The 144,179-nt window shown below is 43.5% G+C and overlaps 1 protein-coding gene across 4 annotated transcripts; it reads left to right on the forward strand.

The window, feature by feature from the left end:
- Positions 1–32,165: 32,165 nt before the first annotated feature.
- On the forward strand, positions 32,166–112,548 carry SNCAIP (synuclein alpha interacting protein). 4 transcript variants are annotated; one of them, XM_090038453.1, is made up of 12 exons: positions 32,166–32,434; positions 32,829–32,931; positions 45,157–45,229; positions 59,612–60,477; positions 62,334–62,513; positions 64,552–64,665; positions 73,570–73,695; positions 80,139–80,308; positions 97,660–97,752; positions 99,207–100,263; positions 102,608–102,678; positions 108,562–112,548. In XM_090038453.1, the coding sequence occupies exons 2-12, from the start codon at positions 32,875–32,877 to the stop codon at positions 108,644–108,646; spliced, it is 2,892 nt and encodes a 963-aa protein (XP_089894579.1). In that variant the 5' UTR covers positions 32,166–32,434; positions 32,829–32,874; the 3' UTR covers positions 108,647–112,548. The 4 variants fall into 4 exon arrangements, with proteins under 4 accessions (XP_089894579.1, XP_089894581.1, XP_089894580.1 ...); XM_090038454.1 differs by lacking the exon at positions 32,166–32,434 and adding an exon at positions 32,450–32,607; XM_090038455.1 differs by lacking the exon at positions 102,608–102,678 and having other exon boundaries at positions 32,168–32,434.
- Positions 112,549–144,179: the final 31,631 nt, after the last annotated feature.

The following is a 144,179-nucleotide window of genomic DNA, read 5'->3' on the forward strand; positions in this document are numbered from 1 at the left end:
GCATTCTCCAATAAAATGAATCAATATGTTTTTGATTTGATATGTCCAGGTCCAAAATATTTAAAATAAAATAGTCATGATAGTTTGTCTTTACTGGTTTCTGAGAAGTTATGAAGAATACTGTCAGGTGTCACATTTATCCCTTCTCCCTTTTGCTTAATGAAATCTTGTTTTAGAGAATAAAAACAAGAGAGGAAAGTAGTTATTAGGGGAGAAGCTTGATAAAGAATAATAGAATTTTCTTCTTCAACAGATGACTACATTTTAGGTATTACTTCTTAAATGTACACAATTAGTGTTCTTTAATGGAGGACTTTATTTATCCTTAATGTCTTCTAAAAACTCTAGCTGAATGACAATGAATAAGAAAGTTGTGTTGTGCTATTTGTGTTCCTTTTGACATGTCAGTCAATAATAATAATAAGAAAAAACTGTAAGGACAATTTCAAAACCTATTAGCAACCTTATAAAATAACAACTTTATTGATTTCTCAGAAAATTGTATTATAAGATTGGTAGGAGAGAAGTTCATGGTACAGGTGTAATGAAATACATTTAACAATGGTTTGTGTAGTGTTTTAATTGCATTAGGAGCCTGTATTACAGTGGCATAAGTGTGGCATCCAGCAGCATGTTTTCAAGGAATCATTTCCTAGATACTCAAAAGTCCTGAAGTCGTATAGGTGGCCAAGTAAAAAACACTCTACCGTACCTGTTGCAAAAGGAAAGTGTTTCAGGAGAAATGCAAAAACATGATTATCCTTTGACTAGCAAGTTGCTTGAAAAGACATGTTACACAGTCTGTCAGCCACATGTTGTAGCCTATTTTTGGAAGGGACTGTGGGAGAAACATGTTTCAGAGCCTGCTGGGATAAAATGAAGATGATGGGATCTTTATCATAAGAACATCTGTTTGCCAGCACTAGTTTCCTTTGGAAAGACTGTAACAGTTGCTTTAATGTACGGCTTTTTCCATTTTCAGACAGGCTAGATTAAGTATATCTTTATAGTAGTGTGGAATATAATGAAATGATAAGCATATATGGCAGTCTGTTTAAGTAGTAGTTATAAACTCAATTGTCTTTAATAAGCTTCCATGATTCTGTTATTTTTAGCAAGCTTCCCCAATAACTACGTTCCTCTTAGGCCAGAAAATTTCAGTTATATTATGCGCAGATAGATAATTAGCTGTGTTAATCTGAAGTCAAACAGAAGGCAGAGTAGATTTGCACCTTGTAGACTAAGTCAGAGAGGCATATGTAGTACAAGACTTTATGAGCCCGAGCTCATTTCATCAGATGCTGTGAAAGGACATGAACAGTGCAGTGTATAAAATGGAGAGTGATTTGAATAAAAAAGGGAGGGAGGACAGTGCTGGGTGAGGCAAACAAGCAATCAATATCACCACAGAAACAAAGAGGTCTGAAAAGCTAATCCAGGTAACGGGATAGGAATCTAGGGTACATCCAGATGAGTGCACACATGCATTTCCCTGGGAACAGATAGCAGCAGCACAAAATTGTGCTTCTGCTACTTGTCCCTGGGAAATGCCCCTGCATGTGCACACAGCAAGTTTCCCTTGGTGGGGTAGGGGAAGCTGGGGCCAGCACCTAGGCTAGGTCCAGCAGCTTTACTTAGGGTCCTGGGAACCTCCTGGGGCTCCAGCAGTGATGATCTGGGCACAGAGAACCTGGCTGGTACCCAGTGTGGCTCTGGCCAGCCAAGCTTCAGTTTCAGGCAGCAGCACACTGCCACCACATGTGCCATCCTGGTTTTTTTCTGCCATGGGTTTTTTTCTCTTTTTTTTTACACCAGGATCTCCCAGTGTCAAACCTGGCTGCACTGCAAATGGGAATTTTAACTATTTCTTTGGGGACCCAACTCCATAACCCAATACACATCACCATTACTAAGTTTTTCCTGATACAATCTCCTTGGGCTGTCATAACAACTGTAGATCCTTTTTTGATATTTCATATCTTTCAAATAATTGTAACTTGTTCACAGGTAAATTTGGGGGGAAATTGATCTGCAAATGACTACACATGTGAGACTGATACAAATTTCTATGACAGTTTATGAAGAAAGGGTTTTTCCACATTCTTTGAAGGGACAGGATTTTCTTGTTGACTGGAAATATATTTTAAAAACTAAATCTTTGAAGCCAACTTTCTCTTTGAAATCACCTCATTTGGGGGGCTCGTTTAACTAGTTTAGTAGAAACCAAAGAAACTGTGCATATGAATTAACATAGGATAAGTGTCTATTTTTGAGGAACTATGTGTTAAGTAGGCTCTTTTCAAGGTCAAAATGGAATGCAAAAATCTCATATTTTGTGTAGGTTGTAAATCTATTGCAAGTATTTCATATACAGGAAACCCTCAATATTCGCAGGTTCAGCATTCACAGTTTCAAATATTCATGAATGCCAAACCTGCATTTTAAATACACTTTAAACACTTACCAGAGCTCCTTGGGAGCTCCATGCTTGCTGCCACCGGGCTTCCGTCACTGTGCTCCCACCATCACCACAAGAGCTATGCACACCCCCCCGACACGCTGCCATGAACGCAGTGCCCTATTCATGGATTTTGCCATTCACAGGGATCAGAGAAACATATTCCCAACAAATGGAAAGGGTCACCTTTAATCTAGTTGAGTTATTTTAAATTTTTAAGTAAAATTTACTACATTTTTACTAAAGATAAATTGATATTCTTGTTGCAGTAGCTATGTGAAATGGTAAACTCTTTGATATTGAATACATCTATTCACCACCTAGTTGGAGTCACCTTGTTCCATTTCTTTTAACGGCCTGGTTGGTGGATTGCTTGTTGAGAGCATTTATAATTTAAAGAGAATTTTTCTAAATATGTAAAGGGAAGACCACCTGCTTGCCAAACATGCTCTTTATTTGGTGGGAATCACTATAATCAGTGATTTTGGGGGATATAGGAGATGTGAGATATACCATCTATCTTCCTTTAAATGAAATATAAACAAGAAAAGGACGTAATGAATTGCTTTATTTTATCTTATTTCTGAAGGTACACACAGAGGTCCATGTCTTTGTGTCCAAAATACAAAGAAATTTTGATGAAGTGTTGCTGTGAGAAGTATACTTATATAATATTAAATTGCTAGGGAGCACAGCTCTGTGTTTGACACAGCTTCACAATGCCTGCTTCTCTGCTAGCAGGGGTTGGCAGATGGAATGAACAAAGGACCTGAGCAAACTACCTTATGCGCCCAATCCAGAAATTATGAGTAACAAGCATTAAAATTTGAATCCAGTCACACTATCTGCATGTGGAACTGAACACAGTTTGGCCTTGGTTTGTCAGAGGCAAAATTATGTTCCATGACAATGGAGGAGGGGAATCATGTCTGTTCTCTTTTGTCAAACACACCTACTACTCTAGGGAAGGCATAGTTTTGTAGTCTTTCGGAAACAAAAAGGATTCATAATAATAGTGGCAAGTGTAATCTTGTTCCATGTTCTAATGAGATTTCTCTTTGATGTTTTCTTTTATATATACATGCGCGTATCATTTGTAGAGTGGAATTGTCATTTGATCCAGCTTTCATCTGCATGTCAATGAGGCTTAAATAGTCCATGGAAAGAACTAGCTGGTTGGAGATGTTTATACAAGATTTCGGCAAATGCAACTGACATGAAAATCGCCTTGCCTGAAAAGAAAATGTCTTTTGAGCCTAGGATACAGTGAAACAGGCATGTTAACATTTCATGTCTGCGGGGTATTCCAAATTATCAGTGAACAGCCTTGTAGTAGTTCAAGTTAATACACACATAAATTAATCAAATGCAACAAGGCAAATATCTCTGTTTAAATAGATCAACTGACCTTTTATTTATTTTGATACTTTCATTAAGATTAAGCATACAGTGCATTAGCTTTTGAACAGTATGTGAACCATGTATGCTGTTTCAATTTTAAAATAACAAATACTAATTTCTAACTCTATGGTTTCTTCTTCAGAGCTAATTAAAATAAACAAATTTATTTTTCTAGGCACCGCTCCAAAATGTGCAAGTGTATGCATTCTGGTTTAAAGCTTGAGTACAATTTTTGCTTGATTAAATACTTAAGGAAATACAAAGCTGTGTGTGTACAAAAGCATTGTATTTGTTCTTACCAATGGCAATTGGTACTCAGCAAAATTATAGTTCATCTTCAGAGGCATGTTGCAGAGTAACTGACTGTCCAGCTTTTCTAATATCTCAGTTGTCTAAATGTAGATTCCCATATGAATAGATTAAAAATTTCTGTTAAAAATTTCTCTTTTAAATATTTAGGTCATGAGAGAGAGGGCAGGAATAATAACCAGAAAAGCAGGGAAAGGAAACCAAATATAAACACTGACTAAAACACAGAAAGTGCCTTCCTGTTCATGTGGAGTAAAATCTTGGCCCCATCCAGGTCAGTGGCAAAACTTCCACTGACTTGAGTGGGACCAAAGTACTATCTCATTTCTAGAATAGAGATACTATGCAATAGGCTTTCCCAACTTCTGGCCCCTGGGGGCTGCAACCTCCCCACCACCAACCACTTCATTGTGCACTCAGTGCCCCCACTATGTCCTCCCCCACTGCACTTTGTGCCGCCCTGTTACACCATGCACCCAGGTACACTCGATGTTGCACTGCCCCCTCCCATCCTCCACTGCACCATTCAGCTCTCCCACTGCCCTGCAACCCAGATATGCCCCTCCAGCACTGCACCACATGCTCCCCAAGCTCAGGTTGCATCCATCTGCTGCACCATGTGCCCGGGCATCCGGACTCACCCGTAGCTACCTTGTTGCACTGCACCACTGAGACACATCCCAGGCTGTTGACTTCCCTGCTACTTAAGGCTGCACTTTACTGCACCTCCTGAACCCTTGGGGCAGGGGCAGAAAGATGAAACTTGAAGGGCAGCGGAGCATGGAGCCCCCAGCTTCTATGGCTGCAGTCAGAGTAGTGGGGGGACTGGCAGCCAAGCGGGAGCTCGGGAGCTACAATTGAACACCTTCCAGGCTGCATGTGGCCTGCAGGCCACCAACTGGCTAGCCCTGCTATACAGCATGATTAAGGGCATCAGGTTCCGGCTCTTTATTATCATACTCTGTAGGAATTCTGTACCTTTAGTTATGAAGCTTATATACAGACTAGAAATGGTCTATCACAGTAATGATTAAATGTGCCTAATACCAAAGTAAATTGGGAAGTGGAGGATTTTCCATGCAGCGGAGGTGATGGGAGCAGTGTATACCAGATGAAACGTGAAGGATTATTCCTCTATAAGCACTTTCTCATTTCTTTAACTAACGTCTTCGTGACTTTATATATTACAGCTTCTCTCTTTCTGGCCAAGGATTAGAAAGACTTTCCTTTGTAAATCTTTAGCTGCATGTAGCACTGACTGCAGGATTCATTGCTGTTCAACATAAAACAATATTTCCTATCAAACTCTAGGATAATAAATTTCCATTGATTTTAATAGGAGAATTGGATCCTGTGTTTGGCTCCAGATTCATGTGTATTTATAAGTTGTTTGCTTCATTTAAGATGAATTTCAAAAAATTGCATCTTTTAGTTGATTGAATGTCAGTATTCCCTGTCCAGTTCCCACTCCCTGCTCTTTCAGTAAAATTTCTGTAATGTTTGTAGTAGTGTGCTCATTGCCTCCTTGTACTCTCCCTTTTCCCGTGTATCCATCTGTTGTCTCTGTTGTTTCACTCTGGCTTGCTTCAGAACTACCATGCTATTTTAAATTGCCGCTGTGAACTTTTGAACTTGGAGAAACTACTGAAAAAATGTGATAAGGGATAAGGTAATCCTGATCTCAGAATTTGTTTCTCCACTGAAATAAATCAGTTCTTTAACCTGACTGTTAATTTTTCAGGTTTTTTACAATAAATTGTTGTTTCAAATCTCTCTAGTTCCTTAGGATATCTCCCCCACCCTTTATTCTTCTATATTTTAAAGTTGACTGTGCAGATAATGTCCCTTCTACTATATATTTTTCTTGGCTTACTGAAAAGGGAGAAAAGTAAACAAAACAAGCTATTTCTAAAGAGGCGCTCAGTCAGGGAGATAAAATCCAGACATTGCACATGACACACAATAAAACAGTGTTATTTTACATAATTTAAAAAGAAAAGACTTCAGGAGCCCCAGAATTCAGCAAAAATGGGTTGAACAATGCACTAGAGACTACATTTATAGTACCAGAAAGCCTAATTTGATTACTACTGTCAAAATAGTGTCACAGTATTTCAGGTTTTCATTTTACTTTAATGTGTGAAGCTAAAACTAAATGCTTCTGTAGGAAGTCAGCTCTCAGTTTGATAGCAACTTCTCAGTTTTCATTCACAGATTTATCTACTTGTGTATCTAATGATGAACCAGTTGTTTGCCTCACAGTTAATAAAGATAATGTAAATACAAACTGTAAGCAAGCTGTATTTTTAAGGTTGGCATAGTTATCCATAGTGGGAAAATTAAATTGTAGTCTATGCATGTGACACAGAGTGAATTAGCAAGCTTTCATGATCTCGGGCATTATATAAACACTCACTTTTTCCGGTCATACAGTTCCTTTTTTCATTCTGCCCTTAAAACTCCAAGAACATATTATGATATAGTACTTCAAGCCATGCAGTTGTCCTGGGATAATGGTTCTCAACCTTTTAAGACTTGAGGTATCTCTCATTAGACTTAAAGCATCCTTTAGAAAATGCCAGTTCTTAATTTTCATTCTTTTTTTGACTACAGAAAAATAATAGAGTAATTCTGCTACAGCAAAGAACAGAGAGAGACAACAATAGGTCAGAATGTTTTTAACACTATGGATTCCTATTTGAAATCTTTGTTTCTCCAGTGACAAGTAGCAGGGGCACACCTTGTGCCGCTGCTGGCTGTCCCCAGGGAATGCCCGTGCCATGCACCCTGTGCTGCATGGCAGGTTACCCTGGGTAGAGTAGGGGAGCCTGGGACCAGCAACTGTGCTGGCCCTAGCAGCCTTACCTGGAGTCCTGGGAGCCTTGGGAAGCTGCAGCTGTGGCGTTCCTGCAGATGGGAGCCTGGCCAGCAGCTGGAGTGTGGTTCTGGCCAACCAGGCTCTGGTCTTAAGCTGTGCATGCTGCTGCCATGTGCACCACCCTGCTTTTCTTTGGTGTGGGTTTCTTTTGACCCTGGGAGATCCAGGGTAGCAGTGCAGGGAATGCCTGCATGCCTGCATGTGTGGTGTGTGGCCCCGCTGACAGGTCTGTGATGCCACATACTGCACATCTGCACTTGTTTGGACATGGCCTTTGGGTTTATCCTGGGACTCATGAATGCACACCTAACATTGCATAGCATCCCTGAAAGATCTTAAGGTGCTATAGCACTCTGGCTGAGAGTGACTGTCATGGTATATCCTAGAACAGTGGTTTTCAACCCTTTGATTTGCAGACCCATAAAAAATTTTGAATAGAAGTGCAGATCCCTTTGGAAATTTTGAATGGAGGTGTGGACCCCTTTGAATTGTAGGAGTGGGTGTTTACATACCTTTGATTGGACCCCTTAGACTAGGGGCAGGCAAAGTCTGGTCTGTGGGTCAGATCAGGGCCATGGCAGACTCCATTTTCCAGCAGCCCCTGCCTGCCTCACTGCGACCAGTTTCCATAGAGACCCCAGGAGACACGGGGCCAAGGTTTCCATTGACATCTGCCCAAGCAGTAGTGGCAGGGTGCATGCCTGGCAGTAGTGGCTTGGTGGGGAGCTGCTGCGGGGCTGGGGCTAGGGCCAGGGCCAGGATTTTTTGGTGGTGACAGTGTGGTCCAGCATTGGTCTGTGCTGTCACAGCCCCACTGTTCCTGGTGTCTCCATGGAAACCAGCTACAGTGAGGCAGACAGGGGCCACTGGGAAATGGAGTCTACTGCGGACCCAATCCAGCCCATGGGCTGGACTCTAAGGGGTCCTCAAAAGATGGAGACAGAAAAGGAGGTACAAGAAGAAAATAATCTTTATAGGTAGTGATCTTCATTGTTTAGCTCAATAGGTTGTGATCGTAGAATATAAGCAGCCCAAGTTCACTTTGTGAGGTCCCTCCTACCCATATTCCCTTTTTTTTATTTCTGTAATGTGCTTCTTCCCTACCCACGTGTTATGGCAGTGCTTCTGAAGATGTTTTGGTGCTTTTCTTTGGGCTCATGCAGGTGAGTTTGACTGGTGCTGCTTACAGTTATGCAGCCAATTTCATCTTTGTTGAAGTTCTGCTGAATCCAGTACAGCAGGGATGTCAAATTTGCCTCTGGGTTGGATCCAGCCCGAGCGCATGATGGCTCCAGTCTGTGCCATGTGGTGGCAGTAGCTCCAGCCCAGGACACATGGTGGGCACAATTCCAGCCCAAGGCGCTAGCTGACAGCAGCAGAGCTAGAGCTGCTGCCACTACAATTGCCCTGTGGAAGCTCTGGCTCCAACTTGGGGCATGCCATGGCAGCTCCAGCTCTGGCATGGGGCATATGGTAGCAGCAACTCCAGCATAGGGTGGTAGGACAGCCAACAGCCAAGGAAATAGGGCCACCACAGTGGCGATGGGAGATGTTGCCAGAGGATGACTGGAGCTGTATCAGCCCTCATTTGCCTGCTTGTGACTAATCATGGCTACTAGGATCTAAGGGCCCTGGATTCTGTGGCAGGCCACTCCCCCTTTAGCCACACCTCCTGACTTTCTGTGCATACCAGTAGTCCTAGCAAGCTGGATAGAGCAGCTCCATGGCTCGATCCAACCCCTGGGCTATATGTGAGACACCACTGCAATAAAGTACCGGCAGGGATAAATTTGATTCAAGAGTGCCTGGTATTTCTGACTGTTGCCAGAAAATCTACCTTCCTGAACCATGTACTTTTAATTGGGTGCCAGTGCTTAAGTCCACGCAAAGCAGATTTAATTTAACATAACAGACTGCACCATGCGGTTAGTTTGAAACAGAAGAAACTTGGTTATGTTTTCCTAGCTCTTTCTTGATGTTAGTCATGGGATACAACTGTAAGACACTCATCAAGTTTCAAGCATTGCTTTCTAACAGGCATTCATTTGTTCTGTATATCCAAATTAAAGATGTAAAAGCGATTCCACTATGTTTGTGAAGTTTGTTTATTTTAGAGCTACTGTACATATCTAATGTTCAAGAGAGGGAAATGTGTTTATTTTTTTATCTCAAACCTATAATTGTGTAAAGCAACATCAGTCTCTAATTAAAAAGCAGATGTCATGGTATTCTGGGATTTGGAACTTAAATCTTAAATATTAGATTTGCACATGTGTACTTAAGGAAACGTAGCCCTTTATCAGCCACTATAAAACAATTTTCATCCGAGTTTCTTTGTATTTGATTGAAAGTTTAAGTAAACCCCAAATACTTTAGTATAGCAGTATTGAGATGTGAAAATTTGCTTATTTTTTGCTCTTCAGGGCTAGGGACAGAAGTTACACACCAGCTGGTTTAAGTCATCAGAAACTAGTTTAAACCTGTAACAGAACTGAAGTTCAGTGCACATAAACCAGCTTCAAAATGGCTGAAACTCTTTTAAGATGAACTTGGTTGAATGTAGTATCAGACTTAACTGATGTGGGTCAAACTGGTTTAGAAATCTTCTGTCGCAGACCCCTTCCTGGTTTAAATTAAACCAGAGTCCCCCAGCATCCCAACATGCTTTTCAGTCCTGGGCTGGGTTGTACTGTCTGCTCCAGCAGAGAATGGTTACAGGGGGACAGGGAGACAGGGGCTGCCCCCCTGCCCAGGCAAACCCCAGCTGGAGTCTGGGGCCGGGGGGGGGGTTAAACCCCCCTTCCTCCAAGTACAGAGATGCCCTGCCCTGCCCTGCCCTGCCCTGCCCTGTTAAACTTACTGAAGCTTACTGCTGGCTGTGACTGTGGACTACAGATCCCAGAGTGCACCCCCTAGAAGCGCCAGCTGCAAAACCAGAAGTGCCGGCTGGCTCGGTGATTGGCTTTGGGGGACCCCCCCTCCCTGGTCAGTGATCAGTGGCTGGGGAAGCCCCCACCACCACCACCATCCATGATCTGGTGCCCCCCAGACTCAGGAGGTACCAGTCGCCCATGCAGAAAGAGGAAATGATAGGCATCTCTGCAGAGTCCTGCTGTTATGATTCTGGGCTGCAAATCCCAGAGATCTTTGAGGGCAACAAGAAGTGGAAGTGAACACACAACCCATGCTGGCTACATGCCAGAAAGCCATGGTTAGCATCCCCCATCTTTTGGCCTGAGCCACTGCAGAGATGTGGCTGCATTTCCTGAGTCAAAAGTAAATGTGTCCAGTTGTTTCTCAGTTTAATCTCTGCATCTTAGACTAACCTGCAAAGACTAAATTGATTCAGCCTCGGGCTTTTTTCATTGTTTGTACTTAGCAGAAGCATTTCCTGAAATCAAAGCCAAATACATATTGAAATGATGTCAAGGCTTTTTATTTTTATTTTGTTTTGATATCCTTAAATAAATGTGATTTGGTGTTTGTTTTGTCAACAAAGGGTTTCCTCAGCAAACCCCTTGGGTTTTAGTCTATTACAGCAAGCACTATTAGAGACCATTTTGGCTGGGGGAGACTGGATAAAAAACTTTTCCAAGGTTACTCAGTTCCTTTAAAAGCTTTGTCTAAAGGAATCATTGAAAGGAAATTCTGGTCCTTTGCTCCATGCTTTTCCAGTACTCTCAGTGTAAGGAACAATACAATGGGCATTGACCCCACTGCTATTTTTCTTTCTTTCTTTTTGCCTTGCTACTTTATTCTTACTTCACTCTGTTAACCTCTCATTTACTACTTACCCTGCTCCATTTTTAGCAAGCTGTCACCCATATGGTCTTCCTGCTGCCTTGCTGTGTGTCTGTATATTAAAATGCATAAAATAGAAGGTTAGATGTATAATTATGGCACTTATATAAGTATAAGTTATGGGTACTTTCCTGTGCTCTGGCAGTTGACTATTAAATGAGACATATCTTACCATTTTTATGCTGTCCCAGGTATAAAGTGAAAAAAAAATCTTATTTTTATTTTTAAAAATATTCATAGCTCTACATGAGTCTAAATGGCCCACTGGGCTAGTCTGGGTAAGGTACATCAGTTTCTGTAGCCAGTAGCATACAGGTAAGTGATATGGCTAGCACCACATCAGGATGTCTAATTTCCTAGCCCAAGCAAGAAGAGGGACCCATTTTGAGCTGAGTTGATCAGGAGTGGTCTTTTGGTGCAAGTCCAGAGCATGACTTAAACTTACACTTCTGGATTTGTAGCAGGATGCTTTAACCGCTCTGCTTCTGACACTTCACTTGTGCTATTTTTATTCAGCATTATTATCATAATGTTTTATTGCAGGCCAGAATTACCTGAGCACCTGTTTTATGCTTTACTTCTTTTAATCATCTCTCTTTTCACCTCTTATCTGTCAATCCCAAGAAAGAAAAGGCTTTTTAAAGTGATATATTTAAATACATATTAAATCTCACATTCTTTTTTTTTTAAGCAAGAAACTACTGTGTTGGTTTTCTTAATTGTAAATTGTTTGTACCGGGCTATGCAGAGATAGTAGAGAGAGATGAGATCTTTAACAACTGACGAGACCATGTCATCTATTTTTTCCTGCTTCTGTGTATTATTTAGAAAGAAATTGAGTCAAGAGCATATTTTTTATTAGCAGCCTTATGGAATACATGCTACTGTATACAGGTTAGTGTATACAAGATTTTTTAAATATCGGTGAATTTTCTCATAAAGGTCATAACTAATTACATTGAATTTGTCTACATAGAGCTTTTGATTCACAGAAGCTGACAAATACACTAAACTTCCCAACCTATATATATTTTTTCTTTTTTGATTTTCTTTTTCTTTTTTCTCTATTCTGCTTTTTATTTCATGTATATTGATAAAATGTTTTAAGTTAAGAGAAATCAGTTATATTGGGAAGGATGGTAACAAAGAACAATTCAGTATTTTATGAAAACGATAAGAATTATCCTGAATGTGTTCAGCTACAAAATCCCTAATTCTTGTGATGTTAGGCATCACTGAAGTACAGTGCATGTGAGAGATTATTATACCAATATTGTTACTACCGTATTTCCATGTTCCTTAGTTGAGTGATTTATTTTAGGCTATCTTGTTACACTAATGACACATGAAGTGTGAAAAGGCCTCTTGGTTTCATGGACTTCTCTGGATCTATTTTTGTTTACCTTTGAATTATATGGACAGGCAGAAGCACTTTATGGATTCATCTCACCTATCTCAGGATATATGCAAACATGATAGACAGGAAATGCCTTTTTCTTGCACTTTTTACAATTGTTCAACTTTTGAAGGAGCAAAATAGATTTGAGAAAACTGACTGATCAGTTAAACAATATGGTGCCTTCTGCCAACACTTTGGAGATTTATCATTTGTATCAGTTTGATCACTTGCTTGGAAACATAGGTTGAGGTATTGTAGTATGTGATGCATCACTAGACATTTTCAAATGTTATTTACATTCATTTTCAGCCTTGCATAAGTCCAGCTTTTTAAGAGTCTGGTAGTGAATATTAAGACTGTTTGTACTTCTGGAGGTGTGTTGGAAACATGGGCTACAAAGCTCTCACAGCAGCCATCACTACCATTTTTGCCATATGGGTCCAAGGCTGTTGCTGATGACCATGTCCATCAGTCTGGGGACCCCAAATTCTGCACCAGGCCATGCCCCCAGCTTCTAGTAGTCTACCAGATGGAATAGTTTTTTGAGTGGATCCAGCCTCTGAGCCATATGTTTGACACCCCTGACCTGTTGTGATCAAATGAAATGAAGTAGTCCCATGAGAATCCCAAATATCAGCGTTAGAAATACTGCTTATGTAACTTGTGGTGATATTTTCCTTTTGGGTTGCTGGTGTTGCAGTTTTGCTGTTCAGTTGCAGCATACTTAGAAAACACTGAAAAATTGATTATGTGAAACAACTTAAATGTGTTACAGCCATTTTTTTTTAAAGTGGAACACGAGGTTGACCACAGAGACAAAGTGTTAAGAGTTTGGTGTTGGAAAATATTTTCAGTGCTCTTTGACCTTCTTCTCTTTACAGTGTTAGTCTTTCTCGGTTCCAGAAAGCTATTCTAGTTTGGGAACATAAGAAGGCAACATATGGTAGCATATGGACTGGACATGATGCCAAAAAAAATCTAAGCTTGTATCATTGATGTTTCTTGTTACTGAAATCTGGGTTACCACTTTATGTTATCTTATTATTGAAAAGACCTAGTGACTTACACAGTTCAGTCTTTGGATTACTCTACTATCAACTCTGTTCATTGCTTATTTACAGAACAGGGATAAAGCTGATGCCGTTCTAGAAAAAAAGAAAAAAAACCCTTGTATTTAATTTTCTTTTACTTCAACATTTTTTGGGGGTTGTTTTCCATACATTTACAGGTATAAAACTAGACATAATAAGCATAAAATTATTTCTGATGACTAAGAAAATTGTCAAATGATTTTCATCAAAATTAATACCTCAGATTTAAAAAGGGTTTTGACGTGGTGTCCAACAAGATTCTTATTAGTAAGCTGATAAAATATGGTCTTAATGAAACTACTGTATCACTGTTTAGATAACCATGAATAATCATCACTGATCAACGTAAATCTGGAAGGATGTGTCGGGGGAAGGCAGATCTCCCCAGGGGATCAGTTGTGTTATCTTCATTGTTCAATATTTTAATTAATGACTTGGAAGATGGAATTGAGTGTACACTTAGTAAATCTGCAGATAACAACACACTGGTTGGGGGACAGGAGGAGAAGATATGGATTCAAAATAAACATAATTAATTGGGAAAAGGGTCTGAAATAAATAGGATGAAGTTTGGTAAGGGGAAGTACAAAGTGCTGTACTTAGGAAGGAATCAGCACATACTCAGACACAAAATGGGGAATTACTGTCATGGCTACAGTACTACAGAAAGGGAGCTAGTTATAATAGATCACAAGCTGAACACAAAACAGCGATATAATATTGTTGCCAGAACAGCTAACAGTATACTGGGATGTATCAATAGATGTATTGGATGCAGGTCATAAGAAATGAGTCTTCTATTCTGCTCAGAACTGGGGAGATCTCACCAGGTGTACTGTCTAGTTTTGGTTACCACAGTTTATGAAGAATGTGGACAAATTTGAGAGTCCAAAGGAACGCAGCAAACATTATTAGATATCTTAAAAATATGACACACAAGGAAAGATTGGAATAAATAATTGTAGATCTTTGGAATTATTTAGTCTTGTAAAGAGAAGACTGAAGGGGAATTTGATAACAGACTTCAAACACAGAATGGATAGTTGTTTTTTTTCTCATACAGCATGCCCTGAATATAACCTACAACCCATTTTTAAAAGACCCCAAGAAGGAAAATATGGATCTTACTGGTGTCTCTGGGGCTGAGGAGTTGTGTGCCAGGGCTGAGGGCCTAGGGAACTGTGCACGGAGACTGCAGGCACAGGCAGGGGCTGGGGGGTTGGAAGCCACACAGGGGCTTGGGTTGGCATGTTGACCCTGATATCATGCACTGGGGCCTGATCCAGCCATGCCAGCACTGGGGCCAGAGCTGCACGGAACCTAATTCAGCTGGTTCTGAGGCTGGAGCCACAGACCAATCCAGCCAGCACTGGGGCCAAAGCCATGCAGTGGGCCCAATTCGGCTAGTGCTGGCTCCAGAGCTGCATGCCAGGTATGACCCAGCACATAGACCTGGATCCAGCATGTGGCCTCAGCGTGCTGGATCCAACTCAGTATTCGTCTCCAGAGCCCAAGTGCAGTATCAGACTTGGTGCGCTAGGTCTGGAGCAGTGTGCCAGGTCACACCTGGCATACTGGGTCTGACTGTAGGTCAACCCTGCAAGCCAGTCCCATGTGGTGGGAAGGGGGCCTCCCTATGTGCCTGGAGATTTGGGGACAGAGGGTAAGGGATGGGGGAAGCAGTTGCAGTAGTATTTTCTGTAGCCCCTGGAGCAGAAGCAATTCATGCTGCCACCTCTCTGCCCTGCTATTCCCCCCAGGAAATTTCCAGACCCATGGGGAGGCCCTTTCCTTTCATATAATGTACACCCCAATTTGGGGGGAGAAAGCTGTAGGTTATATGCAAGAAAATACAGCATAGAGAGGTTGGTAATAAATTATTCTGTGACCGAAAAGGGTAAGACAAAAGGTGATATGAAATAATATACAATATTACAACAAGGAAGATTTAAGTTAGATATTGACAAGAACTTTTTAACTCTCAGGGTTAGAGGTATGAGGTTGTGGATTATATATCACTAAAAGTCTCTAAGCACAATTTAGACAAAGATGACCCAACTTTAAGCAGCAGTTCAGGCTAGTTCACCTCTCAAGTTCCCTTTCAACCTATTTTTTTCTATGATTCCCGTGATTCTTTCACAGAGTTATTTTTGGATAAACTATGGGGGGAGAAATGGTTTTAAAAGTAAAATGAAGAGAACTTTAAAAATAAAGAAAGGTTGAAGTAATTCTAATTATTGAAGCAAAGGTCTGAAAAGACATGTTTTTGACAGTACGTTTTACCAACAATATAAGGATATTGTAGTTTTAGATATTTGCCTATACATAGTTTATCCATATCCAATGTATTGTAAGACTTAAATGCATATCTTGTAATGCCTTTCTTGTATATTTAGTATTGTGCTGCACCAGTAATACAATTATTTATTTGTGTTGAAGCAATTGTTTTATTTAACTCTGAAATACAGTCTGATCCAACCGCCCTGCTCAGTATCTGCACTGATAAATGATGTTGCATCAAACATTGTTGAAGAGGTTGATTTACCTGATAAATGCAACACTTAGTAATAGTTTAATTATTTAAAACATTTTTGTAATACCTGAAGTACCTGATTGCATAGAAAAATGTAACTTCCCTACATCTAGCTCCTGTGTAGATACTTTCTCACACTTTCTAGCCTCCTTTTTTATTGCTGTGGAACACAGCTTATGGAGGTCAAGCTATAGATAGACTCAGGTTTTTAATACCTAGAGCTAGTCACATTAGAAGGGTTTGAATGTCTGGTTGAAGATTTTAGACTGCATGCTATATTCATTAGGGACCCAGCATGGAGAGTGGGTGATGTTCTGTCAATGACTTGTTAAAAAGCAGATATACTCTTGTATTCTGAACCACGCAAAGGTTGTTGTTGTTCCCCCTTCACCCCAAGCATGTAATTTCATTTCTAGACACTTAGAAATAAACAAGACTGGACACTACAGAAGTATGGATCACCACAGCCAGACCTGCATCTGTTCAAATAGAGCACAGTCTTTTAGTCCATCTTAGTTGTGGATATTTTTTTTCTACTATGACTGTTTGAGCATTTATGACCATTGGAGCAGTGATGGGTGGAAAAGCCCCTAATACCATTAGGTATTGTTTGTACAGACATGTGGCCTGATCACCCCTCCTTATTCAAACAAACTTTCCAAAATTTCAGCAGCAGATCCTTATACAGGAATATCAGCTCTAATTGAGATGTCACATATAATGCATAAAATCATCCTTGGCACAAAGCAGTATTTAAATATGGAGTGTATTTAGAGCCTATACATTAAAATGAAAGGTTTTATTGTGGATACTATGTTCTTCAAGTAGGCCCCATTCATATGTGACATTGTGTTCTGGAGCTGACCTGCCTTCCTTTTAAAACCATTTAATCGCATACAGCTGACCAGCATTCCTTTATAAAACCACCTAATCAAATGCATTTCAAGTACCCCAAAGGATTATTTAATCTCCATATATGTACAAGTGTGAAACGTGTGGTGTCCAAAAATACCCTCTCCTAAGAGTCTGACATTAGTCAATTGTTTCCAAAATAAACCCCTACTCTGCCTCATCCTGAATCAGCACCCTTTTCAGGTACTATGAGGACCTTCTTTGAATGGATTTCTGAAAAGTATTGTTCCATGTAACATGCCCTGTGTATGAAAAAGTCATTGTAACCCCTGTTCAAGCTTCTTTTCACACATCTTAAAAGTGTGATTAAAAAAAAAAGAAACATAGCAGTTTTCTGCCCTTGGGCAAGCGCACTGAATGAGCTGTGATATATGAAAACACATTATGTTGCAGTGACTAGACAGCTCAAGGGAATGATCATGGAATACTGTGTTGCCTTTCGTCTCTAAGTCACTGGTGCAAATGTAGGTTAAATCAGAAATACCTCTGAGTTGTTACTATCTGATGGTTGTTTCTGAGGATTAAGTGAATGGGTTGTTTCTGAGGATTAATGTATTGGTGATCACTTTCTACTGAGCAAGTACCATTATGTTTAGTGCCTTCATTGGAAATCTCAGCAGGCAGGCTAAGAATCACACCAGAGTGACACACTTTCTTGATACCTGGAGTTGTTCATTCCTGAATAGTAGGCCTGTGTGAAGCGGCTAGTATTCGCTTTGGATTTGGCCAATTTGGGGGACAGTGATTTGATTCAGTGCTTTGAGTCACTGTCCCAAATTGATTCAGCCAGATCTGATTTGGAGATTCAGCTGCTGCTGAATCAGCTGCATCAAACAGGCCCCATCCCCCGCCCACTATCCCAGCCCCATCAATTGCTGCCCTGCCCAGCCCCAGCCTCCCGGCCCTTTAAAAAATAAAAGCCCACACTCACTGGCTGCTGTTAGGTGGGGGGAGGGCGAACCCCACTGCCCCCCACTGTCTGGGGGGCTCTGCCATGAGCCCCCAGAAGCCCCGACAATTGCTGCAGCATCTGGGCAGGGGTTGGCGATGCTCAGGGGGCTGGGGGAGCAGGCAGGGGATGGGGCCTGGTGGGGGTCCCCTTCCCCCTCCTTCAGCACCCCCTCCCCTGCCCCCTGCTTACCAGCGTGGAGTCCAGGTCCAGCTCCCTGCAGCAGCACGTGGGGACTGCCCAAATCTCCAAAGCTCTCCGAATCTTTTCTAAATCGATTCAGAGAGCTTCAAATCGATTCGGACCTTTTTATTGGTCTGATTCGATTCAGATTCAGAGATTCAGCTGCCAAATTAGGCCGAATCTCCTCCAAATCAAATCAGCAACCAAAGCTTTTCACAGCCTTACTGAATAATATTTGGGAACATTACTGAAGCAGTGTAAGAAACATGAACTGCTGCTACCTGTGCTATGTTGCTCTATGGGTAACAGTTCCCAGCAATGTCAAACCAGCATCTTTCCCAGCTATGAAATTCACTGTAATTTATGCACATTCTGGAGGGTTTTGCAGTGTTTGCTCATCTGAGACAGAAATTCCAAGAAGTCCTGATAAGTATTTTGATATACAGAATATCATGCGGGAGAAGGTATATAACAGATAAGGTTAATAGACAGGATGGAAAATGTGTATGAGAACAGCAGATAAAAGAAGTCTCCTGGCAGTACTGAGAAACTATGGCAGAAGAGAGAATATAATTAAGTTTATGAAAAAGGGGGAAATATATAAGTGAAGCAAAAGCATCACTTACTAGACAGTATTATCCTATTGCCATCTGATTTCATAGTGATGTGATGTTACTTATGAGCAGACCCAGACACAGGCTTGGGTGAACTGGGCAGCCCCCAGAGCCCAGACAGAAAGGGGGCCCAAAAATAAAAACAAAAACAGTTTTAATATTGCACATATACATATACCTAATTCCGCATTTTTATTTCCATGAATTCAGTTTAAATGTATCATTATTTCAATTTGAGACAAAATCATATTGTTTCCTTGTCTTTTGAGTGTGTTTGATAAGTCATAAACACTTTGAGATCATTATTTCTGGTGAAGGGGGGCCCAATACTCCAAAGTTCGCCTGGGAACCACCAGAAGTCTAGGTACAGCACTGCTTATGGGACTAAACTATTATAAGAACCTTCTCACAATAAACTACTGCAGAGTGTAAGTGCAGTGACCACCTGGCCTATTTTTGACAGATATACTACCCATTTGGAACACTTGGATATAGAGGCGCAGCCTCCAACTGTACTGGCCCTCAATGAGATAAAATAAAATATGGTTTTCTAACAGAGGGAGTTAAATTATTTTAATGGAAATGTATTCCATACATTACAAGGGTAGCACCAGTTCCATCTGTATGTACTGGAAGGAAGTATGATATGTGCTTTCCAGTTTTTATATTAGGCCAGAAAAACAAGGTTTTATTTTAAACAGATGTGAATAAAACAAACTCAATATTTTCAGGTATTTTTAGTGCAACAGGAGAGAAGTAGTTTATACAGCAGGATAAGATGCCTTTTCAAATGAGAACTATACACATTTTATACATAGCTAAAAATTGTGCACCGCAGTGCCAGCCGATTATGACACTGCACCTCTCTATATCTACATCTTTTAGCAGGCTTTATTTATTTATTTGTGGTCTTGTTTCACAGTGTGCTAGAAGAGCATCCAGGGGAAGCTTTGCGTGCACAACCCATTGAGGCTCTCAGCCTTGACTTTTCTCCCCTCATCTGTGGTCAAAGCATCACAAGAGAAGGCTGAATACAAGATGGATGTTTCACTCATGCCCACAAGGTTTCGTGTATCTGACTTGTTCGTCTAGCTGAAGGGATCCCCCTGCACAGGGATGATTATGGACCTGAAGGGATCCCACTGCAGGGGTGATTATGGACCTGCTTGGTAAGCACTACTATGGCAAACAAAGCTGTATGAATTAAAGGAACTGGTGGTTGTAGCCCAGCAGGCCTGCACCCACCCCACTTTTTTAACTGCTTGGGTAACAAAAGCATGGACTGCTAGCCTAGGTCATAAGGGCAGGGGTTTCTTAGCTGAAGGGGACAACTGGGGGGCAACCATCCTTTGGCTTTGTGTGGGATGTCAGCGAGTCTAGCACTTCATAGTGCACTCTGTGCTTGGGCGGTGATGCCAAGAAGACATGGGGAAAAGAAGGCTGCACTGGACCCAGATGAGGAGGGAAGGGGGATATGTGCATGAAGGGAATGTGACAGGGAGAAGGCAAAAAAGGAAAGATGAGCGGGGAGGGAGCTACAATGTGAGGGACGGGGAAGGGGAAGAGGAAGGGGAAGGGCAGGCTGAGGAAGCAATGGAGAGGAGGGCGCTGGGGTTTCTGCCATGGAGCTCAGAGGTGGGCGCCTTGCCTCCCACCCTGACCAGCACCTTGCTGTCCAGGCACATAGCAGCTGCCTGCCTCCCCTTCCTCTCCCAGCCCCCTGAATCTCCAGAGGGGCCATGGCATCATTGTGATGCGGGCAATGAAAAAGCTGCATGAGCCCAGTCTGCTGTAGCCGGAGCTGCCAGCAGAGCCGAGTCCTTCTGTAAGTCATAGTTCACTACAGCCTGGGGAGGTGTGGAGAGGGACAGGGAAGGGCACTTGGGGCTTGTCTGTGTAGCCCAGGGGGCAGGAGCCATTACGGTTGTACATGGCATGTGCAGCCTCTCACAGGTATCTTGCATCTCCCTTACCAGGAGCCCAAAGGGTGGGGCGGGGACAGGATCAGAGCAGCTCAGGGAGGCGGAAATCCATGAAGAAGGAGCTTCTGCTCTCCTCTCCAGCACCACCACTCCAGAACATAACTCAGGAATTGGACTTCTGGAGGGTTTAGGTGATGGTTTGTATGGGATGCTTTGAGTAGGGATGATTCTGCCTCACTTGAACTCCAGACAGGTCAAGTTTATTGAAATCAAGGTCCAGTTATTCTGTTAAAGCTGTCCCTAGCTTCTCGGACATAGGAACATTCAGTAACTCTACTGAAGGAGATGGAGACTGACTACTAGGCATAGATGGGCTCTGGAGGTCCCTCGCAGCTCTGCTACTCAGTGACATCCTAAGCAGCCCAGGGGGCAGAACTGGGGGTTGGAGGTTGGAGCTGTTGGAGGTTTCTTTTCCTAATGACTTTGCTGTACAGGTGGTCACTAGGGGTGGGGGGCTGTTCTTGCTGGTATCTTGAAAAAAACGTGCCACCTTCTGCTCCTTTTTCAATGCCAAGCCATGCACCAGCAACTGAGCTGAACACCCCCAGTTGCACAGTTTCCACAGGAAACTTGGTCATTCTTTGCTCAGCTCCCTTGCAGGGAAGCCAGCAGCTTCCAAAAGAACCAACAATGACCGTTTGCAGGGTTTGTTTGGAATTCATTCCTAAAATGGCATTGTTTCTTTTTTTTCCCTTCTTCTTCCCTGTTGAATTGTTGCCAGCGTGGGAATGTTTGGCAAGGAACATGCTGTCCGCCTCTTGTTTCCCATATTCCCTACCTCCTCCCTATTTTCTCTGAGGGTTAAGACTAACCACAGAGCCTTTTACTTCTTATGACAAGCAGGTATCCATCTCAGGACAGCTCTGTGAGGCATGAGAGAAGGGAAGCAGAAGAAAGAGCTGGTTCTCTCCCCACACCCCTGTGAAGTGGAGCCAAACCGGGGTAGTGTTTTCCAAGTGAAATCAGGGCCGAATGTGAAGGATTTTATTAGGGCTAAGTATATACATGATGTCAGTTCTCCAAAGTGCCACTGTAAAAATCATTTGAGTGCATGTTCTCTGAAATCTGAAGCCAATACAAATTTATTTCTGGTCTGGTCTGAGCCAGACATCCTGGGTGAGGAAATGGTTTTAAATACCGTGGATCTTCCACTGATGTATATTGAAAAGTAAAGTTAAAAAGTTTCCATTTTATACCTGTTAAATAAACTGATAGCATCTTATTAGCTCGAATGCCATGAGATACAGAGCTATCAGGTAAACATACTGCTGCTTAGATTACAGTTAAATGATTCCAAGTTTATTCTAATAATACAGGACCTAGTTCTACGAACCACTGAAGTCAACAGGAGGAACGTCAGAAAAAACAACTTGAATCAGTATGGGCTTGCAGGATTCTGGTCTAACGTAATATAAATTGGTTCTGAAATATTACCAGCACTTCATCCCCTGTATTACTCACTCATGCTATTTGATGTTTCACTTAAAACTCCAACTCATGAAGGCAATAAAATATGTGAGTGTCAGAGCTTTCATTTAAAAAATACATTTCTAGTTCTTACAGCTGTAGAGAAAAGCTGTGAAATGCACCCCAGAATGCAAATAAAATGAACCCAAGTTTAATTTATTTCCCTGATCATTTTAACCTAATATGATGATTTTAGGGTTCTTACTCATGAGGACATTTGGGGTAGGCAGTACTGTATTTTGCTTCTTTCAGAAACAGGGGAAGCAGGATCCAATCCTAACCAGAAAAGATAAAAACTATAGTAATTATAATGTGAAACTGAGTAGGATTTAGCCCCTTGTGTACATAAGATATGGTTTTCATCATTGGCCTTTTTAGTTAGACTAAAAAAGGTATAATATGTTTCTCATAGATGCATCCATTTACTAAAAGGCAGGCTTCCTCTTTTAGTCTAAGCACCCCTTCACACATGCACACAAAAAAGAGCAATACAATCAGGGTATTCCTCTTTGTCCCATCCTTAGTTCAGTCGCAATCAAACAACAAAAACATATTTCAGGTCTTCATGATTTCCCACTGGAGTTCTTCTAGCCTCTTTATGCTGGGAAAAGAAAATGAACCTTGCAGCATGCTTTAACAATGGATAAAATTGAAACATTTCCAATGACGTGGTTAGCAGAGAGCAAGTTCTAAAGCTAAGGAACCAGCATGAAGAAGTGCTCACTAGATTCCTTGTTTTATGAGTGCTTTGCAGCCTGGGATGACTGCTAACTTTGACTAGTATTATGGCACAGAGAGGTCATTGGTCCTATTATGTGAGTAGATCAGTGTGGCAGGATGCATAGGGTGCCTGCCACTTTAAAGGGGGGGAAGCAGCCTGCAAAGCAGGGGGCAGGTGGCAAAGGAAGGTGCTAATGAGAACCTCATCTGATTAGAGAGAGGGCTGGGCTTGAGGCATATAAACTCAAGCCTGGGATAGAGCTAGCAGTAAGATCTTGGAGCCTGCTGAGAGGACATCTGTTCAGCAGGATGGCTACAGTTTCTGAAAACCAGCATGGAGAGTTTAGCTGGTGGTCTGAAGGTTTGGGAAGGAACTAAGCAGTGGAGGAGGTTCCTAGGGACCCAGGGAGGGGTCTGGAGCCCAAAGAGTGTGGGGCTGAGTGTGTGGGACCAGAGAGAGTCTGGGAGTCAAGAGAGAGGGGCTAAGTGAAATCAGTTGATCAAGGAGCGATGACATCTGTGAGGCATGGGGTGTGGTGTAGGGGCAGATTGCCTTATGGGCTAATTGCATGGTTCCAATGATCATGGGCACCTGGTAGTCACTAGAGTGAGATCCAAGCTGGGAAACCTTGGGGCAGCTTCTCTTAGTTAAATTCAAGGTATAGTGGGTGACTGAAAGGGTGATTCTCCATTGAGAGAGTAGAGATGGCCAAGGGCAGGATGGCTTCCAGGGACTTTGTGGCCACCCCAGGAAAGATGCTCTGCTACAGTCAGATATTAAGTCTTGTCAAATCACTGTTTAGCCTTGCAGTAGGGCTGTTCTTTTTTTGTACCAATAGCTCTCCTGTAATGAGGGGAAAGTAACATACTAATAAATATGACTTTACTTCTGCTGGATCAGAGCAAAGCTCTGAGAGGATATGTAGCTTACCTCATTAGGTGGGCCAGTAGCAGGCAGTATGCCTGGGAGGCATCCATCAACGGCACAGTGTTTTGTGGGACTCCTATGTTGTGCTGTTAAGAGGGCTGTACCCTCATAACCTGAACCTCAGCTTCACTCCCAAACAATTCTTCTGTTTTTTCTGTATGGGTCGTAAATGGAGGTGGAGTTCTTTGTGCTGCACATTCCCCCCTGCCTGCTTCTTTCCAGAAGACCACTGTGAATAATTCACAAGCTCCAGGAAACATCAATGCAGTTGTACAAGAAAAAAGGAGATCTTTGGGCTCTTCATAGAGACAAGCACAATTTAGCTTTTTGTGTTTTAAGTTTTAGCATGGAATAGGCTCTTGTTGAGCTTTATTTAGTATGTCAACACAGTCTTTAAAAAGACCTAGTTTTTTCAGCATGTTGGTAGATACTATTTAGAAGGCTTGATAATTTCATACTGTGTTTAAATATACATCTTATGGGCAAACTGAAAAATATCTCAAAAACCTTTGAGAAGCATTATCTTAGAAGGATTTGTAGTTATTCTTCTCAATTGTTGTCAAAATAAAAGCACGTTTACTGCAAACAGACTCAAACTGTCCCATACTACTGGACAAGGAACTAGGAGAAAGGTTCAGGTTTTTATTTTTAATTTTTTTTTTTTTTTTTGCCAGCTACAAGCATTTCTTTGTCAAAAGGGTGACGAGGAGCTGCATATGGAGCAGGTGCATCAAAATAAACGCAAGGGAATTTCTCTTTTAAATTCAAAATCTGTGTAATAGGTTTACGTCAATAAGAACAATTGGCAGCATTGAAATAGGATTCATTCATCAGATACTTTATTGATCTAGGACACAAAGGAGTACTTAGCTGGTAGGTAATGAGAGAGTTAAATGTTTTGATAAGGTTCAGCAGCTGCTTATCTATTTAATTGTAACTTGATCTTCTAGTATAAAGTTACCAATGCCATAAAATATGACGAAGCTACAGTTACCAAAGATAACTAATATACATTTCAATCTGGTTACTGAGATCATCCTCTTGTTAAGCACCAATCGTGCTCTAGTATTTTGAACATAAATCTGGTGCCTTTTTGCAGATGGAAAAGGATACTATCATGGTAGCAACTCTTTTGATCTGTTTTTAAATTCTGAAGTGTATAAAGTTTTGTTAACCACTTCCTTTCCAATGATGTTCTCCTTCAATATGGGTTCAGGATATTTGCTTGCTTCATACTAGACTACTGTTCCCTTCATATCAAGGGACTAGGGACAATGACTTTCTTTTTTTCTTTAAAAAAGAAATTGTCCCTTTTATTTATTTTTTTTAAATTAATATCAAATGAATGATATGTCTTATCCACAAGTATTGACTCCAAAATATACTTATCTTTTTTGACTGTACCGAGACACTAACAAACTGTAGTCTAAACCTTTACTCTATCTACATGTGTAAGAACCAGGCCATGCTTCATGGCTTCTGAGCATGTGCAAAACAGCAGTGTTCCATGGCTGTGGCATGCAGTTGCACTGCTGTGCTGAATAATCATTTGTATGCCTCTTTGCAGGATCCAGCCATATGTCCCAAAGTAAATGCTTTCAGTGTTTTTCTTAAATGATGAAGAAATAGCTTTAGTGCTCCAGAATTAATAACATGACATCTTTATATAACAAGAACTTTTCCATGTCCTTTCCTATTAAAATATAACTTGTTCTGTAACAAACTTCTTGAAACATTATGGCCTGCCTCATGCTACACTCTAGCTGAAGTTGTCATAGTAAATAAAACTGTAAAATAGTTGAGAATTTCTTTTGAATAGGCTCAAGGTCTCCCAGACTAAATTTATCAGCACAGTGAGAGGTTTAAAATGTTCATAAAATGCTATATCCAAGTATTAGAGCTGTGTGACACTTTGGTAGCCAACTCAATTCGGCCCAACTTGGGGACCAAATCTCCAAATCCGAATCTAATCAGGAGACCAATTAAAAGCTCAATCTTTTTGGAAAAGATTTGGCTGCTTTGGAGTTCTGGCCAATGACTAATCAGGCAGCTGTTAAGTCAGTTGGGGAAAGGAGTGAGGGAGAAAGAGGTATTGGCGGTGTGACTTGGACAAGCTGCCCAGCTAGGGCATGGCAGGGGTGGTTCTGCCCTGCTGCTACTTGCCCAGCTAGGAGAGGCGGGATGGGGATGGTGATTTGAATTGCCAACTCAAATTGCTGTCCTCCATACTGAATACTTCCCTATTTGCACAGCCCTACAAGCTATTCTTTTATTCTTGGAAATCCAGGAAATGAAATGGGGTATAGTCAGAAGTAGAATAGCATTAAGGTGACTCTAACTTAGTGGTTCTCACCCTTTTTAAACTCAAGGCACCCCATAGTACACTCAAGGCACTCATCATTAGACTCCAGATGCCCCTCAGAAAATGTCAGCTCTTAGTTTTTACTTATTTTTCTGTAGTCCAAAAAAAAAAAAAAATACAGCAATTCTCCTATTTCAAAGAACTCGGGAAGCCCACAAGAGGTCAGGATGTTTTTAACATTATGGATTCTTACATAAAAACTCTGGCTTTATCTTGTGGACCTTGTTTGCATACCTAATAGTGCTAGCATTGCATGGCACCTTGTGGCACCCGTGATCTCAGAGCACCCTGGGCTGTCATAATATCTTGGTTAAGAGTTGCATGTTCTTCTCATGTGATTTAAATTAACTATAATCAATCACTACAGTTGCTTCCAATCTACAGTCCTATTTTCTTAAAGCATACTCTTTAATTAAAGTTGAGTACTAGCATATTATTATTGTAAAGACTCATACTCTGAGCACTGGATTCAGTACAATGTTTGTGCCTGTTGCTAGGACATGGATAAAAACTGATCTTGAGTTACAGAATGGAATTGCAGGAAATGGGTTTATACTTGCATCATTAATAACTTTGATTTTTAAAAACCTAAAACAGACTTTCAATTAAAAGTATGTGCATCTTATAATGGCTAGAAATAACCACACTTAATATTTAATATTATGAGTGCAGTGCATTGACAAATAAAAGGAGTCTGATTATGGGGGCCTCTTGGTCAATGCTCAGTCAGTTTGAATTACTGGGCATTTTGATAATAGGTGTGAATAAACACTGTCCGTGTAACAGGGAAACCGATAATTTAATTAGAAAAAGGAGGATTTGGCTATTCTGTATCCTACTGTATGTGACTTGTATTCTACAGCATTATAATAATGTTTGTCCAAGTTAACTTAACTGGCATGAGCTTCAAGAAAGTGAAATTTATTTTTTTCCACGTGCATACTTTTATATTTGTTATCTGAGTACAGTGCATATAGTAATGGTTAGGACTGCCTTCTAAAATCTAATTATAATGAGTAATTGGTGTGATTGATTTATTTATTTTAAATGTACTAGCTGTTCAAAAGATGCTGTCAAATGTTTCAACCCACAAATTGCCCTAACTTTGTAGTGTTTAAGTTTTAAGTCTTATCCTTAGAATTCTCTACATTGATTTATTTTCAAGACCTTTTTTCCTTACTGAATTTGGAAATTTAAAAAAAAAAAAAAAAGAATTAAATGTGTGATGCATTGGTTAAAAACAGTTGGAACAATTTCTGCACTAAATGAGAAGCTGAGGCTGTGTATAGACTTCAGTTTGTTTAATGTTGGTCTAGCAATTTGTACATCTGATAACTTGATGTTTCTAATTCCCAGAAGCAGGATGTCTCTGTTTACAAATATTTTTCAAGAATTTTTCCATTTAAGGGGATGAACAAATCCTGGGGTTGTATGAGGGTATTGGTCTTCCTACCAGTTTACCTTTTATCTATCAGTGGGTGCATCTGCATGTGAATTTTAAATGAGGAGCTGACTAATTGGGTCTGCAGTAAAGTGTCACTGTCTACACATGCATCAGTATTGGAACACAGTAAATGTAATTACCTCTGCTGTAGGATAGTACTGTCTGATGCAAGTATCAACCTATGGCAGAGTCAGTCATTTAGTTTACCAAAACACATGTTTATAGAGTGGCTAGGGCATGAGGGTGTTACAGTATTGGGGCTGCCTGCCAGCTGTGAGACAGAAAGCACAGGCTCTGGGTAGCCCCACTCCCAGCCAGTCTGGGGCTGCTCTGCCTTGGTTCAAACAGCTGCAGTCCTGGGCACACATGAAGATGTTGTGCCTGGAAGCAGCTGACTCTTGCAGAAACTGCTGGAGCTTATTGCTACATGCTAATGCTACATGTAGAAGCACATGTACAACTAGCATAAACAAAAAATATATATGCTTCTGGTCAAATATGACCAAAGTAGTAAATGTCTTCCAACTGTTCAATGGTCTTTTGAAAAATCATTGATAGATTTCCCCCCCCCCGGGTTAAAGGCAGCAACTGTTATCTTGGACCTTTTAGGGATGTCCAAGTTTTTTGAGTAGACCTAAAAACTAAACTATACCCCCTAGAAGCTATTTCTGAAGGTCTTGAGTAAAAAAAACCCATTGGGGAAACAAGGTATGGAACTTGTGTTGCCTTCTTCCTATTGTACCCAGTATAAACTAATTGAACTGCAGTCTCCATCAGAGACCCTCTAAATCTCTACTCCTCACCCTACTTTAAAATATTTAGCCTTCTTGTTTCCTTTACTCCTTTGTTTGGGCCAATAGAACTAAACACTTCTTGCTTTAAAGACACTAGTGCATTCTTTGAAGTAAAAAGAAAAAAGGCACTATGATAATGACCTTTCATCACGGGGACATTTTAAATTCTTTACAGACTTGTCATGTGCAACTTAAACATTTGGCATTTCTTGATCTTAGATTGTTTAACCATGTAACCTTATAGTTTAGTAATACTTTAATTGTATTTGGGGAGGGCAGGGAGAAGGTTCACCATTGAAGCATAAGCTTAGAAAAAAATATCACCCTCTGGAATAACTTGCATAGATGCTATATGCCAGGGATAGGCAGTGTTTTTAAAAGTTGTCAGCAGGTGCAGAATAAATAAAGCTTCATATACTGCCTTTGTGTATTATTATTATTATTATTATTATTATTATTATTATTATTTTAAAGCATGCTGTGATGACACAGAGAAAGAGACAGGAGGAAAAAAAGGGGAGAGAAGAAAAAAGCACTAATCCCCTGGTGTCATTGTGACAGGGCAGAGTAGGCCCTTGATCACAGGGTCCTAACCCACTTTTACCTACCCTACTCCTGTCTTCTCTTTTTACCCACCACACCTTGGCCTTAAATAGTAGGTAGAATAGAGAGGGAGTAGGTGGTACTTGATTGTTCTTGGCCTTTACAGTGAGGCTTGGGAGATCACATCCTGGGTCTCTTCCACCCCTATACCATGCCCATACCTCTCCAGAGAGATGTTGCCATGGAAGATATTGGTTCTTTAAGGATAAACTTACAGAACATCTATTCTAAGGAATTAAGTGTTCACTGCCACAAATAAGTAAAAATGCTGTCAAGAAATTTTGTGTGTGTGTTTTTGTTTTGTTTTTTTTTTCTTCTTGGGGCCTGTCTTGGCCCTGCTTCTGACAGCTAAGAGTGGTGATGTTAGCCTGGTAGCTGGTTGTCCTCAAATGCAAACATAAATCTGAATGGTCAGTCATCAGATAACTTCTTCTCACAGGACTGAGTGTGGTTTTTATTTGTGAAAACACTTGTTCAGAGTGATAAGTTGATCCAAAGATGGACAGCAAAGCAAAAGCTACTTTTTTTTTCATGCAGGCATACTTTTGAAGAAGGGAAGTCCAATATGCTTTAATCTCAAGATGCTAGTCCCTTTCATTCTCAAATCTACCTCACAACAACTTGAACTTTGACACCCAGATGCATGAAAGTATTGCAGTTCTATATCACTTTCCCTACTATTGTCTGCGTTCACAAGAAATGAAAACAGGGGTCCTATGTTGCAAGTCTTGAAATGACTTTTTGAACTCATCTTCCAGTTGTCCTGTGTAGTTTCATATACCCCTATTATTCAATTGATGCTACTCGGGCATGGGCTTTCAGACTGAGGAAGTAACAGAAAGCAAACATTTTGATATCTCATCTCGAAAATGGACAACTTATCACAGAAAGCTTCCCAGCCTTCAGACAGCTGAAGGTTGGTTTTCTGTATTCCTTGTAACCTAGTATTCAAATCATTTAAATGTGATGCAATGTCTGTCAAAGACATCAGTTTTGTTTGCCATCTGTCATGGTAGAGTCTGCATGTTACTGACCACTTTCCTCAAGAAACAGCTTGATGGATCTGAGATGAGCAACAAATCGCTTGAGCATGTCACCTCAACTCAATCAGCATACATTACTGTGCAGCACTAAATCTCCATATGCAGACTCTATATAACTTAAGTTCACAGACCCTCCTGTACGTCAAAGAAGAGTGGGCGATCAAAAAGTTGAAATTTCATAACCACTGTCATGATTTCACTTGGATCAGAAGATGAGATCTTAGCGCACAGGCTCTCCTGATGAATAATACAATGGAAACTCATAAGAGGATGTCCAAACTCTGTTGCAGAAGCTTTACAGATCCCGCTGTTTTACCTGCCACAGCAGATGCACCATTAGTCATAAGGAAAAACACTTCGTGTAGGTCAATTTCTCACTGTGTATAAAATATCTATGGTAGCATTAATATATTGTTGGCCTTTTGTTGTGCTACGCATAGCACTCAAAGAAAACAATTCCTCCCAAACTTCCCCAGACATAAAATATCCAACAATTATGGCATGATGGGGGATATCATTTATATCTGTGCTTTCATCTAGTGCAAGCTCATCACATCACAAGCAGGGAGATTTTGAATCATTTGTTCCCTAATATTAGTTACCATTTCATCTATTCACCTTTGAACAGTCCTGGATGACAATAGTATTTCATCAATGTGAACAATGTTTTCCTTATTCACAAAATCCTGAAACAGATCCTCAGCACATTTTAAGAAGAATACTTAAGTGTTCTTCATCTGTAAAATACTTGCCTTCCTGAGCTAGAGCTGGAGCTGCAATGTAATTTGTCTGTGTGGAAAGAGTATTTCTAGCTACAAAACTAGAAAAGCTGTCTGTTTTAGAAATGAATCAACAGCTTTTCTAATGGATTCACATTTGTCTGCTTCATTGACTCCAGAAAAATTTTGGCTTCATGCTTGGTTGCAAAATGGCACTGGATGCTGGAGTACAAGATACCACTTCACTGCACGTACTACAGAGAACACCATCCCCTTGCTGCACAAAATCATACAATTCTCTCCACACTGGCTGAAACTTTAAAATAGCTAACTTTTTGGTTTGTTACTATCCATAGTTAGATATCTATATGCCTTTAACTGTAAAATTTCCTGAAGTCCACACAAACCAAATGCACCGCAAGCAATGTAAACAGGCGAAATCAGAAATAATTTAATTTATCTGAAGTGCATGTAAATCGGGGTAAGCATTTCCAAGAACGCATTTGAAGCAGAAAAACACACAAAAAAGTGAGGAATATGATGTGTTTAAATCTAGTAGAGAGATCAAATTAAACTGACTATGTACTGTTTTGATACAGTTAAAACCTGAAAAATATGAACTGGTTTAAAGACTGAAAAATGGAACAAGAAATGATTTAAAGGAGCAAAACAAAACCGAAGAATATGAACTACTTTGACCAATTTATTTTGCTCTGTTAAACTGATTCATATTCAGCTGTTGCTCTGTCAATGTGGAGAACAACAGCTGACTATTGATCAGTATAACCAGGCAAAAATATATGGAATAGTACAAACTGGTTTGAGAGCAAGCAAAAACAAAGCCTGAAATAATTTAACAAAGGAAAAGAAACTGAACAATATACCATCTTAAACTCTATTTGCAGAAACCAGAAGCAGCACATGGCCCAGACAGAAGTTACAGAAGATGCTCTGTTTTGCCATGCCTTCACGTCGCCCTTCATGGCCCAAGGGGACAGATTTTCACCCAATCGGCTATGTTTTTAAACGGTCTGCAGCTTGCACTTGTGTTTGGTCACGCTATAAACCGCTTTCTGGGGCCAGACCAGGCAAAACTCGTCACTTCTGTCTGCACCCGGCAGGCTGCTGAGCTGGCTGCCACCAAGAGCCAGGTGCTGGGCTCCTGTAAGCAGGCGGGGCAGGGCACGGACGCCGAGGGGATGGTGCCCGCATCCCCCTGGCAGCGCCCCCTCCCCGCTGTGCCCCGCAGGCAGCACCACGCCCCCGCCCAGGTCTCCCAGCCCAGCCGCAGGCACGGACAGGGCCAGGGCAGCGGCAGGACGCAGCGGGGCTTTGTAGGTGGCAACACGCCTGGGCGCGCGGGCGGCGCTGAGGGCCGCCCCGCATCCCCCTGCCTCCAGCCCGGGGCTGTGGAGACGCCGCAGCCGCTGCAGATGCCCCCAGCCGGGTAGGCTGCAAACAGCTGCACGCTTGGGGGGGAGCTACAACATTTGCCTCCCCCCGCAGAGCCGTGCCCGCTCCTTCCCCGCGCGGTGCGGGGGCGGGGGCTGGGCTCCCGGCTGGAAACCCGCCCCTCCCCGCGCTCCTGCTGACGCCGCCGCCGCCGCCCCACGCAGCGGAGCCCGCCCCGCTCCCGCTCCCGCTCCGCAGCCCCGAGCCCGGCCCCCCCGGGAAAGGCTGGCGCGGCCCCGGCCCCCGGAAGAGGCTGGCGTCGCGCGCCTTTGCGGGCTCAGCTGCGCGGGGCGGGCGCAGCCCCCGGCCCGGCCCGGTCCGGCCCGGCCCGGCGGAGCCCCCCGCCCCCCGCACCTCGGAGCCTGGCGCCGCGCGCGCCTCGGCCGCATCAGGTGAGCGGCGGGCGGGGCAGGGGCAGGAGTAGGGGCCTGAGGCAGCGCGGCCGCGGCCCCCCGCGTGCGCCCACCCCGGCGGTGTTGTGCATGCGGAGCCACTTCGACTTCAGTCCGGCTCTATGCGAGAACAGAGGCGTCTACTCGGATGCAGCCCTCATTTCAGCGGCAAGGCAGGTCTCCCTCCTGCTTTAGTAGCCACAATTGCTGCCCCTCCCCCCCCCATGATGGGTAGACAAGAAAAGAGAAGTGGAATGTGAAGTTTTGGGGAGCGTCCTCTGATGCGAATGAAGATCGTTACCTCCAGCAACGCATTGGTTTCATAGAAAGGTTTTTGTGTCAGGCCGTTGTATAACGCTAGTTTTCTCAAGTTCCTACCTGTCTTTTTAAATAGGACTTTACTGCTGTTCTGACTCTCCCAAGATGTACATAGACAAATAATGGAAGCCCCTGAATACCTTGATTTGGATGAAATCGATTTTAGTGATGACATCTCTGTAAGTATAAGTCTTATTTTATCTGTTCTAGGGGCTACAGTTGTTAGGTGTCTCAATCACATTGTTTTGTTGGTGGTGCCCAAACCCTGCTTTGCCCTTATGCATGGGGATACCTTATTGTACTTGTTATCTATTATATATTATATTGTTGCATGTTACTTGAATTGAGAGTGTTTGTTTGTTTATCTACAAGATCTGCCCTTTCTAGTGTTGACCAGGTCAGAGGTCCAAAAGGGTTTTTTGGGGTGTTTGGGTTTTTTTGCAAATTTGCAGCTTTTATGGTGTAGATAGAATCAGAAGGGTTTTCAAGGATTTTAAAGGCTATGTCAGTCCTAGGACTGTTCTTGAAATAATTCTAGTTTGAATTATTGTAAGCAAAAATATTGCTCTTCTGAGGCTATAGACAGATGTAACAATTGTATCAATATCAAAGTGTGCCAGTACAAGCTGTTATGATGCAAGGTTAAATATTATGATCCTCCTTCGCTCAGGGTTAAAGTTAGGGCAATTTAATTAACTTTTACCTTTTGGGGATCATGTGGATATAACCATTAGAGCATAGCAGCTGCTGCACAGTCCCAACCAGCAGCTCCCCTTCCTCTTTTAAGACCACTACAATTAGTGTTTGTCCGCACCTTGAAGTATGCACTTTCCAGTTCTTAGAAACCACTGAAGCACTTCATTCCTTCTTTCTAATTATACTTCTGCTACAAGTGTTTCTGCTTTATGAGTGAAACTGTTGTTTATATACCAAATGCCTGTTTAATGAAGGCAGTTTAACACGCACATAATTCTGATGTAAATTACATTTATTAATTTGATTTGCAAGTCACCTGTGCTGTCACTGACAAAGTGAAGCCTGCATATCCAAGATTATTATAAACTTCTCTTATAGAGGGTCTCATTTTCCCTGCTCTAGTTTATGCTGCATAGTGTTGCCTGCAGCAATATAAATATCCTCATTAAAAACTGCTCTGCAAAGCAATGCTGTCTCTGTGAGCAAAGGAAACCCTTGGCTGGCAGCTAGCAGAAGGCGGAAGTAGACATTCCCACACCTTCTGCTGGCTGCTATGGCCCCTTCAGCACCTGGTACCTAGCTAGAGTGCACTTCATGCCCTGCCAGCAGGGCTGAAGGCAGAGCTGTGTGGTGGCACCAATTGCTGTATGGGCATGAACGGTGCTCTGGCAGCTTACCCATAGCAGGTGCTCTTTGCTGTCAGAATTTCCAGTGACAGACACAGCCATGGGTAGGTGAGGCTAGTGTTTGGGTAGGCAGTCCTTTTTGAAAAGCTCCATGTGCTCTGTTCCCATACAGCTTCCTTTTAAAAGGGATTTCATTTTTATAATGGCTTCTAAGTAAATGAGGATAAATTAGAAGATAAGGCCCCAGTTGTGAGAGGATAGGTTTTTCTGGACAGCTGTCTTGTTTATAGCTATTACCTACTAGCTTGGGTGTCTCAAACTCACCTGCCCCCCGCCAAACCTGATCCAAACCACAGCGCTCCTCACAGGCAGATCTGGACCAACATCTGGTGGTGGGATGAACAGCAGTGGCAACAGCGCAGGGGTTAACATAGCCATTCTTTGCTACCTGCCACTGACACATCCCCAGTGGGCTCTATACCCTGGATTTTGGTGATGGGCCCTGCCCCGACTCATCCCATCCCCAAATCTCCAGCCCCTCTAGGAACCCCATGAGCCAGAAGACACTGCTCCATGGACCGGATTTGGCCCACAGGCCATATGTTTGACATCCGTATGCTGAATCATATCCCCATATGTGTTTCTAGGCACAATTTCACAAATTCTTAGTGAAGAATAGATTTAGATCCAAAGTTGATTAAGTTATGACTAAAAATTGTAAAAATATAATGAATGTTCTTGTGGCCCAGTGAAGTGATGTGATGGTCTCAGCCCATTTCTGAGTCGGCAGGTATACGCATCAGAAAGTCATTCTTTGAGCTGAGTTCCTTGTCAGACAACTCGGCCAAGGGTCACAGATTTTAGTGGGTACAGAGATTGCCCATGGCATCTATGAGTTATTTTATATTACTAAAGGAGGGAAAAATATTTAAAAATTTCTGATTGTACATTGGTTCCTGAATAAAGAGAAACTCTACCTTTTTCTTCTATTTTTCAAACTCTTTGAAAGTGCCACATATTGCAGATTTGTGTTCAGGTTAAATAGCAGAGTAGGGTTATGTGACCCATATTTAAATTACACACACATCATTGTGTTCAAAATGACATTAAGTATTGCAGTTACATGGTTTCGTTTATTATTATTATTATTGTGAGAGAGCAAGGTACAATCCCCCAAAAGAGCAGGAACTGAATAAAAGTGACTTGGTGGGCACATCTACATGTGCAGTTAATGCACCTGAATTTTCTGCACAGAAAATTCAGGCTCATTAAAGCATTCCCCAGCGCATGTCTACACATGGGCTCAATTTACTTCTGATGGGAGCACAACAGGAGCAGCCCAGTCCAGGGCTTATCCTGCCCTGCTATGTCCCCCTGCAGCAGCCAGGGGGAGCTCCAGACTCCCCCAGGGGCATGGAGGCTTAGCCCCAAGCTCCAGGGGGCAGGGAGAGCTGTCCCAGTTCAGCAGGAAGTTGCTTCTCAGCCACATGGAGATCTTGAACTGTCCTGATCGCCATGGGGTAGAGAGCTGTCTTGGCCAGCAGGCAGATGCCTGGCAGCTGTGACAGTCTCCTGTCCCTTGCTGCCTAGGCTGATCAGGCAAATTGCTCGGGGTCAGTGTCTACACATGTGGTAAGGTACGTTAGTTAATGCACTATTTTTCTAGTACCTCTATCTACAAACACTAGAAAATGGTGCATTAGACTAATATACTGTGCAGTAATAGCTGCACATGTGTAAACAGTGATGGTTTACTGTGTGTATTAGATTAGTTTAATGGACAGTAAAGCATCTCGTGTAGACACACCCAGTCTGTAAGTAAAAGGTTGTATTTTATCTCTGATATGCTTTTTAAAAAGTCAGTGTGCACAGCTTTAACCTGCTACTTTTCCTTGGCAGAAACATTAATAAAATCACTCCTGTTATTTAATTTTAATCTGTTTTAATTATTACTTGGTGATTTCTGTGTTCATTAATTAAAATGCAAACCATCTATTGCACACCCATGTTATGCAGATTAACATTACGTGTATTACTGATTATTGTAACAGAGAGGTTATACCAAATATGCCAATCAGATCCAGGGCCCCTTGCATTAGATGTGGAATAACATACAGGAATTCAGTGTATTCCCTAATGATCTTAAAGCAGGGGTTGGCAATTATTTTGGCTCAAGGGTCACTTAGGGAGTTTTAGCGAGCTGTGGTTGCTTGGGACTGCACCCCTACCTCCATCCCTACTCCTGCCACAGTTCACCAAAACTCCCTAAGTGGCCCCTGCGGGCAGCTGGAGTGGGGTTGTGGGTGAACAGGGAACAGTATGTGGGAGTGGGATGGGCTGGTGGGGCTTGGGCCAAGGCTGGGCTTGGGCTTGTGGGGCAGTAACAATGCAGGACCAGAGCAGAGCCTCAATCCACTGCCCACTTGCCCCTGTGATAGGCACCAGTTCTGCGGGCAGAGGAGTACAGGCACAGCTCTGCCCTAGGTCCTGGTCTTGCATTGTCAGTGCCCAGTGATCTTGGGGTCTCCATGGAGACTGGCTAGGACCCGTGCAGGCAGGGTGGGCAGCCAAGCAGACAGGATAGGGCCACGAGCAGGAAGAGAGCTGCATCCGGGAGCAGGACAGGTGGGTGGGGCCAGACCTGGGATCTTGGTTGGTGACAACATGGGGCTGGGTTCTGGGATAGAGCCATGATCTGCTCCCTGCACGTCCCTACCTGCAGAATGAGTACCCATCACAGGGCCGTGCAGGCAGCAGATTGCAGCTTTGCCCTGGGCCCTGGCCTTTTGCTGGTACTGCCCTGCAATCCCAATCCCCAGCCCCACCCATGCATCCCGCTCCTTGATGCGGCTGTGGGTGGGGGGTAGATGGGCCGGCATGCCTGGGCAGTGAGCCTAGGTCCAGCAATAGCAGGTGGAAGGAGTCACCACTGAAGCTGCTGGGAAACAGAGTCTGGCTGCTGTGCTGCCCAGCCCCTCTGTATGCCATGGGACTGTGGGACCAGCCACATGTGCCAAGACTCAGGTTAACCCATAGAAGTTTAGGGTACAGTTTAACCCATAGAAGAGCTACATTAAGGCAGTTGTAAGCTTGTGATGGTTGCAGGGTAGCTGGTACTCGATGATTTGACTCATCTTGAATTATCAGCCTTTTCTCATGCTTATCTTTAATTATTGCTCACTCTAATAATGCATGATTGGCCTGGAGGGGGTGGTTACAATAGACCATACAATGAATGCAAGCCAACAGTGTGTTCTTGTTGCAATAAAGACAATGGCATACTTGGTTCTATTGACAGGAATGTCTCTTGCAAATCGAGGGAAGTGATTTTACCATGCTGTTTGGCGCTGGTGAGGGCCCATCCTGGAGTACTCTGTCATTCTCAACCTGGATGCCAGGCCACTCTGGGGTGCCGTGAGCCTTTTGCAGGGGTACTGCAACATGAGTTCCACCATAGCCAAGCTAAACTTTCCCACATGCTTCCTGGAGAAAGAGATCAGGCAGTAGCTGTGGCTGGAGCCTATGTTCTTCCTGCAGTCCTTCCTGGTCTGACCCCACATGTTCCTCCCATGCATGCTAATCACACCCATTGGTGCCCACAGTTCATACCATCTGCCTACTGTTTTCTCCTGGATTATGGTTGCCATTATTCTTTGGTCTGCTGTTTTAATATATACACAAATGAATTCTGTGTTAATTAAAACAGGGTTTCCCAAATAGTGTGGCATGACCCTGAAGGTTTCTGTGGTGGACGCAACTTGATGCAAGGGGAATGTGCAACAAGGGAAGTGGTGGCGGCAAGGGGTATTAATGGGAATTGGTAGCATAGAGAATAGGCAGCAAGGAAAGTAGCAGCGGTCAGGGGAAGTGGTAACAGTTAGTGGCAGTCAAAGTAGGGGAGTGTGAGAGTGGCCTGCTGTATTCTGGTAGAGTGTAAACTCAAAAGATTTGGGAGGCAGTGTATTGAAGGGGAAAAAGGATAGCACTGATGTAGCACCAAGCTTTTGGGCAAGTTTTGAATTATTGTTGTCGATTCTTACTCATCTCTTATGCTTATATGGATCAGGGGTACTATATAAATACATAAAATAAGCTTTTTTAGAGTGCCTTGCTAATCCATAACTGCCTCATTCCTGACCTTCAGCACCCTCAGTGATTCTGGACACAGATTGTCAGTTTGCTAAATAGTGTGCGAGCTCTCTGAAGCAGGCAAAAGTCCGATGGATAAGACCACCCTATTCATTTTTAGTTGTGAACTGAGCTAGGGTTTGTAACTACGTCCCTGGAGGAGAATTTGTAGTGCTCTTTGTCTTACTGCCAGAACAGTATGTATATGGTAGTACTTTTTTGGCTGTTACTGTTTTGCTTGTTATAAAGCTTTTTGTAAATAGCTACCCTTGAAAAATATCCAGAAAAAGGACATTACTGCCTGTTTGCAAATCCATAAAATGAAATAAAAAAGTTTCAAAACTTATTTAAAATGTTTAAACGCTGACATACTAATGCACCCTATAACTTTAATTCTACAAGCTATCTCAGATTGTTTGTTTTTAAACGATGGTTAATATCCAGTTTTAAGGCAATATATCAAGGAAAGGATTTAGCATCAATTCAGTACTGTAAATGGTAGACCATAATTTGAAACCAAAATTAAATTTTACATAAGTTGATTTAATGTGAATGGAAAAATTGCTGTGTTTTTCCAGTCTAGAAAGTAACAACATTGCCCTTTTGAAGAAAAAAGGACCATAATGTCAGTAACATCTGAAAAAAAATATTTATAATAACCTTGCTTCATCATCCAAATAACGCAGAAGAAAGGAGTTTCATATTGGAAAAATGTAATATAATTGCTGAAGTCATTGGTTGCATCTGCACACACGCATTACTGTGGAGTTGACTAATTAGTGACACAGTAAAGTGTCGCCATCTACACGCGCACCTGTATTTGGGCATAATAAACTAATTAACTTCTCTGTAGGATAGTACTGTCAGGGACAAATACTATCCTATGGCGGAGTAGTTTTGTGCACCAAAAGGCATATGTAAACAGTGACTGAGAATGGCTGGGGCACAGGGTGCTACAGTGCGGGAGCTGCCTGTTGGCAAGTCCCACACTGTAGCACCCTCATGCCCTAGCTAGCCCCTCCATGGCACACTGAACCAGGTCAGAGCAGCCCTGGACTGGCAGGCTAACTCCTGGGGTCACCCTGGCTCATTGTGCTACAGTCCATTGCGCATGTGTAAACACACCCAGGAGCAATACATTCTGGCATGAACTGCGCCAGAGTTTATTGCTACATGCTAATTGCATGTGTTAATGTACCTATTGAGAGTTTTCCCATTGGTTCTGTGAAAGCAGGACAAGATCTCTGATCCTTTCAGTGGTCACCATGGGCTTGATTCTGTGAGGTTCACAGTGTTCCCATTGAGGGGTTGGGCAACTCTTATGAAATGCTTATTGCCTTAACTTTTCGTCATTGAAAGGGAAAAATGCTTTTTTAAAACTAGTTAAAGATTAATAAGTACGCAAAACTATTACTATACGTTTCACCTTATTTTATTTTAAAACCATTTCTATTATGTCTCTGTGCTGCTACATTTAACTTTTCTTCTGCCTATTTTTTCTTTCTGTTATTGTTGGGCTGTAGGTGAATCTTAAGCATGAGTTGCATTGCATGGAAGATGCTTGCTAAAGAGTGTGAGGGAATTGTATGTTTCTTGTGTAGATGTGAATGCTTAGATGTGATTTTATTAAAATATCAGAACCATGTGAAATGCAAAGAACTTGGATTTTTTTTATTCTTTAAGACTTTGTGGTCCCTTGTCACTTGAATAATGTTTGGTTATTTAACCAAGGAGGTTGTATTTTAGTGATGTGTGCCCATAGATGTATCGTTTATTTCAGAGAAAAACAGGGCTCAGCTGGATTCTTATTTAATTCTTAGAAATCTTTTGCTTTTCCTCATCTTTACTAGCTGTTAATATTCTTTTTCGACCTCAGACATGCAAAGATTTTATATTAAGACCTGTTCAGCAGGTAACCCCAAAAGCCTTGATTTTAAAATGAATGCCTCCCTATAATTCCCCCAGCCTTGCTGGTGCCTCTCACTCCCTTCCCATTGCTCCCTGGTCTTGCTGGTACCCCTTGCCCCCCACCCACAGCTTCTGCTCTCCCAGCCCTGCCGGAGGGGGCTCCCAGTTGCCAGGGCTACAGGGCCAGGGACCCAGGTCCACAACCCTCGCCCCTGGCAGGAGGCGGTGGCTACTTCAACAGAGTGGAGCCCAGCTCCCTGCCTGCTGTGGGCTGAGGGAGGTTGCTCCTTGCTCTGCCATGCACTCCTGAGGGGTGGGGGGGGACAGTGCCCCCCAGATCTGTGTATGAGGTGGGGGGCTGCACACTGCCCACTGTGGGATCCAGCCCTGCTGACCTCCCCTGGTGTCTCCAGAGCCTGGCTTCTGTGACCCAGTGTTGCAGGGAACAGCAGAGTCACGCGGGAAGCTGCCTGTCACTGAGTGCCACACTGCCCTAGTGAGATGGCCCCTGCCTGCGTGGCTGCAATGGGGGTGGCAGTGCACGGTTGCGTACAGGGGGTCTGGGTGGCACAGAGATCTGCACAGCAGGCAGCTTCCTGTGTGGCTCCAGTGTTCCCTGCAGCTCTGGGTCACACATGCTGGGCTGCAGAGGCCCCAAGGGAGGGCAGCAAGGCAGGGAGCATGATCCTGAAGCAGGTAATGCACACCCCGACCCTGCACACAGATCAGGGAGACACAGGTCACCCTTGTCCCCCAGGAGTGCACACTGCTGTGGGAAGCAGCCCCTCAAGCCCACGGTGCACAGCTCGCCCCACCCCCACCACACGCACACAGATCTGGGAGGCGCAGGTCCACTTGCCCTTCTGGGAGTGCACAGTGGCGGGGGGTCAGCCCCACAGCCCCATCTCCCCTCCTCCCTCCCACTCCCCCCGACAAGACATCCACAGCCCCATCCCACTCCCTGCTGGCATGCACTGCAGCCCTGGGCCCCAAGCCTCTTCCCACTCCCCCCAGCCCCCTGCAGCCTGGAACTCTGCCTGCCTGCAGAGGACTTGTTGCAAAACTGAAAAATCCACAGGTTTGTGCAGTAAAATGAGAAATCCATGTTTGCCTCAGGTACAAGGTAAAATTTGCAGTTTACTCTGTTTTTCCATGGGAAGCGGAAAACCTGGATCCCTGCTGATCAGGTAATGTGCTGAATGTCCTCTATTTTAGGGACAATTGAGGGCACTCAGCACTTCTCAGCATCTGGTGTCTACATGTTCAAGAAGAAAAAAATACACTGTTGCCAAGCAAGCCAGTTCAGTAACTTGCTTCTGTTTGGCAACTTGGTTTGGGTCAAACTTATGATGGTTCCTTTTCTGGATTAGTAAAGGCCAGAGTACAGTGCATCTATTAGCTAAAGAAAAAATAATCCTCAGTTCTTATCTCTGCCAAAAACAAATCTATTATGATAACTGTTCATGTGTGTGCCCTTTGACATTTCACTTAAGTGCTTATTGGCTCAATTATAGGGATTGATACTATATATTTGAGAGAAAGGAATAGTGATGCTTAATCAGTGCATTTTAAAATAATGAAAAGTGGAAAATAATGTCATTAAAATATTATGTAGGTCAAAATGGCAGGCTGGGTAATGAATGGGGGCTCTACCCTTATCAGCATAACAGTTTGGCCCACTGAATAACATTGAAATTCTGCTTGGAGGAAAGCTTAACAACCAGAGCTGGTGGATCAGAACCAGATCCAGAGAATGAGACAAAATAGTTGCAGTGGGAAGATGTGACAATAGCTTGTGTTTTAGCAGCTGAGAAAAGTTCACTACGCAGGATAATTAGTTACCTTCTGGCAGCTTTGTAGTTTCTCAGTTGAAATTCAGTTGTGTATCAACCACAACATGCAGATGGTAGAAATGTATATTTGCAGACATGAGTGACCTGTGCCTCCTGAATCTGGGGGGGCACCCACAGAAGCTGCTGACAGCGGTGGCCCTGTCAGAGGGGCACCAGCCCCACTGACAGCATCAGTGTTGGCTGTTGGGCATGTGCACACCCTACCAGTCGCCTATGTTTGCAGAAGTCTTTTTGAGGACAGAGGTGAGTGAGTGGAAATCTGCTAATGAAATCAAATATATATTATAAATGGCAATCAAATTTATAATGCCTGTAATAGATTTTCTTGTTGGTAACTGAATACATTTTGATGCAGTGTAGAACCAACCAGAAAGAAAATTTTGTCCTTTCAAGAAAGAGTAGAAAAAAAGAGAGAATTTTTTTTTTTTTTGCACCCTGCTTAAAACACATAGCAGTAGAATACAAAAGACCTAATTCTAATTGAATTATAGACTTTGTAATAGCTTAACCTGTACCAGCTGGTTTTATAAAGCTGCTATACTCCTTGGAGATGAACTGCTTCTCAAGAATTTTATTATACCAGTTCATCATTACTTTCTAATTTGTATACTGAAATAGCAAAATGTATAGGTTAACAGTTGAATTTATACTAAAAATAACAAAAAGTTATATGCTACTTGTGGAATTTTATTTATTTTTTATTTCATTGATTTCTATGCTGTTCTACCCCAAAAGCTCAAGGCGGCTTACAATATGAAGTCATAAAAACTAGGCAGATAAAATGATAATAATAGAACAGGTCCTCAAAGAATATCAAACAGTTAACCTCATCTGTTGAAAGCCTGCTAGAAGATCTTACACTGCTTCTGAATGATAGTCGGGCTTGGGCTCTGGTGGGCATAAGGAAGAACGACTCCCAAAAATGACCTTCCACATGTTTTGGCCACTAAATTGGATGCACAGATGGTACTTGCAGGAGGTTGTTCTTGGCTGACATTAGGGATCATGGTGAAGCATAAGGGAGAAGGCAGTTCCTTAGGTATGTAGGGTCTAGAGCATTTAGGGCCTGAGTGTGCTTTTGTGTATAATGTACTGGTAGATTTGGTGACATCTTTCCCTCCATCCGTTTTGTTTTCTTAGATTGAATGCTCTAGGAGCAGGGACCAAGTCTTTGTTCTGTCTGCTGGTCAGATTTTGACCAGGGACTTCAAATAATTCTGTGGAGTACTGTAGTCCATGTTAATTAATACATTAAAAGGCTGATTCTGAAAAGGTTTGACATGTAGCGTTTCAATAGATTTAATTGTGGATTCTCAGGATTAGGCCCTAACAGAGAAAAATAGTGTGCAAGGGAGCACATGGAGATGGTATCCATGGAGTGACGTTTTTTGTAAATTTTACTTCAATCAGATGAATAAGTTATTTCTTATTTTGTATCATTAAGTCATATTGTCACTTGAGTTCGCATTTCCTTTGGACACACAGTGCATCTATACATGTACTTTACTGCAGAGTTGACTAATTAGCTCCACAGTAAAGCATCATCATCTACATGTGAGCTGGTAGTAGTGCCCAGTAAATTGGCTAACGCCACCATAAGATAGTACTGTCAGAGACAGTATTATCTTACATCACAATACTTAATTCCTCCTAAATGCACATGTAGATGGTGATGGGCTGACTGGGGCATGAGGGTGCTAAATTGTGGGGGGCTGCCCTACATTTTAGCACCCTTGTGCCCCAGCCAGCTCCTCTGGAGCCTGAGGCTGCTCCGCCCCAGTTCAAACTTCTGCCATCCTGGGCCCATGCGCAGATGCTGTGCCCAGGAGAAGCTAACTGTGGCGTAAACTGCACTCAAGTCTATCATATTTCCTTAATGGCGTATGTAGATGTACCCACAATAAACAAACCATCAACAAGAAAGCAAACCTGCTACAATAAACTGCTTTCTTTTGTGTGGAAAGTTGCTGTGGTTTCATATGTAGTGTTCTGCTTCATCTGTCAGTAGCACGCTACGTAAAAATATCCCTTCCTTTAAGAACATGTGGTATTTATACATTCATTAACATCTGAGGTTATATTAATCCTATTATTTTCAAGTTTACTCCTTTTTTAAATAGTTGTTTTAAGTGTGTAAAAGCAATTGATTTTTTCTTCAAAAGCATAATGGTTTTTAGATATTCATTGGTTTGAACATAAATTATTGTAACACTCTAGCATTAGATTAAGAATGGTTTTATATTGAGTAACCAGATTTCTGTTTCTGGGAAATTGTACTTTTATAATGTTGGATCATGTCTGATTGAAAGCATTCCATAACATTATAAGGAAATGATTGCAGCTTAGTCAGATACATATGTCATCTTTATTTTTTTCTGTTTTCAAGTTGAATACAGAAAATAACTTGCTGATCAACATCAGGTGTATCCTCTTACTTCAGAATATTAATACATGGGGGGTTGTGGGGGGTTTTTTGTGGGGGGGCCTTTAATAAAACCTGTTTTGGAGGAAAGGACCTTATGTGTGCATCTGAAATGATCTTTAAAATGCTAGTATATGAGTGCATACATATAGAATGTCACAAAGTTTAATTTCATTATCTTCAAAATGAGACTTGTTTAAAACAGGCAGGCTTGCAAGATCAGATCATGCAAGAGGCACAATAAGTAGGTTTTTTTGCGGCCTGGGCATCCATGGCAGTGAACTGCCAATCACACGTCCCTCTCAAAGTCAGGTCTAGAGGCTAGTACCTTGTTTACCCACCCCTCGTTATGCTACTGCTGTACAAAATAGTGACCAAAGTGAGGCTTTGGTTTTTACAATATAGCCCACACCCACCCTCCATTTTTAATATAGTAATGGAGCTGACAGAAACTATGAATATGTGAGAAGCCATCATGATGCAAGCAGTCACAGCCCATATCAGTGATAAATTCCAGGAAAAAAATTCTTTTGTTTGATAGCAAATGTATTTTGGAAGCTGGGACAAGGTTTTTTGGGGGGGCATTTCCACACATAGCTGCCATTGGATTCATTTTAAGCTGATTAGGGACAGCCTTCAGGTTACAGTTTGTCAAATTTTGAACATCTGAATATTTAAAATGAGAATCCTTGCTATTGAAGTACTTTTCTGATGTATCATTTTAATGGAAAAATGTGTACTTTGTATGTATTGTCTCCTTCACTCTTTCAGTATTCTATAACATCTCTCAAGACCATCCCAGAATTATGTAGAAGGTGTGATCCCCAAAATGAAGACAAACCAGGTATGCTGCCCATTTTTGTTCACCCATCTTCTTCCTGTTTCCCTTTATAAACAAAAAAAAACAAAAAAACAAGTCTTTACCTTCTGGTAGTATTCTTTTATTTTGTTTTCTTTTGTTTTTCTACTGCTTTATGGAAACATAGATCCTCCCCCACTACTCTCCAACAGATGTTAGTTCATTAGGGGGGAAAAGTTCCAAAAAAGGATTTGGCTGTATACAGATAAACATAGGGCTTCATCTCAGCAGCTCCAAACCACAGTATATGCAACAATTTATTTGAAAACCCGAGAAACCATTGGTGACAAGACATAATGATGTAGGCGCCAATGAAAAAATGTTGGATACATTTACTACCCATATGGCCATGACCAGTTTTGAGGGATGATGTTTTGCCAGAATCTGAAACCCTATCAAGGATGCTACAAGATAGAATCTACTCTAAGTCATACTGCAAGAGTTAAGATTAAAGCAGAGTTTTTTTAGTTTAATAGTGTAAACTAAATGAAGAGTCATGGTATATAGATGAGAACCAGCTGGGAACCTTTTCCCCCTACTGACAAAAAGTGCATTCAATGTTATTTTTCATTCTGTAAATCAGATTAAGCCTCTTTTGTTATTTCTCTTTGTATTGACCAAAATGAATTGGTGAGAGCAATACTTTGTATTAAATTATGAAAAGTTTATTATGCCTCCACCGGATGCTTGAGTGTGCTTTCATTAATACTGTTGACTCTAAAACAGTTACAGCTGAAACCTGAAATCTATGGGAAGATGGACAGCTTTAAGAACTGTGCCATACTTTGGCAACTTTCATTTCTGTATTTCCTTTTACAGAGTTGTAAATTACCAAGGTTTCTAACTAAATTTGAAGCTTTCTAATAGCTTCTCCTCTGCCAGAATCATTAAGGGCTAACTTGTCACGGCCCTTATGCAGCTGTACTTGGGAACAGAGGGAAGCAAAACCCCTCTTACTTCCTTTCTCAGATTGTAACAAGCTTCAGAAAGGAGGGAAGGGATTATTCACACACAGCTTCCTGCTGCAAGCAGTTGGGTACAGAAAGGAGTGGAGAGTAGGAGCAGCCCACACAAACATATATGCTCACTAGCAAGAGGAGATGGTCATGGCCTGGTGCAGGATGTCAGCTGCTGTACAAAAAAGGGCTAAAGTAACTTTTACTTCTCACAGAGGAAGAAGGAGCAGGAACTGTAAATGCAACAAATCACAGTTCAAGCTTTGATCTGTCCCTTAAAGCCCTTTAGCCAAAATGGAAAACTGAGCAGGTCTGCTCAATTCTTGTTTACAAAATCAGTTTCTGTCCTTTAAATTTGGAGCAAAGAGTTTGACAACATAATCCTATGTAAACTTATGACATGAGCTTGGGTATTTGTTACTGGTTCTTCCTAAATATCCTGGGATGTTCATGGCTCAGCGCAGCTGTGAATATAGAAAATTGTTCATGCAGCTGGATTGTTTCAGGGTCTATTCCAGGAAGGTTTTTGGTTACTCCTGTGCAAACTTATTGTCTTCTGTAGGGATAGATGGAAGTAAATTTAGGCACTACTGGAAGAGAATACTATGACTGAGTACCTACATGTGTAGTAAAATAAGAAGCTGCCATTCTTTACTTTTGGCATGGGTACATAAGTGTAAAATATCAATAGAGCTACATCAGTTTACAATAGCTAAGTATCTAGTCTGCTATTTTCTCATAGTCACATTTGAGGTGGTCTCCATTCTTCCTGATTTGCAGAGCATAGAGAATCTGTTAAGTTCATAGATTCATAGATGTAGGGTCGGTAGGGACCTTGTAGTCTGACCGTCTGCCCTGTGCAGGAGAGAAAACTGGTCTCAAATGACCCCAACCAGGTAAACGTCAAGCCTCCTCTTAAAGACCCCCAGGGTAGAAGCCATCACCACTTCCCTTGAAGTGGGTTCCAGATCCTAGCCACCCTGACTGTGTGAAGTAGTGCCTTCTAAGGTCTAGTGTAAACCTACTCTCTAGCACCTTATGGCCATTATTCCTTGTTACTCCAGGAGGCGCTCGTGGGAACAAGGTCTCTCCCAAACCCCACTGGTCCCCCCCCAGTAAGTTCTTCAAGTTGTGGTTGTTGTTATATTATTTCCACATAAACATAAACTGTATCCAGACGTATAGACAGCATTTAAACAGCTGTAAATGAATGATAACCACATATGTCAGGGGTATAAGTTGTAGCCATGTTGGTCTAAGGACATGGGCAGACAAGGTTCTTTGAGTAGATATTGGATTTACCCAAACAACCTTGTATATATGCATTTTTATGGACAATTTAAATAATAACTATATACCAAACAACTCTTGAGTTTTATGAAAAGCTGGTCCAGTCCTCTGACTTCATTAATCATTCCTGTAGTTTGAAGGTCATGTTTTCTTTTTAAAAATACTCAAAAGGGCAACTTGATAACACAACTAAGGGGAACCTATACATGAGCACAGAGGCTTGTTATTCCAGTGCGTTACAGTGCGTTATTACAGAGACTCTTCACATCAACCTTTGCGTCTCCTGTATCATTGTCCCCACACTTCAAAAGGGTGGCAGGGGCACTTTATCTAAAGTTTATCAAATAAGCTTTAGATAAAATGCCCCTGCCACCCTTTTGAAGTGTGGAGACGCTGATACAGGAGACACTCCAGGCATTTTAATTAGTGACTCTTGGACCTATTTTAATTAAAGCGCCAGAGCCCATATATATATGCCCCAAGAGTAACTTTCTGAATGAATGTGAGAGGCTAGGATTCCTTAGGGTAGTATCTGCTATTGGGCCAGCTGTATAGTTGGGGTGAAGTAAGACAATATTTTGAATGGGTTGAAGACACATTTCCAGCCTTCCTGTCCTGCCTGCTTGTGGCTTCCCCTGTCTGACACTGAGAAATCCACATAGTACAGATGGTGCAGGGCTTTAAAGCTGAAGGTTCACATAGAGACTCGGATCACCTTGCTGGGGTGCCCTGACCCTAGATGCCTGGTGCAGGGGACTGGGCCCACCCAATGATCTTCTGAGGTCCCTTTCAGCCTTATAATCTATGAATCGGACTCTAGGACCCCTTGGGCTCCTTTACACATGCAGTTAGTGCACATGAATACACTCTGGAGCTAACTGCAGAGATTTTTGCTCCTGGGCATGCTTTTTGAACATATGCCTGGGAGCAATTAACTCTGGAAAAATCAGCTCTGGAGTTTATTCATGTACAGCACACGGAGCCTGGTCAGAGCAGCCCTGGCTGTCAGGCGGCTCCAGGGCCGGGGGCTGCTTCCCCGACACAACATGCTGCAGAGGAGCTGGCTGAGGTCGAAGGGTGCTTCAGCACAGGGCTACCCAGCAGGCAGCCCCCTGCACTGAAGCACCCTTGTGCCCCAGCCATCCAGGTTAGTGTCTACATGTGCACTGAGAAAAGTCTGCAGCAGGGTGGAATCAAAAGAGAGGAATAATATGAGGAAAACTTGGAGTATTTTCTATCCCAGATAAGGACTGTTCAGGGTCAGACTAAGTCCCAAAGGGCCTTCATGGCTGTCTACTTGGGAGGTAACTAGAATGTAAGGTCTCAGACATGAGAGGTGTGCAGCAGGGTGGGATCAAAAACAAAAATTAGGGTTGGAAGGGACCCCAGGAGGTCATTTAAGTTCAACACCCTGCTCAAAGCAGGATCATCCACCACAAAAGCGTTCTAGCCAGGGCTTTGTCAAGTTGGGCCTTAAAAATCTCCAAGGATGGAGCTTCCACCACCTCTCGAGGTAACCCGTTCCAGTATTTCACCACCCTTCTCGTGAGAGAGGGAAATTTAGGTTGGATATTAGGAAAAACTTTCTTCAATTTGAGACCATTGCTCCTTGTTCTGCCATCTGCCACCACTGAGAACAGTTTAGCTCCATTCTCTTTGGATCCCCCCTTCAGGTAGTTGAAGGCTGCTATCAAATTCCCCCCTCCCCCTCAGTCTGCTCTTCTGCAGACTAAATAAGCCCAGTTGCCTCAGCCTCTCCTCAGATGTCACGTGCCCCAGCCCCCAAACTATTTTCGTACTACCATGCTGCAGAGTTTATTAGCTCTCCACACCCTAACAGGGCACATGTGCAGAAACTGAGAGGTTTACTGTGGAGTTAATTAGTCAGCTCTGCAGTAAATGTCTTCTGTAGACATGCCTCCTGAGTACTGCAAAGTGCAAGGGCACATTACAGCAAGAAGCACAACATCAGGGACTGGGTCCCTGATACTGGGGTCCCACACACCAGTTGTTGTATGGTTGGGATCTGACACATATTATCCCAGATTCTGAAAATTGTGCATCCTGTCATTGTCTGATTTTTGGGGATCTATGATAAAATATATCAGAATTCAATCGTGCAACCAACTTAATGACTACAGTGGGTCTAACAGAGTTAGTGCAGCTTGAGGGTGGTGGCTCTTCTGTAGATCTCTTAGCCATGTAGAATTCTTGTTTATAAGGATAGCCCATGCCTGTAGAAACTGAGACGCATCTAGAAGAGATATAACTGCTAGGGCCCCTAAGATTCTGAGGTATCGTAAGGATTTAAGGAGGAAACCACTTCCTATTCAGGCGAGAAAACAAGTAGGGAGGATTTGATTCCATCCAAGTCCTGCAGAAACAAAATAATATGAGGAAAAATTTTGAGTATTTTCTATCCCAGGGAAGGTCTGTTCAAGGTCAGAGTAAGTCCCAAAAGACCCTTATGGCTGTCCACTTGGGAGGTAACTAGACTGTAAAGTCTCAGATTAAACATGATTCCAGCTAATCTAGTTTCTTATTTGGTATAATCAGTCTGTCACTTCGTTTCCAGTATTTTTTTAGATAGAATGGCGAGTGGGACAGAAAAGAGCTTTTATCTGCTTATTAGCAAGTTTTGAAATTGTACAGTTTCTTTCTCTTAGTAAGTGAGCATCATGGATCTGGGTTGTTTTAGTAAGACCGTTTGAGCAAATAATTCATTATATCTGCTCAGCAGGTCTTACTGATCCAGTCAGTGTTTCCTAAGGTGTACTATTAGTTAAATTGGTTTTATAACATCCTTAAATTGGTGTCTGGAATGCAAACAACACTTTACTTGACATCTTTATTCACTTGTTGACATAGGTCAATTTTTCCATGGTTCTTAGCCACAAAAGATTAACTCTATAATCATCTGCACAACTCTTTCCATTACTGAATGGAATTTTTCATGGTTCCCAAGAGTATCCAGAGGGTGGTTTCTCTCTTGGGTAAATTCATCAGCAAATATAGACATGGTATAATTCCCCCAGGTTTAGTATTCTGAATAATTTTTGCATCAAGGTGTTTGGTAGTTTACTAAAATCTGATTTTTAGTCCATCAGAATTGTTGTCTGGTGGCAGTTTTATTTAGCAGTGAACCTTAAGAATGCATTCCACTTCCCAAATAGGCCCCAAATTACTGTTTGGATAGTGTCATATTCTAACATTAAACGGTTGGCATTGTGGAAGATGCAATATTCTGTTCAGATAAATTATTACAGTAATGAATATCTAGTAATACATTTGTACCTGTGTTAGCTATTCAAGTTATTTTGTCTCTCTTGTTGCATTTGTAGCCCTCGTCCTTTCATCATATATAATATAGAGATATTAGTATCATTACTAATTCTGGTGATTTTCAGCCAGACATCAGATCACGGATTTTATTTCACAGCACCTACTCATATCTCAAAAACAGTTCACAGAAGGTCTGAAGAATCCCAGTTTGTTGACTGTGATAATCCCTGCCACACTTTTCTACACTCCTCTTAAAAAGGACAGTATTTTAGTGTTCTTTCTCCATTTAAGTTAAACAAGTGATTCATTAGTACCAGTGCTTTTACTAATGTATGGATCATCTGGAAAGATGTTTAGTGAAAGCTAATATTAATCTCTATTGTTGTCAGATCTTAACCCCAGTCCTTTCACTTGTAAAATGGATTTGATTATCAGTGATCCTTGGAGATGGGAACAACACTTTTTTTTTCTCTGTCATTCATAAATCTTGGTATCTTATGTAGTACCACTTGTGTCAAAGCACAAATAGTGCTCTTTGAAGCTACTAATATGTTGAAATTGTAAAACAGTGCCACCTTCAGTTAAAATTGTTAAATATATTTCAGTGATGCTATTAATCAAAATAGAAATATATTCAGAACCGTTTTCTATTATTCCATCAGTGTGTACATGCTCTCCCCCTCTGATTCATTTCAGCCAAGGTAAGAAATGTTAGGGGTCTTAGAGACAATGTTAACAACTACAAAGACATTTCCAAAAATGTCTGTAGTATAGACAATGTTGTGTTGACTGTATACAAAGTCAGACGCAGAGTATTGTAAGTGGACCTGGAATGAATACAAATCTTAATTCACTCGAGGCTCTGCTGAAGTCATGAACCACAAAAGAGAAGGTCAAACATTTCTTTTAAATGACAACAGAGTTTCAAATACGAAATGGTTTGTGTATTTACTTGAGGTCCTCCAGTGGTTATACAGTGTGTAAATGGCAAAAAGTGCTTTCAGTTTGTGGATGTATATTGAGTAGGCTTCCTCTCAGTGCTAGGCCTGTCATCATTAAATGATTATGAAAAGTAATTTGCACATGATAGCACATGTGAAAGTGGTATTAAACCCAGCAGGGAGAGAGGAAGCGCCTCAGGTAAGGTAAGAATTTGAATGAATTTAAATTCATTCATTTGACATAAAGCTAACAGATTTTTTGCCAGTTTACAAATCGCCAAAGCCTAAATGGTTCACTGAAGAAACTCATTGATACCTTCTTGGTGGTAAATACCATAGATTTGCTAACCTGGGGGATTTAAACATTCATGTTGGCAAGGCCTCATATTCAAAAGTTCCACAGCATATCTCCTCTCTTACCTTCCTAGGACTCAGATATCACTCTGAGTCAAACCCATACAACTGGTCACATCTCAGATCTGATCTTTGGAGAAGATTTGGTGTTAAGAGGACACCACAAGCCAGTCACTATGTTGAACAGTCATTAAGGATATAACTTGTCAGGAGCCAGAGCAGCAGCAAGCTAAATTGCCCCCAACTGGCACTGACTACCTGAGTGGTTCTGGCTGCCAGTGCCTCAACTACTTTCAGCTGCCCCAGTTGCCCACATGGGTGTGACTACCTGCTTATAAACAGCAGCTCTTTCAGTACCTAGCAGACTGATCCAGCATCTTTTTTCTTTTTTGTCTAGCCTTGAGCTTTTGACTCCTTGGCTAGGGACAGAACTTGCACATAAACCAAAATGTAAGTGATCAGAAACCAGTTCAGATCTGTAATGCAATAGAAGTGCAGTGCACACAAACCACTTTCAACATGGCTGAAACTGATTTAAGATAAATCTGGATGGATGTAGTATCAGACTTCGCTGATTTAAGATAAGCCAGTTTATTGAACTTATGTTCCAGATCCCCTCCAGATTCAAGTTTACTCCAAGTCCCCCAGCATCCTGGGATGCTTTACACCTCCCTGCAAATCCTTCCTTGCAGTGTGGGTGGGTTAGCCTGGGCCTAAGCTGTCTGCTCCAGCCAAGCATGGAGGCATGCTCTAGTACCCCTTGGCTTCTGGCTTGGGCCACTGAAAGCATGTGACTGCATTTCTGGAATCAAAACTGAATGTCTGTTTACTTGCTTATTGGTTCAATCTGCATAGTTTAAACTAACCTGTGAAGATTGAATTAGTTCAACCCCAGGCTTTTTGATTGTGTGTACGTAGCCCTTGTTCTTAATTCCTTGGTTCCTGCCTTTTGATTCTTAGTTTCCCAGTTCCTGAGTCCTGCCTCTTGGTTCCTAGTTTCCTGTTCCCTGGGTCCTAGTTCTTGACTTCTTGGTTTCATCCTTGTTCCTGGCTTCTGCCTGCTGGTTCCTGCTTGCTGACCCCTTTGTTCCAGACTTGCTGCCTCATAACTCCTCAGTTCCCTCCCATGCTCCTGACTCAAGTTCAGACCTCTATTTTCTGACAGCTGGCTTGTGGCTTTAATTTGGCAGTCTACCACACCCCAGTCCTGTACAGCTATGGTTGCCAGTTCTGAGGGATGAGTTCATGGAGGTCACGGCTTATGGCTGTGCCTTGGTTCTGTGACACCCTGGACCATATAAAGAGGGGGGATACTGGTGGAATACAGTTTGAAGCCCAAACACTTTCTCAAAGGCAATGTTTAATCTGTATTGCTTGCCAAAAGAATGTTCTTTTCAGACTCTGGAATTGCTAAGGAGCTACTCAAGGCAGTGTGCTGCTTCAATAATCCTGACTGCCTTCAGTCCACAGAAGAACCTAATGCAAAATGTTGCAAACAGTCATTGTTTCAGGATTTGTTCAGGAAGTCTTCTCAAACTGCAGGGACCTGCTTCCCCTCTGTTAGCCAAAGAACAGTCATTTTCCACTGTCAGAAGTTAGTTCATTTCCGTGTCAAGAAGTATCGGTCCCAGAAGAAGCTGAAAATCTTACTTAAGCCTTTCACCAGCTGGGGAAAGAAAGTTGGAACCAACTCTTGACCAGAGTACCAGTGCCTCATTCTAGAAAGAAAATGCCTCATTCTAGAAATCCTTTATTTCCTTCTTCAAATATGCAATTGTCTAACCAACCCAGGCTGCTTACAGGTGTATGTTAGATCTGGCCAATTACTATCCATTGTCAAGCTTACTATTTCTGAGTTAGATCATAGAGATATTATCAGTGAGGAAGAATGATCTAAGATTAGGGCATTGTGACAGTTGTGCCTCCCTGGGGCCGCCTATTCGTGGCCCCGCAACACCGATCAAGGGCCAACCGCCCGCCTCCTCTCCTGCCATGCCTTGTTGTTATTTTGATTGATTGGAAGATCTTAACCAAACGGGAGGCTGCCTATTTTTGGTCTCAATGCCTTAGGCACTATCTGCAGCTCCTTTCCTCCCCTTATACTGCAGCCCAAGCCTCGCAGATGGTGCTGGTATGATCTGACTTGGGCCTTGTTATTATGTCTTGGCCCTTCGTTTGCTCTCGGGGCGCGTTGCTGCCCCTTCTCACTCTCGGGGCTTCCCGCTGCCCCCTAGCTCCAGGGCTTCCTGCTGCCCCCCCCCCCCCAGCTCCGGGCTGGGCCAATGCGCCCCCAAACAAAGCTGCACCCTCTCCGGCGCTAGGAGACCCCACGCTATCGTGGAGCTCCTATGAGGCCGCCTCCAACCCCTTATAGCCTCACCCAGTCCTCCGGTGAAACAGAAAACGCAAAATGCAAAGCCCCCGGGCTACAACATTAAAGCTAGACCGTTCTGGCCAAAACACAAATCTCTCCCTACCAGAGAGAGAGAGAGAGCGCATCGACCCCCAGCAGGAATCAGGGGATGTTCCGACCATCAGAGCTCTCCCCTTTGTTCTGGCTGAGTTCCTCCTCCCTCGGCTGCCAGAGGGGAACTGCCCTCCTGGCCTTCTGCCTGGGCTTAAGAAGGACTAAGCTCCACCCCTTCCTGGCTCTAGGTTTCCCTGGTTGCTAGGGCAACCAGCACCTGTGCAGTCCTGATGACTGACAGATGCGCTTCCCCCTTTCCGCCACTAGAGGTCTCTCCTGAGCCATTCCTGCTCTCAGTTGCAGGGCACCTGAGAGCTCTGCGACAGGCATGGTCCTGGGCTTCAGGAGAATTGGGCTACATTTCCTGTTCTGCCACAGACTTTCTGTCTAACTTTTGCAAGTCACTTAAGACCAGACTCTCAAAGGTATTTGCATGTAACTCCCATTGCCATCAATACTAACTAAAGTCTGTTAGAGTTAAGTGTCTAGATATCTTTGAGAAACTTATTCCCAGTTTTCATACACCTCCATTTCCCGTCTGTATTGCTTCCATTACATCATAGCTGCATTGTTAATGTATATACATTAAAGAACTGGAGGCACTTTGATACTGCAGTACTGAGATGGTGTCTGTACCTAGCAGTAGATATCCAAATACCTGCTACAAGCTTATTTGATTGATGCTAATATTCCAGACTCATCACAATCAGGATTCAGACGGAGCAGGATGTAAGACAAGCAGCATTTATTTGCACTAACAGATGATGATTAGATGTGGATAAATGGAGGGAAGTTATCTCTTCTCATCCTCCTGATCCATTCCGTAGAGATATTGTTTTCTTTCTGAGAGAAGTGGCCATAGACCATGGAAATGGACTGATACACTTTCTCCAAAGGGGGAAGCACTTAAAGCATAACAATAGGAAAGTATACTTCGCCCACTAAACCAGGGGTGGGCAAAATATAGTCTTCAGGCCTAATCTGGCCCACCAAACCATTCTATCCAACCCAGAGGGCCCCTAAAAATTCTAGAAAATTATTTTTTATCTGCCCCTGGCTGCCTGTCAAAGATGACAGGCAGCCAGCAGCAGTAGGACCCAGGGGGAGCCTGTGGCAGGACCCAGCAGCTGGGCAGCAAGACCAACCTGGCTGCATCCAGCCCCAACCTGAAGCCTCTGCAGCTTCTGACCACATGATCCTGGAGCTGTTCCCTGCCTCCCTCCATCTGAGTGGAAAGTAAAATAAGATCAGATGGAGGGATGGGGGGGAAAACGGCTGTGAACCACCCAGCACCTGGGTGGCCCATGGTGCTTGCTGGCTCAGCTGGAGCGAGAGCAGGAAGCAGTGGGCAGGGGGTGGAGGGAAGCAGCAGTGGGGAGGGTGGGGCATGGGAGCAGTGGGGGCTGCGGGGACTGGTGCGGGAAATGGTGAGCAAGTGTGCAGGAGGGAAAGCAGGGAAACAGTGGCAGCAGCTCTTAGGTGTGAAGCCAGTGCAAATGCCATGGGATTGGCAGGGATCCAGGGTGGGGTGGCAGGAGTGCGGGGCCTGACCACAGGGTCTGCCTGGCTGCATCGCATGAGGCTCGCATGCAGTCTGCAAGAGCCGTACACAATGCAGCCAGCAGCCTGGCGTGCATACGCATGCTCTCTCACACACCATACAGTAGGACTGCATTTTGAGCTATTATGCAGTCACCCCTAGATGCATTTTGTAAACACACAAATCAGTACAAAAATATTTTTAAATAAAATTAAAGTAAGTTATAGTAGATATAATTTTTTTGTATACGATTGGGGGGTGGGGGGGAGTTCTGGTTTCAGGATTGCAGCACCCTTCCTCCCAAAGGGAGTACTTCCAGGGCAGGACAAGGGACTTCTAGTAGGAAAAGTGAGGGGTTGGGGGCTGGACTTGCAGTCCCAATATGGTGACGAGGGGGCAGGGCAATTGTCAAGGGGTGGGTCTATCCATGCAGCCATTGACAGCTCTCTGAAACTCGGTAAGCATCCCTCCATCCAAAATAATTACCCAGCTCTACACTAAACCCTTCACCCACACAGTAATTATGACTCAATTATCTCTCCGATCCTGTTTAACATCAACATATAGCCAGTGAGTGAACTGGTAAAATGAGCACAGAAGTGCCAGCAATGCATAAATGGCACCCAGCTCTACTTATCTATTACAGTGTATAACAGTACCACTACCAGCTACATGGTTCACTGGATGGATAAGTGCAGTGATGAGAATCATTTTGATCCTAAAGCTTCAACCACCTTGATCCTAAATGAGCCATTGATAGTGCTAGTAAGCAGGAAAAGCACTTTGAGGAGTTTGCGGTCTCACTGAGTTGAAGATGCAACCCATGGTTGTTTGCTTGGGTTCATAGTTCAGAAGTGCTCCTGGATTCCCTACTGATAAGTTCCAGCTAGATAAACTTTGGTTACTGTAGTATTCAGGTGACTGTACAGTCAAAGAAGTTATTTTAAATTTGTCCTCCTTTTTGGATTGTCTTTCTAGCTATTATTGTGAAAGCATATGCTTTTAAGTGTTACAGGAATATCTTTCTGAATCTGCAGTTAGCTTTAAACAGCTCAAGGGACATCAAAAGAGATTATGCAACTACTTCACTACAAATTTATGTATATTTAGTATTTATGCATATTTACTGCTTTTGAGATCCAACTTATGGCCAGCAACTGCTTTTGAAACTTTGGCCCTAGCAGTTTAACTTTTATCTTAAATATCAGGGCAATGCTTTGCTTGTACAAGCATCACACATCATGACTGTCAGTGAAAAGGTTGTAAAAGATTTTTTCCATCCCTCTAGCGTGATGGCCATCTCTATAGCATCTAAGCACCTTAAGCCTGAATGGGTGAAAGTCAGTGAATGTAATGTTACAACACCTCAATGAACTGGTTAGGTATCGTTGTCTTTTTTTATAGTTGGTACTGAGATACAGGAAACGCACACATCTTATCCCAGGTTACATCAGGACTTTACACCAGACGTTGGGATAGAATCAGCTGTTCTGGATCCCAGTTCCCTGTCTTGGCCACCAGACCAGTAAATCAATTTGTATTCGTTTGACCCAAATTGTCTGTGGCCTCTGCACGACTTCTTAAATGTGGAGGGATGAGCAAGAGGCTTCTCCTGTGGAAGAGCTGTTAAAGGTTAATCATAAAAGTCACTGGAGAACACAGCCGCTACTTGTTACTTGAGCAAGCAGAATCAAACTTCTGAGGATGAGGGAAGAGTCTGAGTCATAGCACTGCTCCTGGTCTGTGGACTGAGGCTGGTATCAGGGGAGCCACACTGCACTAATCTAGTGGTTGATATAAAACATGTGCCTTCTGTGCACAGGAAGCAGCACCAAGAGAGATAATGCCTGTACAACCCCCTTAATGTTACATGCTGTAATCTAGCACTTTATTGTGTGCAGTGTAAGTCCATGGTCCTGTTCAAAGAAAAAACAAAAGTATATTCATGAGTTGGTAAAACATAAAGAGTTATTGTGTTTTTTGATGGGCAGTGTGTAGAAAGATGCGATCCTGCTTACCGACTGAACAAAGTAGAAGGAACAATGAGTTAGTGAAATGTGTCTGACTTTTACCATGGTTATGTTGAAGAAAAAGAGAAATAAATTACCATGTTTAAGAATGGTTTGTAAAAGTCAGACTTTCCTGACTCTTAACATGAATATTAACACTGTCCCATCAGTATTCTGTGTAGACTTGGATTTTGAAGATCAGAAAATGGAAAAAGATAGCTCAGGTCAGCCTGGAAACAGAATGGATCTAAGTATAAGGAAAGTGACGACAAACAAAAGGTTGATGTCTGTTCCTCTGTCTAGACCTCTCTGTTGAAAGCACTGTTTTCATAAGACTCAGACAGAATTCATTTCCATACAGAGTCCTTAATGGTTCCTGTCAGAACAAAACAGCTGGGAAACATATGGTATCCATTTCCCTGTATCACTTGGAAAAAATTTCACATGTAAATAAAACCAACATAAAAGTGTGGCCCTTTGAACTTAGAATTTTATACAATATATAAATAAATCAGTACAATGCGTTCTTTGTATTGACCCACTAAGTTATGTGTCTTTTTATTACTATTATTTTTATTATTTCCTGAGAAGTATAGTCTCAGGAGCTTCCAAAGATACCAAGGTAATATTCACACAGCCCCAAGTACTACAGCTTTAATAACCTTGCTGAAAAAGTATATAATTGCTTCTTAAGGAAGGTGTTTGGTACAAATTGTGTATGTGATCACAAATTAAATTCCACTGATATTACACACATGGTTAATGTGTAATAAATCTATTATGCTTATGTTTGTGCTGTTAAATTTTAGAATGTGTTAATTCTTGATAAAAGTGATCTGAAAAGGAAACCACATTGATGTGATTTATAAATATAAAGGAGACTCTTCATCAGGATATCAATGATTCTGGGAGTCAATAGATATTACAAAATCTAGCAGGGGAGCACAGGCTGTAGAGGAGAATGGGGCTGTGAAGTAATTGAATTATCCCTCCCACAAAGCACCAGAATGGCATAAACAAAAATATTCTCAGTTCTTCTGCAAACATTTTCCATAAAAATGGACACAATTCATCAATACATTTCTACTTGCAAAATAACAGTCCCCTGTGAACAAATTTCAAAACTGTCAACCCATCCTACTTTTATACACCCAGAAAAATACCCAACTGCTACAGGACAGTCCAGTGAAATAAAAAGAATAGAGCTTGTCTTGGAGCTGTCCTGAATGCCAGTAGGCTCAATTTTTGGTTTTTCTGATTACAAATAATTTTGTTCTTGGCATTGAAATGGTATGTATGTGGTATGTGGCATTTATAAGAAATGTATTTTCAATAATATTTGTGTCTTGTATTCCTGTAGCAGGAGTAAGATTAACCATAAATCTGCTTACATATAAATGCAGCATGTTTTCAGGTAAAGTGTATTCCCCATGTTTTGTCATGAGTACTGCACATTCTGAAGATACAGTATAATAAGCATTTATATATGATACTGATAGTTCTAAATTTTACTCCTTTGTTTCTGCAGTTTCCAGCACCAGCTGGAGCTGTGGCGTTTCAACTCTTATTGGAAATGCACAAAAACCGGGAGGAATTACAGATATGTGCAATAAGTTCAGACCAGTGAAGAGGGTTTCCCCACTGAAGCACCAGCCAGATTGCTCTGAAAACAATGAAAGTGATGACCAAAAGAACCAGAAGGGGGAGTATGAGAAAGGTAGTGATTCTCACTCTGCACCTCAGAACGATGATCAGTGCCCAGGAGATGGAGAGAACCTTAAAAGTAAAAGCGTTGAGGCCGGAGTTTTGCTTGGGGAGCTGGAGCACTACGACCTGGATATGGATGAAATTTTGGATGTGCCTTACATTAAATCAAATCAGCAACTCGCTGCTTTTACTAAGGTGGCACCAGAGAAAAAGATTTTGGGTGTATATTCAACACTGAATGGCCTTAGTGGCAAGACCAGCTCTGCAGGGAACGCTGAAAACTTGCCAGCCAGCACAACACAGTTTTGTGTTCTGTCCCCTGTGAAAAACTCTCAGTTGAGAAAAATGCAGCCCATTGTCCTTGATCAGCACAAGCATTTAAATGAAGAACTAGAGCTTTCCCAGCCTCTAGTTAAATGTAGTTCAGTCCACGAACCCGAGTCCCAAAGCAAGGGCTTCCTCAGCAGAACGTTTGCTGATCCCCAGGCTCATAAAACTGAGAAGACTATGCCAAACTGCCAGCTGAGGACTTTTCATCTGCAGACTGCAGTGACAGAAAATAAACTTGATGAACTGAACAGTAATATAAACTGGAACAGTGTAGGAGGCCCAGAAGAAAGGAGTGAAGATGTGAAAAAAAATAAAAGTATCCTAAACATTGTGAAAGAAGGGCAGATATCATTATTGGTAAGTGTCCTCTTTTTTGTAAAAGATGTAGAAAAGAACACTATACTGATAGTTTAAATCAGTCGGTTGACTTCATGTGTATCGTGCACAGCAAATCTGTGCACCCTTAATTAGAAATTGAGGGTACAAGTTTTCAGTTGAAAGCTGTGGAGTTTAAATCACATGTATAGCTAAACTAGCAATAACTTTAGGTAGTTACAGACAAAAATAAACTGAAATAATCTAAAATAAAGAGGCTTTCAATTGTAGAATCCACTTGTGCAATACATTTGAATCTGAATGGAGTTCTTTCAAAGTGTTTGCAGTTCATTTTGTTCTGTTAGTTGTCATTTACATCAGTTACTTCCCATGAGAACAGAGAGGCTTCTGTTGTATTCTAATTATTATGCAGAAGTGTTCATGTCAATTGGTTGCAACAGCATTCGCAGACAGGAGTTTACTCTAAAGCCTGACTGCCCTCTGTCCCATATGAAGTTTTTAGTTAGCTCCAGCTCTGTGAGCAGACACCATCAATACTCGTTTCCAAAGAAACAAGATCCAGGTTAACAACAGGATGCAAGGTGAGGAGACAACTCGCAAAGACTGTCAGAACAGTAGCATATGTGCACAAACTATTTTGTACTGATTTTTTTTTTTCAGGTTTAACATTTTAGAGTAAGCACAGTGTCATTTTAACACTAACCAAAACAGTTTTTAAAGACTAGAAATGGGCAGAGGAATCTGTCACAATACTAAAGGAGAAATAAAACCAAGTTATTCATCCAAAAATTAGAAATAAAGAAAACCAGTTTTTTGGGTATATTTTTAAAAAATCTAAGAGAAACAGACTCATCAAGTGCATGGATTAGCTAATATGCATAGTTACATGATTTTATCATGGTTACTCTTTTGTCATCTTTTTTTAATCTCTCTCCTGTTATTTCTTAAAGCCACTTGTTATATTTTGCTGTAAAAATAGATTTGGATGGGATTACATGTTACCATATGTCTGTGCAGTGTAGCACAATATTCGCAGGCGTTATTACAATGCAAGTTTTATTAATGGAATCAGTTCACAAATTAGCATAACATTCAGATGTCATGGAGCTGAATTACATTTTTCTTTGTATTTAACACAAACTGAACTCACTATGGACTAAGATAAATTTGGCCCTTGGCACATACATTTACTGGGGAAGCATCATGGACACTTTAAATTGATGTTTTCCTAGAGGTAGTAGCATAAAAGAAAAGGGACAAATCGTAAGACATGCAGTTAGACTAGAAAATAATATGCATGTTTTATTTTGTTTGACAAAATAATACCAAGAGACTGTGTCAAAAAACATGACCTTTCATAGTAATTGCATGAGACTGATATCAACAACATAACCACTATCTAGTCCTTTATCCTGGGTGCATCTACACGAGATACTTACTGCACGTTGGCTTAATAACAGTGCACAGTAGCATGCCACAGCAAAAACAGTGCTAATACCCTACTGCACAGTGTTGTTAGTCTAGTGCACTGTAAGCGTCGCTAAATAACCATGCACTGGCGCTACTGTACAGTAATTTTAGGTACTGCACATTTAACTAGTGCTTTATTAAGGAAGTAGTAAACTAAATGTGCAATATCTAAAGTGCATTAATGAATGTGTAGATGTGCCCCCTGTCTCTAATATAAGCCAGTCTCAGCTTGTTTACAGGAAAAGTATAAAATCCCTATTATGGACAAGTAGAACATGCAGGGATATTTCCTTGTGTTCTCACAAACTGTTTGCCTTGTATGTTGAACCATGAAGCTTACATTTCTAATTGCACATGTGATATACTGATTTTTCACCTTTTTCATACTCTTTTTTTCTTTTGCACAGCCACACCTGGCAGCAGACAATTTGGACAAAATTCATGATGAAAATAACAACAATCTGTTGCACATAGCAGCATCACAGGGACATGCTGAATGTTTGCAGCATCTCACTTCTTTGATGGGGGAAGACTGTTTGAATGAACGGAACAGTGAACAACTAACTCCAGCTGGGTTAGCAATAAAGGTAACTTGGTTTTAAAGCTCCATGATGGCTGTAAATAATATTTATATCAACAGGATGTTACTTTTCAAGACCTTTTCATTCAATTGGGTAAAAAATGGGCGTAGAAAAGATACTTCTAAAGTTGGCTGATATCACACAAGCAAATGAAAATATGGTACTGTTAAAGAATTAATTTGTCATAAACCATTGCTTGTTTTATAGGTGATTGTTGGTTGATACATTAGTCTAACTTTAAATCAGTTAAATTTCTGGGCATTAAAGAAAGACTGTTGAATTTTGTATTTATGCCATTTTCAGTTATTCGCATTAGAATTTCTGTGAGTAAAGGACTCCTTTATTCATCATAATGGTGTCTTGGTTTGTTTTTTTTACTAATACAAGTATATCATTAAAATGAGTGTGAGAGAGTGTTTTCAAAGTACTTTTTGCTTGGTTCTAAAACTTTTTTAAAGGTACCAGATCTGAACCTGACACTTCTTAGTCATCCAAAGCAGACTGGAGTATCAAACCTCACTTAACATTTACCTTCTAAATAGCGCAATATGCAACCCATCAGAAACTACAGAAAATAATGTCATGTGAGAATAAGTTAAAACTTCCAGGATATTCTGTTATATAGGAAAGCATGACTGTGCTGCACTAAAGTATAGTGGTGCAGAGGAAAGTTTACAATTGAACAATTTTTAGGGTCTTTAGTAAATATGGTTTAATGCAATCACTTTCAGTAGGTACCTCAGCAAGAAACTTGGGAATGGGAAATACTATACAAGAGTTTGTTTCCGTGGTTATTTTAATGTTCTTCATAGGAAAAGTCTCGTAATTGATACAGGCCTGGCAAGATCTGTACTGCGAAAAAAATCTTTGAGAATTCAAGAGATTAGCCTTTTTAGTGAACCAGTATCCCAATTATAGCATCAGAAAAGCATTGTATTTTAGCAAGTGTCATCTTTCAAATTAAGAGATGAACTTGATGTCCATGTGCCATTGGTAGTTAATTGGTTTTCCTAGTTTGCAGAATCCTAACTGCACTGATCTCTTTCTTCTTAGCAGTGGTGTCTTAATCCATTGCTTCAGTTATCGTAGGTGCCATAATAATACAAATACTCAACAAGAATAACCTACAGAGTATCCTTTAGCTATTTGACAACAAAGACATAAATACAAAAGGTCGAAAGGCCAGAGTCAACTGCTCCCAGGCACAGTGTCTACACCTGTGCCTGGGACTGCAACATTTTGAGCCAGGGCAGAGCAGCCTCAGGCTGATAGAAACCCTGGGGGGTCAGCCCAAGGCTCCAGGTGGTGGCACTGGGTGGCAGAGGGGCTGGCTGGGGCACAAAGATGGTAAGGTGCAGGACTAGGTAGCCCCTGCACTTTAGCACCCTTGCATCCCAGCTAGCCCCTGTCACCATCTACACGTAAATGTAAGTACTCCACTGTAAGATGGTACTGTTGGGGAGGATACCACCATATGACATAGTTAATTAATTTACTGCAACCTAATACCAGTGCACGTGTAGATGGTGGCAGTTTGCTGTGGAGCTAATTAATCTACTCTGCAGTAAAGGGCATGTGGAGATTCACCCACTATCTACTAAGTTTTGGGGAGTAGTGAGAGGAGTAACACAAGCAGCATTTTACATTCTGAAAAATGCACATTGTGCAATGTGCATGTAAGTATTGCTTCACTTACTCTTGAAAGGCAACCCCATATGAATTGCTCTTCAGTAACCATTCTATGTCAGGAACTCCCTATAGCTGATTTTAGGAGGGAAAGGCAGAACAGTTTGTTCATCTAAAACTGTAGGGTAAGTTTAAGTAGGGAGAACATTGCCAGTAGCCAAATTGTAATTGGTCCTGGGCACCAGGATACAAAAGCATATTATTGGCTGATGTAGAAACAACCTTGGAAAAAATCGGAATGATTTATGTGAAGTCACAATGTATAAGTGATTCTGATGGAATTTTTACTATTTAGTAGATAATGTTTTTGAATCTGAAGCAGCTGGATTTTTTTTAACTCTTCCTCTCCTCCATTTAGAACGGTCAGTTGGAGTGTGTACGGTGGATGGTGAGTGAAACGGAAGCTATTGCCGAATTGAGTTGCTCTAAAGATCACCCAAGCCTTATTCATTATGCAGGTTGTTATGGTCAGGTATGATTCCATTTTAAATCAGTGTTTTTAGTTTGTAAAAGAGGTTGATTTGAATGGTGACACAAGAATTCCATTTTGCAGTGTTCATAACAAACACGTTCTAATGGCATATATGTTCATTTTTTAAGTACAAGCTTTCTTTTTCACCCCGTGTCTAGCAGACCCCCACAAAAGTGCTTAATAATCAGGGTGGTTTAACCTTTATATTCCTCTGAATTTCTACTGTCAAGCTATAATTATTAGCTGCCAGTACAATTAGGTGTCACATTTGATTAGTGCTCCTTTCTTTCAATCTTGGAAACCTCTCATAAAAGAGATTAGTCATCTCTTCGTAGTCCCTGGGGGATTTCTTGGCCACATCCCCAAATCACTCAGCAGTCTGGGATAGTCTCCTTTTTTGGAGACAATAAGCCAGAATACTTCAGTAAAATGTGATAGTTTGGGAATTCAGTGCATTGGCAGTGATGTGGGGTGTAGGGAAACATGAACTGCATCTGTTTAAATCAAGCCAGTTTAATTGAGAATAACTTGTAAAAGTGTGTTGTAAATTCACCCTTACTGCACCTAAACTCCACATAAGTTGAGTAATAGGGAACCTCAGAGTACAACGTTTGAATGATCATGACAACTAAACCAAACAATATGAGTGAAGTTGTAACTGTAAGTTATGACAGTCCACTTTCCTCAAAATGACCCTGCAGTAAATCCATCCAAGAAACCCTTTATTAGTTCTACCAGAGTATTGACCCTGTGGGAAAGATAGTAGTCTTCTGGTTTCTTTGGAAGATGGACCACTGCCACCCCCTGCTTCCTTCAGTGCACATTAGAGACATGGAGCAGTCCACTGAAATTCTGGGCCGTGTGTAGACTAAATGAGGGGCAAGCATGCATGACTCTTTAAAGCGAGCTAAATGCTTTTGCACCACTTTAGCGGTGTTGGTGTTTACACACCTCAGCAGCATATTGCACATTAATTCCAGTCACTGTAGGAAATTTGGCAGTGTAACGTGCCTTACATGACTTGGGGTGCAGCAAACTAAAACTCCTCTGCAGAGTTTTAGTTTGCTGTCCCTACAGCTGTGGAGCAAAGCACCGGGCTCTGTGCAGCTCATTGGCTCTGCAGGCAGCCTGGCAGCAGTCTAGGAAAGCAGATTTCGCCCAAGAAAAGTAGTGAGCCAATCTCTTTCTTTTTTTTTTCCCCCATTGGAGCCTGCCTGAGCTGCCCAGGAGCCTGGCGCTTCCCTCTGCAACTGCGGTGCCCCCTGGGACTACCTGAGCCGGGTGCCTGTGGGCAGTGTTGCCACTGCCGCAGAGGGAGGCACCAGCCTCGCACCCCTCCCCCACCCAGCCCAGGAACCACTCCACTTGTGGGCAGCTCACCCTCCCCTCCCTGCCCGAGAGGCAGGTAAGTCAGCAAGGTGTGCGCACAACATAGGATTTAATTGGCCTTGAATTGAAGCAGTGTTTTTTAAAACCCACCGCTTCAGTTTAGGGCCCCTCTTTTGTCTACACGTGCCCCTGGATAACAGTAATGGGGAAGTCGCTCATCAGCCTTTGTTTCACTGTCTATAGTAGCGATCTCTATTACGGAAAAACCTTATTGTCAACATTATTTTTCCCCTTGGTTATTTTTGTGCTCTCTAAAAAAAAAAAAAAAAAAAATCAGTCACTCTAACAAAAAAATTAGTCCTCTAGAATGGGTAATGATAGGACAGCAGAATCAATACATAGTGGCTTTTATGACAAGGGGGTTTTTTTTAGCCATCTCTATTGGTGAGTATTAGGGCCCTGCCTGAAATGCTAACTGATACCAGCCAGTCTGGGGTGTGACTTCCTTTGGTGCTTTATTCTCACTTTTTGAATGTAAGGAACAAGGGTGGATGCTACAGGGAAAACCCAAGAAAAGAAGTGTAATATGAATTTACATTAGTAGCAGTGTTCAAATCACATTAAACATGAAACTCTTAAGTAGGGTAGCATTAGACTAAGTATGTAGGGCAGTATTATTAGAATCCAATTGATTTTCACAGAGCTGCTGATTTATACTAGTAGAGGATCTGCTACATTGTCTTAGGCTCTATTCAGAGCAGAGTAGAAGCTTGCACCGATTTATAGTGACCAGCCCCAGTCAACCAAGCTTAAACCTAGAAAAAGTAATAAAAAAATATTGCCAAACCTCTGCAGTCATCTGAATGCCAAGTACATTTCACATGAAATACATTTTTTAAAAAAAGGATCTAATTCCATAAGCATCTTGCAAACTGGAAAGAATGTTGAGACAGAAAAGAAACCAGACATTTTCTATAAAGATCGTAGCCAACCCTGGTAAGGGAGAAAAAAGTTGAAAAATTCTAATGCACAGTTAGCTATCCAAGAAACTTTAATTTATTCAACAATTATGGATTCAAAAGATAACCTGTGTAAATGCTGGCCTTGGCAGAATTACAAGGGTAATATTTTTGCAAGGGAGAACTGTCATTGAATAGTTTTCTAATGGATTCGGAACATTCATTATTTCTTCCAGGACAAGGCATACGTACCATTTTGTTTCTTTAGTAAATAGTGCTTATAACGAGCAGTGCAAGGATTAGGCCATTTGTGTCAAAGCCTCTGTGTCACCCTTACAGGATTCTAAGGCATTAAATAGATTGCATCCTATGCTGTCATCCCAAAGTCTACCCTTAGAAAACCCAATATCCCTCTTAAACCAATACAGGGTAAGATAGCCAAATTAGTCAATGAGAGTAATGGGTCCGGTTACAGATGCAGTCTGAAAGCTCCACAGTGTTAATCTTTTGTTTTTATTCCAATTAATAATTAAAAATGCCCTTTGCTCATCCATCCAGCTATCCATTCTATTCAAGAAGTTAGCTGTCCAGAACAAAAATCTGCAATATCACTGAAGGATGCTTTAGCGTCATTTTAAAATACCAGTTTAGGGCACTTCTTAAATTTCTTGTATTGGTTTTTCTTTTAAACTAGCCCCACAGTTCTATATGGGTAGGTTAACCTTAGATGTTTCAAGATGAGAATAACAAGCCTTGAGATCATCAAACATAATTGATAACTGATCGATACCTACAATATATAATTGATGTGTATCAAACATTAATCATTTTACTTTATTTGGTTCTTATAGATTTTCTTTGAATTTAATTTAGCTGAAGAATGTGCCTGTTTACAAGAATCTTCATTTTCCAAAGGCACTAAGGCCCATGAGTACCTGTCTTAGATTTTACCTTCCACTCACCCCAGAAATATGCATCAGGTACAGAAGAACACTCAACCTAGGGGAGATGCATAGCTCTTGCGTTGTTTCAGTGGGAAGCCCTTGCCCTCACAGAAGCTAATCTTGCTCGACCTAGTGAAGGCGGTCTCCATTATCTCATTGAGTACTTCAGCACGTACTTTGGTGTGTCCATCATGTCAGGTTCCAGCTGGTTAAGAGGGGAGATGGCTTATTTAGATCCAGTTCCTTAAAGGGCTTGTGTCCATCTGAAAGAAATCAACACTGATGTTAATATAAACAATAACACTGATGTTAGTATAAACAAATGCAGGGAAGGATCCACCTCTGGCATGATTTCATAGATTTTCATAAACATTAGGGCTGGAAGGGACCTTGAAAATCATCAAGTCCAGCCCCTGCCCCAGGGGAGGAAGTCAGCTAGGGTCAAAGGATCCCAGCAAGATAAGTATCCAAACATTTCTTGAAAAAGTCCAGAGTAGGTGCCTGTACCGCTTCTGGAGGGAGTCTATTCCAGGCCCATTGGTCTTTGTTATCCCTTGGGGCACTCTGGTGAACAGACATTCCCCCAGATCCTGATGTGCACCCCTTACATACTTAATGGCAGGCACCAGGTCACCCCTGCCTGCGCTTTTCCAGGCTGAAGAGTCTCATGGCTCTCAGCCTCTCATCATAAGGCCTATTCTCTTGCCCCCTGATCATGTGCACGGCTCTCCTCTAGATTCTCTCGAGCTTCTTGACATCCTTCCTGAATTGTGTAGCCCAGAATTTGATGCAGTACTCCAGCTGCGGCCTAACCAAGGCCGAGTACAGCGGGAGAATGATGTCCTGAGATTTACTTGAGAAGCATCTATGGATGCAAGCCAGACCTTTTTGTTTGCTTTACCAGCTGTGACATCACATTGGCGGCTCATGTTCATCTTGTGGTCAGTCGTGACCCCCAAGTGTCTTTCAGCCATGGTGCTAGCAAACATAGCGCTGCTGAGCCTGTAAGCATGCTGCGGGGTGTTGTCACTCCTCCCCCCACCCCCAGGTGGAGTACCTTGCATTTTTCGGTATTGAACATCATCAGGTTTATGTCCGCCCACTTACTAAGCTTATCCAAGTCAGCCTGGATCACCAGCCTATCCTCAGGTGTGGATGCTATGCCCCAAATTTTAGTGTCATCGGCGAACTTGACCTGTGCGCATTGTTGATAAAGATGTTGAAGAGAACCAGTCCAAGGATAGAGCCTTGGGGGACACCACTGGTCATTGAGTGCCATAATGATTCACTTCCATTGACTACTATTCTCTGGGTCCAACCTCGGAGCCAATTTCCCAGCCGTCAGACTGTGATGTAGCCAAGGCCACAGTTGGCCAGTTTTTCCAAGAGGAGGTTATGGGACACCAGATCACTTTTTTAAAGTCCAGTTATATGGTGTCAGTCTCTTCTCCTTTGTCTAGGTGATATGTCACCTGGTCATAGGAGATGAGATTGATCAGGCAAGCCCTACCCATGACAAACCTGTGCTGGCTGTCCCTCAGGATGTTGCCATTAGCCAGCTTATCAAGAAGGGTCTCTTTAAAAATTTTCTCCAGAATCTTATTGGGGATTGAGGTCAAGCTGATTGGCCTGTAATTCCCAGGATCTACTTTCCGCCCTTTCTTGAAGATGGGCGCCACATTAGCCTTCTTCCAGTCTTCAGGTACTTTGCCTGAGCACCACAGGTTTTTTAAATAGTTTTGCCGATGGTTGGGCTATGACACCTGCCAGCTCCTTGAGTACTCTAGGATGTAATCTGTCAGGACCAGCTGACTTGAAGATGTCCAGCCTCTCAAGATGTTCCTTTACAAGGTCTACACTGATGCTGGGTAGTCCCTTTGGGCTGATGAAAGACTGACATGAAGTACCCATTAAGCAGGTTGGCTTTTTCCTGGGTGTCGGTTATCAGTTGTCCCATTTGGTTCAGCAGGGGTCCAAAGTTGCGCTTGCTTTTTTTCCGACTCCCTACATATCTGAAAAAGGACTTTTTATTATCCTTGATATGAGAAGCCAGATGGAGTTCAGTTGCAGACTTGGCTTTCCTGGTCTGCTCCCTGCAGGCACGGACCAGTACTGAGTACTCCTTCTTGGTGGTTATTCCAGCCTTCCATCCTTTATAAGTCTCTCTTTTTAGGCATAGGGAGTCCTCACGTTCCCTGATGAGCCAAGGGGGTTGCTGTGCCTTTCTGCTAGCCTTCCTCCAAAATGGGATGCACAACACCTTGTGCTGTCAGGATTGCTCCCTTGAGGAGCAACCACTCATCTTGGACTCCTCTTCCTGTCAAGTCATGGTCCTTAGGGCCTTGACAATGAGCCTTCTGAGTTTGTCAGAGTTAGCTTTCCTAAAGTCAAGGACTTCTGCATTGCTGACTGACTTGCCAGCTTTGCAATGGATAGTAAAGGTGATCAGCTCGTGGTCACTATCACTCAGCTTTCCATCAATTCTTGCATCATTGACTAGATTATCCCCTTTGGCAAATACCAGGTCCAGCAATGCTTTACCTCTTGTCAGCACATACTCTTCTTGAGTCAAGTAGAGCTCATTCACCCACGTGAGGAAGCTTTGCAACCAGTCATGGTGATGCCAGTGTCCATCTTAACCACCATACTGCTGGGGCAAAAAGTATTTGCTTAGGAACTGAGACGCCTCCCTTGTGCTCAGTGGATTGAACCCATGCCTCCTATTTCACAGGAACTTGTCCAAAGCATGCACTAGGCAGTGCTGAGAGCATTAACCCCCTCCCCTCTTGAAGCTAAGCTATTGGGCAGCCCAGAGTGAAGACTCATGGGGTCAGAAGGCAAGTAAGCATGATGAAGAGTACTTCTGTAGCCCAAGGAAGAGAGCACTCTCCTGGATGGGGGGAGGCCTTCTGTTCCTGATGCAGTTTGTATGTCTTGCCTCATGAATAAAATCAAGTTACCCAGAATTAAAAACAAGGGGCCAAATTTGTATGGGCCTCAACTTTAGTGGTATACCTACAGTCAGCTATTTTTCAAAAAATTGCCAAGATTACCCTTAACCTTCTACCTACTCAAGTTTCAGAAGCAATGAGGTGACTTGTAATCGGCACAGTACAAATTGTGATTTTAGGTACAAAATTGGAAACTAGATTCCAAAGGTAGGCCCTTTACATGTACCAGAGAAATTATACATACATTTGTAAGCTACAGTTCTTTTAATTTTACACAAGCATTTCTCTAAAATATGTGTAGGTTTTAATGCTAAATAAGCCAAAAGGCATCACCCAGAGAAAGCGTAGTCTATTTTCATTGCTGTCCAACACCAAAGGCATGCTAGAAATTATTCAAAAGAGAATTGTACAGGGGATCTGGAGTCATCTCCCTGGTAGGCTACTTCAATCAGAGCAAAGCTAAGGAGAAAGATTAAGTACCGTTCCTCTCACCGTGTCATAAAAAAGGGAGGGAAAAGATAACACTTGAAGGGAAAGATAAAGAAGATACATTCCAGATGGGCTGACCGTCTGAAGTAATAAATTGAGATCCAGGTGGCTGAGTGAGTTGGGATGATTTTGAGGGAGACCATTTGCTCTGCTTGGACATTCAAGCTCTCCGGTACTTTCCATAAGAAGTGGGTCTTGTCCTCAAAATCCTTAGTTTCCCTATGTAACTGTTTCTGGCCTTAGTCCCCAAGGCGGTTACATGTCAGCACTTGTGTATATACATGTGTCTTGTCCTGCAAATGTGTTGTGTAAGTACTGAATTCAGTGGAGAGACTGAAGTGCTAAAGGTTAAGTATGTACATAAGTAGGTGCATGATTGATTTGGGCAGTTATCTGTAAAACTCTTTGGAATTAAAGTCCTATATGACTGTAAAATAATGCAGAGCAGTGAAGCCAAGATGACTTGTTAAAAATGTAAATGGAAAAAGTTTAAAAAAACAACAAAACAACAACAATGAATAAAACATTTTTATTCAAAACAGTCTTCAACCAAAGAGAATCATTTAGTAACCACTGAGATGAAAAAGCAAAGAACATTCCTATAATCAACTGTAATTTAAAAGGGTTTGCTGGGGGGAGGTTTATAATTAATTTAATTTGTAGTTTTATTGCAGATTTTCAGTACTTTCAGAAGGGCACAGACAAATTTAATCTAAGGAAGCATGTAAGCTTGCTACAATGTAGAACGAATGACCCAAATAATGTTGATGTGGGAATAAAACAAAATAAAGCAACCTAACTACAGTAAAAGCTCTGTTATCCGGCATCCCCCGGGAATGGGGGATGCTGGTTAATCAAATGTGCACCGTCTGGTGCACTTCCTGACGTCAGTGTGCCGGGGGATAGGGAGGGGGGCCCCATGCAGGCTGCTTTGCCCCAGGCTGTGGGCCAAAGAAGTGACACAGAAAAACTCAGCTTGCGGTGGCAAAACCAGAAGTCCCCCAGAAGTGGTACTGCCGGTTTCGCTTTTGCTGCATCCCTCGGATGCCGGTTAATAGAGCTTTCCGGCTAATAAAGTGCCGGTTAACACAGCTTTTGCTGTACAAGTATATAAACTGATTGGTGTTATGGAATAAATCAGCTATAAATGTATATTACACAAAAGGGGGAAAACAAAGCAAATTGTTTTAAAATAGCATTTTTAAGATTCCAAAATCAACAGGAAATGCCAGAATTAGGGCTCTTTGTGCAATATAAATTCAGGCCCTATGTATGTATGTATGTATAACAATGGTATAATATCATGATCTCACTCAGCCCTGGTTCCTTCCAATTATATGCTTTTTCCATTCAATTCTATTTCATACCCACAAACTCACTTCTTTGTTAGATATTTCCTTCTACCTTCTCCTCTCACCCCAGTGGTTCAGTCCCAGTCCCATTTCCTAGACAATCCCAACTTCATCTGAGATCTTCATTTTACTCATTTCCTGTCCAAATGTCCCCTTCCCATCCTCTTTTTTCCTCCAAGATTTCCAGACCCAGTTTCTCTGACCAGTCTTGGCTCTTTCTCCTCGGTTGTAGTCCCAGAGGGGTTTTTTTCACCATACAATTCCAGTTTCCACAGTTCTGCCACTTTCTCCCTCCCCTACTTTTCAGCTCTGCAGGGGCCTCATTGAAATCATGGAGGAGACAAAGCCCCTGCTTTTAGTTTTGGTTCTCAGCCAGGCCCAACCTGGTCGTGGGCTCAAGTGGTGATGGAATCTTTGAGGAATTTATCTGCCGAAGTTCAAGAAGATGGTGTTGTGCGTCTGGGAAATGCTATTTCTCAAAGACTTACAATTCACCAATTCTGCACACATTAGGGGCTGACATAAGGTGTATCATTCAAAAAAAAAAAAAAAAAAAAAGCTATCCTATCCTCCCACATTAAGTCCTTGCTTCAAACCTAATACCTTTCAAAGAAACATTTGTCAGGCTTTAGGCAAACCAAATCATCTTTTCCCCTTACCTTATTCTTGGAAACAGCTGAATTCCTGGCTCAAGTTTTCTAAAAAAAATCAGCTCAAGGCAAACACCAATCCTTGGTAAAGCTTGGCAGAGTTATAAGCAATTGAAAACAGGGTGTTATGGTGGGAAGTAACAGCAAGCATTAATGATAGCTGGTCTGCAAGGAAGACTTACGGCTTTTCTTGTTTCTTTCTTAACTCTTGTTACTTTTCTTTGCCCCAGGAGAAAATCCTGCTTTGGCTTCTTCAGTTTATGCAAGAGCAAGGAATATCACTGGATGAAGCTGACCAGGATGGTAACACTGCCGTTCATGTAGCAGCCCAACATGGTTACCTAGGGTGTATACAGGTAGAGTACCAACACATTTATTTCTGAGATCTAATTTAAATTTAAAATTGGAAAGTAGCAACCCTTAACAGTTTCTATAGGTTAAAAAGGTGATAACTCCTGAGGTGGGGGGAGTTCCCTCAGCCCTAGCTCCACATATGTCATGCTTCTATAAACTGGTGAAGGTACCTGGGAAGAGATCAGCCCCCCATCCCCAAATAAATGCCAGCTGAAAGAGGCATCCAGCATGAGATACTAGAGATGAAAGAGTTCCTCCATCCCCTGCTACACCGTGGGGTTACCAGGGGTCTTAACACCGGGGATCCTCTCACCAGAGTCAGATTTCCAGAGCCCAGGGATGGGCATTCAGTCATGGCTCCCAGGTGCATGCCTAGTTTTTAAAGATCCCAGGTGTTGTGAGCCCAGCATCAGAGAAAAGCTCCCCAATGTCAAGCTCATGGCACCCTGGACCTGTTTAAAAAAAAAAAAAAAATACCCTGGTCTGGGGAACAGGGAGGGGCTTTGCCCTGCTGCCTCCTTCCCTCCCAAAGACCACCAGAAATCTTTCCTGGAAGGGAAACATGCATGCATTGTAGCCTGCAGCCACTTCGTCTTCCCTGCTCTCCATGCCTTTCCCCAGCCTAGGGTGATCACAGTCTGGGGAAGGTACTGGGAATCTTTCTCTGACTCTTTACTCCCTACTGGGGACCAGGAGGAGTGAGGTAGCTGCTGTTCCCTATGTCTTCCCCACACCAGAATCACCCTGGTGTGGGGCAGGGGCAGATAGCAGGGGTGGGAGAGTAGCTGCAGGCTGAAATGCCTGTACACTCCCTCTCTTGGAAAAACTTCCAGTGGTAGAAATTTCTCAGATATTCCCATTACTAGCAATAAATGCCTGTTCATGCCCTTTGAAAGATATCAGATAAGACTCTGTACAACTTACTCTGAGATTCTCAGCACATATGTGCTAACGTTGTCTTAAGTTTTAAGACAATTGCAAAAATGATTTAGAAAAAAATAGATGTAAGAAATGCAAAATGTGCAGGATCTACCAGCTGGCAATACTGTCATAATTTAAGGTTATCAAATTTGACAGTATCCCTTCGAGTGTGCAGTAGCTTAAAGAAGTACCTAGCAAATAATGTTAAGTTAAATGGTGATGATTCATATACATGCTTATAAACGAAATTAAACCAACTGTAGAAAAAGCTGTTTCCTTTTGAAAAACTAAGGCCTTTTTACACGTGCTGGTAAAAGTGCCATGAGATCTAATACACAATCCCACAATACATCTCCTTCCATGCTACACATGCAGAAGGCATGTATACATGCTATACATACATGCAGAAGGCATGATTGTCAGAGGTCTACTTAAATTGTGGTAAGACAGAGTTACTTTGCAGCCCACTTGCAATGTGCAGAGCTGATTTCATGGTATTTCATGACGACCCCACCTCTCAGTGGAGAGGCAGTGCTAAGAGTCCTGCACCTGACAGTCTGTACCTGTGTAGCCAGGACTGAGAGTCCCATTAACTGTGGGGACTCAACCCTGGAAGCCGTGGAGCATATCCAGGACCAGGAGTCCTGTCAGTAGCGGGACTCTTAGCTCTGGCAGCTGTGAGGTACTGCTGTAATCCTCCAGCCCCAGGGGGTGTGGAGCACCCTCTATCTAGGAGATTGCAGTGCCTGCAAGATTACAGCAGCTGCAATTTCCTAGCCTCAGGGGAATTGTGCTCCTCAGTGGCTGGGAGATCACAGCAGCTGCAGTCTCCCAGCCACAGACTCCCTATACATGCAAATTAAAGCTGAATAAAAACCAGCTACGTATAAAGTTATTACACATTTGTGAGCAATCGCTTCATAGCTGGTTGGACCGTTTTAAGCCCCTTAGTTAATTTGCACATGAAGCCAGTCCTAAATTTATTGCACAGTTAACAAGGTAATTGCGTAATAGATATAATATGTAGAAGGGGCCTAACTTTAATAAACTGTGCTGATTTTTTTTTTAAATAAATGTTCTACTTTTTAATAATGGATAAACAAAACAAGAAAGATATGAATTGTTTTAATGAAGCTATTGGGGATAAATACAAAAAAAAATCTAACCCCAGCAAATTAAAATCATTATTTATTATGAGATAATTACAATGCTCTGCCTTTACAAGCAGAGCCAGTGGCAGGATCCATGAAAACATGTAACTTAATACAATCTCCTGCCCCAAAGATCTTACAATTTTATTTTAAAACAAAGTGCAAGAAATGGTGTAAAAAGTAAGAGACAGTTGGGCTTAGAAAGCCAGAGGCAACAGTAAGAGGAAAAAAGGTTATATAAGGTATAGGCAGGCTCTCAGGCTTTCAGTCCTGCAGTTATCTCTTGTGGAATGCTGTGAGCAACAGGCATGTTCCAAAACAGTCAGCACAGTCCATACCTCTGTTCAAAATCTTTCCTTTCTTGGTGGTTGGCTTTATAAACAAGCGAGCCCAAAATAATCAATGTGAACAGCTTTGGGCTGAAGTGTAAAAATTTCCCTCCTGGCCTTAGACGCAAGATTCTTCTAATCAGCAGGGCAGCTCTGTCCCTCCTTTCCTTCTAGACAAGATAATGAGCTGCATTTGCCATAAGTTAAGTGTCCTATTATTGTTTTTGGGAAAAAAAAAGGGGTGGAGGGGATAGCCAGCATCCAAGGTATAATCAGATGAGTCAACAAAAGAAGCCGGGAACATTCTTTCATCATCTGCACACTGTGCATGCTTTTTAAAATACTAATTGCTTGTAACCATCTTGAAAAATTATATTAATTCTTAGCAGCGTAACAACATGCTCTGATCAGTGCATTTGTCTGTAAATTGCCAAGCTCAATTACACCCCAACCAACACACTACTATAATGCACATAAATAAAAATTCTAAATGATCAAGGCCTGAAAGGTTCAAAGGGTCAGCATGAATATATCCCTGAATTTAACCATACCTTTTGAGGTCCCCCCTAGACCCAAACATGTGTCTTCCCCACACAGCTCTCTCTCCTGGAGCCTCATGCTTATCTGTACTTGGGCTATCACCTGGTAAACAACACAGGAGAGGTCTGTTACCCCCTTCCAACAACAAATTGACTGTGGGATGTAACTAGGTATATTGTTCTCATACTACGGTGCTTAGCAACTTTCCAGATGCTTTTAGCTTGAGAACATTGTGTGCTATGCACCTAGAATTCATCTATATTATTGCCAGATTCCAAGGGGGTGAAATTTACTCATCCTGCTCCCCATCTTCACAAAGCAAATAGTCCTCCCAAGAGTAAAATTGGTGGAGTCTGGGATTCCATTAGCTACCAACGAGGCATTGGACTGCTGCCTTTCATTAGAGGCCTAGACCAGAGGACTGGAAGTTGGGAATAGCGGCAATGACCTTAAAAGGCAGAAAAGACAAATCTGGCAATTACAGAACAGTAAATCTTTGTTCATCATCTGAAAAACTGATTAAAATAATAAATGGATAGTGTTTTTGTTTTTGTTTTCTTTTAAAAAGCACAGCTTTGCTAAAGGAAAATTTATTAATGTATTTTTAATTTATTAATGCCAGATTTTTTTGAGTGGATTTGCAATATTGCCCATCCCCCAAAAACCCTATAGGCCAAGGGAATAGCACATAGTTTGCTTTGCTGATGTTTATTATACCCAGGGATTCTCCTGTGCCTGGGAAATTCCCAGGTGAGCCAGAAAGGGGGTCACTAATTTCAGAATAAGGGCATTTTTTTAAATCTGAGCCACTTAATGATTTGCAGAGAAAGACAAACTTGATACAAGTATATTTAAAAGAAGGTATTGTATTGTCACAAAATAAACTTGGTAGATATCCAAAAGCTAGCTCTCTGGTTTTATTCACTGGTGCCAATCATGCTGTACAAATCTGGATTTAAAACTAAAGGTTCACTGATGGAGATTTTTGGGGCTGACACCGATAGGCAGTATTTAAGAAGGCATATCAGCCAATACCAATCTGACTTCTGATACAGCTGCCTCCAACTGGTAAGTCCAGTGTGGTGAAAGGGAAGGGGCGTGGGGGTGGGGGGTGCATATCAGTACCCCCTGCGGTGAGGGAGGGGGCAAAGGCAGGTGCTGCCTGGGTGGGGCTGGAGCCGTAGCTCATGGGTGGGGAGGCGACTCCCATCACTACTTTCACCCTGGAAAGGCATGGGGGGGGGTACATGCCCCTCGAATCTGCACAGGGTGGGGCAGGCTGCAGCCAGGGCTGTGTGGGGCTCTTCTCGTTGGGGGCTGGGTTCATAGCAGGTGCTGGTGATGCAGGGGGGATGCTGCATCCACCCCAGATTTCTCAACCACTCTGCTCCCAGCATCACCACCTCCAGCTGCCCACTCCAGCCCTGGCTGAACGCTCTACCTCCACCCACAAGCCAGGGCTGTCAGGCAGCAGGCAGTGGCGGTGCTGGGAGTGGAGCAGAGGCAAAATTTGGGATGGATGTAGCATCCTGCCTACGCCCACTCCAAGAAGAGCCCCTGCGCAGCCCCAGCTCCAGCCAGCCCTGACCAGCCTCACGTGGGTCCAAAGGCATGCTCACTCTCAAGGTGCAAGAAGTGGTGGGAGCCGCCTCCCTCCCCCGCCAAGCACCATGAAGCCACGGTTCTGGCCCCACCCCAGGGTAGCACCTGCCCCTGCCCCCTCCCTCACCATGGAGGGCATTGATCTGCATCACCCCCACACCCCTTTCCTCCCTTTCCACCACACCAGATTAACAAGCTGGGGATAGATCTCCATACTACTGGCTTTGTTCCTCACTGCCTGAGTGCTGCGCTGCGGCTGTGCACAGTGCAGGCTTTTATCCGCCTCATCAGGCCAATATCCAATACAGGCAGTTTTCTTTATATCAGTACTGATCCGATTATCGGACCAATGTATTGGTTATAAAAGTTATGCTGTGTACACAAAATAGCAAAAGATGCAATAATTAAGTTTTCCCTAGGACTGAAAAAAAAGGAAGGAAAAATATGCTTTTTATAATCAACTTAAGGAATAGCACTCTTCTAAATAACCCCTTCTCCTCATTGTTAGAGTTGAAGATACAAGGTGAAGGCTCTGACTTGCTCTGAAGTGGTTCATGCAACTGATTCTTGAAAATAATCAGTTTAGACCTGGCTTGTCCAACATACGGCCCGTGGGCCACCATGTGGCCAAGCCATTTTCTGAGGCCCGAGGTGCTATGACAGGAAACTAAAGTAAACACTGTTCACTTTCGTTCCCACCCCTTGTCCCTCCCCCACCCCTCAGCAGCTTCTTAATGGCTGTTGAAGGGCTGGGGAAGAGACAAGGTTCCCACACACACCGCATCAACTTGACGTTGCTGACGCAGTGCATGTGGGAAGAGGAGTAGCCGGCAGCGAAAGCACGGGTCATCGATGCAGCGTAGGGGGGTCCCGGGCAGAGCTTGCACTGGCCAGCACCGTGGGCGGTGAGCAGAGCCCAGCTGGGCACAAGCGGGCCGAGTGGAGCGGGGACAAAACCCACCAGACCCTCCCCAGTCAACTCCCCCCATGCTAAATTGCTGCTTGCACCTGGCTCTGCCCCTTGAGGCTGTGGCAGGGGAGGAGGCATCATCCCAGGGCCTCCGCACTTGCCCTGCTCCATGCTCACCTGCATGGTTCATCTTCCCAGCGGCAGGCAGAGAAGTTGCAGCGGGGTGCTGCGTGGGTGCTGCCCCATTCCCGGCTCACAGGTTCCCATGTGAGTGCACAGCGCCAGCCCAGGCTTGCTGCACCACCTCCGCTTCCTCCACCGCCACCTCCTCCCTTCCCGGCAGAGGAAGCCCCTTTTTTTTTGTTGGCTCTGGGCTGGGAGCTGCCAGGCAGGCTTGCAAAGTGCAGCAGGGCCCAGGGCGGGGGGCTTGGGTGGCCTGGGTCCCTGCCCTGCAGCTGCTCCACCTGTAGAGCCTGGCACATGAGGGCTGCAGCACCACGGCCCTCACCTGGCTCCTCCTGTGCATCCATTAGAAGCTTTGTGCATCCATAAAAAGCTTGTTCTTATAACTCGAAAGGACCCCATTAAAGGTAGAAGCGACAGGAAGTTCTGTGGCACCCTTGTAAGATACTTTCTCATCCCATCTGACATCCGGTGTAACATGGGCCATAGAATTTCACCTGCTGAATTTCACCGCTTCCTGTGAGGTCTTTCAATATGGCTCACTGGCCCACTGGGTGATAAAAAGTTTATGATCCAGCCCCACATTCAAAAAGGTTGGACACCACTGGTTTAGACCAAGGTTTCCAAAACTGAATCCCTAAAGCTAGAGTTTTAAATACACAAGGTGTCTAAAATAACTGTGGTTTCCAGTAGTGCTGAGCACCTGTTGGTTCCCAGTAAACTGAAGATCTCAGTCTTACATTTATAGTACAGTATAGTCCATTTTAAAGACATTTACAGCTACTAATTTTGTTTCTACATCTTTGCAGACATTGGTTGAATATGGAGCAAATGTCACTATGCAAAACCATGCTGGAGAAAAACCTTCACAAAGTGCTGAGCGACATGGGCACACCATGTGTTCCCGTTACTTGGTTGTTGTGGAGACATGCATGTCATTGGCATCTCAGGTTGTGAAGCTAACTAAACAACTGAAGGAGTGAGTTTCTCATTCATATTAGTGGGATGCTGGTTACACTACAATTGTTCTTCCACCTGGGTTCTCCCTCACTTTCAGGCTTTAATAATGTCCCTTTTTTTGCTGCTTACACACAGTCTGGCAATTCATGTGTACCTCTTTTTACTCCACCCATCATACTGTTCCCAGGTTGTTTTCAACTGTTCCTTCATTTTTTAACTGCTTAGCTGTTCAGCAGCTCTGTTTGTGACAGTTTTCTGGCTTTTGTCAAACTATCCATGCATTCATATTAAGGTAAGTAATTGTCTCTCTCTCTCCCACTTTGAAAATGCCAGGACAGCATTATTGCTATTCATATTTTCTGTTCACATAACATGTATTCATAAGCACTGAAATGGCTGTTCCCAGCTACAGTGTTGGATGTTGATGTTGGGAGGAATAATGGAAATAATATTTAGAAGGTCTTTGGTACTTGGAAGGCTCCCAAAACCTGCAAGGGCTACTCGGGAAATGTTGAATATTCTGTTTTTCCTTTATATGAGCTAGTTTGAGCACCGTAGTATGACTCTTTGCTAATGAATTAAGTATATAGTGCCTAACTTCTCAAAACGTGAAGTGTATAATTGGTCATCTGTTTTGTTTCCAGTTATTATGAATGAGACTATGAATGACCACTTAGGGTGGAATTTTCAGAAACATTCACCATTGGTCTAACTTGGCTCCCATTGAAATCAGCAGTAAAACTCTTATTGACTGCAATACAATGAAATTAGTCCAGCAGGGACTTTTTGAAAACCCTGTCTTTAATGCAGACCATATCTGTTTTATACACGTACCACATCATGGTGTGGGTAACAAAGTTCCATGATTAATTGGAAACTTCATCTTGAAAATGTTGTCTTTAAAAGAAGAACTATTATTTATTTTTCTTTGGCTGTAAATATGTGCATCTTCCTCCTAGTAATTTTTATATAACAAAAGGACTAAAATAGCAGCTAGTCTTTATCTTGCAAAATACTTTACTGCATTTGAGGCATTTAGGTTTTGCCTATATACATGCGTACAATTCATGTGTGTACTTTTCTTGTATTAAATTATATTTTAAGTTTTTACATATATGGACAAACATACATGCATGCATATAGAGAACAAGAAAACTGAAAAGTCATTCTTTTGTTCTGTTATTATTATATAATATTTTGCATTATATTTTCATGAAACCCAAATCAGAATAGAAATAAGAAGTGCAAAAGAAAGCCATAAATTTTCCAGGTTTCACCTTGTCATACGCTAGGCTGCTTGTGGCATGAAGCTGACTGCTGTCTCTTCTCCACTCTCTCCCCACAGCCCACATGCAGAACGAGAAGGGGCTCCCCTCCAGGGACTCTTTCTGGGTTGACTGGTGGGTCCCTGTGAGATTCTTTCATCCAGCATCATGGCTACTCTGTTCTGTACTGGACACTACTTTGGTCCATGTTTGGCCTGTGGTTTGGTGGAGACAAAAGAAGCTAAGAACCTCCTTTGCCTCCCAACCTTCCTTCACCTGCATCAAACAAGGGCAGGCAGCTTACAGAGTTCCAGCTGGGCTTTCCCCATGCTCCCTAAAATCCTGAACTCACTCGAGCTGCTGCAGACCTTAGAGCATTTCTGCTTAACAGCAGTGCTCTTCATCATATAGGAATAAGTGCCCCTCTGAGCACGCTTATGCAATAGAAGGCATGACACTAATTTTCTGGTTCAGGAATTAGTGCACAGAGTTGGTGAGACATGTTTCAGTACAGTCTTTTCGTGCTGCAACTAGGTATACTGTCTGGTACCTGCACACAAGACCCTTCATGGAAATGCTACAGCGGGTAATGATGTCCTACAATAACAGAAGTATTAAGAAAAAGCACATCCAGAGAAAGCATTCAATGGCTCCTTGTGTTAAAGTGAACTAATAACACAAAATAAAACATACAAAGAAACTTCTGAAGTGATCTTAGTTTCTCTTTAGAGAGAGAAACTTTAACATCAGGAAAAAGGAAGTAAATAGTAGCCAGAAATGCTACTTCATATTCAGAAGAGCCTTTGCTCAGGATCAAGCCCGGAAGAGGAAGATACCCAAGAAGATTCCTTGAGATCAAAAGGAAAGTGAATCGACAGCAAGTACTTTCAACTTTGAGATAAAAATTCCACACTACCTCTCTTCCTAACTATAGAAGGGGCAGGGTGGCAAAGTAGAAGCTGTTTGAGATGGTATACATTTTCATAGGCAACAGTCTACTCTGATAAAGTAGGTTGTGATCTACAAAAGCTTATGCCTCTTTGAAACAGTTTCTAAGGTCCCACTCTGCCTTGCCTTATGCATGATTTCAGACTGACAGAGCCAACTATCCGCTCTCTAGCTGTAGAGACTACAATCAACTCAGAGTGAGAAGCAAAAAATATATATACCCATGAGATACCCATGTGATGGGTGACGTTTTTTTTCACAATGCCAAAAATGCATTGTTTGTGCTTCCTAAGGCTACTATGGCTCTTAAAATATTAGGGCATGGATGTGTAAGATGTTTGTACTGGTATAGTAGCCTTATGCTGGTGTATAAAGTAGCAGACAACTGACACGGACCCATAAAACTAAACCAGTTTTGCCCCATCCTGTGGAGAAAAACAACCAAATGAATTGTCATAAAGCTCCTGTGATGTATGTTATACCAGTATAAGTTTCTGTCCACATACATCCCACAGTAGCCATTTGCTAAAGGATCCTCTGCCTTCTAGCAACAGCATCAGTACACAACATTAAATTGGTATGCAAAACCAATGTAAATTATTCCACGATTTATGTTTGGCTGGCCAAGGCCTTAGTGAATCAGTCAGTGATTTCCTCAAAAATAAACCTTTTGCCTAAAAACACAATAGAGCTTTACTTGGAAGATAAGGACAAAAATACTCTCGTTAGTGAGTACATAGTTTAATTTAAAAAAAATAACAAATTGTCCTTTTGTTCCCCTTTTTCATCTACATTCTCAAGGATTTGGCTGAAATTTTGTAAGAATGATTTTTGCAATTTTGTGCAGATTAAAGTAACTAAACAAAATGCTTGTAATATAAAATGAAGCCCTGGAGTTTTACTGTTTGTTTTCTGCAGTTCTCAATTTTATATAAAAGGATAAAAAGATACGTACTGAAAACGTTAACATATTTATCCATCATTTGTTTCCTTAAAGTGTTTCTTTTGTTGTTTTCTGTTGTATAGATTGGACTTTATTAAATACAAAAATTGACCTGAGGCCACTGAAAGGTATTTTGATGTAGTCTAGACTAGAGACTCAGATTATTCCCATTAGAATCAGACTAAACTCACTGATTTGTTAAGGAGCAAGCTGGCCCACTAATTGCACAACACAATTTCCATTGACTTGAGAGGGAATTTGGCCTAAATGGAAGCAAATAAATAAAGCCCTGTCTATATAGCAAACTTAACATACCTGGCAGTGGCTCCCTCAAGCATGTTGTGCTTGTCCATACAGGCTGAACCAGAAGCAGTGTAGCCTAGTTGGCACAGCACTGCAGGCAGGCTAATTAGCTCAGGAGTGGGCCACTTGACTATGGGAGACCATATCTGCGCAGTAATATTAGCATGCTCAACCATAATGCCCTGAGGCATGCTGAGGTATTCTGCACAGGCTGCCTCTTAAACCAAAAGAAGTATAGCCACATCTGTTTTGTGGTTTAGGCAGACTGTAATTATCATGGCAGAATGGCAGGGTCACTTAACTTAGCAGGGCTAATTGGGTTGCTCACGGCTCCAAAGAGCTATGCTGCTCCCAACTTAAGGGGCCACCTGCCCAGAGCCGCACAGCATACTTGAGCACAGGGCATGGTAAGTTTACTGAGTCAACATGTATTTAACACTGCAGTTCATTACAGTGCTTTTACAAGGTATTGCTTTAGTTATGGTACTGTAAATTCTAGATTATACATGCAGATATACTGTAGCAGGGTTGTAGTGTTGTTATATAGCCATGATGGTCCAGGAAACAGGTGAGAAGAACGTTTGTTTGGTAATATGTGTTCTTGAACCAACTATATAGTTGTGCTTCTAGGCACAAAGTACTTTTCCTTGGGTCCAGGAAAGGAGCAGATAAAACCTTAGCTAAATGCCTGGTTTAAAAAAAAAAAAAAGCAACATTTTTCTGGCAATATCTTTTACTGGAGCAGCTGTATACCTGAGTGAGATGTTAGAGAAGTTTTCAGGTACAAGTGTCCTTTTTCAAGCCTGTTGGTCCAACAGAAGATATCATTAGGCTCCGTTAGGCTCCGGACCAGTGAGAGACGCGTGGGTGAAGCCCACTGCGCCCCCGCTCCCCCGAAGCCCCCCAGACACCCCCTCAGCAGCCACAGAGCCCCCCGCCGACCCCCAGCACAGCCAGAGGTAAGCAGGCTCGTGGTGGGAAGGGGTTAACTCCTCGCTCCCTGGGAGGAGGCCACTGCCTGGTGCCGGCCGGATCAAGCCCCCGCCCAGGCCCCTACTTGGCCCAGCCCCCCAGGGAGCCACGTGACTGGAGCTGCGCGAACAGGCTGTGTAAACAGGCGCTCAAGTTAGCGCGGAGTTCGCACAGGAGAGGGCGCGGGAGGACACGAGACCCTGCCTGCGACCCTCCCAGAGTAGTCAGCCCCAGCCGTAGCCAGCCTACCAGAGGCATGACATGGATGGGCACGCGCCGTACCCCTCGGGTCCCCTTGGGCTCTGCGCCCCCCGCCCCAGGCACCTCAGAGATGGCCACCCAGACGGAGCCCATGGTTCCGGGCATCACGCAGACGGAGCCCCTGGCTCTTGGCTGCGGGGGCTGCCTGTCCCTTTTTCAGGCTGTGGGGCCTGGGAGCATGGCCACCTCCCCTTGCGGGGTCTGCTCCCTACTGGGGTCTCTGGCGCGCCAGCTGGAGGAGCTCCAGGCCACAGTCCAGAGACTGCGTGCCATCAGGGACTGCGAGCAGGAGAGAGACTCCTACTGCCAGGCCCTTCTCCTCCAGGAGCCGCAGGGTAGAGCACCGTCTCCCTCCACGACTAAGGAGGACTCTGGGACCTCCCGCTCTGCCCAGTCAGGGGCAAGGACCAAGGTGGTCAAGGGCCCTAAGGCCCGCCGCACCAAGGCCTCTCCCTCGCTGGAGCTTAGCAACAGGTTCGCACCTCTTGCAGCCCCAGCAGAGCCTGCTCAGTTGCCAGCTCCCGCAGGCAACCCAGGCTCAACCACAGCTACTGCCCCCGCTCTCCCCAAGTCAAAGCGAAAGGTGTTTGTTGTGGGACACTCCATCCTGCGGGGCACTGAGGGGGCAATCTGCCGCCCCGACCCCTTAGCCCGGGAAGTCTGCTGCTTCCCAGGGGCCCGCATCTGAGACATTGCGGAGAGGATCCCACAGCTCCTCCAGCCCACAGACCACTACCCCATGCTCCTTATTCACGTGGGCACCAATGACACAGCTCGGAGCACCCCCAGCCAGGTCATGAGGCGCTACAGGGAGTTGGGAGCGGGGCTTAGGGGTCTGGGAGCTCAGGTGGTGTTTTCATCGATCCTCCCAGTCTCAGGCTATGGGCTGAGGAGGGAGAGGAAGAGGATCCACGCAGTGAACCAAAGACTGCGGAGCTGGCGTCATCGGGAAGGCTTTGGCTTCCATGACCACAGCCCGCTCTTCAGCGAGAGAGGCAGCGAGCTGCTGGGAAGAGATGGCCTCCACCTCTCTCCCCTGGGGAGGAGGCTCTTCTCAGCCAGTCTGGCTGACCTGCTCCACCGGGCTTTAAACTAAGCCTGCTGGGGGATGGGGGGACTACTGCCACTGCTGGCCCACTGAGCGACCCTTGCAAAGCCAGCAGACCAAGGCACTTAAGGGAGCCCACCCCTGCTCCAGCCCTGGCACAATCTGTGGGCAAGGCAAGAGCCCCCAAGGGCACACTTGCCTGCCTGTACACTAATGCCAGGAGCCTGGGTAACAAGCAGGAGGAGCTTGTCCTCCTGCTCAGTGCAAAGAATTATGACGTCATTGGGATAACGGAGACCTGGTGGGACTCCACCCATGACTGGACCACGGGTATAGGAGGGATCATGTAGACAGAGGGGGCGGGGGTGTAGCTCTCTATGTGAAGGAAAGCTACATGTCCCTGCAAGCTGATGTTGGCGACTGGCATGGACAGCTAGAGACCCTCTGGGTAAAAATTCATGGGAAAAATGGCACAGGGGACACAGCGGTGGGAGTCTACTACAGACATCCCACTCAAAGTCCTGAGCTTGACCAGGAGTTCGCCCAGGAACTGACTGAAGCCATTTGCTCCAGGACCTTGGTTGTCATGGGTGACTTCAATTACCCGGACATCTCATTGGAAGATCACTCAGCAAAATCCAAGCGGTCACAAAGCTTTCTCTCGTGCGTGGATGACCTCTACCTGACTCAAGAAGTCTATGGGCCAACGAGAGGCAAAGCGCTGCTCGACCTGGTACTGGCTATGGGGGACGACCTAATTGGCGACCTAGTGATCGATGGGAAGCTGGGTGACAGCGACCACGAGCTGATCACCTTCGCCATCCGCCGTAAAGCTGGCAAGTCAGTAAGCAACACAGAAGTCCTTGACTTCAGAAAAGCCGACTTTGACAAGCTCAAGAGGCTTGTCGGTCAGGCCCTCAGGGACCGTGACCCCAGGGAGATGGGAGTTCAAGAAGAATGGTTGCTTCTCAAGGAAGCGATCCTCAATGCACAAGCTAAATCTATTCCAACATGGAGGAAAGGCAGCAAGAAGGCACAGCAGCCCTCCTGGCTCTCCAGGGACCTAGCGGACCTCCTGCGGCTAAAAAGAAAAGCCTACAAAGGATGGAGGACGGGATTCATCTCCAAGGAGAATTATTCTGCACTGGTCCGGTCCTGCAGGGAGCAAACCAGGAAAGCCAAGGCTGAAACTGAACTCTAACTAGCTTCAAGCATCAAGGACAACAAAAAGTCCTTTTTCAGATATGTGGGGAGCCAGAGGAAAAGCAAGGGCAATGTTGGACCCCTGCTAAACCAGATGGGGCAACTGACGCCCAGGAAAAAGCCAACCTATTAAATAGGTACTTCGCATCGTCTTTCATCAGTCCCATGGGACGCCCATGCCTGCTATGCGACAGGGAGATCCGGGTGATGGGGATCCCCTACCCTCCATAAATGCTGACCTCGTGAAGGAACACCTTGAGAAGCTGAATACCTTCAAGTCAGCCGGCCCTGACAATCTGCACCCCAGGGTACTCAAGGAGCTGGTGAGCGTCATAGCCCAGCCCCTGGCACGGATCTTTGAAAACTCCTGGCGCTCTGGTGTAGTGCCCGAAGACTGGAAGAAGGCCAATGTGGTGCCGATCTTCAGGAAAGGGAGGAGAGTGGATCCGGCTAACTACAGGCCCATTAGCCTGACTTCTATCCTGGGGAGTTCTTAGAAAAGCTTATTAAGGAGGCCATCCTTGATGGACTGGCCCAGGCTAACATCCTAAGGGATAGCCAGCACGGGTTTGTTGTGGGTAGGTCTTGTTTGACCAATCTCATTTCCTTCTATGACCAGGTGACCTATCACCTGGACAAGGGAGAAGAGATTGATGTCATATATCTTGACTTCAAAAAAGCCTTTGATCTGGTATCCCATGATCACCTCTTGGCCAAACTGGCCAGTTGTGACCTTGGCTCCACCACGATCCACTGGCTGGGAAATTGGCTCCGTGGTCGGACCCAGAGGGTTGTGATTGATGGCAGTTGCTTATTGTGGTGCCCTGTGACCAGTGGGGTCCCTCAAAGCTCTGTCCTGGGACCCATCCTGTTCAACATCTTCATTAATGATGTGGACATTGGAGTCAGGAGTGGACTGGCCAAGTTTGCCGATGACACCAAACTTTGGGGCAAAGCATCCACGCCAGAAGATAGGCGGGTGATCCAGGCTGACCTGGACAAGCTCAGCAAATGGGCGGACGAGAACCTGATGGTGTTTAACACCAAAAAATGCAAGGTTCTCCACCTTGGGAGGAAAAACCTGCAGCTTCCTTATAGGCTCGGCAGTGCTACGTTGGATAGCACTACAGAAGAAAGAGACTTGGGGGTCATCGTTGACCACAAGATGAACACGAGCCTCCAATGCGATGCTGCGACTAGTAAAGCGACCAAAACGCTGGCTTGCATCCATAGATGCTTCTCGAGCAAATCCTGGGACATCATTCTCCCCTTGTACTCGGCCTTGGTGAGGCCGCAGCTGGAGTACTGCGTCCAGTTTTGGGCTCCACAATTCAAAAAGGATGTGGAGAAGCTTGAGAGAGTCCAGAGGAGAGCCATGTGCATGATCAGAGGTCAGGAAAACAGATCTTACGATGACAGGCTGAGAGCCATGGGACTGTTTAGCTTGGAAAAGCGCAGACTCAGGGGTGATCTGATGGCCACCTATAAGTTTATCAAGGGTGACCACCAGGATCTGGGGGAACGTTTGTTCACCAGAGCGCCCCAAGGGATGACGAGGTCGAACGGTCACAAACTCCTGCAAGACCGTTTCAGGCTGGACATAAGGAAGAATTTCTTTACTGTCCGAGCCCCCAAGGTCTGGAACAGTCTGCCAGCGGAGGTGGTTCAAGCACCTACATTGAACACCTTCAAGAGTAAATTGGATGCTTATCTTGCTGGGATCCTATGACCCCAGCTGACTTCCTGCCCTTTGGGCAGGGGGCTGGACTTGATGATCTCCCGAGGTCCCTTCCAGCCCTAATGTCTATCAAATCTAATGTCTATGATATTAAACAGTCTTGCTTCTTACATCTCTCTTGAATTATATTGGCTACAAAAACATTCCAACCCTTCTACAGTATTGATAAACAATGATTTGTGATTAACTCCACTATATAAATGAGCAGGGCAAGCAAGGGGGGAAGAAGAAGATACAAATGAAACCAGTCAGTTAAAGAAGGGAAGACAGGGCAGTAAATATGTGAAGCAAAGAGCGCTGAGGAGAAATAACTACAGGCTTAGACTGTTGAAATAAATAACCTTATGTCAAAGAATCAGACTATTCAGAAGGGAAATAGAGAGAGGTTAGTAGAAGGAGCATGTAAACTATAATGAGCCCTAAAACCATTGTTCTTTGTTTAATTCATGGTTTTTAAAGCCCAGTAAAGTTATACATTTTTGTTCCCAAACCCATCTTCTAAAAATACTGTCTGTGTTTCTCTTGAGTACAAGGACTATGAGGTCAGAGATGAAACTGTTATTCCATGTAAAATATTTTCTCACTGGTGATTGGGTATTTCTGTCCTTTATCATTTTTCTGACTGAATTTATTCTGGAGTATAGTAGTTGTTTAGCTTCACTCTCATTATTTCTATGGAAGAGTTTGGTACAGTGGATGAGAAGGATCATATTCTGCAGTAGACTTGTAGGATACATGGATACTTTTGTTGTGTGGTGGGTTGATTGTGGTAATGGTAGAGGTGTGTTGGCAGGCTTTGCATTTGTTGTCTAGGCAGAGTCTTGTTCCATTTGGCATTTGTTGATCGACAGGGAGTGATGAAATGGGTGAGATGGGAAGTTTAGCTGAAAGCCAGGTTAGATGGTAGAGAATATTTCTCTCAAGATGTAGTCCTCTTCAGTTATATGCTGTAATTGTCTGATTATCTTTCTTATAGATTACAGTGTGGGATGGTATGTAAAACAAGGACTGTGAGACTGGCAGAGGTTTTCCTTATGCATTGTATTATGTGGGACATTTGTGTAGGTCATTAAAAAGTGTGGTCCGTTTCTCTGCTGGAGTACTCTTGCTAGGTAATAGCAGTTTTTAGCTTGGTTACATGTGGGACTTGAAAGTATTCTCTTCAGAGCAGATATAGTGATATCAGAGGGCCTGGGTGTAGATCAGGGGCAGGCAGTTATTTCAGGCAAAGGGCTGCTTACCCAGTTTTGGCAAGCTGTCGAGGGCTGCATGAGTAGCCCTGCCCCTTGACAGGTGCCCTGCCCCCTGGTCACCATCTTGGGACCAATGTCCCAGGGCCAGAGCCGGTGGGGCCCAGAGCAGGGCGCGGGCTGGTAGATGTCCGTGGAGCCAGGCTGAGCTGCACCAGTGGGGAGAGGGGGGAGCTGGCCTGGCTCCATAGAACCCCTGCTGCCCTGCTCTGGGCCCTGGTAGTGCTGGCCCCTGGACATCAATGTGGGCCCCACACTCCTGCTCACTCCCAGTGTCCCCAGCCCCACAGTACAAGCAGAGGGCAGCGTTCAGTCCTGACCCCCTGCTCGCCAGCAGGGAAGTAGCTGGTGCTGAGTGTGGGGAAAAGCAGCCCCTCGCCCGCCCCATGCGCTCCGTGCTGCACCCACTTGTAGCCTGTGCAGGGCTGTCCTGGGAGGCACAGGCAGCCCCAGGTGGGCTGCAAGTGGCTGCAGTGCAGGGTGCTGGCCACAGGGCAGGCGAGGGGTTGCTTTCCCCACCCCACAATCAGCACCAGCTTGTAACCTGCCCCTGCTGCCAGCCTGGGCCCCACACCAGCTCCAGGCTGGCACAGCAGCAGCAGCTGTGGCCCCCCTCCTTGCCATGCTGGCCAGTGTTTGCCACCACCATCTCCTGGGCTGCCTAGTGCATAAGCTCCAGGCAGACAGCAGCAGCAAACACTGCCAGCGCATGGCAAGCGGGGGGGCTGCAGCTGCTCCCGCTGTGTGCAGCCCTGACAGGCAAGCCCAGAGCTGGTGCATGGCCCAGGCTGGCAGCAGAGGCAGGTTACAAGCTGGTGCTGAGCACAGGAGCGGGGAAAAGTGACCCCTCGCCCACCCCATGGCCAGCGCCCCATGCTGCAGCTGCACACAGCCTACCTGGGGCTGCCTGTGCCTGCTCAAGACAGCCCCGTGCAGGCTGCGAGTGGTGGCAGCAGGGAGTGCCGGCCATGGGGCAGGCAAGGGGTGCTTTTACCTGGGCTCCTTCCCTGGCCCCACCTTTACCTGAGGTTCCAGTGCCAGAGTCATCGCATGGTCCCTGCTGGGGCTTCTGGCTGGGGGGTGAGGCTAGGCAGGCGGTGCTCTTGTAGGAGCCCACTGGGCTTCTCCTGGGTCCTACTGCTCCTGGTTTCTGTCCTTTTTGACAGAAACCAAAGACAGATAAATATTTATTTTCTAAACTTTTTAGGGGCCCTGCAGGCCAGATAGGATAGCCTTGTGGGCTGAATCTGACCTGCAGGCCATATTTTGCCCACCCTTGGGGTAGATTATACCTTTCTTGGTGTGTGTATGCTGTTACAGGTAGGTTTGGGGCAGAGCAGAGCGAGGCATGTTTGGTCACACTCCCTGAGATGACCACTTTTACTTTCACTGATGGCTTTAGCTAAGGACCTACTGTTCAGGATCCTTGCTTCTGCTGCAGCTTAGTTAGTCTATAGCCCACGAGGCTCCCTGGGCTTGTAAGAAATACAAAAAACAAACAAAGTTCAACAAATAAACTGCCACTTAGAGAGCTAAGGGACTTATTGCTGGCTTCACTTCTCTGGCTTTCTGGGCTTTCTCTGGAGTTCGCTCCCCCATTGCCTCTTATCTTTCAGAGGTTTTGAACAAAGCCTTGCTCACAGCCCATCCTGACACTGCCTGACCTTGCTGACCCCAGGCTCAGAGCGGTCGCATTCTGTGCTATGCTGCAACTGCCCAGAGGCTAATTCCAACGTCTTTTATTGCCCCACCCTTACTGGTTCACATGGGCCACTCCTCTTCATTTCCCACACCTTGGTGAGCTTCCTTGCTGGGAGGCTTGCCACGTTCCCAGACCTGGATCCTCAGCCTCTGGTGAGTCCCTCCAGGTCTGGGGGTGGGGGTATGTTTCCAGGGTGTGGGGCTGTTTGGGCTCCTCCACACCCATAGTAACAGAGCCAGGCCCTGTTACAGTGTTTTGGATAATTACTAGTTTTGTGGAGTTAAGTATTGTAGTCTTTTTTTGTATTTACTTGTTCATGGGTTTCCATTTTGCATATGGATCATAGGATCTATAAAATGGGTTTTGGTGTAAGAGTAATGCAGTGAGAATTTAATAAACGAGTAGTAGTTGTTGAAGCAGCAGTAAAATCAGTAAGCAAGTGTAGATGTTCTGTCCAGATAATGAAAATGTCATCTATGTAATGCAGGTATAGTGCAGATTCAGTGGTACAGATTTCTAAAATCCTCTCTTCTAGGTGGATTATGAAGAAATTGGGATATTGCAGGGCCATCTTAGTGCCCAGAGCTGTGCCCATGATTTGGAGGAAATGTTGGTTGAAAGTAAAATTTGTGGGTGAGCATAAAATGGATGAATTGTGCAATAGGTTGTGATTGTAAATCTGAGTATAGTCCATATCCAAGTATTTTAGGCAAGCGTAATATTAGTATATTGGGTAGTTACTGGTATATAGTTTATATACCAGTCTTGTATACTAGTATATATTCTATTATACTAAGTATATTGCATGTGCTGAAGGATGTTGGTATATAGGGTGGTGACATCCATGATTGAAAAGCGTGGCCTTCTCAAGGAAGTTGTTAATGTTCCAGTTATTGTTGAGAAAGTTTGTCGTCTTGTAAAAAGGTGCTCTTTGAGTATGTAGTAGGTTGAGGTGGTTTCTATGAATCCTGATAGTTTTTCAGGGATGGAACCTCAGTTGATTAAGATGGGGGTGCCAGGATTTCTTTGTTTCCTTATCTTAGGGTGCATGTAAAGTATTCCTGGAGTGGGGAATTAGTTTGTGATTCCCTTGAAGTTAGTGGAGAAAGGTTTTGATGATATCTTTTAAGTTCACAGTTATTACTGGTATGGGGTCATTCTGGAGTTCCTTACACCATGTTTTCTCACATACCACATGACCCAAGCACCGTGTATTAGGAAAGGCAGAAAGAAGAAAAAAAGATTTTTCCAGAGTTATAACTGCATAGAACAAGGACAGAGCCTAGCCTTCAGCTCTCTCACGTTCCCTTTCCTGCTTAACCAAATACTGAAGCCCTAGCTGCTGCTGAAAACTAGTCTTCATAGAGTAGATCTGTGACTTTGAAAGGAGCAAAAAAGTCTGCAAAGCTGTGAAATAGGAGGAGAGAAACCAGAAGTGGCAAACAGCAAAATTGTCAGAAGAAAGCTTGTCTTGATTAGTGGAACTTCAGTACTATTAACACCTGTGCAGTAAACAACAATGAGCCATTAAGTCAATTGATTGCCTCGGCTGCCTGAATAGAAATGCCACGCCAGACAGCTGGTTTTGGAGCAGGAATCAAAGCCGGGTACTTCTATTCTGGGCAGAAAAATCAGCTTAAGACATGCAGGGCTGATTTTCTGGGAAAAAGGTATGTGAGATACACAAGAAAATATGGCAGTAGCATAAGACAGTTGTCTGTTAGCCTTGCTGATGTAGTCCTCACAATTGAAAATGACTGTGGTTCCTCCTGGTTTGATCACTATTTCATTATTATCTTAGGAATTTCTCTGCAGGATTTTGTTGAGGATTTCACTATAAACATTCTTTCTAAAATGTATGTGTGTGTGTGTATATGTGTGTGTATATATGTGTATATGAAACACACGTACATACATATGCATGGGTTGTTTTGATGGAATGTGTGTGTGTCTGCATAGAAGCTTGTTCTTCACATAATGAAATCAATGAACTATGGGAACAGAGAGAACTTTAGCATAATGTATAACTAAAACAAATAATTTTCACGTGGTAACTTTAAAAAATAGTGAAGTTGCAAAGACTGTAAAAAGAGGTGGATTAGTGAGGCAAACATTTCAATAAATGTTTAAGTATAGGAGGTTTTAGTTAAGCCTGGGTTATGGGCTTAAAATTTCAATTAATGTACCCTATATGTATTTTAGTTCATGAAATGGAAGTTGAAGAAAGGATGTAAGGCAAGTGAAATAGATATGCTGTATCAGAAAATAATCTCACAATGAAAATAATTTTCCTGATCCTGCAAAGCATAGTGTCTTGGGAGTTTACAGCATAAGCCAATGTTGACAGATGGTAGGAGTGATTTTAAAATAGTAAAAGGAAATGTGTAGGCGAAGGGAAGGAAGAGGGAAAAATTAAAGAGCAGATCTATATAAAGTGCTGTTATGCTCAGAAAAGTGACTGAACAGTGGCATGTTGGGATCCTGCCTTTATTGCTGCTTCAGTGCTTTCCAGATTCACTTTGGTATTTTACAAGTAAAAACATTTATTTTCTGTCAGCCATGCAAAGACAAGTGGGGATCTGAAAAGTCATCTGGATACTCTCTGACTCTGACACTGCCAACTATAAAAATAGCCTGCGTTTGGAACTTAGTTAACAGTGCTGTTAATGGTATGTGAGCTAGGAAAGAGTCCAGTTCACTGTCACAGAGCTAAATTAGTTCTATAGGACAAACAAGATTAAAAAGTACTAAAAACACTGTTTTTTCATTGAAGGAAATAGATAAGACTGGAAACAAAAAGCAGATAAAATGGCACTATTTTTATATGGTATTTTTCTGACACAAGCTCCACTTAAAATAATGTACAAGTACTAATGCTTGAAGGTCTGGGGAGTAAATCAAACTGATTGCATTCCAAGCAAATAAGACCTTTACAATGCCCCATCTTCAGCCTTCTTGTATTTAAAGCTTGTTTGCGCTAGTCTAAATAGATCCACAAATGGTTTTTTTTAGTCGAGATGGTACCCTAATTTAGCCTGTGTCCAGTGTTTATCAATAGAAAGAGAAATCAAAGGTTCCATCCCAGGAAATGTACAGCCAGCTTCTGCAGTCATCTTAAGGATATATTATGCCACGTAATAATAACCAGGAGGAGCCTGTGGAAATGTTCACATAAGCAGCAAAAATATTCCCACTAAAGGTGGGAGAGATTCACTGATTCCTGAGCCATCTGCCTGCTCCCTATTCCCCAGCATAAACAGAAAATGAGAAAAGGACATAGCTGAGCAGACTTCTGCTAGGCCTGCTCCTAAATTGGCATAAGCTGAGATGCCCTGTGCTATCTTAACCTCAACCAGGGCGGTGTGGCCCTGACTCCAGCAACCACAAAAGCTTCCATGCAATGTTCTTCCCAACACTCTTCTCAGGGTTGGCAAATCAAAGCCTTGTATAATATACTTTTTAATTCCTTTACAGCAGGTTATTCAGTGTTCTTGTGGTTCCTTTGAATTGGTATAGTTCAGGCTATGGCCGGGGGCTACATTTGTACTTAGAAATTTGTCCTTTTAGTGCTGCAGAAATCAAGCATACCACTGTTCAAGTGATTTGTTGTGGGGAAAAATGGCAGCTCTACAATGAAATGCACTTTCCGGCAGCAGCTTGTTGGCAGATTGACAATTTCCAGTGCCGTGTGTATTACGTGTATAGTGATCTGTAACTCCACAGAGCATGGCTGGATCCTCCAGCCTCCCTGGAGGCTTTGCTCCTCATGCCTACATCCACTGGCTTCAGGAAATACGTCTGTCGCACCAAACTATTGCCCCAGGGGGGCAGAGCCAGGCTGAAAGGTTGCCACATGGGCTTCCTGCACAGCCCTTCTTTCTTTGTGAACAGGATAAAATTGTTCTTGCTCAAAGAACATGGTAGGAATCCACCTTCTAGATACCTTCTGCCATGCAAAAAGTGCATCCCCTATCTATTCCCATCACATCAGCATCCCCAACCTTATTTACAAGCCAAAGAAGGGACAGAGCAGGAACTCATGGGTGGTTGAGCTTGCATCTGGGTACTTCAAAGAAGCCAGCTTTCAGTTTTTGCAAGTGGTAAATAAATAATACGGTTTGGGTGAAAGGGAGACTTCAGCACCTCCCCTGAAGCAAAGGGAGTGTCAGAGCCCTACAGGAGCTGCAGCCAAGAGATCTGTGTGTGCTTAGTTGACTGACTGACTGCTTTAATATGCAGCGGCTATTACAGGGGTGAAGGGGAGACTCTACAGCCCCCTTTCCTCCCTCCCCCAAAGTGGAAGGAGCATTAGGACCCTCCCCACACTGCCAACTTCTTGAGGATTGATGTGGTAGGTGAATCACAGTGCTAGCACTGATAGCCATGGATCATCACAGATAGCCAAGAACATCTCCCACACTGCCTCTCCCATTGTGGATTTGCCTATGCCAAATTGGTTGGTGAATGGGAGACCACATGACCCAGGTCTCAGTCATGTATTTGTGGCCAAATATGGCACTGTACACCATCCCACACAGGAGCTGAGCAAGCTTTTTGAAGGAGTGGTGGCAGGCCTTGACTCTGCCAATAGGAGTACAGCATTTACAGGACCTGCTGGTACATGTTCTGCAGCTGTCTGGATGTCCAGGCACTTGAATAGATGTACACACATTTCACACTATTTTTGTGGTACTGCAATGTTTTTTGGACATTTTTACTGCTTCAGATATATGCCTGGACCTATCCTCAAACTTGTACACTTCTTAAGGATATGTCATAGGGCTCCAGTAATTTCAAAAGAAAGGGAGAAAATGAGAATACCAACTCCAGCTTCTTAACTTGTACGCTTTAGCCCACGGTCTTTGATTTATGTGATGTCTGCAGGGACTGTAAGCCTCCTCATGCAGTGCTTTATCTGGATCTAAGCAAAAGCTGCTTGAATCAAACTTATGTCTGGGGCTGTACATATATTCTTAGGTCTCTTAAGAAGTTACTAGTAAAGACTTTGGTTGGTCAGACTTCTTCACAATTCCGTTTTAGAGAACTCGTTCTCTAAACAAAGTAGAAAAATGTTTCCAGAGGTGTATGACTAAATCAGGGGTGGGCAGTCATTTCAGCTGGAGGGCTGCTTAATGAGTTTTGGGGACTTGTTGAAGGCCACATTCATCTTTCGTCTCTCTTGCTCTTTTTCTTTGTTGCTCGCTCGTTCCCCTCTGCTCACCCTCTCGCTCTCTCTTTCTCCTTCCACAGCATGGCCAAAACTGCAGTTTGCCAGGATCCCCAGTGGTTAGCTGTGGACCCAGGCAGGAGCTGCTGACATGGATACTGATGCTCACCAGACATAGCAGTAGCTCATGCCTGGGTCCTCAGCTGAGTGTCTGGGCTCTTGGTGAACTGTAGCTTCAGCTGAGTTCTGGAGGAAAAGGGACCGAGTAAGAAGGCAGAGAAGAGAAACAAAGAGAGACACTGCTGCCTGTCCCGCAAGGGAGCAGCTCTTAGAAGTGCTCTTATATAGTGATCACAGGTTTCCCAGTGACAGAGAGGAATTTACAAGACAACAGACCCTCCTTGTATGACCCTCCAACAGACCCTCCTAATGTATGTATAGTCTATATTTGAAAATGAAATTATAGGTGAACCAAGTGTTATGTTGCATAAGTTGTATCATTTATCTCAGAGTAAAGTAGAGCTGTCAGCTTTTAAAAAATGAATTAAACTGTTTAATATTTCCTTCCAGGCAAACGGTAGAACGTGTGACATTACAGAACCAACTCCAGCAGCTTCTAGAGGCCCAGAGAACAGAGAGCATATCACTACCAACATCCCCAAGGTAATAAGAGTGGAATTTTGCAATAGTTTAAGTTGGAATCTTTACATGGTATAACTGTTATCAGGACAGGTCATGGACTATGTAATGATCTAATCATTTGCACATTGGAAATGGTGTAAAGCATCATCTGTCAGAAATGAATACATTTCTTTTTACTACTTATTTGCAGTTTGCATCTTTTAAACAGACAGATTAAAATGATATGTAAATATTGGACATTCTGGGTGCATCTACATGTGCACTTAATGCGAAGCAATAAACTGCGGGGCTTATTGCTCTAGAGTTTATTGCTTCTAGGTGTGCCATTTTAATGTGCTCCCAGGATCGCAGCACGTTGAGCTGAGCTGGAGAATTCCTGGCTGACAGGGGGTCTAGGGGTTAGTCTACCAACTCAGGGCCGCTCCCTTCAGCCTGCTCAGTTCTGTGGGGGGGCCAGCTGGGACACGAGGGTGCTTCAGTATTATTACTCTGTAATATACATATTTCCAGAAGAACATTTATCAAGGTGCAGTGGTTAATTCGTTAATAGTAATTAATGGTTAGTGATTAATAGTACATACATTTAGTACCTTATCAGAGCTATGAAGTAATTGGGATAACCGTTGGTAGATAAATGTGAATTTCATTTCTCTTTTACACTGGTTCAAACTGAACTTAATTTTGTCCCATTGCCCTCATCCATGGGTAAAGGCAGGGTCTGTCAGTTTGTACTGAAAAAAAAGGCAAAATGTTCTGGCCGCTGTCCTGAGGAATGAAAGGGTCTCTGTAACATAAGTCCTTGACAAAAAAATACTTTATATTGGTATTTCTTCGCTTCCTAGCACTTGGCTGGGGGGCTGATTAATTGTTATCCTAATGGTAGTAAAATAAATTAGCATATAATTATTTGCACCCTTTTAGCATTCTAAATCTAAAAGGATTTTGTGTATAAACAGCTCTCGGTTTTTAGTATTAAATATTATTCTGCTTGCTTTTAATACTGGGTTAGGTCTAACATTTGTAAGATTCACCTCTGTGTAGAAACCCAGTACAAGGCTGTATTTTTCTAATGTGGATCAAAATAGTTAGCAAGAGTGCAGGTTTTTTCTCTTTTTCAAAAAACGGATAAGTCCCATAACTTCAAGGAAGCTTTTTTTTCTTCAAATTTTTATCCAAAACTCTTGTTTTTAAATAGCTATTCAGAATTTTATCTTAAAGAATTTTGGGGTTTTTTCCCCTAAAAGCTAGAAACTTAAGGCATCAAATCCTAGTTTAGAATGGAAATAGTGTTATATCTGTAGTTATGTAGTTGTTCCATTAGCTCTATAATGGCTTCCACATAAGCAAAGATCAAGATAAATAGGAATATTCTGAGACAGACTTACACAGTAGAAATGGTAGTGTTGGATTTGATATCTGCATAAACTTGACTGTGGTATTGAAAATCTCTCTTTTTTTGTGTGTGTGTGTTCAAGTTCACCATCATCTCCTGCTTCTGGCAAACCCCAGTGGAAACCATCTGATTCAGATGACTTGTCTGTATCGAAAAGTAAATTGAACACCCAAGACGGGATTCAGATTTTTGGCAGCGTGGGAACTGCCAACCGCGCTCGGTCCAAGATGAAAGATGAGGATTCAGATAAAATCCTGCGCCAGTTGTTGGGGAAGGAAATCTCTGAGAATGTCTGTATGCAGGAAAAGCTGTCGTTGGAATTTCAGGATGCTCATGCTTCCTCCAAGAACATAAAGAAAATTCTGCCAGAGAAAAGGGAGCTGAAGTTAGCCAGACTGAGGCAGCTTATGCAGAGATCCCTGAGTGAGTCTGATACAGACTCAAATAATTCTGAGGACCAGAAGAACATTCCTGTGAAAAGAACTGACAAACCAAGGCCGCAACCCATTGTGGAAAGTGTTGAAAGCGCAGAGAGCTTGCACCTGATGATTAAGAAACACACTACAGCAGCAGGGCGCCGGTTTCCCTTTGGCATTAGAGCTTCCAAGTCCGTGGATGGCCATAGTCCATCTCCTACTTCAGAAAGCAGTGATCCAGATAATGAGTCTCAGTATCAGTCTGGTACCATATCTCAGAGCCAGGTTTCTGGAGATACCTGTCAGTCCAACTCTGACAGTGCCACTGTTCAGAAGGTTGCTACAAGTCCTAAGAGTGCCCTCAAGTCCCCTTCTTCAAAGCGCAGAACCTCCCAAAATTTAAAACTGAGAGTAACCTTTGAGGAGCCTGTGGCACAGGTGGAGCAAACAGAGATTGAACTGAATGAGGAAAAAGATAAAGACCGGGGCAAATCAGTCCAAAGGGCCCCACTCAGCACTGAAGCTGGGGACCAGCTGAAAAGGCCATTTGGAACATTTAGATCCATAATGGAGACTCTGAGTGGCAACCAAAACAACAACAACAACTGTCAAACAGCAAATCTGATCAAAACCTCATCAACATTGCCATTTACCTCATTAGGAAGAAAGGCTGCAGAAAGCAAAGGGAATCCGACCACTCCTATTAAAGGAAAAAATAAGACAGTGAGTGTTTTGATGGGTGTGGGAGTGGTGGGGAGAAACCAGGGAATCTTCCCTCCCCCTGCCCCTTTCTGTGTAATGAACAATATTGTTTCTAGTTAAGATGACAACCTCTTCTTCCCTCTCCTCCACAGTGCTCATACAGGCACACACACATACTCAATCACTCATACCCTCATGCACAATACTCTGTGCTGGTCTGGTAAAAAAAAACTGCAGAATGCAGATCATATTTCACTTTCATTATTAAGGGCATTTTAGGTGGAGAAGGAATTGAGGAGGGTAAAATGTACCCCATGCATAAAGTTGCATCCTGTAAGTCCTCCACTGCCTTTAGTGATGCACTGGCTCTGTGCCAAGCCATCTGCACAGGGGTAAATTTTGCCCAAGAGGATTTTTTATCAATATTATGAATGCCAGCTCATAGAATGAGAACATAAATTTGAATTCCTTTGGATTTCTAAGGAGTAAATAAATTCAGGCCAGCCCTGGACTAAAGCCATGACTGCCAGGATTGAGTGAGTGGCAAAAAATAAATCAGGAAAAAATAAGATCAACATCACCTGCTGGCCGCATTGCTCTTCCCTACATCACTCTGGGCTCTGGTACTGTCCCATGCGTTGCATAAGGCCTTTCCTAAACCCTTCTCAGCTTCAGGTTTCTTCCTCTTACATATCCTGCTCTCCAAGAAGAGCACCTAACTGATACCTATCATCTGAGAGTATTCATGGCAGAGTGGACTGTGATCGTTGCACGCATCATTGAGACGCAACTAAATGTATTTTCTGTAAGACACAGGGAAAAGATTTCATAGATTTCATAGACATTAGGGCTGGAAGGGACCTTGGGAGATCATCGAGTCCAGCCCCGTGCCCAAAGGGCAGGAAGTCAGCTGGGGTCATAGGATCCCAGCAAGATAAGCATCCTATCTTGGTTGCTTCTGCTCAAGTGAAGTACTCCCATGTTTGAAAAAGGGATAAGAACCCCATCCCCCAAATGAAATGTCTTCCTTTAAGTAGAGAGAACATGAAAGGGATGCACCAAGGCAAAGAATGCGAGTGCAGTGTGTATGTATGGGAAGGATCATGTCTAAAGGGGCGGAGAACTGAAAATATGAGGGGTGTCATGGCTAATAATCTGAGTGTGAGGGATAAGTGACATGTGAGAAGGAAGGATTAATAGGATGACCAGAAAAAGATGAAATTGAAAGTTAGAAAAAAAACTAATATAAAACATAAAGGGGGGCAAGGATGAAGGGAGAAAAGAGGGAGGAATTATCAGCCATATAAAAATCTCATTCAGAACAAACAAGACAAGGTGGAAGGAAAAAGTACATTCAGATATTAAAAAGGGGGAAGAGTGGAAAGAGCATCTTGTGGGTGACATTACATTTGACTTCAGTATCTATAGAGCATGTCATGCCAAAATATTAAATGAAAGTATACAAAAAGGACCAAAGAGGGGACCACACAATAAAGTTTGCTTAGAACTGTTCAGCAGGAGTAAGGGACACAAATCTGAGCCTTAAGCTGTCTTACATTTTGTTTAGTTGAGCTGCCGTTTAAACACAGAATTAATTTTAACACCATAAAATCCAACCCTTTCAAAAAGGATGGATTCCAGTATTTCACTGAGATAAGAGGATCAAAAATGTTCTGACAGCATGAGCTCATAAATGATTTGCCATGCTCACTAAGTAAGATTAAGCCATTTGAAAAGAAATTTTGACCCTATCAGTCATTGCATGCAGCATGACACTTAGGACCACATTCTTTTCCATCCATTAAGCATTTGCACAGACTCAGGTGCTTAAGTGTGATTCCTGATCAAGTCATTTAGAACTGATCTGCTTCTGTAACACATCATCCTCATACCCTTAAGACTGAGTCATAAAAAAGCAGTGAGGAAAAGAAGGACCAAGCCACCTTCTGCACTGACTAGGCCCTCAAGCAGGGTGAAATAGACTTGTACTTAGGCCCCTAAAGTCACTTATTTGCCTACCAGGTGGAATAGGATCTGGCCTCTGGTCTACAAAATGCTTGCTGAATGTGAAGGTGCTTTGTTTACATGTTGTCTTTGTTAAATATGAAATTCACTTGGAAATATTGGAGTTCCACAGCTATTCAAGAGATGCACAACACAGGCAGTGAACTTTCTTTACCTTGACAAAGTAGTAGGCTTTGAAGGCATATGGTTTCAAAAGTAACTTCTTTTAAAGTTTTCCTTGTTAAAAATACCCTACTGAAGTCTTTTGATTGCATGTTTCCTTTTAATAGGGCAGTATATATTATGCATGTGATAAGCTCTTTGCATGTTTTCAACTGATTTATGTATTGTACTTCCCTAGGGGCATTACTCCAGTTACACCAATCTTTCTTCTAGCACGTTGATTGAAGAACGCCTCTATAACTATGCTTGGTATGTGCTGATGCAAAATGAAATGTTTGGCTTTGCTGTTGTTTGTTTGTTTTTTCCTAATTGCATGTGCTCGTTAAATCATTCACACCTGAGATTAAATGATGAATGTGGCATGGGGTTTTGGGAGAGGAGGGAATGCATGGGGCTGATGCTTCGTTTCCTAGAAACACAAAAACTTGTGGTCGATTTTTTTTGCTAATGTCACAAGCGAACCAGCTGAGAGATTTCAGTGCTAAGCATGCATTAAAAGTAGTCATGCTCGTAAATCCACCATGCAGTTTTAGCTCAGTTTGGCATAGACCTTAGTCTCCGTTGAATGAAAATCAAGTACCAGATGAGAATGGAAATTAAATTTCCTCTCATGAGAAGGGCAGATCAACCTTCAGTCATATTTTGAACATAAAGTATAGTGTTCTCCTCACACTGCCTCAGACTTGAGAAGAAATTAAATTTGTTAAAACAAAGTCTTATGATTTTGACCACGAGTTTAAGCTTTCTTATTTAAGTATACTCTGTTAGGATTGTCAGGCAGACAGAGACCAGTCCCTCAGGATCCATAAACATACCTAGGAAAAAGCAGCATTGGATAAGATACATGTTTGTTTTAAAAGAAAATATTCTATAAATGGCCCCATCATTTTTGATCAACTGCAAGCAACTTTGTGAGTAGTTTTTTTGGTTTCATCAGGATTTAAAGTCCTTAATTGAACATGAACATAACCAGCATGATTCCTTTAAGGTATTGACTGAACATTTGAAAAGTTTAAAATATCTTTTTTTAGTACATCAGGAGTGTACATTATTTTAAAACATCCCTTTCTAAAAAGTATTGAGCTTGTATCTAGATTTGTTTATAGCCCGGGTACTTCTGACTTATGAGAAACTTCATTTTAATAGCTCAAACTAGGATCTGCTTCTGATCTCAAATCACTGTCAATGAAATCAGAATCCAGACATTTGCAACACTTTGTATATAGTTTTCTCCTCTTTTACTTTCAACCTATTCTAATGTAAGAAATGTATTAAGTATGAAACTGTCTCATAGAATCGGTTGACATTTTCCAGCCAAACATCCAAGATTCCTGGACTTTTGAGAGTTATGAGGCCCTTAATGTTGTCCCTGAGCTAGAACCATCATTTAAGATTGCCAGCTCACAACCTCGCTGCATTAAAATTGGCCTCCCGTGAGAAGTTCCTGGCAGCACAGGCTTTCTGCTGGAGCAGTAACTGATGCTCCAGTCCTGGCTGCCATCAGTAGAGGCCTCTACTGGGAGACTGAGCTGCAGACTTTGGACTGCAGTGTTTAGCCATCCCAGTAAAGACTTTTCTCTGCTTACTGTGCTGCACAGATGAAATTTTCTCCCTTATTTGTGCTGCTTTGTCCCCAGAAGAGATGGAGAATGAAGAAGCAAGTGTTGGGGCAGTTTGTTCCCATGCCCAGCTCTGTATAGAAGGAAGAGAATCAAAGAAGGAATGGCATGGGTGAGAAGGAAAAAATTATCCCAAGGCCATGTGCGTCTCACCCAATCTCCTGCCTACAGGGAACCAACCCTGACCTGAGTGCACTGCTGTAGAACTGGCTATGGGAACATGCAGGGAGAGGAAAGGAGTTGAGCAGGGGTCCATGCCACCTAGTGTGAATTGAAGGGAAAAGTTCTCAGCAGCCATGGAAAAAGGGAGGCAAGAGGTAGTGCCTGCTTTCAGGATGAAGCTGCAGAGATCAGAGTACAGAGGAGGGATGTGTGGCTCATGCTTTGGGAAGCATTCCCCTACTATCCAGGAGTGAAAACAGCAGACTCCTTTGTTGATGTGAACATGCCTTATTCCTTACAGGATGAAGGAATTTCCTGAAACAAATTCTAAAACAGGGGAGATTCTTCCAAAAGTCAGAAATCAAAAAGTAGGCCAGAAAGTAGTATGTTTTTAAGGGTTTTTCAGTTTTTTACGATAACCTTGTAATACGTTTTAGTCTCTCATGATTTTTTAACATTCAAAGTGAGTAAGTATGTGTCTGTTGTTTCTCTACCACATCAAAGCGCATGGCCTGTGAGAATCAGCGGGCCAGCAGAAGAATCATCATTTTTCATGTTCCCAGTCATTAGGAAGAGTATCACTTTTTCCCCTGGAAGGGTTTGGAAGACTGTAATTCTGATTGAGGCATTACACAACTGCTCTCAAAGAGAGAAACCTTCCTGAAAAAGGGAGTAGTAATCTCTGCAGTTGTAACCCTATGCAGGTCTTTAGATCCATGGCTTATTTTTCTTGACAGAGTACTAGTCTTTGTACCCTTGCTTTGTATGTGGGATTTTATTAGCATGTGATAAATAATTATTTGAGATCAGTCTCATTCCCATTCAGCCCTGTGTCTTCATTTTCTTTTCTTTTTTTCACTTATGTTTTATGTTTTGGGGATGTAGTTTTGTTTGCTTGATTTATTGATGTGTTTAAAAAACTCAGTTATGTCAGGGGCTCTGTTGGCTATTTACTTTTCCAAATTGGCCATAATTTGATAGCCAAGACATTTATTAAAATTTCCAGTGCCTTTTTAAAATGAGATTCACTATAGTTTTCTGAATAGCCTAAATTAAATTCCAGTTGTAGAGAATGTCTTTCTTTTTTAAAAGGACTGGTTAGTTTTTGATTATTACAAATCCAAACAAATGTTAGCAATTATTTGTACCCTAGATGCCAATGAGGTGTTTAGTTTTCACAGTTTAAGTCATTTGAGATCTGTAGTAGATTAAATTGAGAACTGATGCATCTTATCAGTAAAAGGCTCTTTAGGGTTACCATATTTCCAGTATCAAAAAAGAGGACATCTGTGGGGGGGGAAGAGAACAGTATTATGCCTGTTGCCTGCTTCTGCCCCTCCCTCCTAAGTCCCTGCTCCCCTAGACCTGCCAGTGCCCCTCACTCCTGATCCTCAGCCCCCAGCCCTGCTGGTGCCCCTTGCTCCTGACCCACAGTACCCTGCCCGCCCACCCACCCCTCCCACCCTGCTGCCCATGCAGCTCCTGCACATGTGCTTGTGTGCATGCACACACACATACACACGCTCTGTCTCTTACCTGGGAACAGCTTGCCAGGGGCCGTATGCAGCGCACGGGACCCCTGACAGCTAATCACCTTGCCCGCTGCTCCCAGCCTCAGGCAGCCAAGTTGCTAGTGTCCAGGAAAGCAGAAACAAAGCAAAAAACCTGGACATTTGCTCACATTTTAAGAACCTGCTTGGACACGAGGACAGGGGGCCAAAAAAGAGGACATGTCCAGGAAAACCCAGACATATGATAACCCCACTCTGTATTAGCCTGTGGCAGCTAGCATCTAATGTACTAGTGCAGTAAGGAAATCCACCATTGTGGGATCCCTGGTCATTAATGGTATATGCTTCTAAAATGCCAAGTGTCTAATAAACAGTAACTTTCAGCAATGTAAGTTCTTGGGTCCAGTAGATGACAAGTCTGGAAGTAAGAGTACAAAACTGGTCTGAAGATCACTTATGCCAAGTCAGCAGTGCCTTCTGTGCAAAGGGAATGGTATGTACTGGTCTCACAGTACAAACAGTAGTCAGTCTCACCTTGCGACCAAGAGACGCAAACTAGAAATCCGAGTGAATTTTTTATCCCTCAGGCTGGCAGGAACTGGGAACTGTAAAAACACAAATAAAAAGCACTAAAGTTCCCTGTAACACCAGCATGGTGAATTGCAAATTTCAATGGCCAAGTCTACACTGTATCATGCAGTGCCACGCAGAGATACCTGAAGTAACTCTATATGAACTGGCTTAGGTAGCTGAAGCAGGTTTGCATATCACTCCAAAGAGCAAATAAGCCCTTCTCAGGGCTATCTAGCCCCCTTGTACTGTTTTCAGAACCCAAACTAACTCGTTCAAAGCTGTGCTATGTTTGACATTGTTGATGGGTATGTTTAAGCCCAAAAAAGAGAGGTAGCTAAATACAGTTCCTTGGTCCGGGCTTTCATAGTCATACGTTATGAACCAGCCATTCTGGGACCTACAAAAACTGAATCCCTTGTACAGATCATGGAGCAGTTGCAGAGCTGTAACATGGAAGCTGTTTGAGCCGTATGTCTGAAGGAGATCGATTTCGGTTCTGTGTGACCCACACATTGGGAAGGGTGATAGGGCTCACCCAGCATAATTCAGTGACGTTAAAAAAATAGTAGTGCATTACCCCAAAATCTCTATTTAAAACCCTTAAAAAATATTACAAATCAAACACTGCAGGCAGCTGAAGTCAGCAATGCCTGGTAAATACAAGAGCAGCAGAATAATTTGCAGGAGAAAACTTTTTGCTGGTTTTCCTTTTTAAACCCCATTTTTCTCTTTGTTCGTCCTTCACTGTAAGTGTGGGCATGAGGAATAACTGGTCATCAGTACCAAGCAGGGTTTTAGAACAAGAAGACTTGGTCCAGACATTCAAAAAGCCTGAGGTGGAATTGATCTAAGTTGCTTGGTTTTCCGTTACCGGTGTAGTTCAGATCAGTAGCAAACAGAATACACATTTGCCCTTCGGTGGCAGGGTCAGGTTCCAGCATTTTTAAACCAGTCTGTGCGTGCCAAACTTCTGTTCTGTTATGGGTATAAACTGGTGTCTGATCGCATATATCGTTAAAAGTATAATGTCTGTACTTAGCTAAAGGTTTCTGACTGCATCGTTCCCACATTGTTCTCCTGTAAACTACCTGTGGCAATGAAACCAGCCATGAGGAGTGTGTGGCTAATACAGCCCTGTGCTCAGTGCACATTCAGCCCTCTGTGCCCATTGAAGTATGGGATAAATTAAAGGACCCAGCAAACCTGCACTGACTTGGAGAAAAATCAGGGCTGTGAAAATATGAGCTTAAAGCCACCTTTTCAGAGGCACACCCTTGACCTGTGCTTTGTGAAATTTAACCTCATCCCAGGATCTGGCCTATGTGCTGATTGTATTGCAGGAGTCTTCCTGCTAGGAAGGAAACAAAAGGAGGATTTTTAAGAGCGCATGCAAGTCATTTGGAAAATGGGAGTTGGATTTCTAACCCCTTTTCAGCATTTTTGAAAATCCAGCCCAAGACTTTTTCATCGAAGGACTTCATTGATGAGAATCAGAACAGGTTTGAGTTCACATTTTACAGCAAAGTCAAATAAAAGGCACTGGAATATTCTGAGCTGAATTGTTTTTGCTATGTAATAATTTGCATGGGTTTCTTTATAAGGGTTTTTGTTGGGGGTGGGCTTCTGTTTAGTTTTGCTGCTTTAATTGAAAGGGTAACATTTTGGGAAAATAAATAGTATGCACCTTTCAAAACCAGTTACATGAGGTATTAAGGATATTAATACACACATTGTACAGAAGGGGTCCTTACTAGTGTTTCAGATAAAAATCTTTATACAATAAAACTGAAAAAATTGTTAACAGTTACAGTCTACAAATAAGATCCTGTCCTTGCCTAAATAAGCTGATGGTATAATTATTGTTTTGTTACGGTATAATATTTTCTGAAACTCTTTATGTGATTTAAGTAGGAGTCCAATTCCCATGGTCTTTCGCTGGGACTTGGGAATTGTTTAACACTATATGAATTTTCATTAAAGATTTTATTCGTGCCCTAATCTACACAGAGGTTTACGACGGCCCCATTTGTACAATTAGGGTTATGTGTCTGTGCACACAAATCCGTTTGCAAGAGAAGCAAAAGGAAGTCAGTTGGACTGCAAATAGTATTAAGCTGAGAGTCAGTAAAACATGTTTAGAGACTCCAAAAGAACAATTCATTACCATTCAAAACTTTAAATCTGTATATAACAAGATAAATGAGCACTAACCAATATATTCCGAGTTAATGGTAAGACCCTGAATAATTTTCTTCTTTTCTTCCCAGGCATAACAACGTGAACAGGAAAAGGCAGAAATCTTGCAACCAAAAAAGAATTGAAGAGCCAGAGTTACAGGAGCTCTTTCTTTAAATTACATCTCATGGTGTCTCACTATCTCCCTTCAAGCGTGATTTGAAATGCCTGAACTATATCCTTTTAAAACACTAATACGAGACACAACTCTCACCAGCAAAACAACAGACTGTTAGGATGCCTTAATTTGTAGCAGCAAGACCATATACAAACCCTTTTTTATGATATTGTGTTATGATATTGAACTTGTTTGCAATGTCCAGTGTTTAAAGGCATGAGTGAGTAAAGTAATGGTTTGGAAATTATAATAACACAGGCAACCTCTAGAACAATCATCTGGCCCCTGAGCACATTTTGTACTTCATCTATTGCATGGATAAACTGTAATATGACTATATTTCCCTTTCTTCATGACATACTGTAAAAATTTCAGTCAGGACTCTGCCTGATTGGCTCCTGGATGAGACCAAGGCAGTAGCATTGTTTTTTGGTTTGGGGGTTTTTTTGGTCAAGTATGTTTTGTCTGTTATTTCTATTTTTTGTATAAAGGAAATAAAAACAGTGTTCATAGCAATAGACCATGTGTATGTGCTCAGGCACTTCTGAGATGTGCTCTTGTCACCTTCCAACTTCCCACTTTTATAGTGTTCAAACACCTAGACTTAATGCAATTAGGAAAAGTCAAATAATGTCCAAAATCGGTATAACATTTTTAATGGATTTTTCTTGTTTTCAAAGAAAATTCAGAGATTAGAAATGTGGAAATAAATGTGAGAATTAACATGTATCATTCTTTATTATTTGCCAGGTACTAGCAATGGGCTGTATGCTGTACAAGCATTAGACATGGTCTCTGGCCTGAAGCCCCTGCACCCTGTTAGGCCCTGTTTCAAATATTTTCAAAATCAAGCATCTTCCTTTAAATTCAACATGAGCTAGCTCAGACTTTGAAAGCCAGCACAAGTAACATAAGACACCCTGAGCAATTCAGAGAAGCACAGGTCAGGGCTATATTGTTAATGTCATCTCAATTTTTGGTTTTTAAACAGTGTTGAGTTGAAGAAGGCTATTAGTGGCTTTTTATGGGTTAGTGTTTTAGAGCTTCATGGAAGAAGTCAGTCGTTAAGTCTTCATTAAGTTCACTTGTAGGCTTTTTATACATCATCCAAACATTACATTAGGCAGTCCTTAAAGTATGCAGTCCTAAAGGAGACTGGCCAACAATGGTTAAATTAATCATTTTTCTCTCCTCTTCATCATTTCTTATCAGCTGTGTCACCTTGGCTTGGTGGAAAGATTTTAATGCCTAACATTGGGTTTCCACAGAGTTTAAAAAAAAAATACAAGAAGCATTACTTGATAGCAAACTTTCCAGTGACATTATTTCCCCAAAACAGATTAGCTGCAACATTGGAATTATACCAGTTAATTTTGTAGTTATTATATGATGGGTGATATAAAGTGAGAGGCCAGGATGTAGTTTGATGGAATAAAATGCAGTCACTTTGGGTCACTTTTCATCATTATGTTGTGTTTTAATATTGCAACTGTCATTGACTTCCAAGGAGATGTGTTGTTCAATGCCCTGCGCTTGCTTGCAGGCTTTATACAACAATGCCTTCAAGGAACATACCAATGATGAGAGATTAGAAAAATAACAAATGGAAATAGAGAAGCAAGTACTGCTAGGAATGAAATTCTGAATTTCTGTCAACGTCCTCAGTCCTTATCTTTCCTTTGGCAATGCTTTAATTTTTAAATACAAGTAATAAGCTTTGCACTCCAGCTGACCTGAGCTGTGGCTTTTAGAAAAACAGGAAAACTTACAAAATATCTGACAGCTAGGAATAGTGATACCTCAAATGGGGCCTCCAGTCCTCCATGTGTGCATGAGAAATGGAAATCAAAGTGTGAAGAAGTACATGTGCTCCAGTCACCAGAGTGTTGAAAGATGACTTCAGAATAAGAGGTGAGGATCCTATGTCTAATGTATGAATTTCTTGAGGCAAATTGAAGATTTGTGTTTTTAAGTATATGAGCTGTATGGACAACAGTCTTATGGACATGACAGAGTATACAAACATAACTTGGTTTATGAAGGGCAGGCAGACAGTTAATTCAGATAAAATCAAACTTGCAGCATGTTAAAAATGTTCTCCCCTCAACAATGGCTCCTTCGTAACTGCACGCTTAAAGATGACAGGTCTGACATTCTAGAGGAAGAAAGACTCGCCTAAGAATGTGACGGACCAAGATTTGAAAGACAGCTTGATTCCTTTGGGGCGCTGAATCAGCAAGGAGATTAACATGTGTGCAGCTCTCTTGACTGATTTGATGTGTGCGAAGCACTCTGTAGCTGTCTATTATATCTTTGCCACAGCAGGGGACAAGGTAAACCTTGATGAAAAGATTTGCAACAATCTAAGGTGTAAATATTGTCAAGTACTGGAAGAAAGGAATTGCCTCTTCTGGACATGAGGGCTTATGAGGACACCTGCTGTTGGTTAGCTTCCAATGTCAAATGAGTGTAATTGTGTTCCATATCTGAGAGAGAAGAATTGAAGCACATGGTAAATCAAATTACCCAAGCACTGATAGAATAGGATACCAAAAGATACTCAAAATTTATTGTAAAAGATCCCATGTATAGTTCTGGCTAGAAATAATGCCGAAAGTTCCTAGATAACAGGAGAATAAAAGAGTGTGAAAGTGCTGGATGTTTTGACTGACATCCATATGCGCATTTGGTACACATTACCCAGGTTACTGAATACATCCATTTACTCGGCATCAACCCAATTTTCACCTGCAGAAAGTTATGGGTGGCAAACGAATCCAACAGAGAAGTTTGACTGCCATCAACATAAAAAATGAGCTCCTGGCCTTCTACATCACACACGAGCTCTACAACTCTCAAGTCATCTTTGTCTTCCTGCCTGACAGCCAGGTTGGAAAAGGAGGGAACAGTCACCTTACCTTATTATTATCTTGTATCAACTATAGGACCAAAGGAGAAGGTAAATGACTATTTGGATATCATTTTCTCCTCACTGACTGCTTCATCCCTTGCAAATCATAAAGATGGATTTTGTGGGTGCAGAATGCATAAATGGCTTTCTTTGCTGCTGAGACATGAGGTGAAGATTGCTCTCATGAGCCAGGAACTTCAGTGACTGTTATTAGCTTCAATGGAGCTATTCTGGCTCATGACCTATGTAAGTCTGGGAGTGATTGCTAATGAACCATTGTGTTCCTGTCCTGATGAGGCTATCACAAAGCATTCATTGAACTTAAAGAATATTTCAATTTCAGACACACTGAAGAATTTCAAAAATAAGTAACTTTTATCTAGGCATCTTAAAGGTTTTATATTGCAGTCCATTATCATAGTATCTGTACTTCATTCACTTAATCCAGTAGAAAAAGTGAAGTCTGTAGCGGCTATAATGTAGTGTTTGGCTCTTCTCTCTTTTTTTTTTTTTTTTTGATTTAAAAAAAATCCTGTCGGGTTGTATCAGCATAAATTGAGTTTTGTTTGTTCATTACAGAAGTTTTGGGGTTTTGTTTGTTTCGACCCTGGTGTTTGACTATATTGAGTGTCACTGATGTGAGTATGGCTCTTTATTTTATCGGGAGAGTACTGGGTGATGAGTTATCTTATGTAAGTACAGCTGTGTTGTCATTACATAGTTCATTCATTTTTAAATTTTACATTAGAGGAAAAAATGTTGGTGCAGTAGGTTATTAATAAACTAAATACACTAGGTCCAGCACAATCAGTTTGTGAGGATTTTGAAGAAAGATGACAAGATGGAGAGGCAAGGGAAACAGTAGTTTATGTTTAACATTTGTTCTACTCAAGCTGTCACTCAGAATCTTCCCTGTAATGTTAATCTGACATAAGATCAATGGCAAACAAAATATGAGTGGCAGCATAACAATAAAAATATTCCATCATCCGTACATTTGTAACACTGATAACTGGCGTGGAAATGTGTTCGTTGAAAGGTGCTTTGCAGCCTGTTTTGTACTTTGCTGCACTGCTATAGTCTGAAATTACTTTGACAGTAGAGTCTAAAGTAAACTGAAAATGTCAGCACATTATGTGCTAAGTGTGAATTAATGTCTTCATGAATGGATTTATTGCTGTGCAGTTTTGTCTGAAGAATAAGCCAGTTGCTACTAACCTTGCAAATATTTCTTAGCCTTTCACAAACCTATTGGATTGAAATCTGACAAACAGTTACATGCTGCAGCCAGGATTCAGATTGGATTGTGCTTTGCCTTATTCATTGCCTTTGTAACGGTTTTAAGCCTGGCCCAGGAGGGCAATTCAGAATGACCTGGTCAGGTGTTTAAGATCCTTGGAGAGTCAACGAAGACACCCAGGTAGCTTAAATTTGCCATTCACATTTATGTGGCAAGCCTCTCTGTGCAGACAAAGGGGACAGTGTGTGCATCTTCACAGAGCAGTACACAGAGATCAGACTGATTGGGGCAGTCCAGTTCAGGCAGGCAGGAGATGAGTAGAATACCAAGAACAGCACCTTTGAGCCCCAAAATGTTCCCTTCCCCACAAATGTTGGTGGCACATAAAACTGTCTTTTCCCTGAAGCTCCTTCTTATTAGAGCCCTCATAGAAACCACAAAGATATGTAGGCAGATCCTTCTCCTTCCAGAGAGTTCTGCATTAGTCACCATATATCACCACAACAGACTGCATGCCACAACTACCATGCATATGTGAACAAGCCAAGAGGCAGAAGACTGCAGCAGGCAATCTCTACTCACCTTGGATACCCTCAAGCCTCCCAGAACTAGCACAAAGGTCTGTATTGCTCATCCTCACAGATTAACTCTAAAACATTAAACAGAATGGGGTTAGTGGCAGCGGCACCATACTCCACAGGTTGGTGGACATGAGTATGCAAATGATGCAGCTGTATTCTGATCTCTCGGGAGCAGGGCACTCTCCCTATAAGCTATAGGCTCAGAGTCGGATCTGGGCACAAAGTCAGTCACAGGTTCCCAAATCAACGATTCTCAGCCAAGGTGCCATGAAAAGCTGCCAGGGTACTACAGCACCATCATTGCCGCCACTACCCTCCCAGGTGAAATTGCCCTGTTTTCAGGAGGCCCATCAGAGCTGAACTGAGAAGTTGCTGCAGCAGAAGGGTGCATATACCTGCATTACATTATGCAGGCAGGCATGACTTCTGCTGCAGCTTTTCCCAGTTTGGCTCCAACATACCTCTTGAAAACAGAGTCATGCAGGACAATCCCATTTTCCCAGCAGAGCTCTGTTTCTGGGAGACACTGTGCATGGTCAGACTGGCAAGGGCTCTGTCAAGAGTATGTGTTCCTGCAATAGCCACTTCCTGATTTAGTTTTGCAGGAGGTATATGGCACAATTCTACCATGGCCATGGCAGTGGCACAAATATAATGATCTAATCCTTTACTAATGTATGAATTATATATTTATAAACCTATTGTAGGCATAATATGTTTTAATTCATTTTTTTAAAGGGGGTGCTGCTAAATTTTGCAAAGGTTTGGAGTGGTGTCTTGAATCTAAAAATGCTTGCGAATCACTATGCTAGATAATGGAGAGGTACATAGAAGCATGCACAGGCCTGAATCCACTGCATGCCAGTCTCTCAGTGTAGTCTGAGCTGTGCCTTGGTGTTAAACCTGTAATAAGAATACCAGTGAGAGACACTGGGTGCATCTACATGGAATACAGTAATGCGTATTAGTGTAGTTTACTGCACAGCAAGTGCACACATCTACATGTGTGCGTGCTTACTGCACAGTAAAAACCCTTAATCCTGCTTCAACTTGCTACTTGCAAATGCACATGTATAGATGCAACCTGGGAGCAAGTTTGCTTCTGGGTCTGCCCAGCCACTAGGGGGCTGTAGGCTGGGAGTCTCTCCTGGCCCAGGTTTGAGATGCCTCTGTGGCTATAAAAGCCTATAGACATTTTGAGCCCTGGGGCACACAGACAGGGAACCTGAGAGCACTACAGGCCCTTGTGTCCCCCTTGGCAAGCCACAGCCTTGGTGCCTGCCTGCTTGCCTGCCTGCCATCACCCCAGCACTGCTGCCTAGCACCCCACTGCCATGCAGCTGCCAGGACAATGCTTTCCAGGCTAGCAGGGTGCTGCATGCTGCTGCAGCCTCTGGCCAGGTCTGCCAGCTCCCAGGGCCACATGCAAGCAGCCTCTGGCCAGCACAGCTGGCACCACTTGCCTGCAGCACACCCCCAGCAGCCTGCCCTGCACCTACAGCTGCTGAGGGGCATTTTCTGCATTGTGCAACTGACTATCCCATGCCGTGGCCCTCCGCTGGGCACTGCTAGCAGCTATTCAGACCCGGCAGCTCAGGGACAGCCATTCAGGGGCCCAAAGAGCCAGCATGGAACCCATCATGGTCTTCTCCCTGTCTCCAGATGTACCCATGCCCTCTACTCAGGGCCCCAACTGGACCAAGGAGGAGACTGGCAACCTCATGGCACTGTGGAGCAAGGCAGAAGTGCAGTGCCAGTTTGAGCAGAGCAGGCACTCCAACATGCATAATTATGAGGCACTGTCAGGCCAGATGTAGGAGCGAGGGTACAACTGGTCAGTGCAGCAGTGCCACATAAAGGTCAAGGACTTGTGGACACAGTGGGTATGACCAACCATAAACATGGGTCCAGCTGTACCCGCAAATCCATGCCCTTTATGTGGCAACTGGATGCCATTTTTGTGCCCTGGGATCCAGGCTGCAGCTGTACAGTATACACCAGCACAGGCTGCCTACCCTGAGCCCTGCCCCAGCATGGCATCCCTGGGGGAGGACCCCTGGGGTGCCCGGCAGCCCATCCTGCCCAGCTCCCTAGCTGCAGTTTCTGCAGTAGCTGAGGGAGCCCTAGCCAGTGTCTGCCTCACCAGCTCCACAGCCCCATGGCCAGCCATGAGGCATGGTTGGCCATGACACCACTGGCTCCCAGCAGTGCCAGTTCCTCTCAGGGGGGAGGGGGAGACAACAACTGGGCACATGCACACCACACTCCATAAGCCAAGGACACCGGCCACACACCATCAGCAGCAGGGAGGTCCACGCCAAGCTACTGGCTGTGACAGCACTGGCTACATGGTAAGCCCTCTATCCCTACTCGGCCCACCAGCACTGCCCTAGCCCTGAGTTCCCCACCACAGCACTCAGGCGGAAGGCGATGCTAAACTTTATTCAGCAGCCCATGCCCCTGCAGCTAGGTAGCCATGGGCCTCATGCAAAGGAACACATCAATGCAGGTGCTGATGTCCTTCTTGACTGGGGGGGGGGGGGGGTAGGAGGCAGGGATACATAGCACAGTCACAGGTAGCTCTCCAGGCAGCAGCAGGGGTTGTGGGGCAGCCCAGGCTTGCCCTCCACACCATCATAGATCATGGTCCCTGTGACAGGAGTATCGTTATCGGAGCCTTTTCGAGAGTGACTCTGCCCTCTTGTAATGGGCCAACCACCTGCTTACTTGCCTGCCATACCTTGGTCTTAAATAATTAATTGATTGGTGTAATCAGCGGAAGGCTGTCCATTTTATGCGCCCCAGTGCCAGGGGGCGCTACCTGTGGCTCCTTTCCTCCCCTACACCACAGCCCAAGCCTCTCAGATGGAACTGATGTGGTTTGACCTAGGCCCTGTTATGCTTTGGCCTTCTCCTTTCCTTCCAGGGCTCCTCACTACTACCCCATGCTCTGGGGTTACTCACCGCCCCCTTCTCATTCTGGAGGTTCCTCACTGCCCCTCTCTCGCTCTGGGGTTTCTCGCTGCCCCTTCTCGCTCTGGGGCTTCCTCACCACCCCCTTCTTGCTCTAGGGGTTCACGGTGTCCCCTCTCATTCTGGGGGTTCCTCACTGACCCCTCTCTTGCTCTGAGCTGGGGTCAATGTACCCCACCCCAAACCACTGCGCCCTTTCTGATGCCAGGGCCCCCATGCTACTGTGGAGCTCCTATGAGGCCTCCTCTGACCCCTTATAGCCTCACCCGGTCCTCCGGTCAAAACGGTAAACACAAAAAAAACACAAAGTCCCTAGCCTATAAAATAAAAATAAACAGTCTGGTCAAACCCGGCATTCTAGCCCTACTGGGAAAAATACTCCCCCTTATGGCAGCAACCAAGGGAGGTTCATGCAGTCGTTCCTCTCCTTTCTCAATGCCCTGGCAGAGCTCCCCCCTCCTTGGGCAGTTCCCCTCTGGCAGCCTCCTGGCCCCATGCCTGGGTTTAAGAAGGGCCAAGCCCTGCCCCTTCCTGTCAGCTGGTTCCCTTGGTTGTAGCAAACAGCACCTGGGCTGCCCTGGTGACTGACAGTTGGGCCTCCCTCTTCTCACCACTAGGGGTCTCTCTGAGCCAATTCTGCTTTTAGGTGCAGAGCACCCACGTGCTCTGCAACAGTCCCATACCAGGAATGCATGTGTGCCTGGGGCACCATGGGGATTAACAGTACCAATGTGTAGTACGTTGGGCACCTCACAGTGTCTGCCCAAACAGATCACTGTGTATTGCTTGGGGCCCGTGCAGCAGGGGCCACAGTGGCAGTGCTGTGGGGGCCTGGCCCTGGGGCTTCTCAGAAAGGCCCCCTGCAGGGTGGACAGAAGCATAGGCAGCTCCTCTTTCTAGTTGACTGCAAGCCCGAAGCCCAGGCACCATGGGCTTGGCAGCAGCACAGCAAAACGGTTGGCGTGCAGAGGGTGGGGGGGCAGTGGGGTATGGAGCTGCAGCAGCATGTATTGCCAGAATCCTGGCCTGTCCTGCTCTGGAAACAGGGTGGGGGAGTAGGCTACCTGCAGCCTACTTCCAGCAGCCCACCAGCCCCAGCAGGGGTGCATGGGGATGGGGGGCTCAGCTGGTGCCCAACTGACTTACCATGGTCCCTGGGCACCCATGCAAGCTTAATTCCTGACTATGGCTGGGTAGTGCACAGAGCATTTTACCTAGGGTTTGGAACAGGCTCCCCCAAGAGGTCGTATAGTCACCCACCCTGGTGATCTTCAAAAAGCATCTTGATGCCCACTTTGCTGGGATCATCTGACCCCAGCAGTTTTTCCTGCCCAAGTGCAGGGGGGCTGGACCTGATGATCTGTAAGGGCTCTTCCAGCTCCTAACATCTATGAAACTATCTCTAAAACGGTGCTCTGGTACAGAGTATCTTATCTCTGAAATGTTGCAAACTCTCACAAGATGCTTCTGTCTCATGAATCTGCAAGTCCTGCAGTTGGACAAAGGGGAGAGGCCACACTTGACAGCTGGGATGCAGCATCAGGGTTGCTGGCACCCATAGCCAGGGTACTGAGGATGTGCTGGCTCCACCAGAGGTACACAATGGACTGCATCATTCTCCTCCAGCAGCTGGTGGCCGTCTTAGAAGAGCATGTAGAGGATGCATGGACTTGGCAGGTAGGGGATGTCATCTGTGAGGGCAAATGAAACTGGTGTGAAGAGGCATGGGACCAGAACCAGGAGGAGCGAGACTGATCATGGGCAACTGATGCCTCCTGGGTCTCGGGGGGCACCAGCTGCCCATCATCAATGGGGGGGGAGGGTTCCCCAGTGGCCAATCACTGCTGCTGGAAGTGCCACTTCTCGGGGGGGGGGCACCGACCAGCACTCCCTACTCTGTGGCTGGCAAGGGCCAATTTTAGGCGGGGGGCATGTGCCCCCCAATTCATCACCTATGGGACCGGGAGTTCCGGGTTGAGCAGCTTCAGGTGCTGTGGGAGCAGAATGCTATCCTGAGCCAGGCAATGCAAGCCATGGATAATGACTGCCAAGTGCTGGACACTGTTCTAGCCCTGGCTGTCACCTTTATGCCACCTGCTGCTCAGCTGCCAACCCTAGTCTCACATTTCTGCCTGGAAGCTTCCCAATGCCCAGCAGCAGGCCCCCTCTTGGGCCTAAGAGGAGGTCCTGCAGTGCTTCCAGCCACCAGGAGCCCTGGCCCAGCCCCCATCCCAGGTGACCACAGGTCTACTGCTGCCCAGGCCTGCCACTTGCTCTGGTTCCATGTGGGCAGGTGAGGTTAGGGGTCTTTGGGCAGTGGTGTAGGCGAGCTAAAATCAAAATTGATGGAGGAGGTGGTCAGCCAGGGCCTCTCATATCTGGTGCCTGCCCCCCACTGGCACATGCATGGCTCTCCTGGGGCCTGGGCAGGGGGGCATGCTGGGGCTACAGGACCAGCATCATGACCAGTAGGAGTGCGGGGCATTTGTTGTCACTTTCAGGGGCAGGGGCTGGAATAGCCATGGTGTGGGGAGACAGAGTGGGCAAGGAGAGAGCTGCTGCATGCTGCCTCTGGACTGGGCATGCTGCTTCTGGGCAGGGAAGAGGCAGCAGAGAGTGGGGCTGGCTTTTAAAATGGCTACCAGGTGCTTGTAGCTGCAGCCAGAGCCTGGACCTCCCCCTGGTGGCAGCAGGGGTCCATTGCAGGTATGCAGGAAAAATGGTGCAAAGAGCAGCAAATCTGCCCCCTAATCTCTGTGGGCATGTCCACACATGCAAGCACATGCACTTGCAGCAGCTCAAATAGAAGCAATGCAAATTTGAGCCACAGCTTTTGCCTCGGCGCACATGCTCAGACATGCATTTTGTTGTGGAGCAAATTGTGCCAGCACCTACGCTGTCCCCAGCAGTATAAAAAGCTGCCCCGTCCTGGCCCTAGCAGTACAAAAACCTGCCCTGGCCAGCATCTCAGGTTACTTGACCTCAGGAACTTTTGGGGCCCAGGCAATTGGTATCTAGCCCCTTGTGTCAGTTAGACTGCTGAGGCAGCATCCCAAATTCACTTTTTAAAATACCCCAAAATCCTCATTCTTCCACAATTAGAACAAAAGAGAGAGAGAAAATGGGATTGATCAGATGGGCAATTTTTTTTTTTTGTTATATTTACAATGTTAAAGAAATTTGGAAGCCTAGCAGAGTCTCTAGCATCATAATAAAATAAATCCTAAATATCTGTATGTTTTAATGTTTGCTTTGAGCTTTTATCACATGGTGGGTGTGTGATGGGGGGATGTGGGGTTTGCAGGAGGGGGTGGGAAGGGGGTAGGGGGATGTGGCTGGGTGTGGGGGGATGAGAGTCACTATGTGGGGGGACTGTGGGTGTGGGAGCTGCTTAGGAGGGGTGGGTCCCTTGCATGAACACCGCATGCCCCAAGCAGCTGGCGGGACATGACGGCACTGGTGGTGGTGGGAGCGTGGTGGCAGTGGTAAGCGGGGAGCTCCCGCAGACACTGCTGGCACTGTCGGCAGTGGGGGGAGGGGTTGTGAACACCCACAGACACCACCGGCAGCAACAGCAGTGGCCAGCGGTGATCACTGACTGCCCGCAGACACCACTGGTGGGGGGGGTGGCAACTGCCTACAGGCACCACCGACAATGTCGGCAGCACCTTTTTTGAGGGGGTGCACCACCATCCTCAGGGAGTGCATGTGCACCCCCTACGCATTGCCAATGATCCCTGGTCTGCCACAGGGCAGACCCCATCCCCCAGCACATGGACTACCCTGCCTGCAGGGTCCCAGGCCCACCCAGGGGTGACAGCTCCCTCCAACCCCACCCCCCCACTGGTCTTCAGCCCCCTGCTCATTTCTCTGCTCTTCTCCAGCCTCTGAAGGCTAGAGATGATCAGGAGAACAAGCAGGAGGCTGGAGAGTATAGGAGAATGAACAGGAGGCTTATTTCCCCCCACCCCTATTGGTTCCCCTGGCTCCCCATTCAATTCCCCCCATCCACCATTTGTTCCCCCTGCCCTGTTTGTTCCCCCTGCTCCCCTTTTATTTTCCCTGCTCATTTTCCCTGCACCCTCTTGTTCATTCTCCCAGCTCCCCATTTACTCTCCCAGCCCCACAACCCACACTCACTGGCAGTAGCAGAGAATTAGCAGGAGGCTGGAGAGAGCAGGGGAAGTCTCCAGCTTATCTCCAGAGGCTTGTCTCCAGCCCCCTGCTCCTTCCCCTGCTGTCTCCAGCCTCCCAAGGCTTGGAAACAAGCAGGGAAAGAAGCAAGAGGCTGGAGGCAGCAGAGGAATGTCTCCAGGGCTGTCTCCATCCCCCTGCTTCTTCCACTGCTTGTCTTCAGCCTCAGGGGAGCAGGGGAAGTAGAAGGGGGCTGGAGACAGCAGGGGAATGCCTCTGGGGCTGTCTCCAGCCCCCTTTTCCTTCCTCTGCTGTCGCCAGCCTCCCAAGGCTGCTCCCTCGAGGCTGGATCCAACAGGGGAAGGAGCAGGGGAATGGAGACAGCCATGGAGACATTCCCCTGCTGTCTCCAGCTTCAGGAGAGCAGAAGACAGCAGGGTAATGCCTCCAAGGCTGTTTCCAGCCCCCTGCTTGTTCCCCTGCTGTCTCCAGCCTCCCGAGGTCCGTCCCCCTCCTCCAGTCCCACCAACCCCCTGCTTACCTGGCAAAAGCTGGGTCCAGGTCCCTGCAACTTGCACCGCTGCCTGCGCAGCACAGGCAGACAGTGTGCTTCAGGAGTGGAGAAAGGGCCAATCATAGAGATGCTCTGGCACTCTGCCAGAGCATCTCTGGAGGACTGAGCCTCTGGTTGCCTCAGGGCATGGTCTGGAACCATGCCTTGACCCAGTTTTTTCCCCTGGGTTTTTGTTTGGATATCCAGGGGTCTAATTTTCTCCCCGCACTGCAAGTTTGCAGCGCAGGGAACATCTTTTCATTCCTGCATGTGCCTGTTGCCCTACCTCAAAGGGGCTTGAGACAGGGCAAAAGGCACGTGCGTGCTCATCTGGACATGCCCTGTATGTGTAAATGCCTGCCTGAATCACTTACACCAAAGTAAATTTAGGCCGTATCAAATACATGTGTAAACGCACTCGCTGATTAGCTGCTGGCAGACTCTTTAGCTCATGCCTCCCTGCCCCCTTTCCTGTGCATGGGAAAGATTTATTTAATACATTTCATAGATTTCGTAGACACTAGGGCTAGAAGGGACCCTGGAGGATCATCAAGTCCAGCCCCCTGCCCCAGAGGCAGGAAGTCAGAAGGGGTCATAGGATACCAGCAAGATAAACATCCAAGTGTCTCCTGAAGGAGTTCAAAGTGGGTGCTTGAACCAGCTCCAGCAGCAGTCTATTCCAAACCTTGGCGGCTCGGACAGTAAAGAAGTTCTTTCTTATGCCCAGCCTGAAACGGTCATGGAGGAGTTTGTGACCATTCAAGCTAGTCATCCCTTGGGGCGCTCTGGTGAACAAACTTTCCCCCAGATCCTGGTGAGCACCCTGATAAATGTGTAGATGGCCACCAGATCACCCCTGAGCCTGTGCTTTTCCAGGCTGAAAAGTCCCATGGCTCTCAGCCTCTCATCGTACGGTCTGTTTTTCTGACCTCTGATCATGTGCGTGTCTCTCCTCTGCACTCTCTCAAGTTTCTCCACATCCTTTTTGAATTGTGGAGCCCAAAACTGGATGCAGTACTCCAGCTGCAGCCTCACCAAGGCCATACAATGGGAAAATGATGTCCTGGGATTTGCTTGAGAAGCATCTACAGATGCAAGCTAGCATTTTGCTCACTTTACTAGCTGCAGCATCACATTGATGGCTCATGTTCATCTTGTGGTCAATCATGACCCCCAAGTCCTTTTTGTCTGTAGTACTAACCAGCGTAGCACTGCCATGCCTATAAGCATGCTGCAGGTTTTTCCTCCCAAGGGGGAGAACCTTGCATTTTTCAGTGTTAAATACCATCAGGTTCTCGTCCACCCATTTCATGAGACTGTCAGGATCTGCCTGGATCACCCTCCTGTCCTCAGGCATGGATGCTTTACCCCAGAGTTTGGTGTCATTGGTGAATTGTCCAGCCCACTTCTGACACCAATGTCTACATCATTAATGAAGTTGTTAAAAAGTATAGACCCTAAGACAGAGCCTTGAGGGACCCCACTGGTCACAGTGCACCACGACGATTGACTTCCATCAACCACCACCCTCTGGGTCCTACTACAGAGCCAATTCCCCAGCCAGCAGATTGTGGTGAGGATCCTCACTACAGACAAAAGGGACTTGGGGGACATGGCTGACCACAAGATGAACATGAGCCTTCAATGTGATGTTGTGGCTAGTAAAGCAAGCAAAATGCTTTAGAAGTAGAGTTTGTTATTCAGTTTATTCTACTTCATGTGGTATAATCCTTTGTACATTCAGGGCAAGTCCACAGTGAGAGCCCTTGCACTTACTGACTGAAGCTAAATGATGGTGTTATGGGTCAGGGACATAGGAGGGTTAGAAGAATTCAGAAAGTAAACAGAAGACTGCAGTGCTGATGCCATTGAGAAGGCTTCGGCTTCTACAACCACAACCCATGCTTCAGAGAGAGAGCCAGTGAGTTTTTGGGAAGGAATGGCCTTCACCTCACTCGTATGAGGAAGACGCTCTTCTCAGCCAGAATGGCTTACCTGCTTCATCAGGCTTTAAACTAAGTTTGCCGGGGAGGGGCAGATAATTTCTGGTGCAAGCCCACCAAGCATCAGCCACAAAACCATCAAGTCAGTCTGTACAAGGAAACAAACTCCTACCCCACACCAGGGATGGGGCTCTTCCAGGAGTACAGGGATACCTAGGGCCACCGATGGCAAGCTCACTTGCCTTTACACAAATGCCAGGAGCCTGGAAAGCAAGCAGGAGGAGCTGGCCCTACTCCTAAACAGTAATAATTACAATCTCATAGGGATAACAGAGAACTAGTGGGATTCCACCTATGACTGAACCACAGGTATAAATGGCTATACAGGAGAGATCCCGTTGCAAGAAAGGGTGGGGGTGTAGCTCTCTATGTGAAAGAACAATACACTTCCATACAGGTGGAGATTGGCAACCAAGGAGGGTGACTTGAGACCCTCTGGGTAAGAATAAGTGGGGAACGTGATGAAAAGGATATAACAGTAGGAGTCTCCTACAGACCTCCTAATCAAGAGCAAGAACTTGACCATGAGTTCTCCAGGGAACTGGCCGAGGCTGCATGTTCTTGGTCCATGGTTGTCATAGGTGACTTTAACTACCTGGACATCTCATGGAAAAAGCACTCAACCAAATCCAATCAGTTGCCATGCTCCCTCACAAGCACTGACAAACTTTTTTTGTCTCAAGAAGTCCATTGACTGACAAGGGCCAAGGTGCTGCTGGACTTGGTACTGGCCACAGGGGATGATCTAGTCAGTGACCTGAGAATCAAAGCGAAGCTGAGAGACGGTGACCATGAGTCGATCACTTTCTCTATTCACCACAAAGCTGGCAAATCAGTCAGCAATATGGAAGCACAAGGGAAGTCCATTCCAACCCACAGAAAAAGTAGAAAAAGGGCTGAATGACCCCCTTGGCTCAATAGGGAACTCAAGGGCCTCCTGCACCTAAAAAACAAAGCTTATAAAGGATGGAAAACAGGAAACATCACTAAGGAGGAATACTCAGTGCTAGACCACACCTGCAGGGTGGAAACTAGGGAAGCCAAGGCTAAAACTGAGCTCAAACTGGCCTCTCAAATTTAAGACAACAAAAAGTCCTTCAAATATGTGGGAAGTTGGAAAAAGAACAAGAGTAACATTGGACCCTTACTAAACCAGGTGGGGCAGCTGATAACCGACACTCAGGAACAAGCCAATCTCCTTAATAACTACTTCGCGCCAGTCTTCCATCAGCCCCGTGGGATCACCCTGCCTGACAAGAGGAAGGATCACCAGGGGCAGAGTGAACCTGCGCCCACCATTACCACTGAGCTTGTGAGGGAACATCTTGTTGGGCACCCACAAATCAGCTAAGGCACCCAAGAGTGGTAAAGGAACTGGCTGACATTATAGCACAGCTTATGGCAAGGGTATTAGAAAACTCATGGGCCTTGGCCAAGGTGCCTAAGAATTGGAAGAGAGCCAATGTGGTGCCTATCTTCAAGAAAGGGAGAAGGTCCCTTCCATCCCTAATGTCTATGAAATCTGTGGCTGTGCTAGAGAGGTGAGTTAATTTCTGAATTGAGGAAATATATAGTTTCGTACAGGACAACGCTGAGGCCTTGAGTGTTCAAGCACACACAAGCCAAGGGCAACAAGATAGGAGATAAGTTGCTTGAACATATCACTGTGGTAGGGGGTGGCAAACCTGGGGTTTGGGAGATATACAAATAGAAACAAGGGCAGCTTCTCTGACATCAAGTCCATGCAGCAGACATGGAGCCAGAAGACATAAAGCCCTGTCACCAAGAGGCATTGGTAGCCCATCTCCCCTCATGTGTCAGAGGCTGTACTCCCTGATGCTACAGTCAAAAACAGAATGCTTGAGCACAAGGAAATGTCCAAGGAGTGCAAAAGCTCTCTGATAGCACATGAGCAGAGTGTATGTGTGTAAGGTATGACCCTCACTTAGTAGAGGCTCTGTGGCTCTCAGAATGGCATGTGGAAAAATTCACATTTTGTACTTTCTCCTCACCATCACTGGTTGCTCAGTCCTTTGCCCTTCTCCCTGCCCTCCCTGATCCAGGAGAGCAAATTCCAAAAATTCTGTTTTCTGAAGGCTAATTTGGGTATGAATCTGGGATTTGGGTATGAATCTGCCAGTTGAAAAAGGGCTGGTGTCATGGGCCTCCACATTCCTGAGGTGAAGAAAATAACCAAGGATCTTTCCTGTCTCTTCTGAAGCTTTGCACTCTTGCCTGGCCTCCCCCAGATCTGACTGTTCCTCTCTGCTGACAAAGGAGAAGCTGTTTCAAAGCATGCCATCTTCTCTCTGGGAGCCCTGTTCACTGTCCCACTTGCCAGACAGAGATGTGTCAAGTAGCAGTCCCACCTCGGGTCCAGCCATAATACAGTCTCAGATTCTCCTGTGTCTCTAGAGCAGGGGCAAGCAGTTTTTTTGGGCTGAGGGCCACTTACCGAGTCTCGGCAAGCCATCGAGGGCCTCATGACAGGCAGCCAGAGGCACTTAAATATTAATTTTCTACATTTTTAGGGGCCCCACAGGCTGGATAGAATGGCCTGGTGGGCTGCATCCAGTCCGTGGGCCACATTTTGCCCACCCCTGCTCTAGTGGGATAAAACATGGCCCTAGGGAAGACACAGGTCCAGAGGCTACCAGCTTGCAAATCCCAAGGAACGCCACTTGCGCTACAGATGTCTGTCATGTCAGTCAAGCCCAGACCCCTTATGAGAAGTCAAAAACAGAGGCATGTGGTATGTTTAGACACTAGTGAGTTTTCTGGCTGCCCTTTGTTCCAGGGGTGTCGGTTGTTGCCGTGTTGGTCTAAGGACATAGGCAGACAAGTTGGTCTAATAAAAGATGGTACTTGCCTTCTACACGTCTACAGAACTAGGTTGAATCCTGTCCTGAAACAAGTGTTGTAGACATTTTACTGAAAGTCTTACCTGCCTAGCATGAAACTGCCCGGTAAAAAGCAATATAATATGCATAAAAATTATGAGGCAGTTCCTATCTTAAATCTTAATTAGATACAGAGTTTTTGGGTTGCTGAGTGTATTGTCCAAGCAGAACTGAGTCCAAGTACACTAATTATATCTGGATTGGATTAAGATTTTAGAAAGTGTATGTGGTACAGTGCAATTAAGTATACAAGTGTGCATGAAATGTGCGATGTATTCTTACTTGTATCTGTACATGTGGAATGGTATCTTTCTAAACTCTCTTCCTCATGTAAAATGCTGCATTGTATAAGAGTTAAAGCTGTTCATGTGGAACAACCATCAACTCAAGCACTGGGAAATTTCCAGTTAAGTTCATCCTCCTACCCAGCATGATAGTCTTTTCATATAACCTTCTGGAATACATCAAGACCACCATGACCACTCGTTACACATATATTTTCTCCCGTACATTTGCCAACAAATGCACAACTGTAATTCCAACCAAAAACCACATCCTTAAACCAATTACAATCAGGAAAAATAAGATAATTTTTCAATATGCCACAACACCTTTCCAAAATAATTCTATCATTACAGGACAACATTTACTGCTTCCTCAGTGCACACAGTTAATAATAGTACAAGGCCAACAGTACATGCATTTCCACTCCTATAATACAGACTACTCAAACACAGGTACTTTTTCAACCCGTATTTTTCTAAAAAGAACCATATCTTGTCTTTTTATATCTATACAAACATTTCCCTTTCCTTGTCTATTTAATTGAAGTTAAGGTGGGTACTCTTTAGCAACAAACAGGAAATAGGAGTTTTGTTGAAAATTGATAGCCATGGGCATATTGAAAGTGCTAAGAAAGCACGGCAGTTCACATTTTAAAAAAGGCTAACTTTTAAATGTTTCTTTTGTCAAAGTTAGTAAATATCTGCCCAAGAGATGACTACATTAAATCACTAAAGGCTGCCACTGGAGAAGTTTAGGCCTGCTGTAAGTATAGATCTGAAGAATTACCCTAACTGTAGAGCCTCTGAAGAAGCAAAGCAAGGACAACTTGCGCTGTTCTTACACCCAGGCACACTGTATCAGCACTGTGGCTCAGTCCTGACTTGTCAGGATCAAGTCAAAGAAATGAGAAGATTAGTCAAATTCTTAAAGCTGTTTTTTACTGTAGCATTTCCTCTCTGAGATTACTGACCTAATAATATGCACAGCTCTTTTTGCATCTGAGGCCAGAATTTGCACAGGAGCCTAATAGAGGGAAGCACCAAACTACCTCAAGCTCCTTTGAAAAAGCTTCTGTAAGAACCTCTGTAAAGGACATGTGGGCGTTTTCTGCATTAGGAAGCTGCATAGAAATTACCATATTTTCTTGCATACCAATGCTCCAAATAAAACGCACACATTTTGGAAGGCAGAATGTAGAGAAAAGAGATTTTTCCTAAGTCATGGCTATCTGCATGATGCAGCAATTCCTCCTGGAAACCCAAGGTATCCATGAAATGTGGCATTCCAGGAGACAATCTGGGTGAGTAAACAGGAATTTCCTGCAGTGGTAGGACAAGAAGAGGTAGGCCCAGACCTTTTCAAGGACAGTAGTGAAGTTGTTACTTCTTTATTGTATATAGAGTTCTTTATATAAACTCCTGTAAAAGTGTTTTTCCACACCATAAGCATCATCAAGACTGTACGCTGCAGTTCACTTAGCCTCAGCCAGTTTACTGGCTCTTCAGCCAAAAGCAACTACTTCACCAGCGAATGAGAGTGTTAACACTGGACTCTATCCCTGTTCTTTACAATTCCAGGGACAAGCAGCAGACGTCTTGACAGCTATGAATCACAGTGTTTGCTTTCTCTAGTCTACCCCGCTTGTACTCCAGCAACAACAACAAAAAATCAGATTCCCTGCTTAAAATATATACCCCAATTTTAGAGGACTTAAATATGGTTTAAAAAATCACATGCCGTATGCAAGTAAATATGGTACTTCTGTAGCGTTAGCCTGCCTGCCAAGTTTTGACTCAGTAAGACATATCTCAGCCTCATTTCCAAAAAGCCAAGACTGCAGTGCATATACAGTGATAGGGTCTCCAAAGAAAGACAGCTCATCCTGAGCACCCAGTGAAGCAGCAGCTATATTCATCTACCTCACTGGAGAAGCAACTATTGTCTAGGTCGGCTACTAGTGCAAATCAAAGAAGAGAAAAGGATGAGTTTAAGAATGTTTTAATTGCACTCCACCTCCTATTCCTGAATTCTCTGTTCCTTTGCTAAAAGGTAGAGCTTACCCAGTAGCATATCTAGAGTAGGTGAGCATGCAAGTCACCAGCCCTGTGTGCCAATTTAGAAGACATACAGAATGGTAGCCTCTAGGAAGTCTGTGCTACAAGCAGCAGCCAGGGTCTTTGAGTCTCTGGGGTCAGGTGAGATGTGCTTAGTACCCCACTGCTCTATGGCATTTGGCAATCTACCCCTGCTGTGTCCAGCATGCCAAAATCACTAGTTACCCTCTGATCCTCCTTATTTCCTTATGGAGTGTAAGCATTTGCTTTGTTCGTAGATGTGTAATGGCGATTTTAAAGCCAGTGGACTGTGGACATAAATAAGCATTTCCATCCTAAAAGCATCTGTGTAAAACAGACTTGACACACATGCCCAGGGTAGGGGCTGCTCATATCACTTACCTGTTTTCTAAGAACAAATGTTTTGTAAGATCCAGCTAGTTAACACCACCAGAGCAATTACTAATGCTAACATGTCCCAATTATGCAGTGTGCATGCCCCATTCCTTATCATTGTTGGTGCTCTTATGCCCATCTGTTATTCCAGGAGGTGTTACCTGCCAATACAAAATGTATTACAAGTTACATGTGTATATCACTAATTTAGGTGATCAACCTCAAGCTGATTGACCAGGCCCTTTTGTTTCCTTTTCCTAGAGCACATAGCCTGGCAAATGTTAGGCTAACCAGTCCATCTGCAGCACTACAATAAGGTAACTAAATTACTTCTAGTTCAGGAAGTAGCATGTGAAGCAGGATAGAGTATTTTAGCACAGTATCTCCTGACATGGTAGGTGAGTAATAAGGATATATCTAGTGTGAAGGTGACCCCAAAGTGAGAACAAGAGACAAAATCAGCTGAATTTATTTTAAGTATTTTCCGGAATGCCTGAAAATAAGGTTACGTTTTATTTTGTTTGATGTAGTTGATATAGTTTATGGTATATGATTATAGCCTAGCAGCTGGACATACTTAAAAAATGCCAGCACACTGAACATTGTAAATCTCTTATCTTTCATGGGAATATATATGTAGGACAGTAGTACAAGTAGATCACTTTTAAATACATCATCGTTGCTTAAAGGTACATATTAATGCCTAGATTTAGGGTGCCCACAATCTGCACTTGTACAATTTAGCAGCCATTCCCCATTATTCTGAATGAAATTCTGGCCTTGTTACAATCAATGGTAAAACTATTGTTGACTTCAATAACGGCCAAATTTTATCCTGCCTCTCTAAAGCATTACCTTTCAAAAGCCTTCAGGATATTGTTTGTCATAATAAGAAAGTTAAGTATATTTCAAAACAAGAGAATGGCGGAATCCCATCTAAAAACAAATTCAGTGAGATCCAGCCAAGAGTTTGATCCCAAAAGCACACACTACACTTACATGAGTAAAATAAAGCATATTTGTAATATCAGGATCCAAAGTAGAAGAACAAAGAAAAGCCTCGTTATGCTTCACTGATAATGCCTTATGGGTTTTTGTTTTCTTTTTTCACATTTTATTATTAAATTAGAATATCTAACTTCCTTGGATAAAGAAATTTCCCACGCTTTGAAGGGAAAAAAATAATGGAGTAGGCATTTTCAAGGTATGTGTACTTTTTCCAGTTCCAGCTTCTTTCAATAATAAAGGAGGAGAGACCTCTCCTTTGGCAGATAACTCTGGCCAGAAACTGGGTGTGGTTAATATATGTGTTGTTTGCTCTAAACAGACTTTAAAATGCAGGCCAGGTCTGCCATAGACAAAGGAGAAGGGAATGCACTGTTTATTAAAGCCATATACTTTTAAGTCACTGGGGATCTCCATTGCTGTTCCTCCCAGAGTTGCATGAAAGTTATGAGGTTACTTCCTATTTCTCCTGTAAAAGTATCTTTTTAAGTTTTGGAATGGTGTGTACATCTTTCAGGTTGAGAAGTAGGATGGGATGGCTTGGATACTCCCCCTCTATGCAGCACTGGTCAGGCCGCAGCTGGAGTACTGCATCCAGTTCTGGGCGCCGCACTTCAGGAGGGATGTGGACAGCATGGAGAGGGTCCAGAGGAGGGCCACTCACATGATCAGGGGACAGCAGGGCAGGCCCTACAAGGAGAGGCTACGGGACCTGAACCTGTTCAGCCTCCACAAGAGAAAGTTGAGGGGGGATCTAGTGGCCTGTTACAAACTAGTCAGAGGGGACCAGCAGGCATTGGAGGAGTCCCTGTTCCCGCAAGCACTGCCAGGAGTGACCAGGAATAACGGTCACAAGCTGGCAGAGGGTAGATTTAGGCTAGATATCAGGAGGCGCTACTTCACAGTCAGAGAGGCTAGGATCTGGAACCAACTGAAGCTGGATACCTTCAAGTCAGCTGGCCCTGACAATCTGCACCCCAGGGTACTCAAGGAGCTGGCGAGCGTCATAGCCCAGCCCCTAGCATGGATCTTTGAAAACTCCTGGCGCTCTGGTGTAGTGCCCGAAGACTGGAAGAAGGCCAATGTGGTGCCGATCTTCAAGAAAGGGAGGAGAGTGGATCCAGCTAACTACAGGCCCATTAGCCTGACTTCTATCCTGGGGAAGATCTTAGAAAAGTTTATTAAGGAGGCCATCCTTGATGGACTGGCCCAGGCTAACATCCTAAGGGATAGCCAGCACGGGTTTGTTGCGGGTAGGTCTTGTTTGACCAATCTCATTTCCTTCTATGACCAGGTGACCTATCACCTGGACCAGGGAGAAGAGATTGATGTCATATATCTTGACTTCAAAAAAGCTTTTGATCTGGTATCCCATGATCACCTCTTGGCCAAACTGGCCAGTTGTGGCCTTGGCTCCACCGTGATCCGCTGGCTGGGAAATTGGCTCCGTGGTCAGACCCAGAGGGTTGTAATTGATGGCAGTCATTCATCGTGGTGCCTTGTGACCAGTGGGGTCCCTCAAGGCTCTGTCCTGGGACCCATACTGTTCAACATCTTCATTAATGATGTGGACATTGGAGTCAGGAGTGGACTGGCCAAGTTCGCCGATGACACCAAACTTTGGGGCAAAGCATCCACGCCAGAAGATAGGCGGGTGATCCAGGCTGACCTGGACAAGCTCAGCAAATGGGCGGACGAGAACCTGATGGTGTTTAACACCAAAAAATGCAAGGTTCTCCACCATGGGAGGAAAAACCTGCAGCATCCTTATAGGCTCGGCAGTGCTACATTGGATAGCACTACAGAAGAAAGAGACTTGGGGGTCATCATTGACCACAAGATGAACATGAGCCTGCAATGCCATGCTGCGGCTAATAAAGCGACCAAAACGCTGGCTTGCATCCATAGATGCTTCTTGAGCAAATCCCAGGACGTCATTCTCCCCTTGTACTCGGCCTTGGTGAGGCCGCAGCTGGAGTACTGCATCCAGTTTTGGGCTCCACAATTCAAAAAGGATGTGGAGAAGCTTGAGAGAGTCCAGAGGAGAGCCATGTGCATGATCAGAGGTCAGGAAAACAGATCTTACGATGATAGGCTGAGAGACATGGGACTCTTTAGCCTGGAAAAGCGCAGGCTCAGGGGTGATCTGATGGCCACCTATAAGTTTATCAGGGGTGACCACCAGGATCTGGGGGAACGTTTGTTCACCAGAGCGCCCCAAGGGATGACTAGGTCAAACGGTCACAAACTACTACAAGACCATTTCAGGCTGGACATAAGGAAGAATGTCTTTACTGTCCGAGCCCCCAAGGTCTGGAACAGTCTGCCAGCGGAGGTGGTTCAAGCACCTACATTGAACACCTTCAAGAGTAAATTGGATGCTTATCTTGCTGGGATGCTATGACCCCAGCTGTCTTCCTGCCCTTTGGGCAGGGGGCTGGACTCGATGATCTCCCGAGGTCCCTTCCAGCCCTGATGTCTATGAAATCTATGAAATCAACTTCCAAGAGAAGTGGTGCTGGCCCCTACCCTGGGGGGTCTTTAAGAGGAGGCTAGATGAACACCTTGCTGGGGTCGTTTGACCCCAGTAGTCTTTCCTGCCATGGCAGGGGGTCAGACTTGATGATCTACTCAGGTCCCTTCTGTCCCTACAAACTATGAAACTATTCTGAGTTTGAAACAAGTTTTGAGTAAAAAAGGGAAGAAGCGTATATTCATTTTGCTTAAATGTGAGGACTCTGCTTGGGCTCGTAACATTCTTTAGTTGATATTAGCATGGGCTTTCTAAGTCATAAAACTTGGAAATCTTTGCCCCTTGTACACGTCACAGTTCTAACAACACTTCAGGCCTACTGCAATAAACTTTTAGGAAGTTTTTTCAGTTATTGGATGGAAACTAACTACAGGTATGAAAGAAAGTTGGCATCGTTCCTAAATGCAAATTAAAGTTCCAATTCTAATCAAAGCTTTTCAAAATATCTTGCCATATAAAATTAGACATTTGGCTCTGGGGAGGTTTTTTATCATTTTGGAATCTGTAGCTTTCTACGTTTCTACAAACTTTTTGCTTTGTACCAACTGGCTCCTACCATGACAATCAATTTGGGTCCTGTCTTCATAACAGGATTAACCTTGTTACTGGCCTGTTACAGTGGTAAATTCATTTCAGGATCAACAGCTCTTCATGTCTGATCACACAGCACAGGACACCACAATTCAAATGAGTAGCAACTAGCAGAAATGTTGCAGGTCTCAAGGTAACGAGGGTAAATTGCCTCTTTTGTGTCTTGTGCAAATAAATATCTTCTCTAAATTATGAGAGCCAGAATTTTCTTAATCATCTATTTAAGGCTTCAGTGAACATGACTTTGGAAAGGTTTTAAATTCAAACAATATGAAAAAATAAGTTCAAAACATATAGATTAAGTTTAAAATTCAGTACTTGTAAAATCATAAGTGAATGGTATGGCCATCAGTTTAGTCTCTGTCCTTAAAGTATAGATTTTCTGCATTCCATGTACATTTAGTATTCTGCAAGAAATGCCCAAAATATTATAGTAGAATGATCCCCATGATCCCCAAATTATCATAGTAGTGTGATCCCCATGACCCCCATAACGTTTAACATGATCCCCAATCCCCAACATTAAAGGAGCATATTTCAACAACTTGTCAACAGAGTGAGCACTGCGGGAACTGAGTTGCTACAAAATGTGGTTTGTATAGAAAACTAAGCATTATTTGCATTTGCTCATTAAGAGAAAAGATAACAGTTCTCTACACGTAGAACAGAACTATAGACAATCTGATGTACTTCCTGCAGTATGGCATAATTGACCACCAGAGGGAGACAGAGTTTGTAACGTTTCAGAACTGAAAGTAGAGCTGTAAGAATAGTGGTGAATCTCTCTCTCTCTGTCTCTCTCTCTCTGTCTGAAAACAAAGATGGCACATAACTATACCCATTTCAAGGAGGTGCATATATTGGGCACTTTTAGGAATGTGTAATTGGATCTTTTAACTTTCCCCAGTACAAATTTGCAAGGTATGAATGACAGTGGGCTTCTTCCTGATAGCATACAGAAGTCTTGTCTACAGTAAAATGTTTAATTGTTTTAATATATGTTCATTAATGAAATTGCATATTACATTGGATCTAGGGCAGTAAGGGCATAAAATTATGTAATGTCCTCTAAGGTTACTAAATGTGTTAAAATGTAAAAGCCCTATGTAGACAAACAAACCCTTGGCTGAGTCACAGGCAACTGGCATTGAGAGAAAAGAGAAAGCAGAATACATAGATGCATTTTCCTTTATTTTCCCAGAGCAGTAGGCAGTGGTCTATGTTTACCCTGGTACTGGGAAATCATGAGGAAGTGGTACAAGTGATGCAGGGAGTTTATATACTAGTATGTTCTACCTGAAAAGAGAGGTCATATCCCACACAAACTCGAAAGAGGAAATAAGTTATATGAGTCCCCTAATTGTACCTAACTGTCACCACATATTTTGAAACTACTGATGTTCCTGGCTGAGTAAGACTTGTGCTTCATTAGACAGCTGTTCAGGATTATGATATTCTGGCAACATGGGTATAGCAAATAGTTTGACTATCTGTGTACGTGTGCCCATGATGGTAGTGGTAAATACACTCATAAATACCCATGTGGTCACATACTGCCTCTTACACATGGATAGACCCATACAATAAGCATCTAAGTGAATTATCTGCCTATTAACTCAACTGATATAGAAGAGTGTTAATATAAGCATTGCTTATATTTTTGGAGGACAAAAAAGCCCATACCTCTGTCAAGCACCAAAAACTTGTTGCTACTTGGAAGTTACACTTACGCTGTGCATAGCACGTGGCTATCTGCATTCACACTACAATAGTCTGAAGAGGCCAATGCTTATCCCAAGTACTAAACTCACCCGTGGAATTAGAAAGTAAAGAAGTAAAAAATAGATGGACTACTGGCTGATGTTTGACATTTAATGATTACATATGCATTTATTGACAAAGATGGGTTAGACAAAGAAAAATAAAAGAATAATAATTTACTCTGTTACATTGATTCACGGGGGACAGGGGGAGGAATATACTTTACCAGAAGCAGTAGTGCATTACTTGGAGCTGGCTCCACAGTATCTGTATAGATCGGGCACTTCAGTAGGGCTTTTTGGCACTTTTAGCTAAAGCTGACTCAATCAGCTATTAGATAACAGGACCAGAAAAGCCCCACTAAAGCTCCCAATCTATACCAATGTCATAAAATCATAGAATCATAGGTGTAGGGTTGGAAGGGACCTTGTAGATCTTCAAGTCCAACCCCCTGCCTGGGCAGGAGAAAAAACTGGGCTCAAATGACTCTAGCCAGGTAGGCATCAAGCCTCCTCTTAAAGACCCCCAGGGTAGAAGCCAGCACCACTTCCCTTGGAAGTTGGTTCCAGACCCTAGCTGCCCTAACTGTGAAGTAGTTCTTACGGATGTCTAATCTAAACCTACTCTCCAGCAACTTGTGGCCATTATTTCTTGTTATGCCAGGGGGCGCTAGGGGAAACAAGGTCTCTCCCAAACCCTTCTGGTCCCCCTAGTGAGTTTATAGATGGTCACCAGGTCCCCCCTCAGCCTTCTCTTGTGAAGGCTGAACAGGTTCAGGTCCCGCAGTCTCTCATTGTAGGGTCTGCCCTGTTGTCCCTGGATCATTCAGGTGGCCCTCCTCTGGACCCTCTCAATGTTGTCCACATATTAAGAAAGCTGGGTGCAACTAATGTGATGCCTCTCCTGGGCATGCACTGGGCTTGACACAGGAGTGCACCAAGTTTAAATGAAAGAGCTGGTTTTGGTTTTTTTTCCATGTCTGCAAGCAGCCAAAGTTACTATTATGTTTAGTCCTTTGTGGCATTGTCTCTTAAGAGAATGTAAAACTAACTAGGTTTCCTGAGTGGGAGAACCAGGACAGGACAAAATGAGTCTCAGGAAAACACCAGCTCAGTTTCTCCCAAGATTACTGTGACTTGCAAAAGTGTCATGCTCAACTCCAATATGGGGGCAATTTCTTATAACTGCCACAACTTTGCCCTTCCCCAAAATAAATAGATCCTTTGCTCCATGCTAATCTGACTGGGCACCTTACAGTTCCTTCTTCCACACACTGATGGCTTCCTTGATCTTTTCTGATGGCATCTATTGTAGCCTTGGTTTTGGACCGACTCACTGCTGGGTCAGACCCTTCAGATGGCTGGATTTAATGCCTAACTTATTTCACCCGTCTCTTAGAGCAGAATCACACTTTCAGTGATGGAGTCAGTATGGAATCTTAAACTATTGAACTGCATTCTGTATGCACAAATAATGTTTCTTATAGTTGTCTAGGGAGGAGGAAATGGATTACTTATAAAAAAGCTCTGTGCTGCTTTTATGAATTAAATGAAATGATACAATGTTATACAAAATGAATGTTGATGCTAGGAAGAGAAGAGCACAGAACCACTTTTGGCTCAAGGTCTTTGCCAAGTGTGAAGGAAAGAGCATTTAATGTGACTAGCTAACTCACTCTGCACTGTTAACAAAAGATAGTATATCCCTGGCCTTAGTTTTGGTCCAGCAGATTGACTATGGTATCCCATTTTGGTATTAGGTTAGTAAAACTGTTCATGAATTACAGCTCCGTGTAGTGCATATTTACCAACTGCTTGCTTTACATGACTATAAATTCTTTCCCTTTATAGTAATGCTTTTCTTCCTGCCAACAATATTGTCTGGATGTGTTTGATTTTTAACAATGGGACCATATTGAAAGGCTTTAGTGTTAAAGAATTAGGTTAAATAAGAAAACAAGTAAAGTGTGCTTTCATTTCTTGTCATTTCTGTATTTCTTAAAACACTTTTACAGTAAGTGTGTAAAGAAAGGAAGGCTAATAAATATTTAACTTGTTAGTAGCAAGCACATTCCAAATCCCTTGATGGCAATACTTTGTTTTAGGAAATCCTAAAGTGTCAAGACAAAATGCATACTTCCAAAAAAGAATGCTCAGTGATTATATAACGCATTCATTACTGTTGTATTAACTTTGTGGCTAACTCTCTTCTTCTGTTTTTGTATCAATCTTCAGAATATGTAGGCATTTGTATTATGCCACCAGAGCCAAATCTTGTCTCTAGTGAAATCCATGGGAAATTTGCCATAGACTGCAGTTATACTGGGATTTTTTTCCAAGTGTTTTACATTGTATATAATGTCTTTCATCCCAAAAGATTGTTAAAGTCTATTTACAAGTAATGAACCTCCCTTCAACTTTCTTTGAGGGGTTTTGTCCTAGCATGGACTTCAGGATTTCATTAGACATGTACAAAATGTGTGTGTGTGCTTCTGTACACCAGAAGCTTTTTTATAAGATTTTACCCACTATTTAAATTCAGCACAGCAGATTTCAACAGGACAAAGCCCTACCACGTAGCATTATAGAACAGTAAATGAAGAAAGTTGTATCCAACTGTAAGTAGAGAAGAGATTCAATGTAGTAAACAAAAAAATGCCTTTTTGCCATCTATAGCCAGATTTCCTTGACTGATTAATGAAGAGCTTTACAGACCTTGAAGGAAAAAATACTCGTATCTGTCCAGCAAGCATAATGTATAACCTGTCAAATTGGTTTACAAAATCCATGGTGCCTTTAATTATATATTTTCTGGGGGAAAATAATATTATAATAGCCCTTGTTAGAATTATTCACACATCAGAGCCAGAAATTCAGTGGTACAAATTATAGATCAAATGCTGATTCGTCTGCCTATATGCTCTAAAAGTGCTTAAATTTGTTAATTTTTAAGATAGGATAGGAGTAATGGCTAATCCACAGATGAGCCACAGATAGAAGTAATGGCTCTTCCTAAAAGGTGAATCAAAAGCAAAGTATTTAATTGTAAACATCTCGCTAAAGAACTGGTGTGCAAATGAGACATGACTTCATCCTCTAATCCATATGCTTTACTGGTCTAAGGAGCCCTGGTGGGTTTGGTCCATTTTAGTCATAGTTGTCATGGGATATCCTTAACGATGTAGGAAGGTAACTTTAAAAAAATCTCCATACAGAATCCAGCATATGGTATATTTATTGGCAAATGCTAATCCCCCCAGGAACAAGTTCCGTAGTAACAAATGATGAATTATGTGGCTTCATAAGCACACATGTCATCAAATGCACCATTGACCTTTTTACATTTTCAGGGGGATTTTCTGCTTTGTGCAGTTTCTCTGGTTTAGAAGTGAAGCAGTTTAACAATGTGTCTTGGAGGAAACAGGTAATCAATAATTTCAGTTTTTGTTTCTGTAAAAGGTAAATGAGGCCCATATATTTGTTGAGCAAGTAAGCAAGCCAGGGCTTATGGAAGCTTAATCGTGTGCTAATAAAGAACAGGGATACTACCTTGTCACTAGAAAAGGAGTCAGAATTTGGTCAAATAGATCTTGCAATGCCAAAAAACAAATTGTGTATTCCTTAAAAATCCTGTTTGCTGTCGGAGAGAATAAGGAAAATGTCAAACTCCAGTGGGCAAATCTGTTGTGAACTGTAACAGAAGATACACTATTACAGTTTACAACAGATTTGCCCACTGGAGTTTAACATACACTGCCCTTAGCCCTGACAGAGAAAGTGCCTAGATTACAAAGAAATGGATTAGACTGAAAAACAGTTGAAAACAGTGGACCAGATTATGATCTCTAGCTCATCAAGACATGGAAACTGATATGCACGTATAATGAGACTGCTAGCAACAGGAGAAAAAGTAGTCCTGACTTTGAGACACTTGCACACCCCACTACAGCCCAAAGTACATCTTTTTTTTAAAAAAAAACCTCACAAAAACAGAAGCTGAGCAGCTAATTCAATGTGGGGGGAAAGATTGTTATCAGAAACTGAATTTCCAGTGATGTGGCTTTTTAAAGCTAACAATATTTCCTTAAGGTATATTATGAAGGGTAATTTATTAATGTGTCCATATAACACATTATATGCAATCTAAAAATCTGATGCAAATTTGTACACTATACCTACAGTGTATACATGTGTATGTATTTATTGACCAGCTTCAGCTAAAGAGAAAAGTATTTTTCTCTGACCTAATGTAACATTTAAGAAGTTCAGAACAGCTGAGGTGCTCTTTGTGCTAAAACTCCAGATGAATACACATATCCATTTGACAACAGATTCAAGCATTTCACCCTCCAGGGGTTCCCCCACCTATTTCATAGCAAAAATTGATCAGATCCAAAATGAACTGAATGTTTAACTGATATCAGAATATAGAGAGACCCATTTGGCTGGTACAGTTTCACTTGGCTCTGTATACAAAGGCTATGATTTTAGTAAATAAAGACAAAGAGGCCTGAGCTTATTTGGCACAATATGAAGCTGATGATACTGGGAGAAGCAACTAGAACTGAGAGGGGCTGAGACTGTTCTGTGTCTTGGTGAATTTTCAATCTCAGAGCTCTCTTGAACCCTGATTATTCTTGATTTCCTCAGCTGATATGGTAGTTTATACCACTTATTTTCTACTTGCAGTTAACTAAGAGCATAAACTTTCCATGTTGATGCAAATACCAGTGCGGGCACACTTGCCTTTGTTGTTCCTGCATTTTACTCTACTTGCAACTACCATGGAAGACCACTTGGGTGCTTCAGGGAGTACTGAATAAGGCAGCCCACCTGATAGATAGTGTATGCTAGTATGAACAGATAACAACTATGCCTAACAAACTGCATTGATTTCCTATTTCTTTTCAAGTTCCCTGTCAGCTTCCATGTTATTTGAAACATGGCTACTTTTGGTACCAGTCTCTCCCTAGGTACTATTGCAGTGGCCAGGGTTGGGTACTATAATGTGATGTTGAATAAATTGATGCACTCCCACAGCAATGAACAATTGAAGGATGCATAGAAATGTTTTCCACACCTGGTTTAGGTTTAGGCGGCTTCCGTTAATGCTTTAGGTGGCTTCCTTTAAGCATGTGCACGCATGGCATGTGTAAGCATCCACTGTTGCCAGGAGTGGTGTGGGCAGCCCAAGGTAAGTAACTCTGAGCAGGAGGAGCAGGTGTTGGGTCCTCAGGAGGGACTGGCAGGTCCAAGGTGGGAATTGGTGGGTCTGGGTAGGTGTTCACAGCTCTGCGGGTTGGGGTGCTGGTGGGTCTGTGGGAAGAGGGTGGCTTTGTCAGGGGGTTGAGGGGCTGCAGTTAGTTGGGAGGTAGAAACAACACAACTCTGGGACTGGAGCAAGGGGCTAGGCTTTCCCAGCCCTGGAGCTTTGCTGTGAATGCATGCAGATGTTTGCTAAATTGTACAGCTGATTAACCCTTTCTTGAGTTAATTTAGTTCACCTCCTGAAGTGAACTAACTTAGACTGGGCATGCCATGTTTTGGCCAATTTAAACCCTGAAAGTGCCTGCACAAATGGGCATTTAGATTGATGTGACCCCTCATTAGATCAATCTGAATGCAACGCTTGTTACATACTCATAGTTGAATGATAATAAGGTATCAATTTTTGTTGAAGCTGCAAAGTGAACAGATTATACTTGCACTGATTACAATTTGGTCATTATCTTAACAACGCTTAGTTCGGCAAAAGGGCCAAAGTTTCTGTAGCACCGTGTTTCTGTAGCCTTAGCACTGAGCTGAGGAGTTGATTAAATGCAAAACCAGAGGGAAAGATTGTAGTCTATGGTGCCATCAGTAACTGTTTTCAGGACTCTATTTTCCTATGAAGTCTCCCCTGCATAAACTGACCAGGACAGGTTTGTGGGATCACAGACTAGAGGGTTCGCATTAAATGAAATTCTCCTTCTCTGTTACCTTTCTCAATATCTGACCCTTTTAAATCCAAAAGTAACTAGAAATCCTGTTTGCATCACAAAAATAATTCAAGCAATTCCCTCTCACCCTAGAAACATGAGGCAAACCACATTTGACTCGCATACACACGCACACTTGAAAACTAATAATTTAGACAGACATGCTTGAAGCTCAAGCTGCCAAGAGAATTTTTGGGCCCTGAGAACATTTGTAAGCCCTCGGCCCAGGTTACCTACTCCATCCAATCATGACTAATAACCCTAATTGACTGGAACTGCCAGGAACTGGTTGCCAAATAGAATATTGTTACAATCCTGGTCATATTTATATCCTGATACATACAGAAAAACTCAGAACAAGAGGGAAAAGTGAAAAGCAGAAGCAAAAATAAATCTATAAAATTGAATCTTCAGGAAAGGCCATGAAACTATGGACCAAAATAGCACTGCCTGGTGACACCACAAACAAGTTCCTGTAAAGGAACACTTTTAAGAACCATCTTTTTTGCAGCCTTGTGAAAATCTCTTGCCATGCATGTTGTGGGGGAGGGGAGTTCCTATTTGAAATGCCACATGTCCTCCACCTGGAAACAACAATGCTTTTCTGTTGAGCTTCTGTCAGCTGGTCAGAGACAATTAAACTTCCTCGAGCAACCAACTTTTGCAAAGTGCTGAATGCTAGAGTATCCAAGTACTTGGAAATACAAAACAATCCAGCTTAGAAAAGAAGTGTAAAGGACTCTTACCTGAGGCAAGATCCTTTTACAGGTTGTGAAAAAAAAAGTCTGCCTATTGCTCAGAAGCAGGAAACAGCTTGATAAGGAGCACATTTTGATCTGGGCCAGGCACAGACATTACGTTTTTACTGGTGTAAGTGATCGGAAACCAGTCTATACCCATAACAGAAGAGAAGTTTGGCACACATATAGGCTGGTTTAAAAATGGCAGAAATCAGCCTAAGATTACCTTTTTTCCCCACCAAAAGGCAAATGTGTGTTCTGTTTGCTAAACACAGATCTAAACTACACCAGATACAGAAAACTGCACATCTTAGATTGATTCTGTCTTGGGCTTTTTGAATGTACCTAGCCATAGTCTCATCTTCTTTTTTGCCTAACCAGGACACTCAGCTCAAGTTGTTACCGTCTTTCATAGTCTAACTACCAGAAGATTCAATGCACGGAATAAGGTTATCCAGTATTCATAAATCTAAGGGGCAATGAGAAGCATAGGAAGATTTTAACAAGAGGATGCACTGCAACTGCACTTTTGATCTGAAATTTAATCCTTTTTAAATGTCTTCTTGCTGACATCTGTCTCCTATTTTATATCATTAATGGAGGGGGGAATGGGGGAGGGAAGCAAGGAAACAATGAAATCTTCTTCCCTGAGGGAAGCTCCTGAACCCCATGGTTGCACAAGATTTTACCCCAAATCCTCTCGCCCATATGACATGCACTTACAGACAGCTGCAATTTCAATTACACTTATCACAGCTTTAATAAGGCAATTATCTTGCATGTGTCACTGAGCTATAGACTGAAGGGAAGAAGAAAACATGCCAAAAGGCCCTTAGAAAGGAGGAAGGACAAAACTGTTTTTGAAGGTGAAGACCATAGCACATTATTTGAGTGTCTATGCTGTGACTCTCTTTACTGCTATTCTTTATTCACGTGATTATTTAATCTGCTGCCCCTGCCAATTGCCTGCCTTCTTTTTTTTGCTTCTGTCAGTCTATGATGGTGTTTCAGAAACTAGTGGCATCTTCAAAATAAAGCTGGAAAAGGGCAAATGTTGTGCCCATCTTTAAGGGGAAGAAGGAGGATCTGGGGAACTACAGACCAGTCAGCCTGACCTGTATACCCAGAAAGATTATGATGCAGGTCCTCAAAGTATCCATTGTGATGCACTAGAGGAGAACAAGGTGATCCAAAACAGACAGCATGGATTCACCAAGAACAAGTCATGCCCAGCCAACCTGATTTCCTTCTATGACAAAGTGACAAGCTCTGTGGATGAGAGGAGAGCAGTGGATATGGCATACCTTGACTTTAGCAAGGCTGTTGGCACTGTCTCCCACAACATTCTCCTTAACAAACTAAGGAAATACAAAGTAGATGAAAGTACTGTAGTGTCTAGTTGGGAGTTCCCCCGATATCAAGTGGGGTTGATGTCAAGTGGGGTTCCCCCGATATCTGTTCTGGGGCCAGTGTTGTTAAAAATCTTCATTAATGATTTTGATGATCGGCTCAATTGCTCACTAAAAAATGTATAGATGTGACCAAGTTCGGAGGAATTGTGGACACTCTGGAGGGCAGATCTAAGATACAGAATGACCCGGATAGACTGGAGAAATGGTTCACAAGATTCAACCTTCGACAAAAGCAAAGTTCTGCACTTGGGACAGAATAACCACGCGCACAAATACAGCCTAGGGAACAATTGTCTTGGTTGCGGTACTGCAGAAAAGGACCTTGGGATTATGGTGAACCATAATATGAATATGAGTCAACAATGTGCTCTGTTGCAAAAAAAAAAGAAAGAAAGAAACCAACTGCATATTGGGCTTCATTAACATGAGTGTCACTTGCAAGTCAAGGGAAGTGATTTTTCCACTCTATTCAGCACTGGTGATGCCTCACCTGGAATACTGTATCCAGTTTGGGGCTGTACACTTCAAGAAAAATGTGGACAGTTTGGAAAGAGTCCAGTGAAGGGCAACAAAAATGATTAGGGGCCCAGGAGGTAAGATTTATGAAGGGAAGCCAAAAGAACTAGGATTATTTAGTCTGAGGAAGAGAAGACCTAGGGGGGATTGGATAAATACCTGAAGTATTGTTATAAAGAGGATGAAGATGGGCTTTTCTCTGTGGCTATAGTGGTTAGGACTAGGAACAACAGCTTCAAGGTTCAGAGGCAATTAAGGTTGGCGATTAGGAGGAAATTTCTGACTGGTCAGCCATTGGAACAGGCTACCTCTAGAAGCTGTGAATTTTCCATGCTTGGAAACTTTCAAAATCAGGTTAGACAGACACTTGGCTAGGATGGTTTTGTCAGGGATGATCCTGCCTTGAACAGGGTTCTGAAGTAGATGACCTTGTGAGGTCCCTTCCAGCCCTACTTCCCTATGATTCCGATGATCATTTACTGGACCATGCTACTTCTCTACATAACCACTCTGCTTTGCAACACAGGTATTCCAGCAAATCAGAAGTTTCTTGATACCATCCTTTAAAAAGCCTCTTGGTGCTATGATTGCCATGCCTACCTCAGAAGTTGTATCTCTGCATCACTGGTGAATCTGTACCCAAAAATATCCTCCTTCAACAATCCAAACAAGTGATAATCACTTGGCATCTGCTAATCTGGCCGTGCTTTCTCCCACACTTGTGGCTGGAGTCATTTATTTATGAAGGCCATTGAACACCTGTAATATAAACTACCTCGCAATCATTTGTATTAAATCATAAGGTGGGAAACTCTGTTGGTAAGTTCTGATCTTCGGCTTCTATCTGTGAAAGTGGATGCACTTCCGCTTTGGCACCTTGCCTAGAACAAGCAAAGGCTATAGCATCTGACTTACCATCAATATGGTGACGTGTAACGGTAGGGGGAACCTTCTGCATTAGTTGGTC

This window comes from Crocodylus siamensis, chromosome 3 (genome assembly GCF_052110815.1).
Source record: "Crocodylus siamensis isolate JL-2025a chromosome 3, ASM5211081v1, whole genome shotgun sequence".
Lineage (NCBI taxonomy): Eukaryota > Metazoa > Chordata > Crocodylia > Crocodylidae > Crocodylus > Crocodylus siamensis.

What these genes read in the sequence shown, in the direction of transcription:
- SNCAIP (XM_090038453.1), top strand. Translation starts at nt 32,875, where the DNA reads ATGGAAGCCCCTGAATACCTTGATTTGGATGAAATCGATTTTAGTGAT. An exon ending in GTTACCTAGGGTGTATACAG is followed by an intron (nt 73,696 to 80,138) that starts GTAGAGTACCAA and finishes ACATCTTTGCAG; the next exon opens with ACATTGGTTGAATATGGAGC. An exon ending in CTAACTAAACAACTGAAGGA is followed by an intron (nt 80,309 to 97,659) that starts GTGAGTTTCTCA and finishes ATTTCCTTCCAG; the next exon opens with GCAAACGGTAGAACGTGTGA.